The sequence below is a fragment of the Pangasianodon hypophthalmus genome, chromosome 16 (assembly GCF_027358585.1).
Source record: "Pangasianodon hypophthalmus isolate fPanHyp1 chromosome 16, fPanHyp1.pri, whole genome shotgun sequence".
Lineage (NCBI taxonomy): Eukaryota > Metazoa > Chordata > Actinopteri > Siluriformes > Pangasiidae > Pangasianodon > Pangasianodon hypophthalmus.
The window spans coordinates 4,433,762-4,577,940 of record NC_069725.1 but is presented as its reverse complement, the minus strand read 5'-3'; the positions used below and the strand labels follow the sequence as shown (position 1 = coordinate 4,577,940).

Sequence of the window (144,179 nt, the reverse complement as noted above, 5' to 3'; positions counted from 1 at the left end):
AAAATGGCCTTGATCACAGAATAAAAAAAAAAAAAAATACAAAAAACCCTTCATTTTGTATATATTTAAAAAAAAAAAAAAAAAAAAAAACGAACAAAAACAAATGAAAATAAATAAATAAATTATTTTTAAAAAATATGTACAAGACGAGTGATCACTGACTAAACACGATTGCCAGGTTTTTACCAGCACAGATTAACGGAGTGCTGAAAATAAGCAGACACTTAACACCTTGTGGTTGCTTTGGTTTTGCACGCTGGGAGTTTTGGTCCCGATTACTTCATTTTTTAGTTATTTAGTTTTGGTCTTTAAATGTTTGTGTGTCTAGATGACTAAAGGATATGCCCCTGGTTCTTCATGATTTATGTTCGAAAATAGGACATTCAAAATGTCGAGTTTACGACAGTATAAATACCATCAGGATTTGGCCAAGTGAGCAAAAGGCAACTTCAGTTTAGTTCTGTAACACAGTTTTTCAACATTTCACATTCAACAAAGTGGAACTAACTACTATTTACAGTGAAAAGTCTCAGGTTTGGGTAAAGGTATAGCTATTCATCAAGTAGTTATACTGTAAGCACTCCCAACATTTTAAGCATTTTCTAATACCCGACGATGGACAATGTTTCCAATAGAAATGGCATATCCCATTCAGTTGTTTTTATGTGTACTCATTTTTGGTGGTTCGTCTCTTACAAGTGTCGGGTTTTATGATTCGAAGGCATGTTCCTGGTGTTTAGACTGCAGTCTCTGGCTGTGTAAGAGTCTTTTTTTTTTTTGCCCTGAGTTTTATCACAGTTTGCTCTCCTCCTCCTCTAGAGCTCGGTTCAGACCTGGGATGTATTTGAGCAGCCTGCGTCTGATGCTTGTGCGTTTGGGTTTCCTCTGCAGCGAGCTGAACGCGCCACACTGCTGCTTTTCTCCAGCGGGCGCCGAGGACGATGATGATGCCGATGAGGAAGAGCCCCTCAGGTAGCTGCGTGTGCTGGCGCTGCGGCTCAGCGACGTCTTGGCCGAGGCAAAGAACTCACTGGTGGGCCGGAGCAGACGGTTACGTGTCCGCTGTGGCCTGTCCTCGAGGGTAACGGAGCCGTCACTGGCGTCATCGCCGTCTCCTTTGCTGTTGTTGGGCTGGTAGAAGCAGGTCTGGTAGAGCGGGTCGTCCTCGCTCAGGTGGCTGGCGCTGCTGTTGGTGCTGCCTGTGCAGCGGAGGGAGCGGGAGGTCAGGGGGCTCGGAGCACCCAGACTACCGTACACACCGGCCGACTCCAGAGACTCATACACAGCCACGTCACTCATCACGATACCTGTGAGGAGAGAGAAAATATGTTAGGGCGAGAAAAAAAGAAAAAAAAAAAACCTCAAGGTCAGGTCTTACCAAACTAACTCTTAGACATTACTATTAAAACTTACTATTAAACTGGTTTAAACAGGCTAAAGAAAATTTAAATGATATTAAATGCATATTATTGTATTGAGTTTGAGCCAAACTTGAGTTACGTAACATAACATACTTTGAATAACATGCATCCACTTTAAGAAACCATAAATATATTTTCACCAGTATGACTTTGTGCAAAGATCATGTGTAAGGAGGCAGCTTAAGAAACACTGTGGTAAAAACAGTCATTCTGCGTAAATGTGTCCAAAACCTCACGAGCCATGTGGGATTTCTTCACACAGTCAACATCATGCTTTGATATGTGCTGTTGCAAAACTGACATGAGCCTGATCTATTAATTTTGTAATCAGATATCGGCTGTCAGAATGCCTATGATGCTCCTTCGCCACAGTCAGAATGAAATCTAGATTTGAGACGGATTTTTGGGGGTAATCCTAGTTTAAAATGATAGAACTTCACTTGTGGTTTAGATACATGCAAAAGAAATATTTCAGTTCAGACTCAAAGCCTGCGGTATTGAGAACGATGGGTTTTCCTAGGCCGCCACATATTTTTCTTACTTGTGATAGTGAAGGATCACCCTAACACATTAAACACCTTGTCCTTGTAAATAACTCTTGTGCTTTTTTTTTTTTTTTTTAGTGTTGTGCATTTTGTGCTAAGTTTGTATGCAAACTTTTGCACTCAACAGCATGTTATCGTTTGAAAAATCTGTTTCCATTGCTCTTAATCTCACCTCCTTAAGCTTATAAATGTCAATGTGTCAACTTTTCCAACTTTGGCCAAGCCTGAGTTTTTATTAGGTCACAGTTCTGTCATTTCCATTCAGATTGCCTTATGGCCAAATTCCAGGTTTGCATTTAAAACCAAGTGGACAAGAAAGAAAGGCAACACACACAGACAGACAGGTAGACACATACACACTAATGGAGTGACTGCTCTTAAAACTTCACCATTTTAGCAGAAGCAGATGGACTGTGAGCCAGACATTATGGCTATATACATGCAGAGGTGTTAACAGACACACAGACACACGGCTGCATGTGGCTGACTTGCAGCACTCTTTTCTCACCAGCCCTAACACCACCGTGCGATATATATGAGCCTCTGTGCAGACCAGGCGCTAATGCAAGACGCTGATTCATAATGACTCGTACTTGCTGAAGGAAGTGCTAATGAAGCCTCACCGTGAACAAGTCTCTGCTCCTGCACCATCAGTGATCTGTACTCATCCCACTTCTCATGCAGGGTTTGCTGAGGAGACAGAATGACAAAGCAGTTAGTGTCAAAGTGTCTACAGAATTGCATTTTGCATGACAATGAGAACATATGATTTCAACCACGAGGCTTTTCTAATGCAAAACAAAAAAACCCAAGAAAAAAAAAAAAGAAGTGGTGAGTTTTAGCTGAATGCAATGTGCAATGTTTCCTATGTCTTGACTTGTGTTCCTGTTTGAATGTCAGCACTTACTTCGGATTTACTCGGACTCACTTCCTACTGATACATGCCCAAATCTTGAAATCTTAATTTGCTTCTAATCTTATTTTTAAAACAAACAATTCTGTATGATTAAATCTTCAAACAGGAGGGCGGGGCTTTGTGGCTTGCACTAAGACAAAAAGCGGCTCTTGTCGTCCAAGATGGCCGCACCTATAATTACATTTTCCTGTTTTATTCGCTTTTATAGATCACAGCAAATCTGGTTTGAGATATTTAAGCAAATTCTGCTAATGCTAGCTAAATTAAACATAGCTCTATTGCAAGGTTGTTTTTTTTGCTTTTTTTTTTGCTAAACCATCACTTTAAGACCATGTATTTAAGGAAGGAAACATGCCACGGAGTGCTGGTTTAGGAAAATAATGAACTACAGGGGAGTGTAATGCAGCCTGTTGTGAAGCGGAGTTACTGTTCCCATCCCAAAGATGATTATTTTCCTATAACAACACGTTCCAACGTGTTGTATTCCTCTTGTAACACATCGCATGTCATTACAATTTTTATTAATTAAACGAACTTTTTTCCATTTACAGCTACATTTAATGTTGTGGACCATCTGCAAAACGACTTACTTCCTGTTATCACTTGCATTATAACAGCTATAAACAGATCTTGTCTCACAAACTTCTGTTTTTCTGTTAACAAGACAAAAGACACACAAAAAAAGCTATACTTCTGAGTGTTACACTATAACACTGACACTGGAGACTCCTTCCAAAATGCGACATAAACGTCTCCTCACAGAACATGCATTTTTTAATCAGTTTATGTTGAGCGTCCAGCGTACAAGTCCCTGCGAATGAGCTGTTACTATAGAAACAACGACGTATTTCCAGTGGATTAATAGAAACCTGTCTCAGTGGCTGTTATAGAAAATTAATGATAATAAAACACCAATCTGACCAGTCATATTTGAGAATTCAACAGTGCTGTGGTAGAAGTAACTTTAACAAACTAAATTGAAAGCTGCTGCATTTTTATGATGTGTTTTTTTTTGTACACTGAGATCACTATCGCTATGGTGTTAAACTTCTGCTTTAGCTGCTTCGCCAGAGCAGCTTGTGCTGAGAGGAATGTGTGTCTGAGCGGCACTTCTGTTCGAAATGTGCTCGTTCAGCTGTGTGCTGGTATGTCGGGGGGATTAGGAGGGCACAGGCACATGGCAACAGGTGGAGTGCGAGGTGGACGGGTGGAGCTGGCGTGTATGCAAGTGTGTGCATGTGTGTGCTATATGTGCATTGCAACACACACACACACACACACACAGAGAAAGCCACAGGGCAGGCTTTTTCATGTTCCTCATGTATTATGTGCAAGACTTTGGGTTTAACCAGAAAGCTTGTGCATTTGTTTTTACCTTTAAATACTGTAGGCGGGCTTCAAGTTCTGCTTTCCTTATAGTGTTACTGTATACAGTCTCCAACCTGGAAAACGTAACCCAGACAAACTACACATCAGTACTGTGACAAATTGCTTCCTGTGTTTCAATCCATATGTAAAAAAAAAACAACTCGAACAGCCGTGTTTAAACCTCAGCTTTAACATGAAACTCTGCACCACACACACCCGGCTTCGGAGTCTGAGCTTAGCGATTTACAAGCATATACTCCTACACATGTATCTGATTTCAAGACACGGATATGATGTGGGGACTTTTTTTTACAGCGTTGATGACTTTCTTGTTTACAGCACCACTTGGTGCCTTAATCAGCAAAGCAAATGGCATTAACCGTCATGCACAAAGGAAAGCCACGCAGTTTCTCGTTCATGTGGTTTATGAAACACCCGCTCTGCTTTCAGTTTATAATTGAGGGTTCGTTTATTTTCACAGCTCTTTTTATCTTTTATTAGCCAGACAGCATGTGTGGTTTTAATCAAGTCCTAATATACCCAATCACTGAGTAATTTAGTAAGCTGAGTAATTTAGACTGAAATGACAGAGGAAGCAGATTTGTGCCTTGCTTTATTTAAAAAAGTAACTGAATGAGTGCTCACCTAACGCTGTTCCCGGATGATCTGATGAGCTGGACGATGTCCTTGTGGCGAAATCCTTCAACGGAGGTTTCGTTGACGCTGACGATGGTGTCACCTGTGATACAGTAAGTCAGAAGAGCAGTTTTAAAAGGTGCAACAGTAAAGAGTTTGCCCTATTTCAATCCTGAACCAGGAGCTAGGAAACTAACTAGCTAGCAAACTAACTAGCAAACTGTGGAAGCTTGTGAGATCGTGTATGTGGAAGAGGGCAGATAGCTCTTATGTTTTTCTGCCCTATGATGCAGCTGGCTGGCTTCACATGTCTTGAAGTAAGTATATTATTATCTTACACTCTCCCTGGTTGGTAGTTGTCATATGATATTACATGTATGATAGCTACCACTTTTTAGATCAATCAGTTAGGTTTCTGGGCAACCAAACAGTCAAACTCTGAAAGCTAATGAATTTAATATTTGTCCACAGCTTTTAAAAAAAAAAAAAAAAAAAAAAAAAAAAAAAAAAAAAAACATGACAATAGTATGCCTGGAAGCTAGCGCAAGAGGGTTGGAATTTCTAAATTTACAGGCAACATGACTGACAAGCAGGAAGTGATGCTCTATTATCTTGATTGGTTATTTTTCTCCCATTTCAAAACCAGAGCCTGGGGTGCCAGCAAGACCGGAGTTTCTTCTCTGAGCAGACAAGGAGAATTTCCTTAAATATTTTGTGTCTGACACAAACAACAACAACAAAAAAAAAAACACACACCTTCTAAACTACTGTAGAGGAAAACAATCTCAGCTGGTAGATTAAGTTGCAGAAGTCACAGCAATAATTCACGGATTGGATTATATCCAAAAGCAGCTCACTTTGTGGTTTGTCCTACATTTCAGAGCCTTAAGACTCTTTAATGAACCTGCGTGTGCCTGAAACAGGTCTTCCTTCTCACGAGTTTGTGCCAATGTCTATAAAGGTGCTGTTTTTAGAGACGTTCCACACACACACACGGTTAATTTCACCAAAGTTTCGACAATTGAGATATAATGTCAGATTGCCTTTCAAGCCTGAAGCCTTTCTGCCAAACACGATGAGGTCATGAAGGTCTGAGAGGCAGGCCGAGGAGGACAATAGAGCAAAGCACGCAGAGAATGTAGGAAATGAAACTGGCTGCTATGTGGAGTGAGCTGCTTCTCAGCTGATCTCTGATCAGTCTGTTTTAGCTTAATAATTTTCATGATTATGACAAAGGCACAGAGACTGTGCATATTGGATTCTTTTCATGTCCTAGCACTCAGAACCAGCAGACCACGTCAGTAGATAAACTCTTGTCTCAGAGGGTTCATTGACTGGAACATGTTTATAGAAAACAAAAGTGAGCCGAGCTCCTGTAACATCATTAACAAGATGATAAGTGATTAATAGTTAGATTTCACAATCGTATGTTTCCTTATAAATATGTGGTCAAGGTAAAGGTTGGTTTTTTTGATCGCCCTCAGGACTTTCCTGACTCATCCTGATGTTGTATTTCTGCTTGGAGCTTCTGCACTTGTGACTCACTTTCCGCTGATGTGGATGGTCCAACATGGACACTGAAGATATACACTTCCCAAATACAGTTTATGATCAAGTCTCTCCCTTGCTTCAGTGCATAATTTTACCTAGATACTGTCTATTTGTTCCCAAGAGCTGCTGCTGTAAAGAAAGCTTGAGCTTATGTGAGTGCTATAGTAATAGCTTTATATAGTTATATAATCTGTGTCATGTTTTCCCTTTGAACATTTCTACAGACTAAAAAGTGAACAGAAATGTACTGTTCAGTGTTGATAAATAGCTGTTTGTGTGTAATTACACTACGGTCATGCTCAGATTTTAATAATGACATGTTAGGAAAATATAATTATAGCATAACTATCTAATTATATAATCACAATTACATATAGGACAATGTGTAGGACTTATTATGCAACAATACTAAGTGTTCAACTGACTCAACTAACCTTTCTCTCACTCGATTAAAATAAGCGAGACGAGTCAGAGAGCCTAACTTCTATGCTCGCTTTGTTTTTAACAAGTCATTTTATGTTACTGTAAAAAGAGGACCTTTGTGAAAACACCATCCAAAATAGGTTTGTTCACGGAACTAGTGTTCAGGGCAAATCTTAATTAAGCGAATAAGATGACGTTTATGTGTCTTGAGAAAGCAAGCTGGCCTGAGTGACAGAGACATCCGGCTTAACTGCGTGACAGAAGGAGTCCTGAACTTGATGTGGCATTACTACCAGACTGCTGCAGGGCTTGTTGACTGAAAAACAGGTAACACACGTCGGTGATATTTGCCTTCCCTAAACAGCAGGCTGACACGCATCTGCTCCAGTGTTGACACAGTGAGAGGAGGCCTCAGGGTAACAAAACAAGATGGGGTGGAGCACAAAGCAAACCTTGTTCAGTTCCTGTACAGTGTTTAGCTATTCTGCGCTGGTGCTCCGCCATAGAAATGTGGCCCACAGTGACAAGGCAGTATCGGTATAAAAGAGTGTCTGCTCCTACATAAGCCCTGAAAATGGTTATTTGCGTCATTCTTTTATCTTTCCTGACCCTTCCTTCTTATTACTGTTATTTTATATCCAGGTGCCAAATACCAGTTTAGAACCAGACGGCCTAACCAAACACAGTGGGCGACGTGTTAATGTACTTCACACACACTTACCCATTTTAAGGCCAGCGAGCTTAGCCGGAGTGTCCTCATGGACTTTGCAGACAAATGTGCACATCTCCACAGAGTTCTCATCCTGGTGGTGCAGCCCATATGTCTGTAACAAATAAACGAGAAATATAGGAAAATAAATTAGGCTGCCTGGCGTGCAGAGGACATTTGCTATCCAGACATGAGTAAATGTACACAGGGATCAGGCATGTAAACACAGAGGAAAGCGGTCGGGAAGTATGAAGGGCCTGTCCACTTTGTAGTTTCACCAACAAAACTATGACTCACACGGACTTGCGATAGTGCAGATATATCTACAGGCATTCTTACACCCTGTTTTTGATATGCATGAGCCGATTTCAAGACGCACCGTTGCTTTTGAATGACATTTTCACAATTTTTTTGATTACTCTGTGTTTTCTCTCAGCCAAAACAGGTTTTGGGGTCCGAATTGTGCTTCTTTACTTTTGCACTAGAGCTATGAAAAGAAGAAGAAGAAGAAAAAAAAAAAAGCTTATAGGCACAAATTTACATTGTCACTTCAAAGTGCAGAATGTTGTTCAATATGCATATGTGGTTTCTAACACTATGACTTGACAGTGCTATTAAAAAAAAAATAAAATAAAAAATCAGCCATAGCAACCATTTGAGAACTAAATTACTTTCTGTCTCAGTATAGTTTGCACAGCAGGCTAACAGTAGAGCTTAAGCCTTATTCAGATTGTATAAGTTTTACATGGTGAGGTACAGTAATGAAATTATTAACCGAGTATTTCTAGGATTTTAGTCCAGTCCGATTCAGTCACTTTTTACAGACTTTGTTACAGGTATTATATATATATATATATATAAAATATCCTGTCTGAATTTATATGTTGGTAAAAACATTCCATTATATCCTGTGGGAAGAGAGGTTTCACACATTTTCTTCAGCATGGAGACACTTTAGTTAGTGTTCTTTTCCACTCAAAACAAAACAGTACTGGCTGAGTTAAAATGCAGAATAATAAAATAGAGAGGACGATTAGATGACTTGTCAGAGGAGCAATGCTCCTGGGGGTTTTAGTCAAGTCATTAAATTTCTAGTACAGGCAAAGCCGCATACATTATGGTCATGTGACCTACTGATGACACATGTCTGGGACAGACAGACAGACAGACATGTGTCTGGAAATCTTATCCTATTCGAATAGTACTTTATTCTGCGTTTCTATTCGAGTCCATTGAGGCAAGTGTGTAATAATTTGAACATGACTCTGCGCAATGCTAAACTGGTGGCACTACATTGGCTTCATCTAAAATTAATAGAGCAAACTTGTCTTGGCTGATTAACAGCAAATATCTTGGCTGATTGACTACATTTGCTGTAAACAGCACCATGGACTGAAAGTGCACTCTGCACTGAACCCTTGGCCACATTTCCCATGGTTTAGCCGGTCAAAATGTTGAGCGACGGTTTCACCAATCTGTCGTAAGTAACCTCTGGCTCTTGGTCACATAGAAAACATCCTCATTTAACAAGTCAACCTGAAACTTCTTCAGCCTTCTGTAACATCTCTTCTTCTTCTTCTTCTGGTTAGGGCAGCGTGAGACAGAACATGGCTTGCAGTAACCTGATACACTCTGACAAAAAGACTGCAAGTTTGTTGCTCAACTGGTGGCAGTGACTTTTTGTAAGGAACAGAAACTTGTCAGGATATTGTTAAAACAGCAGTTCCTGAGGTCAGAGCTGAAGTCAGAGCTGAAGTCCTGCTGAGCTGTTCAGATCAATAAAGCCAACCAAGAAGGACCAGAATGTTCAGGAAGGCCAGAAAGTTCACCATGTCCCCATGAGCTACAGAGAGTTGTAAAGTGTTTTAGATTCAACTCATTCACACTGCGCCGTCCTGTACATGGAGGAAGTGAGATGCAGCCGGACACATGGAGATAAAACTATCGCTACAGGAAGATTACTGGTAGTGCTTCCACATGCAAAACAGTGGAGCTGCTTCCTACTGCAGTGCTAATGAACAGCTCTGGTAGGACGGCGCAGACATTAATGTCTCAGAGGACACAGCAGTCTTGTCATCATCGCGACAGTTGTTAGACTCATTTGCTTACTGTCCTGTGTGGTATCAGCAATAGTTTGCTTGAGTAAAAGCATATTCAAATGAACAGCACATATTTTAACGCTTATTCGCTTTGGAAATTCTAACCTTTGACCTGGTTGTTTTGTTGAGCACCTATGATTACTATGTTATGTCTGTCATTATTGCAATACTATGGTCAATAGGGCATTCCAAACACAAGTGAAATGCAGTATACTGAAATTAGTCGTAGAAATGTTCTGAAAAACTTTACTATTTATTATGAGATGTATGACGGATGCAGTATTTCTTTGCTAAATTACATAATAAAGCTGCATATGCGACAGAGTGAACATTTGTTACTCATTTCCCAATAAAAACAAAAAACAAATAGTGCTGAAAGACCATCTTAGTCAAGACCAAAACATGTCCCAAACCCAGACCAACCAGGTCCAAGGCCCACAGCAGCAGAGACCAAGACAAGCCCAAGAGCCACAGCAGCAGAGACCAAGACAAGCCCAAGAGCCACAGCAGCAGAGACCAAGACAAGCCCAAGGGCCACAGCAGCAGAGACCAAGACAAGCCCAAGGGCCACAGCAGCAGAGACCAAGACAAGCCCAAGGGCCACAGCAGCAGAGACCAAGACAAGCCCAAGGCCCACAGCAGCAGAGACCAAGACAAGCCCAAGGCCCACAGCAGCAGAGACCAAGACAAGCCCAAGAGCCACAGCAGCAGAGACCAAGACAAGCCCAAGAGCCACAGCAGCAGAGACCAAGACAAGCCCAAGAGCCACAGCAGCAGAGACCAAGACAAGCCCAAGAGCCACAGCAGCAGAGACCAAGACAAGCCCAAGAGCCACAGCAGCAGAGACCAAGACAAGCCCAAGATCCAGACAAGACAAAAAGATCAAAAAGGGAAACAGTTACCACAAGGTACCATAGTAACTGTGGTGATCTCCCTAGTTAAATATGTGACATAGTTTCTATGATGCACCACACAGTGGCATTACAGTTTGATCAACATAGTTACCAAACTACCACAGAAAAACATACTGTAACATATAGGATTTTCTCAAGGGAAGTTTCAGAAATACCCAGACAGTACTTTACCCAGGTAAGTAGGAAATATGGCCTACAAACTCTGTCAGAAAAAACCCATCTACTATCTGACTGAGTTGTGAATAAAAGTCTCATGTATCACTTCCTACACATAAACCCCAGCAATGCACTTGAGGTTAACACGTGTGGCAGCTGAGAGTGTCTTGAAAGTAAAATCAGTCATAGAAAGAGGTAAGGCTGACTAACATCTCCTTTATTTCATCGCTTCACTTGCTCTGAAAAAAGGTAAAAAATGTCACCGAAACAAGAAAGGGGAAATTCGTCACAAACGTCATAAACCCGATGTAGTGAAATTCTTAGCCTACTAACAAGAGTGTGTTGGTTGACGCAAGATCCCAAAAGCCTGCACCATATTGACTGAAGATGCTCGGAAATGTGGAGATCATTATGAATTACAGCATGAAATTTGAGGCCGATTTTAAAGCATTCCCAAACTTTCCAAACTGAGTCTCTACTTTCCTCTTTCACTGTGGAGGGGTCTCAGAGCCACAGATGCTTCACATGATGTGAAAATACCGCTGTGTTTTTTTTGCTAACAAACTGTGAGAACCAGCCAGAAGCTCGACATCACACACTGTCCCGATGTCACATCCTGAACCAGGCCAAGCAGGAAAGGAGGGGTCCAATGTCCTACAATAGCCCGAGCCATCCACCACTAAATATAAACCAAATATCTGGCATACACTCACCGAGACAGTGGTGTCATGACCGTGACCGATAGATGGAGGTCTTCATCAACGCTCAGAGGACAAGCCCTCACAGAGGGAGTATTGTAATGGGAGAGGAGGAGACAGTAAGGGAAGCTATGCTGCCAAGGACCAGAGGTGAACACTGTGTGCCAGCAAGAAGACATGAGGGAACCAAGGCTAAAAACCTTGAATAAAGGATCTTCCAGAAGGAAAGCCCACTTCTCAGACTGTGTGTTCTTTCTTCAGGACATTTAACTAATAAAATAGAATAGAAATGACTGTAGCTAAGCCACATAAACACAGCATTGCACTAGTTCATTTAGATGATTAACTAGCTTGGATAACAGAGCTAGTTAATTGAGCTAACATTAAGTCAACTATCATATTAAAATTATTGTTATTAAAACCATTAGCCAATCCAATGTCTTTTAGCAAGCTAGTAAACATAAGGCTAACTGTGTCACCTAGCTAGCTAACCACTATCCAGCTTAGGTTAACTATATTATTAAGCCAGCCTGTGTCATAAAACCATTATCCAACTTTGCTAACAAGCTAGCTAACAGTAGGCTAACTATTACACCCTGTGTCTAAACTGGTTTCAAATAGTCCGTTATGTTTTAATGTTCAATCCAATTTGCACTAAACTAGCTGCCACTACACCTTTCTGGAGAACTGTGTGAATAAATCCAGTTAAACATTCCCCAAAGAAAACCGTCTTACCTGAAGCTCAAAGCCAAACGTTTCATCCTCTTTCTTCTCCAGGAGGACCGTTTTCCTGTAAAGACAAGTTTTGGATTAGTTTTGAACTATCAAACTGATAGAGCAAGGCTTAACTAGATTACGATCCTCTCTTTGCTATCAAACATGAGATCAGATAAAGTAAATTTTTTCCCCCTTTGCTATTACATGCATGTGCTTCTACGTACTCATTTCTGTAAGTCATGAGATCAAATGATGATGATAAAGATTTCAAAAATCTCTACAACAGTTTCAAAATGGACTTTACAACAGATGCAGGCTTCACAAAATGTAAAAATCATTGGCATAGCATTGGTTCTTATTTGTACAGAACTCTCTCGGAGATATCACGTCAGTACTCTAAGCAAAAAATGTCGTCAAAGCGTTTGTGCATGAAAGACATTTTCAAACAAACAAACAAAAAAGCTCAATGAAACATGCACAAACAGGGCTGAGAGTTCTGATTAGGACTAAACAATCATGGGTGTGCCTTTATGAAAGGTCAACTCTCCTCATCAAACCACGTTTCCTCTTTCTCATAGCTTCAGATGGCGTCAGTGTCCAGAGCATGGGGAACTGAGTAACATTCAAGCAAATTTCCAATTCATGTTTCAGTTTGACTGGAGTTTAAAGATCAGGACAAGATCATATTACCTATATGTGATGTATGCTTCTCTAAAGGAGATACGACTTTGGATGGTATACATGAATAACAAAGGATCTGAATATACTACTTTATACCATAGCGCTACAGAATTCCCCAATCGGATTATTCGGATGGTGCTAATCAATTCAAATCACATGGATATATTAATGCGCTCATTCTAATATGTTACTGTTTCTATGGTGGACATTCCACGTAATTAATAGATTAAACACGATGTGTTATTTACCAAAGATGTTTAGTCACTGTTGTGGTGAAGCTTTCTGTATAGAAACATTTATTTAGTATTTATGGAAGGAGTCTCCAGTGTTAGCGCTTTGTAAAGCCCAGTATGTTGTCCACCAGGGGCTTTGAGCTTTCTGTTGTTTTTTTTCTTTGCCATGACAAGCTGGGTTTTTTTTTGTCTTATTAACTTTAAGAGAGAGAACGGAAAAAAAAAAAAAAGCTGATGAGGGAATGACTATTTATAGCTATTTTACCCTAATTAAAACCAGGAACTAAACTGACTCATGGATGTTCCACAACATTAAATGTAACTATAAAAAGTATGTAGTTAACTAAAAAATTAAAAGCTATAACTGTTGGAAAATTACCACGGTATATGAGAAATAAAACACTTCGGGACATGCTGTTATAGGGAAATAATCCACTTAGTAACAAGTGGGATGGCAACGGTAACTCCATATTCTGCCATAAGAGCACATCTTATTGCGTGTTATTCCTCGCTTTTTAGAGTGTAGGAAATTCCTATGTGCGTTTGAAACAGCCAGATGAGTCCCATGATGGCTGTATGATGAAATATTGTGTGAGTCTGACACTATAATTGTGGTGAAATGACTTACACATCCAGACACTCCAACAATGATAATACTTAAAGTGAAACCAAGAAAGGAGAAAAAGTAGGTGATGTAGAAGTACCTTTCTGGCTCTGGTGGTAGCGTGAGGGGCTTCCACTTCTGTAATCCTCCATTCTGAGAAAGAAAGACAAACATAGTGGGGGATTATAGTGGGAAAATCAAACCAAATTCTAATGCAAAGCCTGTCTTTGGTGACGAGTTTGAAAGGAAAAAAAAAAACCCAAACAAAAATACCAAACCTCCCTAGAAATCGAGATCAATATGTAACTAACAAGGAGGACAAAATATTTGAAAATCCCTGAAAGTCCATTGCACACGTGTCTTGGTAGGTACACTATGCTCAGATCGTACAGCAGATAAAACCTGAAATGCGTGTCTGCCCGCTCTTGCCGTTTCATCAACTTCCTCAACTTCATACTAGTTTTGTTAAGTTAGAGGTCAGTGCTAGTTGGTGTTTCCTGAAGCTACTGGACTGTAGCAATCCATCACTCTGACATACACTATAGCGTGCGTGTGTGTGTGTGTGTGTGTGTGTGTGTGTGTACACAACGAGCTGCTTGCATCTCAGCACAATAACAGCATTGAGGTAAGAGCCAAATCCACACGAGACCCACCCAGGCCTCCGCTGTGTGAAGGAGCTGGTAGTGTACACCCCTGTGTTCTGCCTCTTTGCACTGAAGTCAATTCACCCCTGTTTCACCTTCAATGGTCTAGAGTGCTGTTGCACTGAAAGTGTACTTTGTACCCCGAGTCCTTCTGGTCTAGTAAAACTGTGCCTTTCTTTATTTTCATACACTTGCAGAATAGACTTCAATGACTTCATTTATTTCCAAGTGGCCCAAAGGCTCCCTTGGGGGTGGTTGTAAGGGGGGAGCGAAGCTGTCGGACACACAATACGCTGTTGTGGCCTGGAGGCTGGTTTGGGTGTAGGAGGCGGATTACAGTGGACTCTTCATAACTGGCAACTGGTGACTCTGTTCCTTCACATCGAGTCTTATAACACACATATACATTGACTATCAGGGTTTGACACTCCCTCTAAGACCCTCTTGAGTCTTAAAAATGACACTGTTGTGTAATTTTAATAGTTAACACACTTTAAACTCCTTAAATAACTGTACATATGCACTGTAGGGAGAAAACATATACACCATATAAACAAAACTATCTGTGACTTAGTTTGCAGTTAAACCTGCAGTTAAAAAGTTTTGTGATATGAATTTATTTACCACACGCATCAACTCATTTAGTTACCTTGTGTAGTGTAGCTTGAATATACAATGCTTGTTATGTTCTAACATTAGCTAGTTAACTGATATTGCTATTACCTTGCAACTAGGTTATCAGATAAGCTGCTTTTGTGTCTGTTTTGTGGTCTGTTTTTTCCAGGGCACTAGCACTAACATTAATAAAGTATAACAGGTTCTTTCTATCTTTCATATTTACTAGGAGAGAGCAGATTAGGATCACTTAGCTAGAACCTAGCTAACTTGTGTAGTGTTGCTTGAATATGACAGGTATCTTCCAATGTTAGCCACTGAAATGATATTCCTACCACTTAGCACATAGTTTATTAGCTAAGCTGCTTTTGTGTACTTTTGTGGCCAGTACAACAGGTTTTCTGTAACATTTACTGAGTGCTAGCTGGTTAGAATGACATAGTTAGAACCTAGCAAACTGCATGCCACTGAATGTCATTGTATAATTCATAATTTCTGGTTATAAACACCGTAAAAATTTAATTTGTGTTGATGATGGCTATACACGCAGCAACTTTTGGTTTACGCAGTCCAATTCAACTCTTAAATACCACTGGATACAATAAAACTCCAGTTTGATTTAAGAAGAAATCCTTCACTGATTCACATCAAACCTTCTTTTGTAATCTGGGAGTCTCAGGCATCGCCATTGGTCACGCTTGCCCAAGATCACTGGGCATAATTAGGTGGATGGATTTAAATCTCTTTAAGGAAGTCATGGTCAATTGTCTGACAAATAATGAAACACACTGGTGAGTTCAAGGCTTAAGATCCGGATCCTGTCACTGAGCTGGTCACTTGGGCAGCCATATTGACCTGTGGTCACTGTAATGACGAACCAAACAGTACTGAATGACGTAAAAACGCAATTTCAAACAATACAGAATAAAGCCACTGTCGCTGAACAGCCTCGTAAAAAGCCTGAGCAGCCACACAGTGGGGGTCCATTGTACTACAAACTACTTACTGCTTACAGTGCGTCAAATGAGCTTGGGGGTCAAAGCTTTGGTCAGGACTTGTGTGTGTGTGTGTGTGTGGTCTAAACAGGAGGAAGTAAGGACACTAACACCATGGCTGAGCATGAACACTCTTCCATGTGTGTGGAGGCCAAATGAGCAACCAAATAGCTTTTCAGGCTTGGAAATGACACCAGCTTCTCTCATTTAATACAACAGAGACTCGTTCAAGAGATGAACAGCTCTCATGAGTAAAAAGGTTCGATGGTGTCACGTTGTGAAACTTGAGGCCTGTCAAGCTTGGAGAATTTCTGACATAGTGCTAACTTGGGAGATTTAAAAGCTAATATCCTTTGAAGGAGTAAAATGCTTTAAATCTAAACCAGTTCATATTTACACTCAGGGTTACTTACAATGTAGATGAGTCACTTGCTCCTTAAAATTTCCTTACACCTCTGACCTTCTCTTCACCCTCTTCTTCCTTTAGAGCTTTGAGATCATTACTTGATTTTGATCATGCCACACTCTCAGCTAAGGGTTTTTCCAGGCATTTGTGTCTTTCTGGTCTATAACCTCAGTAGCAGGACACACCCCACTACCTTCCTTGTCACAGGTTGGCACCCTTAGGTGTACACCTTTTGCATTTTTACTATGCGTCTTCAACCCAGAGAGGTGCAAACAGTCATTATTACCTTTAATGTTAGCCTAAAAAACTAATCATTTACCTTAAATTGTTTTAAAAATATGCCATATCAACATTTCCAGATGAGAAAAACATACTGAGGTACAAAAGATGTTTTTTTTTTCCCTGAGAGTGCAGAACACGACAAAATAATTCAATCCTGTATCTGTTCAGCCCTGGATCTTTTCTCCTCTCTCTCTCTCTTAGCGCCTCTCTCTCTCTCTTTTTTTTTGTTTGAATCAACATTTTATGGTGCAGCACCTGGAGCAACACTTGTCTTTAAATGTGCTATTAAATAAAGTTTACTCAACTTCCATACTTCACTGCTGCCAAGGTAATAACTAGCAATGATACTGGTGATATCACAGGTTTAAAGTTTAACCAAATGCAAATCTACACACATCATATGCTTTGAAACTGCTCAACAAATCAAGCAACCAGACTTCACCTTGATTCACCAGTAGAGCTGACTGCAACTCTTGCAGGAATATATGTATATACAGTATGTGTGTATGATAAAAATGATCTTCCAAATGATTTTCCAGTTCGTGCTTTCATGATGCATCAAACCTAAGAATTGAGTAGGCTTGAGTTATCTTTGTGGGGGGTGGACAGGGTGGCTCAGATGCTGCCATGTGCTGCCTACATATGCAAATAGTAAAGCAGGTGTGAATGCCTCGCGCACCCGGATGCAGGTGAGAAGTAGTTTAAGAAAAGTGCTGGTCTTAAATGCAACTTCAAATCAGACGGAGGAAAATAAATAAGTCAAGAAAACAAGTGTATTCTGATGCGATTATTAACCATTAGTCTCTGCTAGAGGCTTCTAATCCATTTGAGCGCGCGCGTTGGCGTTTCTGATGTCATTAAACAGCACATTTGCACGCGCCCTAATTAAGATGGAGGCTGTGCAACAAACATTATTCTTCTTATTCTAATTCTTATTATTTGCATTCTCAACTTTTTTTTTTTACAGGTAAAAATTACAACAGCCTAACCAAACTTTTAACACACACACACACACACACACAAAATAACTAACTAAATAAAATAATAGCTGTTTGTAGGTTAATTAATGTCATAGATAATTAGAAAATATTATTTAATTAGGGGTTTCCCATCCAGGGGTTCGTGCTAGTGGCATTGCAAAGAGTTCATAAAGATTATTTCACTGCAATTTCACAATCTGATAGGTAACATGCTTTAGGTAACAAGTTTTTGTGCAATTTATACAAACTTTTCATTTAATCTTCCTCTGTTTAATTAGGCTGAAGGGGCTCAGCTGACCAAAAAGTCAGAAAAAAAGCGTTATATAAAGATCCTGTGTTACCTTCTTGTAGTTCCTCGGCAGGGTCCCTCCGGAGTACGCCAGGGTTTTATAATTGTAAAGGTCTGAAGAGCCCGAGGGTAAATCCACGCTTCTACAACTATCCGATTTGGAGGATGAAAAGTAAATATCCCCGCTGCCCGTCCCGCTGTCCTTAACACGTCGGAAAGTCATATTCTTCATGATCAGACGCGTCCAAATACTACAACACACTTCTGAGGTTACTGAGGATTATTAATACTGCAGTGTGCACGCGCTCCTCGGTAACTATGAACACACAGCACTCACTAGACTACAGCTTAAACACCGGCGGGGGGGGAGGGGGCGGGGCTATACAAATGAGGAGCGCGCGCGGGGGGGGGGGGGGGGGCGGAGTCTGCGCAACCGCGAGGAGATCTGATTGGACGGCGAGCGCAACAGTAATGTTTTTGTTTTCTTTCATTTTGTGTGAACTGTACCGTGAATTGACGCACGAGCAGAAATGATTTAAAGATTTTAAAAGAAGATTAAACAAGTTTGAGAATGACAAGCAAGAACCTGGACATGCTGTTACATGCTATTAAATCTGATATACTGTAGTATGTTATTATTAGGCTGAATTAAAACTTAGATGCAAATTTGGGGCCTAAAATTAATGTTTGAAAAATACTACAGGATCTTTGTCTAAAACTAACACTGCTCAATAGATGTACAACAGGTTTTATATGAATATGTGTGGAAAATTAAAATGTAATTATTAAAAAGAGTCCTGTACAAACCATGTAGACATGCCTATAAACATGTTTAATTCTGTAATAATTCTTTATTATTATTAATAATAATAAGTAGTAGTAGTAAGTAAAAAGTAGCAATAATTATCATCATATTAGCAATAAATCATAAAACAAAAATTAAATAGTTTCTTTTCAAGTTCATATATCCTTATACATGTTGCGTATGATTGTGAATTGTTTTAATCTTTGACTAATTTTTAATCTTTGAGATTTTGGACAAAATAAAAAGTGCTATATAAATAAAGGTTATAGATAAAGACAATAAATCTATAACTCTACAACTTTTAAATAACTCCTGTATTCAGTTCCAGACCCTAATATGAGTAGAAACCATGCAGACATGCCTATAAACATATTTAATTCTCTAATAATTCTTTAAAAATACTACTACTACTACTACTACTACTACTAATAATAATAATAATAATTAGTAGTAGTAGTAAGTAATAAGTAGCAATAATTATCATCATATTAGTAATAAATCTTAAAAACAAAAATTAAATATTTTCTTTTTAAGTTCATATATCCTTATACATGTTGCGTATGATTGTGAATTGTTTTAATCTTTGTCTAATTTTTAATCTTTGAGATTTTGGACAAAATAAAAAGTGCCATATAAATAAAGGTTATAGATAAATACAATGAAGCTATAACTTTTAAATAACTCCTGTATTCAGTTCCAGACCCTAATATGAGTAAAGTCTCTTTTTTCCCCTGTTAAGTACAAATTAAGTAGGTTATTTGTAAATATATATGTATGTTACAGGTTCTAGCATTTATTTTATAGTACTAGATACATGATACAAACCCATAAGTTTCCTCTACAAAAAATAACTGAATCTAATCAGGAGGCAAATCTGATTCAGTGTGATTTTCATTCTGAAATGGAAACAGTGCCATCTAGGGTGCAAGACCATGAAATACACTTTTTCTTTAATTAATGAGGAAATGAGTAATCTACTTCACTTGGCTCAAATCCCTAAGTGCATCTGACTAAAAATAACAATGCAAGAAAAAAAACAAGTGAGTCTTTAATTAAACATTTTGTGACATTTATTCAGTCATTTTTACAGGCAGTAATCTGAAAGATCCACATTCTCAGGAAATAAGCTAAAGGTGACAGTATGATGTCAGCTCTTAAAAGGCATGTGACTTATCACAATCTATTTTTATAAGCATGTGTGTGTGTGTGTGTGTGTGTGTGTGTGTGTGTGTGTGTATAATATCTATCGATTTAAGAGAAGTATGAACACAGTTAAGTTGTAAACTTAAACTTCAAGCTGTTAAAATATACTAACTAGTATAGTAGGATGGTCAGTTTGAAGAGACTGAATTAAGCATCTCTTGCTAACATCAGCATAACCAGGCAAAATGTGAAATCATTCATTTAAAACGATTAATATGTTATCTAAATATTACACCACACGTTTCAGGTGTAAACACAATTACAGGCTGCGTTGGCAATCTTCGCACACTCGGATATTCACTCTAAACCCTAACGCCTAACCTAATACAGCCGGTTTATACCTTGATGTTAATCGTGATTAGTAGTTTCTAAAGCTGTTGAAGATTTAGGTCACTGAAAACGAAAGCGGTGGTTCTTGCCGTGGTGTGTTGTTGCTGTGATCTGGACCTTCTCGGTACTGTGATGGACAGTAATGGCACGACGGGGATCAAGTAAAACTAACACTGCATTCTTGATGCACCACTGAGGTAAGTGACAGTGTGAAAAGGAGATCTCCTCAGAACACAGGTTTCAAAATATAAACTGAAGCATCATATTCTGTGTATATATTAATCCTTTTCAATACACACGCGCACACACAGTTTGGCCACATTGGTTTCAGCATCCATATATATATATTAATTGCTATATATGGACCACATAAACATGTCAAGTTGCTGATGCAGGTGCAGGCGCAGACGCAGACACTACTTTAGGTTGAAGAAGCCGGAGGATTTGGTTTGAGGAGCCATCAGCATGCAGGCTTGGTTCTTGTGTGTGATATTAATCTGTAGAGAAAAAAAAAAACACATGACTCATCACAAAACAGATCAAGAAGACGTTCAGTATGAGTCACTGACTTACTGTATACTATGACCTTTATGCTGTTGTGAAAGTGTGAATAGTCATATCAATGCAGTTAAACAGCAAATAAATACTGTTTAAGTAACAAATAAGTAAGGAATAAGACAATAGGGTGCATACTGTTATAGGAAAATAATCAACGTCAGAGCAGTGCGACGTGGCTCGACATGAAGCGGAGTTAGTTACCGCCACCTTAGATGATCGTTTTACTATAACAGCACGTCCCGAAATGTTTAACTCCTCGTACACAACGTCAATTTGCCAACAATTACAATTTAATATTATTTACTTATTAAAGAATGACACTGTGCTTTTTTATCCGTTTATAGTTACATTTATGTTGTGGAACTTCCATGAAACAAGTTTTATCACTTATATTCTAGCAGTTCAACAATGTCTCATTTTTTTCCTCTCTCTTGACGCTAATACGACACAAAATTGCTGCTTGTCATGTTACTGAGAAACGGCGAAGCACAAAGCCCTCCACCCTGAACACTTTCCTGTGTCACAAAACCTAAAGTTACATACAGCTTTACAGCTCTGACACTGGAGACTCCTTCCAAAACTCCTTCACTATATCAATAAGTCCACATTTTTAAGTATTATTAAATATAGTTAATAAAAATATAATTGATTGAATCAGTAGCTGAGCCAAAGAAAAAAGTCATGATCTTTGAGATATGTCACGTGTACATACGTGGACGATCTAAGTAAAAGAATATAAGGATTAAAAAGTGTGAGGAAATGTAATTACGAGCATTACATTAATATTTAAATACCCTCAGGTACAAGTACAAATCCCTCTAAAGGGATACTTAAGTACAGAAAAGAAGTACAATTATTCACTTTCACTGTGCTTTGGTTTATAGTCCCTCAAGAAAGACATTACCAAGTATAATGAGCAGTTAGAAGCTAATGCGCACTTACAGTACACGGCGGCTGCATCCACGGCTCTCCATCGATCTGCATGGGCAGGGGCTTCTTTGTCCTGTTACCAAGCAATACAAGCAATTTAAAATACAAATACAATTTAAAAATATATATTATAATGGATATAACAAAATAAAAAACTGACCATATGGGTACAGCAGTAGTGGGTTTATTTTGTGTGTGTGATTCTCAGAGTGACGTCTGTGATTTGTAACCAAAATCTTGGATTGTTACTGCATTTTATAAAATGACTTAATGCTGATCACAAATTATTATATACTTATTTTATCATTTTATGTTAAAGTAGTTATAGATCATTTTTAGTTATTATAGTTAAAACCACAATTGGCTCGTCATGTACAAGCTGAAATAATGTTGTGAATCTGATAAAGTTTAATACAAGTACAATAAAATTAATTATACTTTTTATCAATCTAAATCAATGTTTTAGCAGTTTTATTGCGGTTCTGTGTGTAAAAAATTCAGGATTAAAAACTGTCATGGTTCCACTTGAATAAATAAATGAGTCAAGTAAATCTGTGCTGTAATTATATGGGCATCTGTACAACTGTTTTTTTTTTTTTTCCCTCCTTGCTGTAAATCTTCAGTGTTATGAGACTCTTAACCAGGTTCTATGCATGAGAAAAGAGCAGCGCCATCTTAAGTGTGAACTAATGACTATTTGGAGTATGCAGACTGGGGGGAGGGGGGTTAAGCCAGACAAACCTGCAGGGTGTCGACATCCTGGACATGTCACAGCATGTCACAATTTAATTGTTTTGACAACATGAACATAAAAAAATACTTTCTTGCACCCGATGCTTATATACTATACAAAGCACTACAACATGGAATTAAAATAAAACTACGTAACAGTAAGTTCTGCCATTTTGGAATTGTGGAATCACATGACAACCATATGCCAATGTTTTCTGTTTCATCAATGCTCAGAGAATGGGTTTATTTCATTGACTTAATGCTGCTGAATCAATACAGAACTTACTCTGGCACCACGCCATGCTGCTAATATTTTGCACAATTTTTCGGAACCAGATTTTTTGCACACTTCATTTGCACTGTGTCATCCTAAAGCCATCACCCACTGCACAAAAATATATCTGCGCTACTGCAGTTACTTCTGTACCGTACATATTTATACATTCTCTATGCATATATACAGTCATGATATACATGATATTTTAATGTTTGTAACATATCCTAATGGGGAACTGCACTGAATCTTGTTATACTTGTACAATGAAAATACAGGTATTCGTATGTTTTCGAGTTATTCACACTATAACATAAAAATACTTCATCCACTCTGAAGAGTAGATTTAACAAAAGATGTGTTTTCGGTGGTCGATAACACTGTTTAAGTGTGTATGTGGAAAAGCAAAACTGATATGGAAAAATGTGTTTTCAAATGTAGCCACGTTAATACGTACTATAAGCCTGTGTATGTGTGTACGTGTGTGTACGTGTGTGTATGTGCGTGATGGCTGACCTGATGGTGATCTGGGAGGTCTTGGCAAGCCGGACAGCACTCTTCAGGCCTGTGTAGATTTGTCCCATTTCTATCGCTCCCTCCAGTCCCACCACCTCCAGGCGCTTATCACTCATGTCTAAAGGCACACAAACATTATACATTATTGGGCGTGTTATCTGATCAGCTAAATACAGCACTAAATCATTCCTTTCTGGGAATCAATTTCTACAACCAACATCGAGAACAGACCTGGGCCACATTCTTTTGCTTCATGCATCCAAGATAAAATGACGTGTAGCAGATTTACTAATCATGATCTTTTCAAAGTGATTAACTCGGTTTATCTGAGAAGTTTATTAGAACAGCCTCTGGATTAAAACAGAATTGAGCTCGTCTGTGTTGATAGAAAGGGCAGATGTAAAACGTGACTCATACGGTAAGACAAAAATTGCCTAATAAGGATGATACTGAGCAAATTAAAATTATTTTTGCAGTAAAACATGCACACTATTTAGTTTAATGTGGCGGTGAGATAAATTGAAGACATAAAATTACAATAAGTCATCATTCATACTCTTAGTTTCCCATTTTCCTTTTTTTAAATACACAAAAGCACAAATTAACCAAAATATAAAAGCATTTGTATCAATGGAATAATTCCCATTCCATTATATCAAAGTGCAGTTGAATTCTCTAATCTGATTGGTCAGGAAGTGTTGACTAATTTTCTATAACAGCAGCTCTGACACTAGTTACAGCTGCAAGATAAAGTATAAATTACAATAACAACTTACACAGGGGCTTGAATGACAGGCGTGCCACGTAAACATATTAAAAACCATGTGTTGATAAGTTTTCTGCGAGAAGACGTTTATTTATCATTGTAGGAAGGAGTCTCCAGTGTCAGTAGGTTTTCTGACACAGGAAGTTCTTCAGGATTGAGGGCTTTGCAGTTTTGCAGTACCATGACAAGCTGCATTTTTTGTCTTATTAATTTCAAATAAAAAAAGAGTGGCTGGTGAGTGAACAACAGTTTATAGCTGCTATAACAAAAGTGATAACAGGAACTAACTTGTTCTGTGGACGTTCAACAACATTAAACTCTTTTGTAAATAAAAAAATGTTTGCCTTGATAAATTGCCATGATATAAGAGGAACAAAACCCTTTGGGACATAATGTTACAAGAAAATAATCAACTTTGGTGTGGTAACAATAATCACACCACCCCACTGTTGATTATTTTCCTATCACAACACACCTCCAAGTATTTTACTCCTTACGTAGCTAACTGGAGCTGACAATCTTGTTGTCTTGGCCAAGAACATGGCCCTGATTTTAAATTGTCAATATAAAACATCCTTTACAAACTGTCTGTGAGAAATTTCATGTGTCTGTCTCGGTGTCTTCACTCAGTCTGAGTAGGAACACTGATAAGACAGTCCTTGAACTAGTCCTACCTTGAGGGCTGACTTTTAAGTCTTCAGGATCTACGATAACCTCAGGCAATTCCTGGCTCGCTCGGTCACTCTTTTTGGCTTCACCCCACAGGTTGGATCCGCCGTGCATGCTGGGAATGTTCAGGATGGCAATGCCTTCCAGGGAGAGGTTACTGAGGTCCAGCTGAATGCCGCAACACTACACAGGACAGAACTAGTTAATTAATGAGTTAACTGCTTAAGGTCGTATTTTATTAAAGATACTTTTTCCCAAGAATCATGTTAGACAGCGTCTCTCAAATGGGGTTCACATACTCCTACTTTGTACTTTGTAGGAATGGAAATTTGTGCCTTCTAGGAAAAAATATTTTAAAAATAATTAATTACTGGGTGGATCGATCAAGGGTACATCTTTTGTGTCTTTAGTTTGTATCCTTAACTGAGAAGGTGCATGTTAAGGTGCATCGGCTGTAAGAGTAAAGATTTTCATCACCATTAAGGTCCAAATATTGTATGTAGCTTGAATTATTTTTACAGACGTGCTATATTCACATTTCCAGGTCAAGAATACATACTAAATATAATAATCTAAATGCACTAAATGAGACATATAGCACCAAAAGTAAAAAGGACAAGCGGCTTACTAAAAACAGATTGTGTATCTTTTACAAATAGTACTACAGGACACGTTAAAAGAAAAATAAACCTGTATCAAGACAATTGTGTAGGAGTGAGATTTAAATCAAATGCCCTCTCTCTCTTGCTAAAGAATTATTTCATTTTCTAGCTCATATAAAGTATATATTGTATTTTCCTGTACACGGGTAATTGTTGAAATAAATACTCATTTTATAGCATTTCTTCTAGTCAGTAAAGAGGTATTTAGCTTTGAAGAACTGCATTTCTGTAACGTTTCATAGATGATGTCTCTATCTTACCTCTATGGTGAGGCACTCCTTGAGTTTTTTACAGGATGCCGAGATCGTCTCCGAGGTGGCAAACTCAAAGTACCAGAGCTTGTTCTTCATTCTGAATTCAGCAGTGACATTTACATACGAACAGAAGCCATTAACACACTCTGAGAAGTAGCATGTCATGCAGTTCACACTCTAACAACATTCAGTGTTTACATGCGCCATGCTGCACCCTGGTGGGAAAGATCATAAACTAAACTGAAAATGAGTTAAACCTGATAATTGCTGTGATTGTCCCAGGTGTTAATTGCTTATTACCTGAGACATTATAGTGTAAACATGACATTTTGGTGAAATGACCAGAGCTTTATATATATATATATATTAATTTTGTAGAATTCAGTATTTCAGCTGCAAAACGTCTGCCTCACTGTGTGACCGGTGTACGAACATATGAATAAATGAAGCCTGAATAATTCATTTTCACGTCCTGACACCTAATAGTGTACTATAAATATATAAAATCAAACACCTGGGACATAATACATCATCACCCCTGATGATATTAAAGGAAAAATATTAACTAACACATTAACACATAAGGAATACAACACTTTAGGACGGGAAAATATTTTTAATATTTTACTCTTACAGGAAAATAATCAACATCAGTGGTTAAGTAATGCAGTTAGCCATGACTGGAGTTAGTATTACCACCCTGACGTTGATTATTTTCCTATAACAGCACATCTCAAAGTGTTTTATTCCTCTTATACCACAGCAATTCACCAACACTAGCAATTTTTATTTATTAAAGAATGTCAACAGGTAACTTTAAGTCTCCCATGTCAAGAAGCCTAAAGTTACAGCTGACACTGGAGACTCCTTCCAAAAATGCTACGAGATCACCCACATAATCATATAATACAATATCAAATACAAGTCTCTGTGAATGAGTTGTTGCTATAGAAACGATAACATATCAGAACAAGTATATTATTATAAACCTGTGATCTCGATTTCAGTCGAAACTACTGGCAGGGCTGCTGTTACAGAAAATAAATCAACACTTTTCCGACCAATCAGAATCAATCATTTTAAAGTGCTGTGGTACATGTAAATATAACACTATTACAGAATCATAAATATTATGATTAATATAAAAGGCATTCAAGCAGAATTATAATAAGCTCCCACCTGCTGTTGAATTTCTGTGGATGTTTTTCACGCATGGTATGAAACCGGTGAGCAATCGACGCATCCTGCAAACACAACATACAATCAATTAATATGCGATGCAGTGTATTTTAATATTATCTGTCAATATCATCTGTCTGTCCTCCATCTTCATAAAATCCTACCATCTCATATTCTAACACACACACACGCACACACACACACACACACACACACACACACACACAGCTTTAAATCAACTTATACAGTTCAACTTCCTGCAGGAGAACATCCACCAGATCTCGGCTGGTCAATACGACTGAAAAAATCAAACGGATCATCAGCGTCTTGATTCATTATTTACCGTAATATCATTAATAATTCACTAATATTTAATGAAGACATCCAATATTATCACGTTGTGTTTGTATAATAAATATTTGAAGCAATGGTATAGAGTAACAAAATAGAAATACTTCACAGCTGTACTTTTTTGGGCTTATGAAAGTATAAATCTTTCCGTAAACTTTAACTTTCGCTTCAGTACGTTTTCAAAATCTATGAAGACTATGATCAATTTCCTCACACACTTTTGGGGGAAAAAAAAACACTGATGACTTTTCGAGCATTATTTATCAGCTATATATATACTTCATATCATAATCATATAATACAACATAGAATTGAGAGATACGTTAAAACTTCTATTCAAGTGGTTTTCTTGTGAATTACTTTAACTTAAATGTGACTATTGGGTATTTAATTTAACAGTGTTATGTTTTCTGCATATTATTATTTAAAAAGAGCGTCAAATTAACATATTATATCAAATAAATAAATGAGTGTGCTAGGAAATTCTGAATATAAGATACTAAATGCTGGCTGGTGTTTAAGTTCGACCATTTTGAGAAATACACACACATTAGATTAGATCACAACTATTATTAGAACACCAAGAATAAACACTAGTGTAAGTGTATTATATGTTATACAATATATTAAAGTGTTTTCAGTAATAACATTGTGTATAGAATAATAGAGTACAGTATTTCAGGTACATGATCTAAAATATACTCTAACTATACTGTTAAAGTTTACTATGCTCGAGGATTTGCTAGCTGATGAGTGTTGAGGGATTTTTTGTTATCTCTCTCACCACTCCGATGGAGAAGTAGTTGTTGATGATCTCATAAGGCACGGGGTCTCCTTTCTCTTGACTGTCCTCCATCACCACCTCCACACTCCAGCGGTCCATCTGTACCAGCGTGCTGAACTCCAGCTCCTTCAGGATACGGCTCAGGTCCACGCCGTCATAACCTGCACATACACAGCCCATTAATCACACTGTACAGCCGTACTGTACAGGCTGCATGCATGCGTGAGGACGCTGTATACACACAGTACTGTGTATTCATTATGGTTTCTGGTTAATAAGTCGTTTAATAACATATTACGTAATGTGATACTTTCTTTACTGATATACCCACGTTTCTCTGTAAAACATATTTCTTTTTCAAAATGTACTTATTCACTCATACAGAAGACATCAAATAAACATCTAAGAAATTTTTTTTTATTAATATTAAAGTAATAATATTATACTTTTGCACAGTACTGTATATGTCAAAGCTGAAACTTGGCAATTATGTACAGTATTATAGAAAATCATTAAAATAGAGATCAATTTATTCATTTTTTTCTGTAAATATAATATGATACATTTCCACTCTTATTTCTGTTGTGTTATAAAAGTGTTTATGGATAAAAATAAAATTTCAAAAAATTAAATTATGTAAGTAAAAGTTGTCATTTATGATCATGTTCTATAGCACAATTCCAACATGAACATAAAAAAATTAAAACATTAAATAATCACAATAAAAGTAAAGTAATTTTTGCTCTGTGGCATATTTCTAAGAATTTTTTTTACCCATATATGAAATTATTCATATACTGTTAGAGAATATTAATCGAGTGCTTTCCCAATTCATCTCCTGGAATACTGATATATTTTAGTATTTTTACTGATTCAGCTACTTGAGCTTGCAATGGAAACACTGTATTCAACATGAAAAACTGAAAAATGCGGAGTTCAAAGCAGCTTCATGTCATCCTATCACTGAAATTAGGCTGTGGTTCCTCAGATATTCAGAAATTTTAAACACAGAAGCAAAGTTTCCTCTTTGAAAATGCTTTGGTCAAATAATTCTGACTGTATAAATCGCAAAATGCTTCATTTACATGTGATCCTGGACAAATTTTCAATTCAATTGAATTCAAATGATTTTATTCGTATAGCGCCTTTAACAAGAGACGGTGTCACAGTGCAGCTTTACCCAAACCTGGATGTAGATTTAGATCCCTCATGAACAAGAGTGCAACTTGTAAGGGTGAGACTTGACATAAAATGTTCAGAAACAACTTAATATCATTTATACAGCAGAGGGAATAAGCATTTTTTCACATGGATGCAGTTATTTATTTTGAAATCCGACTGCTATGAGATGATTTGCTGAAATTAAACATTGCCGAGCAAATCTAAATAACATTAGTCCATTTTTTTCCTGATCTGGTTTATTCCAAATGTGACACCGACCTCAGAGCTGATGTTCTTACCTCCTCCCCATCGCAGACAGCGCGCGAGGTCATTTCCTGTGCCGAGAGGAAGCACGGCCACTGGAGGGCGCACTGGCAGGTTGGCCTTGTCTACAAGTGGGTGAGAGAAATTCTGACAGTCACATCAGGATAAAAGCAGATCATTTTAGACAGGGCTGCTGCACTTTAATGGTGATTAGCTGAATATTCAGCGATTGTTGTAATAGTAGATGATTACAATAATTTGAAGAGAAATCATCTAGTAATTACAGACTGAAAAATCTGTAAAAGTGCTCTCTTCCCTCAATCATGGTTGTTTGAGGTCTGGCAATACAAGAATAGCCACTGCATCTTTAAACCTTTCTCAAGGCAGATGTCCTCTGATGTGCCTTATCTCAAACAGTTTACGAATAACATCTTATTTTTTCCATGTTCTTCAACATGACTAAATAATAATGCAGATTGATCTGTAATTTATTTACACCTCCACCTCATAGCACATAATACTACTACAGACTGAGTATCTGAGTGCACCATCTAGTGGCCATGTCCAGCAAAATTTATCTTCTTGTCATATTCACTATGAAAGATTTAAAAGAAAAAAAACATGTTTAATTCTAACCTAGGGCATCGAGGATCCAGCCCACAGTCCCATCACCTCCACACACTAATATTCTGTAGTCCTGAAGATCCCTGAAGAAGCTCAACCTGGTGAGGAAAAACTACCATCAGTTTTGTTTAAATTTCAGATTCAGATGAGACAATTTTACATATTACACCCAAAAACACAAGTATGTATCAACTGGCTTTCACAACTGGGGAAAAACAGGAGCAGATTCTCCATTTAAAAAAAGGAAAGCTCAAGGAGGGACCCTTCACCTGACACATTCTACAGGAAATAGTTAAATCTAGAACCCTATACAGGTGTTATGCGGAACCAGAAGGTTCCCCTGTCAGGGATGGCTCCAAATAGAACCCTTAAGGAAGCTAAGACTCCACCGACAACTGGACTGGGGCTAAATGTAGTGCTGCACTCACTCCGGATCCGCCCCAGATCCACCCCAGATCCGCCCCAGATCCGCCCCAGATCCACCCCAGATCCGCCCCAGATCCGCCCAAAGACCCGCCCCAGATCCACCCCAGATCCGTAGAGCAGAGGTAGCTTTGTGTCTTTTTGCACAATGGTCCTGTACAGGAACTGAACCTGTACCAAAACAGATTTAGACCTGGCCCAGATTAACAAAGAATACTGTTATATCTGGCCTTTAACTCATGCAGATCTGAATATTATTTTTAAATATCTGGCCCAGATGTGGCACAGATCTGGTTCATAAGTGGCTCAAACTCAAGGCAATACTGTCCCCACAGCTACACCCTACAAAATTATTCATGAAACTAAACCGTCAGAAGTTATTCCAATCTCCTGACTGGTTGGACTGAAAACCTGCAGCCACACCAGTTCTTTAAGAGTTAACACCATGCCTGTACTGTGTACTCAATGTTTTGTGTGCTTATTGTCTCACACTCATCTCACACTGTTGTGTACTTGCACTTTCTGATTGGTGCTCCTGAGCACTTCATTTCATCTCTGCATGCAGTGCTCAAGTGAAAGTGGATGGGCTTGACTGATCTTGCAAAACCTCGCCACTAAGAATTTAAGATACGAGTTTTAATGAGGAATTTTAATGAAAGACCCTAAAATGTACAGCACACGGTGACACCAGGAGTTTCTCAACAATGGTTTATAATTAGCTCATTGTGCTCATTTTCTTTATCTTGGCAACAGGAAAACTAGCAGTGAGCTGTTTTGTTCCGTGTCAGTGTGTTGTATATCTGCCACCACTTGCACTTCCTTCTGCATTTCCAGTGGTTCCTCTTTACTAAAGTCTGCAGTAACAATTGGCCGTAGCTTCACTGGCACTTCACATAAAAGCCTTTTGATTTGGCTCCTGCTTTACCGTTGCAATTTATAATCATTACTTCCTGCTCTTCTTCCATTAAAGTCCCCGGTTCTCCTTCAGTAAAACTTCACTAAGTGTAAGCTTTGCAGATGGCTTGTCAGAAACGATGTATATCACCATGTCAGAAAGGAATCTATAGTATATGAGCAACACACATAGAATGAATGAATGGAGTAGAAAAGTTACTTTTTACTCCTTGCATTTTTATTTAGATCTTCTAAATTCTTTACAAATCTCGAAAGGTTTCTTCTTTGGTCATCCAGCCAATAACTGCAGGCTGTTGACTCAATCAGTTAGGCTTCATTTAGCATCCAGTCATTTCAGTTTCACATCCCAATTTATCACCAGCCGTCACCTTCTCATGCTACGCCATGTAGTTAGCGCTGTAGCTATCTGTGTGTCTGAATATGGATAAGCTACTGGACTGCAGTGTGGAACTTGAGCGTGGAACATGAGCGCCCCTGGCCCTACCTCAGAAAACATGTTTCAGTATTGCTGGAGTCAGCAAAGACTCGTATAAAACAATGTACTCCTTTGCCTCCCTAGATGGTGTGAAGTCCATCTAATTTTGAAAAGCATATTGGGATACGTGTTGCCAATTTGCTAACGTTAACTCGCTATGTTTAACTACTATATTTTAGCCTGTTTTCTTTGCTAATGACAGGTTACACTAGCATGGATTTCAGTAACTAACATAACTAGCTAGGTTCTAGCTAACTGGAAATATTGCAAACTTAAGTCAGTTTTAGGTAAGTAATAAAAGTTATGTTTCATATTAAAACATGATTAACTTAATTTCATCACTTTTTAATACTTAGGTACATTTAAAAGTAACAACTTCTCGACTTTCACTTGAATATATTTTTGGCTGGTTACTTCTAATTTTCACTGACTAAAAGATTTTGACACTATACTTTCAATTAACTATAATTGAGTTTAAATAATAAATAAAATTATTGTAATTCTAATTAAAATCACATTTAAGGGTTGTCTTTTTGTAATTTGTACAACAAATACATATTGTGTGTATCTGTGAAGTGTCTTCATTAGATTCACCCAGATCATCCTTTTCTAGCTAGAGATACATTTTTCCCAATTTTTTAAAATTCCAATAAAACGTGTCAAACATCAAACATATATTTTACTGTGATTTTCTAATTCTACAGGATTTAACCCATTTCTTGAGGTTTAACCAAAAATATTAATACAGTGTGTTTCAACTGGCATTGTGTACATCATGTCATAGTGATATTAAACATCACTAACTTTCGATTTGAATCTTTCCGACAAATTTGTTTACAGGTGCAAGAGTCGTTTTTTTTCTTGCTAATAATATGAGTAAGCTGGAAAAATACGCAGAACTTGATAAAAAAAACAAACAAAAAAAACCGATGTTTTCAGACGTGACTTCAGATGATAAGTGTTACGTGGCTGAGAAAACCCCTCTGGAAAACTGGACCAGAATGCATGTTTGTGTTTACATGGCTGACCTGTCAATCATTTTATAGGCACTCCCTCGCACCCCTTCACTCCGCACCCTGCTGGAAAGCTAATACAGCACTCATATGAGCTTATTATGAAGACAAAATTACAGCAACTGCACTTCTGACCGTTTCCATAAGTCATTATAAACCGGATTTTGTGTGTTTATAGTGTTATATATTGCACTTGTGAGTAAGTGATGTCATGACAGTCCAAGGTAATGCTAACTCTAGTTAGCATGCTAACTCTAGTTGAACCACCCCTTTATGTTCATGGGTTAGAAATGTGGCAGGCTAAAAGAGTGAGAAAAAAAAAATCAATCAAATCTTATTCAGCTCCACCTACTTAACTGATACAGATCTAATATTGACAATATTATTGTCAATTGTCTAATTAAATATTAGACAATTGACAATACTGATTCACCACCATGAGAAATATCTCAGTTACGATTTTACAATTCTGTCTTTATACAGCAAGTCAGTGGTTAATATGAATATTTTCTCTATATAAAAACATATATACGTGTCAAATCAGAGATAGCTATCTAGATCAGACCGCCCCTGAATTAACTGAAAATCATTCAGGCAATTCAGGTTGGAAATTCCTCCAGGAAGAAGGAAGAAAAACAGACATTAGACTTATTTAGATGGGATTATTTTTTACAGGATAACTTCTGTAATCAATTTGCATGTCTCCTCTGTAATAAAGCTCTTGCATGCAGATGTGTAAATTAACACACAAGCACATTTCTCCTATGAACCAGGTGTGTGTGTGTATGTGTGTGAGACACATGGTGACATTTTCACATTACTGAATCAAAAATTTATTTATAGAATATTATTTATACCAGCTGTGTGTGTGTGTGTGTGTATATATATATATATATATATATATATAAATAGCAACTAGACTCTTCTTGTGGATGCACCATTGACGATGTTCTACAAGCCAAGCACAATAACTGTAATAAGACTTAATCGAAATTAAAAAATGATCAACTTTACTATGGTACAGTAGTATTATGGCATGTGTCTATCATCTAAGAAGCCTATAGTTTGATAAAAGAAGTGATAGTAGTCAGATTTTATATGATAAATAGCCTAAATAATATGGAAGGAGATGTGGAAAACAGATTATATCTCATCAAGAATGTGGTTGTATTTATGTACTAATGGAAAGACAAACTTGTGAATCAATTCCCCTGATTCGGTTCAAAAAGAAATGAATCAACTGCACAGAAAAACTGCACAGTCATTTGTATTGGCGATTGGCTTCTTGGCACTATTTAAAAAAAAGAATAGTAATAATAACAGAATTAGAAAACCTTACCCTGGTCCTGGTCCACCATTGGAGAGGTTATAAACCTGTCGAGGGTTTAACAAATACTGGAATTTGCGCAGAACTCTGTAAACCAAACAAAACAAACAAACAAAAATCGTTCTTTAAACGTTTCACTGAAAAACAGCAGGGTAGTATGTCAGATATCAGTAAATGTGCTCTTTATGAGTGGTGTAAAAGTGATTTGTGTTAATGAGTGACATAACATTAATACGTCAATGCAAATTAAATTCTGCTTTGTGATTTGTAATCCGTGAAGCTGGATGCAAAATCTTTTAGTGAAATAAAAACCATGAATAAAGAATAAAAACCTATGCAGCACTTTTTAATTCCCACTGGCCAATTGTGTATGAGCCAAAATAGCCAAAAAAAAACAACAACAACAGTCAATTATATCATGGCAATCTGAGAATGCACACCGTTTCTCTAATCTAAACTAAATTCATAATACACTCATTATTGTGGCTGGACTGCATCCTGAGGCTCTCTAATCTGCTGCTATTTTATGGAAAAACTTAAACATTTTCATTTTTTTCTCTTAAATATTTCCAGCAAATTCTAAGGACATTCAGCTGCACAAACTACTGCGACCTTTCCTTTCTGTAAACTCACATTTAATTACATATCACAAAATATATGCAGGATTTCTTAACATTTTTCTTAAGAGACGCCAGATTTCATTTCAAAGACCAAAACTGGTGTCACGTTTCTAGACCATATTCATAAGACGTTTCTCGAGTTGCACCTTTGCTGGTCCACTTGACATCTGATCACAAAGCAAAATGCAAATGAATTGGTGAAAGGGATAGTACGGCCAAAATGAATTTACATTTACGTTTTACATTTACATTTTCCACTTGTCAGCCAAGACATGTTTGGCGTCTCAAATTTGCTTCATTAGTTTGGCACTGGAGCTACAAGGGTAATAAACACTCACCAAACACTTTCATAGAAACACTTCTACCTCTGCCCAAGTGTGCAATTGTTCACATCAAACTTAAAAAAAAAGTGATCTTGGTGACTTTGACCTTGGTGGGGTTGTTGGTGCCAGACGGGTTGGTTTGAATGTTTCAGAAACTGCTGATCTCCTGGGATTTGCACGAACAGTCTCTAAAGTTTAAATGGTGTGAAGAGCTAAGAACAGCGAGCGCCAGTTCTGTGGGTGGAAATGCCTTGTTGATGAGAGAGGTCAGAGGAGAATAGTCAGACTGGCCTGAGCTTACAGGAAGGCTACAATAGCTCAGATAACCACTCTTTACAACTGTGGTGAGCAGAAAAGCATCTCAGTGGGCACAGGACCACCGAAATGAGACGAGAGAAGATCGGAAAAAAACAAGTAACATTTTTCCAATCATCAATTGTCCAGTTTGACAACTGATTGATGATTGGCTGATTGGATAATTGCATGAATGAGCAGGTGTACAGGTGTTCTTATTAAAGTGGCAGGTGAGTATATAGCCACCAATTTAGCAAGTAAGAACAGCACTGCGATTCGCCTTTTTGTGCAGATTTACTCATTACAGTGTCCTATAGTGTTAGAAAGCAAGCAAATCTGTTTTGAGATACTGAACAACTCCAAAAAGGCATCGAGTGCAAAACTGAAGAAACAAAAGTCACACAGCAAACATGTCTTGTCATATCAACTACGTTTGGGGTGAAGAAAAAATTGTGTAAATGTCATTTTTGGCCAAACTATCACTGTAATATGGACATACTGAAAGCCCTTTAGGTCTGGTGCCGAAAATAAAAGTCTTTCATTTCACGGTGGTCATAATGATTTATTTACAAATTTAGAAAGCAATTAAGCAACTGATGCATCTTTCTTCCCTACTATACACAGCATGAGCTGTGTATATACTTTTAGCGTTCTGTGATTCGAGGCTGCTTATAAAACAAGAGTTTAAATGTAATGCTAGTGAAAGTCATTTAAGAAGAAAGTGTCAGGAGTGGTCTCACCTCTCACCCTGTTTGCCTCCACTTTTAGGGTTCACAAACACCAGAAGAGGATGAGAGTTAGGAATTGGAATTACCTGCGGAATGACAACACACACTCAGTATATATATAATGAACTGGACATTTATATTCTCTGTTTACTCTGAAAGTATCCAAAAACTAAGCATGCAATTGATATAGAATCACTATAACTACGTTTTTAATTTTCCTATACCACAGCATTGTTGAATTCTCAAATCTGATTGGTCAGAAAGTGTTGATTATTTTCTATAACAGTGCTCCTGACAGTAGTACCAGCTACATGGTTTATAGTAATGTGCTCTTTGCAATACATTATAATTTCAACTCATTCCACAGGGACTTGTGTGGCAGAAGCTTCATAAAAAATGTATAGCTGTTGATATGGTTAAGATTCCTGTGAGGAGATGTTTATTTAAGGAAGGAGTCTCCAGTGCCAGCATTTTGTAACTAACTTACAAAAGTCTCGCTGATGTTCCACAACATTACATGTAACTATAAACAGATAAAACATTGTTCTTTAATCACTAAATGGTTAGTGTTGACAAATTGCTGTGGAATAAGAGGGAAAAAACACTTCAGAACATGAAGTTATAGAAAAATCATCAACTTCAGAGTGGTAACAGGAACTCAGCTTTGCGTCGGTCCACATCACACCACCCTGTTGTTGATTATTTTCCTATAACAGCAAGCCCCCAAGTGTTTTATTCCTTAGATATACTTTAACCCAACAGTAATATAAATAAATAAATGTTCACGTGATCTCTGGAGTGCTCAGCAGTAGTAAGCGTAAGCAGGTGAGGAGTAATCGAGTGTAATTAAGAGCGACTCTCACCTGCAGTACCTGTCCATCAGGTGTAGTGTTGCACTCAGTGTCATCTGACGCTCCGTTCTTCACACAGTTTTGTCTCTCCTAAAGAACAGAAAGAGTGATATCCTTGGTTAATTAAAAGATAATCAACTGCAATATTGAAATCTAAACAATATTTTATCTACAAATATAATAGTTTCCAGGTTGTTTATAATACTAAAAACAACTAATCTGCAACAAGGCACCAGTTCAAAACAACTCAGAAGATCTTAGACCTAAAATGATAAAATGATTAAAAAACAGGAAAGAGAATTGAAGAAAAATAATCATGATCATCATTTACGGCATTATTCTGCAGCGCTGAAATATACCCATGTTTGTAACAGACATCTGTGAAGTCAGCTCAAGGTCCCTTATAAATCACACTACCTTAATGACGGGGTAAATGGCCCACGGTGGTAAAATGTGATCTCTCAGTGGGCCGCAGTTACACTCTGAAGGCTCCTGGGTCGCGCACTCGTTATGGCGCTGGAACAGGAAGTGACACCAAAATAAATAAATAAATCAGCTGCCTGAAAACTTTATATCAATGTCAAGAAATGTGCCTTCAGCTGGCCTGAAATCATGCTGAGGCATGGCATTCAGTATTTACTAGAACTGTTTATAACTATTTAATAACTGTTTTCTTTTTACATATTGTACAGCACATTCTCACCGTAGTATGGCACCACGCACAGCTTTTTCCGTGCAAACCCTTAATCTTCTTCTGACACTTGTCACACTTCCCAGACTCACAGCTCCCAATCACCCAGTCGTGGGTTGAAACCTGGGCAAACACACATAAAACACACATAACACACACACAACACACACAGAAAGTAATAAATCACAGCTGTGATAAGCTATGTTTTGCTGGAATGCAGTCGCACAACTGTACTTCCCAGAAGTCATTTACATCGCCATAGCAACCACAGCAAAACAATGGAACCTAAGAAGAATCAGCAAATCTCTTCTGCTGAATATTTGCCTTTATTTTCCATGGAAATCTGGTCGGTGTTTTAGGCTTATATCACCAACTAGATGAATGGATATCCTGAGACTCTCCCACCCACATCCCGTTTTAACAATGTGGTTTCTGTGACACGGAAAATCCCTCATTCAAAGCTGGGCCCCTGCTTAATTTTATTATGGTCTATTATATTTTGGTTCTATGTTTCAAAATGAGTAATACGATCCTTTTGCCAAAAGGGATTTAAGCTCTAATGTGCTACCCAGTCCCAAGTTTTGGTTGCCTGAAAACTGACAAGGCTAAAAAAGGTCATAGCTAACATAATGTAATGACGTATGACAAGCTAGCTAGCTAGATAAATGCTTTAATACAGACTATGGAAAATTATTATCCTCTTCTGAAAAAGTTTCTAATGTCCTCAACCAAAAGTCAGCAAGTCACTGGCAAACATTTTAGCTATGAGATGTAGTGTTCTGTCCTCACATCGCACAAAATATACACTATATAGCCAAAAGCATGTGTACATCTGACCATCACACCTATATGTGCTTTTTTTCCACTAGATTTTGGAGCGTAGCTGTGTGGATTTTGATCATTCATCCACAAGAGCATTAGTGAGGTCAGGTACTGATGTTGGACAAGGAGGTCTGGGGTGCAGTCAGTGCTCCAGTTCATCCCAAAGGTGTTCAGTGGGGTTGAGGTTAGGGCTCTGTGCAGGACACAGAGTTCTTACACCCCAACCTTCACACACCATGTCTTCATGGAGCTCGCTTTGTGCACAGGGGCATTGTCATCCTGGAACAGGTTTTGGCCTCTTAGTTCCAGTGAAGGGAAACTGTACTACTACAGCATATAAAGACATTCTAGACAATTGTGTGCTTCCAACTTTGTTCCAACAGTCTGGAGAAGAACCATATATGCGTGTGAGGGTCAGGTGTCCACAAAATCTTTTGCTATACAGTCTATTATCAAGTCTGGCTAGCATCTTTATTTTCATCTCAGTATGTTGAACCAAGAGGTGACTGTGTGTAGCAAACAGGACAGTTATATGACGGCTTTGTATTTATGTATCTGATTTTGAAAAGATAATGAGTCATTCATACACAATAATTAATCCCCTAGTAAAAATCATTCTATCATCAGCCACGTCACGCCTCAGCCGATGTGCGTAGTGCAGCAGGAGCTGAGATTCGGACATATGTGTTAAAGTACATACCAAATACAAATGCTCCGCAAAAGTTTTTTCGTCTCTGGTTATTAAACCTACTTGGTCGCTGGGCAACAATAACTAATAAACTAATAGCCCAGACATGAAATCTGCTTGTCCTGCGCACCCGGGGTACTGATCTGTCCACTCCTGTTTAAGAACAGCTCATGGCTAGCTTCTATTTCGTACTCGTTAATGGATATTTGATGTGTGTTTAAAAGATTCACAATCAATTTTAGTGTTATTATTTATTACACTATTGATAGCTAGTGCACTGGATGCTAGCTGCAGGGTCATACTAGCATAGCAGCATGCTAGTTATGTTAAGCTCTTGCTAACACACAGGAGACAAATAACAGTAAGGTTACATTTGTGGCACTTGATTGTATATAAAGATAACTGATTGTTTTGTCATGTGGTGTTACAAGATAACTGATTGTTTTGTCATGTGGTGTTACAAGAGCTTTTATCAAGAGCTGGTGTTAGTGTTCGTTATCTTCCACCAGAATTCTAACATTACTATTTATCAACTGAAATGCCAATACTGATCTCATCTTTATCTTACAAAATAGTGTATCTTTATATGGATGCATTTTAGGTTGTCAAACATCGTCAGTTTTTACAATATAATTACACATATAGAGGCTGACTGTGTTTCTACACTGCTATATTCAAGTGCTGTCTGATTTACCAAAAGCTTTAGAGTAGCCGTGCGGTAACACATGAGTGTGTCTGGAGTGATCGAGAGGTTAGAGTAATCTTACCCCAGCCTCCTTCTTGGATTTGACGTAGGTGCGAGTGCACGGAGTTGGATTCCTGTTGGCGCAGCGCCCGTGGACCGTGTACTTGCAGCCTGCAGGACGACAGAGAGTTGATGATGAAATACACACTTTATTTACTATAATTAACTGAGGACTGGTGAGTCTGCGAGATACTGACATGTGCAGCAGAGGCCCTGTTTGCGCAGCCCCAGCAGCATGCTCTGACACACGTTACAGTACACCGGTTTGTTAAAATGCTTCATCCTCCACAGGTGCTGCCCATCCGTCTGAGTCACCTGAGGAGAGAGAGGAAGTGTTTACAGCGCTGTTATAACTGTTGCACTTGCGAGCCAGTAAGATGTGTGTTTTGGTTTTTTTTTAAATCTCAGTGCCGTACACGTTCTCAATAACAAATTCATTCAAGTTGCTTTTTTCATCCAAAGCAACTTACAACTGAGATGTTTTTTGCTCAAGAGTGACAGCTCGGCCATGTCGAGATTTGAACTCACAACCTTCCGAGCAGTCACCGAAAGCCTTTAACCCCAAACTAGCACTTACTTATAGTGGATCTGGCCATACACTCAGCATTAGGCTTTTCAATAATGTAACTTTAACCTAGTTAGAAGACATCATGTATTTCCTGATCGATGTGGTTAGGTTGCCTGGGATGCCTGATCTATCTTTTCCAGTTATATTTATATTATATTTTATCGTATTATATAATATATTGTATTGTAAGCTTGGCACAGACAAACGGTGTTGCACCACACTGCTTTTGAATTATCAGATCTGATCGGTCAGAAGGTACTGATTAACCTTCTATGACAGCAGCTCTGACAGCAGCTCCGGCTCAAGCCAAATCACAGTTTTATATTAAGGCACTTGTTCTAATACGTTAACATTTCTATAGTAACACATTATTAACGTGGGTTTGTATGGCAGACCTTCCACTTACTCTAAGACTAATAATAAATCGATTAGGAAAAAAATGTGTTCTCATTGATATGGTGGAGAGGAGGGATTATTTAACATTTAAGGAAGGAGTCTCCAGTGTCAGCGCTTTGTAACAGTCAGTAGGTTTTCTGCCATGTGAAAGTCTTCAGGACAAAGCAGTTTATGCTTTCCAGTTTCTTGGCTGAAAGCTGTGTCTTTTGTCTTAACTTCAACTTCAAGAAAGAGCAAAAAGAGAGGCAGGTGCAGGAAAGACTGTTTATAGCTGTTATAACATGAGTGATAACAGGAACTAACTTCTTTTGTGGACATTCTACAACATTAAACGTATCTATTTTCAGCATGACATTGGGACATGCTGTTATAAGAAAATAACAGGAAAGCGACAGTAAGTTCACACTTCCACATTACAACACCTCATCATTGATTACTTTCCTGTTACAGCACTTCCTGAATTGTTTTATTCTTACATATTATCTACACACCAATCTGAACTTTTGTTTTTTTCTTCTCCTTAGCTGTAGGTGGGATCCAACCATAAACACAAAGCACTGTGTTAGTAAATGGAAAAAAAAGCTTCATTTAAGCTCATTATTCATTGAGATTGTTAGTCACCTTGCCCATTGTTCCATCCACACACATGGCTATTGTTCATAAATGATAACTCATTTTTGCAGTGTGGGTGCACAGGCAAAAGAGATGTCACACACTGTTTATTTGAGCTTTGTCCTATTTATAGCTCGTTAGTTACTAGAGACTGTCAGTTGGTGTGACTCAGAGAGCTGCCAGCTTCAAAACAGACCGGAGGAGATATGAAACTACAAACCACCAAAATAAACTGCGAGCAGGCCTGTGAGTGCATGGTACACCACCACGCTCAGAGATGGAAATAGATTGAGGGGAAATCCCTCCACATGCTTCTCATTATGTGGCCTAGCATAAGGATCTGAGATCTCAGTCGCACATGCAAATAGAAACCTGGTGTGTATTCTCTGCATTTCCAAAAACTAAAGCATCTTCCTAGGGTATAATGCATGCTCGAGCGTATTACTGACCGTTCACATTTAGCCATGTAAAATAGCGTTCTGAGACATTCCTTAGCTTGGGGGGAAAGGCAGGAGGAACATAATAATTAAATAATAAATAATAAGTAATAATAAGGAAAGCTGCTTTGTGAAAATGTCCATTATTAAAAGCGCTATATAAATAAAACTGAATGCCACTTTGTTACTTAATCTTAGTTTATTATCTTATAAAACTAGATCTACCCTTCTTTATCTCCTTCACTAAACCTCCATTATTTTTTTTGAAGACTGCCATCCTTCAGCTCAGAGTGTAGCTAGCCACTTTTCAAACGAAAACGGGAAAAATACCCAGTCCTGACTGTGCAAAAAATATTATTTGACATGAAATAAGATAAGTGTTATATTCACCATCCAGGAATAAGTACGTGAAACTGGAAAATATTTCAGAGGGTTCAAACAAAATCCACCCTCCTAGCTATGACATTGAGCTGAGACTTTTATAAATGTATTTGTGCATGTGTGTGTTCAATACGACAGTACTGTTTAAATGCCAAGTACAGTAAACCACAACTTCCTGAGTTTCAGCTCATGAAAGTGGATGTGAAGAGTGTGCCACACACACACACGAGTTATCTTAACAGCATTTACTTCAGCATTATGTGAAAGAGGAATGAGAACATGGCATTAGAAAATGAAAGCTTCCTTAAAAATAAAAAAAAAAACAGAAACACATAACTGCATTCTGACCGTGTGTTTGTGCATGTGTGCATGTATGTGTGTGTGTGTGTGTGTGTGTGTGTGCATGTGTGTGCGTGTGTGTGCGTGCATGTGTGTCTAACCTTCAACCCGAGTAAGACCAGTAGAGGCACATTGTTCATCCCTCCTTCCACCCACTCGTCCAGTGACACGGTTCCACTGCTGTCCGAGTCAATCGCTGTCATCATGTCCTTCAGCACCTAGGAGTCAGAAAGTAAAAATATTGTGTGTGTGTGTGTGTGTGTGTGTCAGGTTTTCAAGATGCACTACTGCACAAAAACCAATATAGCTATCTGTTCTATTTGAAAGTGTGTTAAATTATCTTTAAACAATACCAACACACCAACACAATGTTACATTTATTATCTACTCATCATACATCATGACATAATCAACACCAAACAAAAACACACTGAAGTTTTAAGTCAGCATGTTTAACAGAAGTCGGCCATGTTACATTATATGATTATTACAATTTTAGAAACACATTTAAACACTGATGCGCCTTTAATTTTGCACTGGTGCTTCCCATACTGGAGCAACGTTAGCCTTGTGGCCATTATGCAAAAACAAATAAGCGAGCGTCAGATACAGAACATGTCTCAGCTCCTCAAATACACTTTGGCTAAAGAGAAAAAAAGGTTTTTGCTTTACTGTCAAATATGTAAGCAAATTCCATGAAGCCCCATCCTCAAGGGTGGGTTTAGAGTAAGAAACCTAACACACTATGAAGGTATGTCACACATGCTGGCAGCATAACACACACACACACACACACACACACACACACAGAAGAAGGTACACTCACAGGTCTGAGCTCTGACACGTCCCAGCCCAGATAATCAGCTGCGTGCATCATTTGAGCGATAATCCGGTCCACTTCCTGTGACAGGAAAAAGATTGTACAAAGCTGATTAACACCACAACAATTACACATAAACTCTGATCAATTAAACAACCGATCAAACATCTACGCAAATAAACACCTGATCAGACATACACCCGTTCAAATAAATATCTGATTAAACAAACACTCATACAAATAAACACCTGAGCAAATAAACACCAGTTCAAATAAAAAAAATGATCAGATAAACACCTGATTAAACAAATACTTGTTCAAATAAACAAGTGATCAAGTAAACACCCTTTCAAATAACAACTGATCAAAAAAACACCTGAACAAATGAGCATGTGATCAAATAAACACCTGAGCAAATAAACAACTGATTAAATAAACACCTAATCAGATGAACACCTGATCAGATCATGTGAACGCCTGGTCAAATAAATACCTGATCAGACAAACACTTGATCATATAAACACCTGATTAAACAAAAACTTGTTCAAATAAACAAGTGATCAAGCAAACACCCTTTCAAATAACAACTGATCAAATGAACAACTGATCAAAAAACACCTGAGCATGTGATCAAATAAACAACTGAGCAAATAAACAACTGATCAAATAAACACCTAATCAAATGAACACCTGATCAGATCATGTGAACATCTGGTCTAATAAATACCTGATCAGACAAACATTTGATCAAATAAACACTGGTCAAATAAACACTAAACACCTGATTAAACATACACTGGTCAAATAAATGTTTGATTAAATAAATACTGGATCAGACAAATATCTGATCAAATAAACATCTGATCAAAAAAAAAACACCTGATCAAATGAACATCTGGTCAAATAAATACCTGATCAGACAAATATCTGATCAAATAAACACATGTTTAAACAAACACATGATCAAATAAACTTGTGAGCAAATAAACACCTGATCAAACACCTGATCAAATAAACAACCAATTAAATAACCACCTGATCAAACAAATAAACATCTGATTAAATAAACAGCTGATCAGACAGACAGACAAACAGACAGGAAGGCAGACAGGCCCATAAACAGACACAGAGACAGGCTGGCCATCAGGCAGACAGACAGAAAGACAGGCAGACAGACAGGCAGACAGGCAGACAGGCCCATAAACAGACACAGAGACAGGCTGGCCATCAGGCAGGCAGACAAACAGACAGACAGACAGACAGGTAGACAGACAGGCAGGTAGGCAGGTAGGCAGGCAGACAGGCAGGTAGGCAGACAGACAGACAGACAGACAAACAGACAGACAGACACAGACAGACAGACAGGTAGGCAAGCAGACAAGTAGGCAGGCAGACAGACAGACAGACAGACAAACAGACAGGACTTACTGAACTGTCCAGGACTCCGTTGCCGTCTCGGTCATAAAGTCTGAAAGCGACTGAGGAAATAGAGATGGGATTTAGCTTCTTAGCCCCCATGAGTTAATGGAAACAAGGCTGTGTTAAAACATGCTAAGACTCACACTCTAGTTTGTCTCGAGGCTGCCCATCCTCCAGCAGGGAGAAATAACAGGACACGTCTTTAAGGAAGACCTCCCCTTAGAGACAGAGCAAAAACAAACAGTGCTTATCGCTTACTGATGTAATTAGTGAAGTGTGGATCAAGATGCACGACAGTGAAAGATGCCAAACTTAAAAATTCACCTGGGGATTTAACAATTTTCACAATCTTTCCTTTTTTTGGATATAGCTTAATTTATGTAATTTCCAGGGGAAACTGATCATTATGTTCTTTTTTCTGTATATATTCTGCCAAGAAGACTCAGAGGTCAAGGTCCCTGAAGCAGATGATGTTTAAGGAATTTGCTCAAGGCCCCAACTCTGCCAGTTTGGCAGTTATGAACCTTTTACATCTGGTCAACATGATATGATATCAATATTGATATATATTAACATGAGAACACAGTTTTTTGAGTATTGTAGTGATTGTCAGGTGTTAGTGGTCTTATAACATCACTGTTACTCACAAAAAAGTGAAATCAAATAACCACTCTTACTCCTTAAACACTCAGATTTTGTGTTGGAATCTTTAAGGCAAAACACTACAGATAGAAATAATTCTGTTCACATTAGGCATTTTTCAGATTTTTGGATTAACTGAATATACAACTTTAACATCATACTTCTTTTAAACCATTTTCTGTTGACATTTCCTTATGATTTGGATTGCTGTCCTGTTGCAGGATTCACTCAGATTACATTTGTAACTTCTGGGATTTCTTTTTACTGGTTCCCGTTAAACAGATGCACATGTTCCTGTTTTTCATTCAAAAGCTATGCGGGGGTGCAAACTTTTGCAAACTATATATAATATTAGTGCAGCTTTATCACTAAGCACTCCATCACTGCACAAATGTAAGAGACAGACGAAAGAAGGCGTCAGGGCTCAGAGACTCACTGGCCTCATCGGAGGTCTTGAAGGAGTTGAAGAGGCGCTCGCAGAGATCCTGAGGGAACTCGTCCACCTCCAGATATGTGTTCAGGAAGAGACGGAAGCCTTCCTTATCAATGCACTGATGGATGCAGAGAAAAGTCAAAAATGGTGTCTTCTGAGTAATGAACACAGCTACACTCACTCATCACTCATCACTCATCACACACTCTCACACACTCACGAATAATTCAGAGGCAGCTTTCTGACGGTTGATACAAAATACCCCAATTTGTCATCATCACCGCTGGCAGAAAACACGGCAACACTGTCTATAAAGCCCATCCTCATAAATCATTATAACTGCTTATAAGTCTTAAATCTGACTGGTCGGAAAGTGTTGATTAATTTCCTTTGACTCATATCACAGATTTGTAATGAATGCGCTCGTTCTAATACGTTATTGTTTCTATAGTAACAGCTCATTCACAGCGAATTTTATGGCAGAAGATCTGCATAATCTAAGACTACTGAAAGAACATACTAAAATGTTGTTATTTTACAAAGAAAAACTGTTAACAAAGTTAAGGAAACATTTAGTATACATTTGTGGAAGGAGTCTCCAGTGTCAGAGCTTCGAAACGGTCAATAACGTTTCCACCACTAAAAAGTCTTCAGAACAAACAACTTTGTCTTTTATGTTTTAATAAAGAAAAGGGGCTGTTGAGCAAACGACTGTTTATGGACAGTGTAACATAAGTGATAACAGGAACTAACTTGTTTCATGGATGTTTCACGACGTTACATGCAACTATAAATGGTTAAAAAGTATGTGGTGTTCACTAATAAATTAAAAATTGTAATTTTTGGCAGATTGTTGTGATAAATGAGGAATAATACACTGTGGGATGTGCTGTTACAAGAAAATAATCAACTTCAGGGTGCTAACATTAACTATGCCTAGTGCCAGGCACATCATTTCACCTAGTCGTTTATTTTTTCCTCTAACAGCACATCTGTATAATTCCTTACATAAATAATTCCTTGAAAACGTTTAATTACATTGTAATGCATGTGTCACTATTCATTTTAATCCCATTTTCCAAAACACTAATCATTTTTTGTAATGTGCCTTAATTATTTTGACATTAAAGTTTTCTTCAAGACTTCAATAAAGTAATAGTGTATTAAGTTTTTTTTGTGTGTTTCCATATTACATTACAAAAATAAAGTTAATTGGGTTTCACACTTTATAATGAGGAATAATTTAACATGTTCACTTTTTTGAAGCAGTTTTTTTGAAGCATTTTAAATCTTTATTATGTTTTTTTAGTAAAACTGTTAACAAATATTAGTTATAGTAATTATTCATTATTAGTTATAAAGGCCGTGCATTATAATGAATAGTAACATGGGTTACAATGATGAATATAATCAAATCAGGGAATTACTTATAGCATATTATTAGAGCTTTATGTGCAATATAAAAATGTTTACAAGTATTAATTACCAACTTACAAAAAAGTCTAAGCACAGTTATACTGCACTTATGAATATGTTACTGAAAATAGAAAAAGAAACTGAACCATAACACCGTAACATAACAGCAGAGCTCCTGAGGGAGGGCGACGGTTTCCTCCCACTGGTGCTGCACTACAAACCCAAACCTAGTTCTGTATCTCAGCACTAATGCCGTCCTCTTTTCTGCGAGACAAACTCAAACTTTAAAGTCCTGAGGACACCTGTGCTCTTTAGGTGTAAAAGTGGAAAATCATGACGCATACCACAGTTTTAGACACACACACACACACACACACACACACACAGGCACAGGCACATACACAGACATCTCAATGAGCTCATGTATGACACAGTCGGCATAAGGGAATACTGCATTCAGTTGAGCCAGATGATATGAGTCTGTCCCAAACGGGCTGCATTATAACATTATTATAATTAAAATCACAGTTATTTTGCTTACTATTGAAATCATGATTATTCGTCCCATTTTGCGTCACCCAAATTGCACCCTCGCTTCACTGGATCACCTGGAGCATATCAACTGTAGCTTTGTAAATAAATACTGCTGCTGTAATCATAAAGACTGTCCTGTGCCCACCCCAGGACTCATGATCTGCTCACTCTGAACATCCTTAATACTGTTTGCCTTTACTCTTCTACACCTGCATACTGTAATGATTTATAATCTCACTATCTGGTGTCACTCAGAAAAAGACGGGCTCCATTTTGAATCTGGTTCCTCTCAAGGCTTCTGAAGGCTAATGGAGACAATTCCAGCATGTCTTGTCTAGTGAGCTTTACTTTTGTGTGTCATATCATCTGGCTCAACTGATCTCAATGTTCTCTGTCTGTGTAGCCAAATGAAATTGATTTAGTCTGCTGTCTCAGCGTGTTTAGGAAAGCGGAGTGTGTCAGAGAGAACTGGAATTGGTCAGAGGCAAATAAATGGGAAGCTTGTAATGCACCAGTCAATAAAAACATTAGCCAATTAACTAACTTCAGCTAAGCTCAACAGTTTCACAGTTGACTGATTGGGATTAATTAATTGAGGAATAATATCAAATTAATCGTGCACCCAACATTTCTGAGCATAGATCTGAGTATAGATCTGTGCAAACCCAAAGCTCACAGACCAGCAGTTTAGTTCATGAAGCTTATGTCTGTGTACTTCACAGTGTTTATTGTGCATTAAAGTAGATATGAATTTTATCCATTAACATGGATAACTGCCCCATTTAGCTCCATAGAATTATTATTGCACTTAAAAATGGGAACTGGATCAAGCACTAATAGCAGCACACTGAGACAGGACTCACGCTGCCCCATGCTCGCTCTATAAACATATAAACAGGAGCAGCAAATAGGACAGTTCATGGCAGGGTCACAGTCTTTACACCAAATTGGGCTAGTTTAAAATCTTGTTTTAGCAAAATAATCAGAATTAAATCTAATAAATTTGCACAAAGGTAAAGTTTGTGTCTATGTGTCTATGATGTACAGAACCATTTCTATTATAAGATATATTGCGAAATATTAGGGAAAAGGGATTATGGAGTGCATAATGTCTGTACGTCAGAAATGCGTGTGCACCACAGTGACCTTGTTTCTCACACAAAGGCTGAGAAAAAAAAAAGAAATGCACAATGCACAAATCTTTTTAGGATAGTTGTAAGTCTTTTTGAGATGTACTTGCCTGGAAATTCCACTTAAACCTGGTAACTGTGGTTTATACTAGCTTTTCTGAATGTGCCATGCTAGCACTGGGAAACACCCCTCGTGTATCAAACCACTTAAACCTGGTAACTGTGGTTTATACTAGCTTTTCTGAATGTGCCATGCTAGCACTGGGAAACACCCCTCGTGTATCAAACCCTGTTGAACAAAGGTAATCTATCTATCTATCTATCGATCATCTAAAACAAGCTGCTAGACTGTATGCAGGATGACTGTATGCTGTTGACTCTCAACTAGCTATTAGAGGATTCCTCTAAAAATTCATCAGATAGTAGTCTATAGGATAAGTCATGTGTGATAGCCGCTCAACTTCATTTTGTTTGAGGCTATGTCATCATTAATGTTGTCCTGCCTCATCTATGGTCATGAGTTTGTGTACAACTAGATGATCCATGTTAGAGTAAATCCATTGGAGAGCCTTCTGAACATGTGCTTCAATGGAAAGGATAAGACTGAAAATCTGACCTTTTGTACAAAGGAGTTCACATGGTCAATATCATAAATTTGCTTAAATTTCAATACTAAATGATGAATATTCAACATATTGAAAAATTCTGTTATTTATTTTAAATTTTTCAAAATTTATTTCCAGTTTCAAATTTAAAAAAATTCCCATATTTTCAATGTGGTCTCAGACTTTTATATATAATTTTGTATATCATCAAAATCAGCCATGTGTTAAGAGTTAACAGGTTAAACTTCATGTTTTTGCATTTGAATTCAGGGAGGGATCGGGCCTTGGCAGATATCAAGCAGGAAGATGTATGCAGAAGCTTCGAGTGTGTGGGAGTGTGAGTGAGTGTGAGTGAGGCTAAAGGAGTGACACAATCATGTCCACTTTGCATATTAGTTTGGCGTAAAGTGAAAAAGGGCAGCCGGCAGACGACCCGCCAGCTCACATTCTCACCTCTCCATGCCTGTACCGAGCCAGCTGGCCATCTGCGTCGAATTCCCTCAGCACATCTTTCACCTTCAAACTGCAATCTGGAGACACGCACACACACGCGCGCACACGCGCACACGCGCACACACACACAGACAGACAGACAGAAAGAGAACAAGTTTGAGATTCAAACATCGGCTTTGAGATTCAAATATGCCTCTTTTGCACTGAGGCACGCACACACACACACACAGCATCTTGCACATTCACTGAGATGAGTGAGGCAGTGAGACCCTGTGATCAGTGTGTGGGCGGCTCAACACTCACAGTCCATGTATTGCTGCAGCTGGATGAAGTCCACCGGACTCAGCTCCTTCCCATCCTGCTCCACAGGATCTGCCATCATGCCCCAGGACAAGAGACCTCACTACAGAGAGAGAGAGAGAGAGAGAGAGAGAGAGAGAGAAGTAGAAAACATCATGTATAATTTAATTTCAGCTTATATCATGTTAAAGCCGTAATCATAACTATACTTCTCATACTACAATGAGGAAATCATCACGTCTGTGAAACACAGCATACATTTATTCTTCCTCAATTTTACTTTTTTCAGTTAAGAAAGAAAGAAAGAAAGAAAGGAAAGAAGGAAGGAAGGAAGGGAAGATCAGTGGAAGCATGGATGGATGGAATGACAATGGGTAATTACCCAGGAATTGCTCTAGAACTCGGTCCAATCGATTGCTCAGTCAGTCTACTCAAGTTTGCACCTAAGTACCTAATGTTCTGATTACTGAGACAGTCGAGAGATTCAGACTCCAGCATTGTTGAGCTCTTGAACAAACCCTTTACTCCAAAGCCACTGCATCTGACCTCTAATCCTTGACCTCTGACCCCTACTTCCTTCCATGCTGGGGTGAAATCTGTAAATGTTCCCACAACGTTGCTGCAACATTTTACACAATTTACACAATTAACCACGACAGCACAGAACATCACTAACAGTACATTATTTTTGAAGCAAGGAAGTATGGCTGGGATTCAGCTCTCTTTGCTCTTCCTGCATTTATCTTGCACTTATTTATAATCGCTCATATCACTGTCAGCTTGCTCGACAGCTCCGTGCTCAGACTGGATTCTGTCTCACTCACAAGTCACTTTGGATAAAAGAGTCTGCCAAATGAATAAATGTAAATGTCAGTGTTGATGCAAATGTAAATGTGGATGTGAAATGTAAACAACATGGCTACGTTTAACAGAAGAAAGATGAGTCCTCCCCACTAAAGCTTTGGTTAGACCGCAGAAAATGCAAATCCTTACAGCAGGGGTGTCCAAGCTTATCCACCGAGGGCTGGTGCTGGCTGCGGGCTTTTATTCCAGCCAAGCCAGAGAACATCTGACACTACTCATCAGTCTTCTGAAGGACAGGTGGGAATGGGTGTTGCTTTGGCTTGGTTGTGATAAAAAAAAAGTCTTTCACAACTTCATTTCTCTCAAGGTTTCTACTGCAATAAATACCAGAATAAATCTCTACTAAGGATGGATCCATACCAGTTTTTTTTAGACTGAGTATAATTGAGTACACATAGTTTGGTACTCTATGATACCAACACCAATAATGATACTATAATCATTACACTACTTAGTAATAATCAATCAGGGGCATCATGGACCATTTAGCTGTCTGCTGCTATTAATGGACTCCTTGTGCTGTGTTTTCTGTAAGATTTAAAAGATGAAGGCATGTAAACAGTATCTCTAACAGAAAGTGCACAGAGCAGTATCAGTGAGTGTAGTCATTAAAAACGAGCGCAAGTTGTCACGCATGTCTCGTGTCTCAGTGCTCAGTGCTCACAGGACTGAAGTGCTCTGACGCACACACTTTCTCTGCATGCTTGCTTCACTGCTCTGTGTGTATGCGCAATTCACGGTACTTTGCACTCGTTTTTAATAACTACACTCGCTGATACTGCCATCACACTCTCAATTCAAGATGCTGCATAAACACCATAAGATGTTTTATCAGGTCATGTGCACTGTAAAAAGATGCTGCAGCTCCTTCCTGTGATAGTTGCCCAGAAGACAGTTTGCAGTCTGCTTTGCTACGAGTGCCATCATTAACCAGGAAACACGTTCAGATTAGTAATTTCATGCCGTCTGTTCTGTAGTGCGGCAATGTGCACTATACTCACATCACATCGTATCACATGGAATTGCATGCTGGTATTTTTTATCAATACTAGTACAAGTAATGAGCATAGTTTCGGATCCATACCCGATACCAGTATCCATATTGATGCGTCCCTAATCGCTACAGTTAATATTTAATTAGATAGCCAGTGTTAATGATGATAATATCTGTGACAATGTGTGAAAAAATGGCTGAGTATAAAACAAATCATTGACTGTGCATTGTGTCTAACACAAGAATACAGGCTCCAGACCAAACTGTCACACTCTGCGATAGTGTGCAGCTTTTATAATATGTGTGTGTGTGTGTGTCTCATCTGTGATGGGAAATAGATCAGTCTGCCGATGCTAAAAGGTGTCTGGCTCACGGAGCTGCGTGATCCAGCAGCCTCTTTTCGGCTTTCCCTGGAGAAATGAGTAGGAAGTGAGTCTTTAGCACGCTGTCGCTCTGCCGTCTGTTTGAAGAACTCTGTAGACACACGAGAGAATGACAGCGTGCTAAAGACTAAGATCCTCCTCACTCCTCCAGGGAAAGCCAAAAGAAGCATCTGGATCTAATTGCCATTGAATTGGGTGACCCACTTTAGGAGAGTGTGGACAGTCTCAAGCTCCTGGTCATATCATTTCCTCAACATAGGACCTTTAAATAGAATTTTAAAAAAATCCAGTGTCTACCCCGACCTTACACTTTAAGCTAAATATGTAAAAATCCATTAATGAGAGTCTAAAATGAGGACAGGTTATTTTACTAAACGCTGAGAATAAGTATAGCCTTTTAATAAGAAGAAGAAGAAGAAGAAGAAATGACATCATCACTATTTATATACTACTTTTCCATTAAAAATGAAACTCAACGGGAAAGGGAAAGACAAACCTGAAATACAATTAAATTAAAAATGGATAAAGGAATAAAACATGACAATCACAAGGGGCTGGCGTGATGGGACCTGATGTGAAGTGGGGATATTGTTCCCATATCAAAGTTGATTATTTTCCTATAATTTGCCTTTATTAAAAACAGCACATGCTTTTTAACCATTTACAGTTATATTTCATGTTGTAGAACAGCCACAAGACAAGTTAGTTCCCGTTATCACTTACATTATAGCAGCTATAAACAGTCATTGCCTCAGCAGCTGGTTTTTTCCTCACTCTTCAATTTAATAAGACAAAAAAAATAAATAAATAAATAACAACTTATCATGTTACAAAGAAACCAGAAATCTTACTGACTGGAAAAAGAAACCACTGACACTGAAGCCTCCTTCCATAAATGCTTACAGAGAGCTTTACCATATCAACAATTTTCTTTAAAAAAAAAACACCATACGTACGCCATAGGAGTCCCTGTGTCAGTTATGTCTATAGAAATTATAACGTATTAGAACAAGCGCATTAATGTAAACCTATGATTTGTAGCAGAAATAAAGTCAGAGCTGCTGTTATAGAAAATGCATCACCTTCCGACCAATCAGATTTGAGAATTCAACAACACTGTAATATACATAAAAGTCAAATATTGTGCAATCAATGCAAGTCAAAAATTAAACAGCGTTAAAACACACACACACACACACACACACACACACACACACACACACACACTTAGAATGAGCTTCCTGACTCCACCTCTTTTCATTAAACGAAAAGACAATGAGGGAAAAGGAAGGGTTTGTCAATATTAAAAATGTAATTCCCCTTGTAAGCAGCAAGTTTTAAAATGACAAACTGCTCCTTTAAAATGTAATAGAATTCATGGTTATGAATATCGATGGCCTGTGATGTTTGGTGTATAAAACCAAAAAAGGCAGCTTCTCCATTTTTCTTGTGCTGAAGTCTCGGGATGTTCAGCAAGGCTGCACTTGATCTTAAACCTGTCAGACTGTTAATCATGCTGAAATGGATGAAAGTGCAGAACCATTAGGAGCTATAAAAGCAATGTATTCTACCTGAGAGCTGCAGCGTGGTGTAGGGAAGCTAAATGACTCCCTCTGATGCGCATAACAACTCTGATTGCAGAGTTTTGCTCGAGCTATAGCCTATTACAGTTTCAGACACCGTCATAAACAAAGCGTGAAATGGTCTAATGGAGAAAGGACGGAGGCGTGAGTCGGCCTGCTGGCATCCTGCAGTCGTTTAGCAGTTAGCGAGTGAGCAGAAAGTGAAACAAATATCACGACTGTTCTCCACCTAAAATGGAGGAATTAGCAAGAGCAAGCAATTAGAGGCGTCATGTTATCAAGTGGTAATGAGATGATGATGAGGTGATATAATGACCCACACACACACACACACACACACACACACACACACACACACACACACACAGCTAACAGAGAAGGTTATGTAAGGAATGAAAGATGACGGGGCGTTACAGTTACCACCCTGAAGCTGATTTGCATATAACAGCATGTGCCGAGGTTTTTTACTACCACAGCAAGTCATACTTTGTACTTCTTATTAAAGTTTACAGGGTTTCCCTTCATGCTTTTTATTCTTGAAACAAATTACTTCCTGCTAGCATGTACTTTATAACAGCTATAAACAGTCTTTCCCGCACCAGCCTCTCTTTTTTTCCTCTCTCTCATAAAGTTAATATGAAAATAAATTGTTACTCTGAAAACTTTCCTGTATCAAACTGACATGACTGACGTTAGAGACTCCTTCCAAAATACACAGTTTCTCCTCAGAGTATCTTTTATCCATTTATTTGCATCCACAGTACAAGTCCTTATGAATGAGTTGTTGCTATAGAAATGATAATATAGTAGTACAAACACATTAATATAAACCTGTGATTTGCCTTGCAGGTAGAACTACTGTCAGAGCTGCTGTTCTAGAAAACGAATCAATTCAGTAGTGGTATTGTAAGAATTTAACAGTTTCTAAAGATGAAATAAAAAACAGTTCCACTTCTGATTAAATGCTTCTCCTCGATGAAATCATTTATTTTCGCAAAATACTTCATAAGAAACAGTGTTGTAAAGCTGATATTACATACAAGCAGTTCATTTCCAACATTCCTTTATTGAAGTCACAGATGTTTTTCTGTGTGAATCTCGTGTTTCTGTTGTGCATGTAGTGCACTATATAGGGTTGTCCAATCAGTTTGGGTGCAGGTTTTCATTCCAACCAAGCAGAAGCCAGACATGACAGTCTACTGAAAAAGTCAAGATCAACTGATCTTGAGCAAGTGGAATTAGGCGTGGTTCCTGCTTGACTGGAATGAAAACCTGCACCCACACTGGCTCTTTAGGAAAAGACTGGACACCCGTGCATTATGTCATGCATATCCTACATAGTAGTCATACTGTATATAGTGAATAGGAAGCCATTTGGGATTTAGCTCAAATACAGAGGTGCCAACATTGCTAACATGAAAATCCTAGCAGATGGAGAGAGAGAGAGAGAGAGAGAGAGAGAGAGAGAAAAGAAAAAATCCCTAGTGCTAATGGGGCTAATATAAGTGGGCTAATATTTCTTTTACAGAACTGCAGCAAACAACAGCAAGCAAACAACAAGGCAAAAGTCCTGTGTGATGATACACTATATGACCAAAAGTATGTGTACACCTGACCATCACACCCATATGTGCTTGTTGAACTTCCCAATCCAAAACCATGGCCATATAGTGTACTTAATAATTAGCAGCCCCTAAATTGATATATTTTACAGACGTGAAAGTAACCACTATAAGAAACATGTGTCTCTTTTACATCCTGCTTCCTTTCCCCTTCAGTGATTGCATTTTTGCTGGGTGAATTTTAGTCGCGTTTGATCTGACCACTGCTTTATCTGAAAAAGCATAAAATTATAGTTCGCCGCTGTCTCCTATATCACCATAGCAATGGGCTAAAAATTTTAAATGCTACTCTGCAAATGTGTTGAATTGACTCTACCTAAATATTAGCTACAATGCTTAAATAATCTCTAAAAAAAATTTGATTTTTGCCTCTTTGTGATTTTCTCAAATAGACAGATAGATAGCTGGACAGACAGATAGATAGATAGATAGATAGATAGATAGATAGATAGATATTATAATATTGATATTATAATAAATTATTATAATTATTAATTATATAATTGCAATAGTTAAAAAACAATTTTAGGTTTTTAATAAACTATTAAAATAAAATAAAAATGTCTAAACATAATACATAATAAATTATATTATATATGTTAATTCATTTATTTTTGTAAACATGAAATAAAAGCTACGCTTGTTCTGCTGGCAGTTTGAGACCTACACTGGATATAAAAGGTCTACACGCCCCTGTTTAAATGGCAGGGTTTTATGACTATAACCTGGTTGCATAAGTGTGCACACCCTTTTATAACTGGTGATTTGGCTGTGTTCAGAATCACTCATTCACACTGAAGCTCATGTCCAAAAGTAATTACCATACATGCTGTCATCAATGAAATTATTCTGATTAATCCCAAATAAAGACCGGCTGTTTCTGTAGGATTTTCTTCTTGGTTTCATCTGACTGCTGAAGCCATGGTCCTCAAAGAGCTTACAAAACATGTACAGTATCTCACTTGTCGAAAGATATCGATTAGGAGAGGGGTATAAAAGAATTTCCAAAACATTAGATGTACCATGGAACACTGTGAAGGCCATCATCAACAAGTGGAGAAAATAGGGCACCACAGTGACACTAGCAAGAACAGGACGTCCCTCCAAAATTTACTCCAAAAAGGACAAGACAAAAACTTACCAGGGAGGCTGCCAAGAGACCTACAACAACATTAAAGGAGGTGCAGGAATAACTGACAAGTACTGATTACTCTCTGCATGTGACAGCAGTCTCTCATATTCTTCACATGTCTGGGCTATGGGGTAGGGCGGCTAGACTCAACTAAATCACCCCAAACTATATGGCAAAATGTGTTATGGTCTGATGAGACCAATTCCAAAAGGTATAATAATTCCAAAAGGTATGTTGGGGGCAAAAAAAAAAGCACACGACCAAAAGAACACCATCCCCACAGTGAAGCACGATGGTGGCTGCATCCTGCTTTTCTTTAGCCAGAACTGGGGCTTTTATCAAGGTGGAGGGAATAATGAATTGCTCCAAATACCAGTCCATTTTAGTGCAAAATATTCAGGTGTCTGCTAGTAAAAAGTAATTTCACCTTTCAGCATGACAGTGACCCAAAGCATACATCCAAATCAACGAAGGAATGGCTTGACCAAAAGAAGATCAATGTTTTAGAATGGCGTAGAAAGAGCTTGGACCTGAATCCGACTAAAAATCTGTGGTGTGACCTGAAGCGGGCTGTGCACAGGAGACGCCCTCACAATCTGACTGCTCGAGAATGTTTTCGCAAGAAAGAGTGGGAAAATACTGGCAAGTCAAGATGTGCCAAACTGATTGACTCATACCCAAAAAGATTGAATGCCATGATAAATATTAAAGGCGCTTCAACTAAATATTAGTTTAGGGGTGTGCACACTTATGCAACCAGGTTATTGTACATTTTTTTATTTTTCATTATAATTTAGATGCTGCAATTTCACAATAAAGGTAGAAACGGTTCTGACATGATTTATCTTGGTTTCACAAAAAACTGCCATTTTAACAGGGGTGTGTAGACTTTTGATATCCATTGCATATAAACCTATCATGATATATAATGTGCGTCATAGAAAAGTCTTCAGGTATCGTGATATGATATTTTTTTCATATCGCCCATCTGTACTTCACTCTACCAATTAAAATTTTTATTGCCACACCTTTTGTAACTAAAAAAAATAGCCCATTGTAATGCTGCAGGCTTCTCAGAAACAGTGCGTGCATGCGTGCATTTGGTTTGACATTTAATGAAGGTTGCGTTTTACACTTGTTCAGGCGATCTGCTGACTGGTGTGTGACAAATAAGTGTTGCATGGCTGCACTCACATTGTCTCACTCTCTCACCACTGTTTTGTTCTCATTATTCATGCACACTGAATCTGAATCAAGCGCAGAGCGAAGATCTTCACACCAAACCATAAAAGATTCAGATCCAGGAATTTACTGAGCTGCTTCTCTGAACTGTAAATGAGGTTTAAACTAAGCAGTGGACATTATGGGTTATTAAGTGCTGAGACGATGCTCTGATTAGCTGTAACAGGGCAGAAACAGGTGGACGCAAATTACACCAGGAGGAAGAGCATTCATGCATATGTATCAGATCTATTATATATATATAAAAATGTGTGTGTATATATGTGGATATATTTTTATATCTTAGTGAGAACCAAATGTCCCCAGAAGAATAGTAATATCAGACAATGCTGGTTGTCCTTTACGAGAATAGTAAAACAAACGTGAGTGTACATGTGTGGGGTGATGTGACATGCCCATATTTACTCTCTTCTGGGAAAGATTCCTCTGTGAAATTTTGTGGTGACCCTGTGGCGAACATGTGGGAGAGAACACAACGGTCTTGTTTCATTACTATTTTCGCCCAACTTGACGCAACCTCACACCTAGGACATGCGCATTAGCCTTTGTCACGCACTCGCAGCACAAATTAATAGGTATAAGAGTGTGTGTGTAGATATTTTTCAACGAGAAACATCACACTCCACCTTGCTAAGCAAGAAACTTCCAGTACATTATAAACGTTTTAGGAACATGGTGAGGAATTCTGTAAAGTGAAGATGCTTTAAAATAAAAAAAGGAAAAGTTTCTATACAGTAATAAAGAGCAGAAAACAGAATTTTAGCCTCAGTTTTTTACAGGCATGTAGTACAGGAAATCAGCTGATAGGTTGCTCTAAGCATCTTGGAGAACTTGTCCTATATCTTCCGTATCATGTGGTTCTCACTAAATGTAGCTAAGCACTGGCTGTTTTCACAAGAAAAGGTCACTTGAGTGACAAACGGCAACCCACATTCACTCGCCCAACAAAACGCTTGAACATCATGATGTCATAGCATGAATGTTTTTCAAACCAAAACATCTCGCTTCTGCGTTCAAGTTTTCAAGTGTTTTCCCATGCACACAAGAGTGGAGAGCCAATCCGATTGCTCCATATAAGTGCACAAATGATATATTTCTATCATTTATATATTCTGCATTAGTATGTCATTAGTCTCAAATGCTTCCTGACTACTGACACTCTAATGCAAAGGATATTCCATTCAATACAATACAATTTCACAGAGCTTTTATCATTATGACATGGTCACTAAGCGGCTTTACAGAAATCCAGATGTAGATTTTGATCCCTAATGTGACCCGAAGTTGACATGAGAGGAAACAGATTCGAGAGCGAACCCATCCTCTTCTGGGTGACACTGGATAGTGGAATTATAAATCATGAATGCATACAGTCATATTGACGAACTGAAATAAACATCTAAAAGAAATATATATTAAAAATGCATGGCTGCATGATTTCTTTAGTGATTTTTTAACAACGTATTGTGAAGGATGGAGTAGGTAGCCATATAAAAACCAGTCTGAACATCAAAATGTTCTAGCATTTGATATTGCTCCCATTCAGGAAGTCAGATCGCAATATCATCTAAGCATTATTCATGTTCATGAAGCCTGCAGTCATGTTTATTCACTCCCTCGAACGACCAAGAGTCTATAAACCATTGTTGTGTCTTCTCATTGCAGCAAAAGCCTCAGCCAGTCGGTTTTGTTGCTAAAAAAAAAAAAAAAAAAAAAACAAGTTTAGCTGTCAGTAGTAAAGTGAATGCAGAGTTGTCAGGTCTGAATGTTGTACATCTGCATACTGGGACTGGGACTCAACAAAAAGTTGCAGGAGTAGGCGTTTTTTTACGCTCATGAGGGCGGGGTCAGGCGGTCAGATATGACGCTTGCAGGACAAAGAAAGGTCACGCTCATTAACATGGGAGTGTATTATATGCGGCGCAGTGCTCGGGTGTGACACATTTAACTTGCTCCTTTAATTCAGGTTCAGTATCTGCTTTATCCTGGTCAGAGGCAGTCAGTGTTTAAATCACTAATTTGTTTATATTTTGAGAAACAGAAATTAGAAAATATCGTAAGCAGGTGCAAACAAAATATTAACAGCAGGACCATTTAATCATTTGAGCTACATATTAAAAAATAAAAATACAAAATTTCAAGAATTAAGTCGTAATATTTCAAGGAAAAAAGTCATAATACTACGCTAAGCTTTTGCTAAAAATACGCAATGTACGCACACAGTGATGCTGACTTGAAATTGTGATAATAAGCAGCTGCTTCATGGTGAGGCTTCCAGAACCACATGACCCCACCCTTATAATCTTACGTTCTATTGGTCCACATTTCCAGGATTATCAGATTTGCTGGGTTAAAGGTTATCTAGGTGAATTCGGCCATGAATGAATCGCAAATTCCTTTTCATGTACACTGTCCTCTTCCATTCAACTTAATGGACTTTTTCACCAGGCGATTTTATTGGCATAAAGTGTGACTATTTTTGTTTTGCCCTGTTGTCACTCTCACAGCGCTCTGCGCAGCATTTTTCCTGTTTCCAGACAACATGAATGGGAGGCGCGATGAAAAACTCTTGGCGCCGCTGCAATGTAAAGGTACATTCAACAATTTTGGTATTTGTTAACTGAAAGCAGGTGTTTTAGTGTTTCCTCCAAAGCCACGCCCATAAAACACATGTAGCTAACTGCCAAGCCTAGAACAGCTGACCTTTCTTAAGTGACAGGCAAGTAGAGACACATTGTGATTTTTATCTCTTTTTTCAGAGCCTAGAGCACCCTTGAGTTTCTAACAAATTTTAACAAAGCCACTAGAATGACAGGAGAATTTCACCAAAAATAACCAAGAGTTTAATTAAAAAAAAGATTCAAACAGTGGGAAACTATGAGGCCAAGGTAAAGAGTTCTTGTAATGAAACAGTTTGTGACTCTCGTATATGTTGGTAGAATGAGCTGGTAGACTGTGTTAGTCAGGAAAAGGGAAATGTGATGACTGCTAGGGAAATTTCGGTGCTAAAGCGGTGGCGTGCTGCAGTGGTTAGCAGCAGTCTGCAAACTTGGAGGTTTCCTTCTGTTATGAGTTGCAACATAATTCTCTCCTCTGATGCGGTCACAGATACAGGTAGAGGTGTTTGTGTAAACAGGTAAAACAATTGAAGTACATTATTCTCAACTAATAAAAATAGTTTATGTAGAATAATATATCGATTAATACTTTTTAATACTCAGGAAACTGATAACAGTGATCTTGGAACATCTCTACGCCTTTACCCTCATTAAAAATACAAGAATCGATAAATATGTGAAACATGCAGATTGGAAACACGCCCATGACCTCCTTCCAACATTGCCACGATCTCACTGTTTATTTATTTGTTTATTTTTTTGTTGTTATTAACAACAAAAAAATATTACTAGAATTAGCTAAGTCAGTTATCTAGCAATCTTCGGATCCCTGGAGGACTAACGGTGGACCAACCCCAGCACATGACAGTGCACTCCCAGTGCCGGTCCCAAGCCCGGATAAAATTGGGGAAGGTTGCATCAGGAAGGGCATTCGACGTAAAAACTGTGCCATGTCAAATATGCAGACCAGTGATCTGCTGTGGAGACGGGAGCAGCCGAAAGAAGAGAAGAAGTAGTTATCTAGCTATCTTCAACATTAGTACCACATGATCTTCTAATAATTTGTATACCATATGTGATTGGTCCAAAGCCCAAGAATGACATCACAAACTAGGGATGGTCATTTCAGGAAAAAATTACTACGCTAAAAAAATAACCAAATCATTTACACATTTACCCCATAACAATACTGCAGGCCATGATACACTAAAGGTTCTATGTCTTAAACTGAGGTACATTTTCATAAAACTACATCAGGAAAAAAATTAAATAAACTGTCCAACCACACAGACAGCCATACACCTCATTTTTCCTGTGACCATGCAAGGCAGTCTTGTGAACAGTATTAAAGAAACCTCAGAGATTTACTGTTCAAGTTTTAATGTTTTATTCGAAGTAATACACATCACTAGCGCACTAAGTGTGCTTTTTATCGCAATGCTGTACATTACTTTCACCAAACAGGTCTCAGCTTAATCAAATCAGCTTGCAGTCAGGTTCCAGCTGTCAAAATATTTGCGATGTTCTTGCACCATCCCATTATCATTGAAACAGAGGAGAGCATTTACACACTGCACAATTATATGTACAGTGTGTTAAATGACTGAATAAATATATGGGACATATGGGACACAAAAGTATAACATATTTCTGTTCTGGAAAATCTGATGCATGCATATATTTATATATATATATATATATATATATAATATATATATATAATCTCAATCCAAAAGGATTTCCTGATCCACTTTCTGGAGCTCTGGGATACTCCAATGCTTGAAGTCATGTTTATGACCACTCGAGACCACACTGGTAAACAAAATCAATGGTGTCACACCTGTGTGCTGTTCTGTGTAGATCTTATCTCCAACATAATCACCTGTACACCCTTCCAATGAAGCAGAGGACTCAGCCCTTTAATGATACTGCATCTAAGTTCCATAGTGCATACAAACAGACAGTTAGCTCATATTTGTTGAATAAGAGGACACAATGTTCTTCTACAAGCACGTGGTCAATGTTTCCTCTCTGCCATTCACTAGTTAAGGCTTCCAGTCAAGTTCTTACAGTAAAACCTTTTTTTTGTCTCAGCATAATTGCCGTTTGCACTGTCTTGCTGTGTTTAATGAAGTCTCGCCTACACAATGTATGTGTCAACCCTCCTTGCTCTTTCGTAACCACTTGAGTTCATCTCCTGGCCTTTTGAAGAAAAAAAAAAACAGGCGTGGCTCCTTCCCTTTTGTATATTGTTCTGTTTATTGAATTTTCTCCAGTCTAAATTGAATGAAATCATGTGTATCTGACAGAGAGAGGCAGGGTTACATCTGGTCAGTATGGAGAAAGCGGAAGGCCAGGCCTGGTCACTAGGAAAGGAGTTTCCCCTTTGGCTGGGCTTCGTCACAGTGTTGCCATGGGTGACTGCCAGGAATGAGAGGGTGAGAAAGAGAGCAAGAGAAAGAGAGAGACAGAGGGAGAAAGAGAGAGAGAGAGAAAGAGGGTTGAATGGGTCTTCCCCTGGCCTCCACCCACGCTGCTGAACTCTTGCGGCCTTCAAACAGCTTGGTTTGCATTCCACCTGCAGATACAAGCCTGATTCATCTTCCTGAATGAGGGGGTGCTCCATGTCTATAAATGGACACTGTGCTTTTGAAACACACAGCATGTGCGTCTGTGTGAGTGGGGGCATATTTTTATATCTTAGTGGGGACTAAGGGTAAGGAATATCTGGCAGGTTTGACATTACGGGGACATTTTGCTGGTCCCTGCAACAAAAAATGCTTTTTTATACAAACTGCAACTTTTATTTTAAAACTTAAAAGAGGTTGCCTTTTGGTTACTGAGGGTTAGATTTAGGGTTAGATGTAGCATAGCTTTAAACAGCTGTATTAATAATTATGTCAATAGTGACATAAGATAAATGTGTGTGTGCATGTTTTTACCAAATGTCCTCACAAAGATAATAATATTTGCCTGTTTTGACCTTAGGGGGATATTTGGCTGGTATCCCATCAATGGAAACTCCTCATAAGGATAATAAACTCCTCATAAGGATAGTAAGTCAAACATGTGTGTGTCTTTGTGCGTGTGTGTGTGTGCGTGCATGCATGCATGAGTTCGTGACTCCCAGGATAACATTATTTTGCATGTAAAATGAAGCCACTGCCTTGTTTAAGCGCTCTAATGTTACAAATTGCAACTCAAACTATTTACTCCAAAATCCTTATAAAAATCTCGTTTCTTCCAACACCGAGCAGACAAGCTGAAACTCTAGAGCGCAGCCAGCCAGGATGAGTCACATCTCTTTGAAGGTCTGCTGTTTGTTCGCTGTGGTGGCAGCGTTGTGCTATGAGAACAGCAGATGCAGCGTGACAGGAGGAAACCCGTTCAGAGTCACACACCAACCGCAGGCACGTCTGGGCCTGCTGACACCACGCCTGAGCCTGCAACACTGCACTCTGCTTTCTCCTGGAACGCTCTGAGAGAGGAAGCATGCAAAGAAGAGAAGGGCAGTGACGTTCTCTCTCTCTCGCTCTCTGCTCACTCCTACACACACTGCAGCAGACTACAGAATGAACACAGCATGACGCTTCACACTCTCCGTGTCCTCTGTTTCAGCCAAAACCACCGTGTAAATACAGTTAGAACGTTCAGGCCAGGTTAACACTCTCCACCCGGGATGTACGCTTAATAACACTTTCACAGCGAGTTCAGGAAAGGACAAATGCGTCATTTTCAACATTCTGACTAAGTGCCAGTAACTTCTGGACTACTAATTATCCCTAAATTTACGTAAACCTCTGAATACGTGTCTACGTAAACAGCCCGAAGGCAGAATCAGTCTCCATTACACACAAAAAAAGATGTATTCTGTAACTAAACAGTTTCAGTTGAAGAGGCGCTGATCTTTATATGATATCAGTTACATGACACTGATTTTTTTTTCCAGGTTAATAATTACAAAATCCATTTTTAAAGGTGATGTGCTAATTATTATTATTAGTGTCATTATTCTCTTTTAGCCAAATATTAAATTAGGATCAACATAATAACACTATCTTAACTAAGCTACATCAGTCTGTCAGCGAATCAGGGGTTAATTGTAAGGCCGGATGAAGCAGACTGAGCTCATGCAGCTGTATTGTGAACTGCAAATGGAGCTGAACTTCAGTGCTATAACAGGATGGAAATGGAAATCACAACACGGCATAACACTGTTAATAATGATAACAAACAAACCGAAAACCAGAGGTCTGTCCATTCAATTGTACTTGGTTTAATAAAGCCTTTTATTAGGACAGAAACAGATAGATCAAATATTTTTTTAATCATTTCCGCAATGCCAATGTTGAGATCTCCATATAACAACACACACTGGATGGTACTGTTCCAATATTGTTGGCACCCATTATGAAAATCCTTGTTAACACCCTACACGGCAATGCAAAAGTAATATAAAATACTAAAGATTTGTCAGAAGTACATAAAATCAGATTATACCACAGTGCTGTTGAACTCTGATTGGTCAGAAGGTGTGGATTCATTTTCTATAACAGCAGCTATGACAGTAGTGTATCTGCAGTTGTGCTCATTCTGATATGTTAATGTTTCTATAGTAACAACTTGTACAGGCATTTGTATGGCAGACACTCCACACAAACAGGTTTTAAAAACGTAGGTAATCGTTAATATGGTGACATTTTTTGTAAAGACATTTTTGGAAGGAGACTCCAGTGTCAGTGCTTTGTAACAGTCAGAGGCAAAGCTGTAACTAAGTTTTCTAACACAGAACAGTATTTGTGGTTTCAAATTTCTCATTTAGCTGCGCTGTTTTTTGTCTTAGTAACTTAAAGAGAGAAAAACGAGAGGCTGGTGAGGTATCGAAGGCTTACAGCTGCTATAACGTTAGCGAAAGGTAAACTAGCTAGTTACCAGGACATTAGCAGTGACAAACTGCTGTGTTATGAGAGGAATAAAATCCCACAGAGCATGCAATTATGGGAAAATAATCAACTTCAGGATTGCAACAGTAGCTCCACTTCATGTCGGGCTGCATCACACCACCCTATCGTTGATTAGTTTCCTATAAAAGCACACCCTGAAGTGTTTTATTTCTTAAAAACTAAACCTAATTCTGACCCAAAATTTCAGGCCAAGTATTTCCAATACTAATATTCAGTATCAGATTTATTTCTGTTGTTTTGGTGCTGTACTTAAAATGATTCTGAAACTTGACTATGAGGCTGAATTGTTAAATGTCAGCTTTAATCTGAGGACACTGAGGACACTTATGTCTATACTGGATGAACCAGATCAGAATCAGAGCTCTTTTTTCCCCCAGATAGATGGCCATTTCTGCTCAAATGCATTCGCTCTACACACTGATGATGAACAGCTTTTGTTTTAGAAGCCCCTGACATCCAGAATACACACACGACCTGCTCACATCCCCAAAGACATGATATTTAATGCTTCTTATAAATTAAAGCCTGTCTTTTTTTATACATACAATGAATCACGTCCATAAAATGTAAAGGAAGAAGTAAAGCCAAGAAAGGAAATGAGCTCCTCAGATCCACTATTATATAACTCTACCCTGGAGTTCCATACAAAGCCATAGTAAAGATTTTACAATAGACTTAGGTTAATTAAAGGTAAAGGTTATTTAGACCACAGTGCTGTTGAATGCTCCATTCTGATGGTTTTGATACATTTTCTATAACAGCACCTCTGATAGTAGTTCCGGCTGAAAGGAAAATCATAATGTTTGTATTAATATGCTTGTTCTGATATGTAATTATTTCTATAGTAGCAACTGATTCACAGAGACATGTATAGTGGATGATCCATATAAATGGATTTTAAAAAGGGTGTGACTGTTTTAATTGTAGTTTTCTGTAAGGAGATGTTTATTTAGCATTTAGGGACGGAGACTCCAGTGTCAGCACTTTGTAACAGTCAGAAGTAAAGCTGTAAGTCTTCATGACTGAGGAGTTTGTGATTTCTCTGTAACAGGATAAGCTGCATTTTTTTGTCTTATTAACCTCAAGACAGAGAAATTATAGCTGCTATAATATAAGTGATAACAGGAACTAACCTGATTCGCAATTCCAAACAATCCACAACATTAAATGTGACCATAAATGGTTAAAGGGACAATGTTCTCTAATAAAGTAACACTTGTGCCTGTTGGCAAATTGCTGTGGTATAAGAGACACAAAACACTTCAGAATGTGCTGTTATAGGAAAATAATCAATTTCCTGGTGGGAACAGGAATGTCACTTTGCGTTGGCCTCCATCATCCTGTTGTTGATTATTTTCCTATAAAGTGTTTCTTTCCTTATTTATCGATTCATACCAAGGTGCCAGTTTATCACTTACTCTGCTGGTATACCTAATAAACTGGCGGCTGTGTGTATATATGTATTTAAACCTGAGTTTAATAACAGTGGTCAACAGGACGATAATCGACCTCAGAACAAAAGAGTAATTGTACCTTTAGAGGCTCTGATTTGCTGCAGCGCTGCAGTCATAAGGGATTTAAAAACTCTTGGGGTTTCTAAATCCAGCAGCACTTCTCCCATTTTAGCACCATAATAAGATCATGTGCAGCCTCAAGCTAGCAAGAAGGATCTCTGGGATGGCGATTATCGCCCCTGTAACTCCCACAAGTACTGGTTTTTCCACTCAGACATTTGGGTGATGTGGTTCAAATGCAAGCTTCATGTACAGTTTAGGAAAACCTCAGTGTTGTTCTTGAGGACGGCTCTGATTTCTGTGTGGTTATAAATATAGAAGCGCAGGGAATTTACCCCTAACTGACCTAACAAACTTGTGAGGTCAGGATTTCCTCTGAGAGAGACAGAGATAGAGAGATGGAGATAGAGAGAGAGAGAGAGAGAGAGTGGAGAAAATTTATCATCCAGCCTTTTTTTTTTTTTAAACAAAGCTAAATGTTTGTGACATGTTCATGATTTTGAAAGATTTAAAACTGACGCAAGAGCATAAACGTGGTTAAAAATGAAGCAGAGCAGACTTACATTCTTTCCATTGTGTGGAAAAGTTTCAAATGACAACTGCAAAACCCTAACATGCACAACATTTTAGCTAAGAGGTGTTAAAAAGCGTCGGAAAGTGGGGAAAAGACGATCAGACTTTCACTGCACTGCTAAACTTCGTGATTCATCCACATCCTGCTGATGCAAACGCTAACAACCATAGCGTCTATACTTAGACCTTTGCTAGGCCGAACCTGTCACAGAGACATCCCTCATCCCTCAGGATCTGAAAGCATCGGAGTTGCGTTTTGCCTATTTTCGTGCCACACATATGGAAATTTTTGGTCATGTGACCACAAGATTGACGCAACAACAAAACATAATTTACATTGAAACCAGAGAACTACACACAGCATTTGGACGCCATCGGTGACGCCCACAGAAGCAACAAGAACAAAACTGGTTTATATTTTGTAATTGTGGCTCAAAGAGCTCCCGAATGCTGTGATATCAGTCTGAGGGAGAACGAGTTTGGCAGGAACACCTCACCCTGTGGGAAAGCCACCGCGTTCAGGGTTTTCTTGCCCGCCACAAAAAGCCAAAGTAGCACAGAGCAACACAAATTTGACGTCTTTGTGAAGGGTTTGACGTGGCGGATATGAAATTAGGCTACAGGAAAAGCATTTTAGAACAACACGCTATAGCTACATAATATCTATAGCTAAAAAAATAGATCACTGATGATTAAAAAAAACAACAAAAAGGTCAAGAAAAGTTTAAACAGGGCAATCTTAACCCCTTTTTTCTTTTTAAATATATCTAGGACGTATTATATTTGCATGTAGTCAACAAGGTGGTTGCTGGATAATTTAAGTCACCTGACTGACTTTCTTTAGTTTTGTTTTTTTGGTTTTCTGTGTGTGCAGAGAAATGTTCCTGAGGAAAAAAGAGAGGCTGGTGACAGTTTATAACTGCTATAACATAAGCGAGAACAGGAACTAACACGTTTTGCAGTCATTCCACACAATTAATATAACTATAAACAATAAATCATTCTTTAACACATAAAAAAATGCAATTGTTGGCAAACTGCTGTGGTATAAATGGAATAAATCGCTTCAGGGTGTGCTGTTATTGGAAAATAATCAACTTCAGGGCAGTATCAGTAACTCTGCTTCATGCCAGGCTGCATCACACCACCCCGTCGTTGATTATTTTCCTTTTTCAACAGTTCAGTTGTATTATATTTTGTTCATCTTTGAAGACTGTCTGTAGATAATCTTAAACTAGTTGTCAGCTCGGTTGGATAGTTTACGTCACTTAGCTGACAATTTTTTTTTTTTTTGGCTACGCAGAGCATGTGTACGCAGAAACGTTGTCTTACTTTGTTTTGTGTCAAAATCAATAAAAAAGAAAAATAACACAAAATCAAAGTGCATATATGAGAAATTATGTAGCACATTTTAACACAGGAGGAGCATCATTACTTTAAAAAAAAATCATAGTGTATAATCATAGTGTAGCTTCTAGTGTATTTGTGTAATTTTATCTTGTAGCGTGCACTCTCAGAAATAAAGGTACCAAAGTAAAAGGTACTAGTCCTTGTCACTGACATGTCATTACTGGTACATCACTAAACTGTACCTTCAGTGTGTGTGTACACTCCTTTAAAAAAGATTTATGGCACATCATTAGATCTTTTACCTGGTACACTCTGATACATACTACAGGTATAAAAGATACTAAAGTACCCTTTATAGTACCATGCCAGCAGTTTGGTACCTTTATGTGTAAGAGTGTAATAATATATCTGTGCTGTCAGAGCTTTGATTACTGACATTTCATTTTTCTCCTGCAACCCCAGTGATGTCTTAGAGCACCAGTCCAGAGCGCAGTGAAATGAGTCCAGAGAGCAAATCAATAAAGCAGCCTTCAGCTCCTCAGCTCCTCAGCTCCTCTCTACTTCAGCAGCACAGAGCACTTCTCCCGGACATGGCACACAAGCAGGGAAGAACAGGGCTTGGTTCTTACCTGGACTCCTCGATAATCGTGATGTTGGTTGTTGCAGAGAAGCAGAGAGTCGGTGAGCTCGCGCGCTGAAACGCTCCGGTATCCGCCTGCACAAACACACACACACACACGCACAAGCGCACGCACGCACTAACACACACACACACACACACACACACCGAGGCGGGAGCTTGAGTTTGTTCTCCAGCGAAACACCGAGTTTAACGCGACGACATTGCTGAGGAAGTGTGTGTGAGTGTGTGAGTGTGTGTGCGCGTAATTTGGTTGCGCTCCGTCTTCGTTTAGAATGGCGGTAAAGCGGCCTGTCAAAGCCGCCCTGAGTGACTGACTGCCTGACTAACTAACAAACACTCCTCCTGTGTGTGGAGCACCGCCTAGAGAGAGAGAGAGAGAGAGAGAGAGAGAGACATACACAGAGTGTATGTGTGTGTGTGAGAGAGAGAGACAGAGTGTGTGAGAGAGAGAGAGAGAGAGAGAGAGAGAGATCCACACAGATAGAGACACACACACTCACCTGTCAGGTTCTTGTTCTTGTTCTTGTTGTTGTTTGCTTTATATATATATATATATATATATATATATATATATATATATATATATATATATATATATATATATATATATTACTGTTCCTGTTTATAATGTTTGTAATGTTTAAACATGTGTGTATATGTGTGTTTTTTTTTTTGTTTTTTTTTTTTTGGTATGAATTTTGGTTTAATCTACATGCACTATTTGCTTTGGCAACAATGTGATTTATAACATTCATGCCAATAAAGCACTGATGAACTGAACTGAACTGAGAGAGAGAGAGGGAGAGAGACATACACACAGAGAGAGAGAGAGATACACACAGAGTGAGAGAGAGAGAGAGAGATACACAAATAAACAGAGAGAGAGAGGGAGAGAGACATACACAGAGAGAGAGAGAGATACACACAGAGTGAGAGAGAGAGAGAGAGAGAGAGAGAGATACACAAATAAACAGAGAGAGAGAGTGAGAGAGGGAGAATGTATATTTCTATCTATTTCTTTATATTTCTGTGGTTGTTCCAAGCTTTGACAATAAAAATGTTCAAACACTATATGGCCAAAAGTATACGGACACTTGATCATCACAGCCGTATGATATGTGGTTCTTCCCCAAACTGTTGCCACAAAGTTGGAAGCACACATCTGTGTAGAATGTCTTTGCTGTAGCGTTTCAACTTCCCTTCACTGGAACTAAGAGGCCCAAACGTGTTCCAGCATGACAATGCCCCTGTGGCCAAAGCGAGCTCCATGAAGACATGGTGTGTTAATGTTGGAGTGGAAGAACTCGAGTGTCCTGAACACCTTTGGGATGAACTGGAACACCGACTGCAGCCCAGACCTCAGATGGTCAGATGTTCACTTGTGGCCATATAGTGTATTTGTCACGCCAATAAAGCAACTTTTGAATCTGAATTTAAATTCAATAGAGAGAGACAGAAATGGAGAGAAAGAGTCAAAAAGAGAAATGAGAGCTAAAGAAAAAGAGAGAGGGAGCGTGAATACAGTGACAGCTGGATCTCCACCTTAGACACAATCCGGTGTAGATTAGATTAGATTCAACTTTATTGTCATTGTGCAGAGTAAAAGTACAGAGCCAATGAAATGAAGTTAGCATCTAAGAAGCGCAAATAGCAATATGTCTATATATATATATATATATATATATATATATATATATATATATAAAGCTCTGACAGCACAGATATATTATTACACTCTTACACATAAAGGTACCAAACTGCTGGCATGGTACTATAAAGGGTACTTTAGTATATATATATATATATATATAGACATATTGCTATTTGCACTTCTTAGATGCTAACTTCATTTCATTGGCTCTGTACTTTTACTCTGCACAATGGCAGTAAAGTTGAATCTAATCTAATCTACACCGGATTGTGTCTAAGGTGGAGATCCAGCTGTCACTGTATTCACGCTCCCTCTCTCTTTTTCTTTAGCTCTCATTTCTCTTTTTGACTCTTTCTCTCCATTTCTGTCTCTCTCTATTGAATTTAAATTCAGATTCAAAAGTTGCTTTATTGGCGTGACAAATACACTATATGGCCACAAGTGAACATCTGACCATCTGAGGTCTGGGCTGCAGTCGGTGTTCCAGTTCATCCCAAAGGTGTTCAGGACACTCGAGTTCTTCCATATATATATTCTTCTATATATATATGTGTGTGCAAGGTATGAGGTAGAGAAAGTAGAGACCAGATCAGTGCAAATGACAAGGTGTACAAATATAGAAGGTGCACTGTACAGAGAAACGAGATGTATGTATATCCGGTAATTAGTCAGTAATGTGTAAGGAGGCAAGTTGAGGTTGAGGTGAAAGGGCAAGTTACCGTGGTAGTGCAAATGACAAGAGTGATTTCACTATCATGGCAAAATAAACAAATAGAGGCGTCCCCGGTTCCCTCCACCCAGTAGCCGGATTGCTCTAAGTTGCCCCTAGGTGTGAAGGATTGTGTGAATGTGTGTGTGTGTGTGTGTGTGTTTCCGCCTCACACCCAGTGCTCCTGGGATAGACTCCGGATCCACCACCACCCTGACCAGGATAAAGCGCTTAGTGAAGATGAGCAAATGAATGAAAAATATGTATTTAAATGAAAATATTTTTTAAAAAGACATTATGCAGAAAATATAAACAAAATACAAATTTTAATTGATTAAGAATTCAGTTAAAAATGCATTTACTCAAAAAGCAAAAGAATTGCAAATATATAAACATTAATACAACAATAATTCATATTATAAGAAACAAGGAAACATTAATAAAAAGTCCAACATATTCACTACTACTACTACTACTACTACTACTACTAATAATAATAATAATAATAATAATACAAAACAGGTTTGAACCATTAACATACTTTTAGCCCGTAAAACATTGAAACTAAAAAAAGAAATGAGATTCCTCTCCATAATCTTAATTATTAATCATAATAAAAAAAAAGTTAAAAAGAATAAAAACTGTAAATATTAATAAGAAAAAAAAGAGTAATAAAATACATTTTGGGAATATATAAAGTCCAACAATAAAATAATATATATAATATTAAAATATGCAGTATATTTAATAAACTTATTATAAATATTTGATATCATACTGCAACATTTACATCATATTAAAAATGTAAATGTGAAATATGTGGAAAGCCACTTTATCTGACAGAACCACAGTGGTATAACAATTACAGTGTGTGTGTGTGTGTGTGTGTGTGTCTGGAAGAAATTTCACCGATACACACACACACACAAACACCGACTGGCATTCCATCACACAGTGACCCAACAAAAGGCAGGATTAAAACAACTCGCTTCAATGGAGTGCAAGCAAATACTCAACACAAGGGATTAGGCTTGTTTGCATGTGTGTGTGTGTGTGTGTGTGTGTGTGTGTGTGTGCGTATGTGATGAAACAGAATAACAGTGAATAAAAAACAATCAGAAAAATGTTGTGTAAGTGCTCCCAAGTCTCTGTTTTCAGAAAATCTTACTCATAAAATCAAAAAGATGTTTCAGTGTTTCAGGAAAACCTAAAAAACAGTTTTTGGAAAATGGTGGCGTAGCACAGTACAGCGATGTTGTGACAAAACAGTGGACATCAGGGAGACCAAATCAGGTCACACACTCCATAATCCGCTCTGAAAGGCTTTACCACACAACTCCATGATCATTAATAATAACACGTTGTAAGGCATGTGGTTATTGTATACAGACGAGAGACAAGTTACTGGAAAAACCAGTAGTGAAACATTTCTATCCTGAAGGGCGTGGTCTCTTCCAGAATGACCCCGCCCCTATCCACAGTGCGCAAGGGCTCACTGATGAGAATGAAAATAATGTAAATCATATGCTATGGCCTTCACACTCACCAGATCCCAAGCACATTGAACAACAATGTGAGATTTTGGAGCGATGTGTTGATGACCACCATCATCCAAACGCCATCTGAGGAAAAATCTTCTGAAAGAAAGGTTCTGTTCATGCAGAATCACATGCCAAGTAACACATGCAGATTTGATGCCAAGGAGCTCTGAAGCTTTGCTGGTTGATTTTTATGTTGGTTGGTCCTTTAATTTGTCAAAAGCAATATTCTAACCTTTCTTCTTTCGGACAGATTTGAAGGATCACGTGTTCTGTCACATGTATTTGGCAATCAGATCATTCTGTTCTTTGAAAAACAATGTGAAAAACAATGTGCAAAAAATAGACAACAGGGCTGGGTGATACAACCATATTATTATAGCGATACCATGATAAAGTATGTAACAATATCCTTTTCTGAAATATCATGGATATCGTTTCTTTTTGTAAATAATTACAAACTAACTGAAGCATATAATGTGATGTTATAATTTTTAACATAATCTTTACAATTATAAATTTAAAAAATAAATCTGTTTTTAGTGTTAAATCTTTTTTATACATAAAATATATTATAAAGTTATTTTATAAATATGAAAAATAAAATAAATGAATTATAATTTTTTATTAAACTATATATATATATATATATATATATATATATATATATATATATATATATATATATATATATATATATATATACGGTTTGTTTATTTATTTATTTTTTTTAATACAACATTACACAACAGAATCCAGTACATCATGATAAACATCAGGTATTGTAGAAATGCCTTCAAATATCATGATGATATCTAAAATATCAAAATATCAAAAATATCACTCACCCCTAGTGGACAGTACTGCAATTGTTCAAATGTTGGCCAGTTAATTTTTAAGCACAAACAAGTGATTTTTTTGTACAATAATTTATTAACGTTTATTGTAGAAGTGATAGCTTGACTATTGCAGGGGTGCCAACATTCGTACAAAAAAAATCCTAGCTAGCAGAGAGAAAAAATATCAGTGAATTAGATGGCTATTTTTTTTCCAATTATTATTATAATTACTTATAAGCAGCTCCTCTATTTTGAGTTTACTTACATAACCAGCGAGTCCATTTTGGTTTTACTTACGTAACCAGCAAGTCCATTTTGGTTTTACTTACGTAACCAGCGCCTCCATTTTGGTTTTACTTACGTAACCAGCGCCTCCATTTTGGTTTTACTTAAGTAGAGAAGCATGTGCATGTTTGACATCCTGTGTCCTTTCCCCTTCAGTGAACTGCCTTTTCACAAAATTGTAGTTTTCTCCCATATTGCCATAGCAACAGGTCAAAAATGTTAAACACTACAGCTAATCCGTAAATGCTGACATCCCTGCTACACATACTGTATTTCAGCACATGTCTAACAATACTGAGAAAGGTGATAAACACACAGTAGTGATGAGATCAGTGAGAAACTCGTATCATGTTCGGAAATAAATATCTGTTTATTAATATTGTCAAAAAAAACACACAACACAAAAGAGCGACAGAGGTAAACAGCGCCACATCCATAAAGACACTGCACTGCAAAAAAAGAAACTGAAACTGAACAGTTTAGCTTTGACAGGACGAGACATAAACATCAGCCAGTAGACCCTGCAGTAACACTACGCATCAGTCTCACATCACATCACATCACAACTGTACACTCACTCCTTCTTTTCACCATGTACACCACAACCATGCTTTAGGGAAGGAAATGGTCAGGTTGGTACTCAAATGTCAAACCTTCACACATGGTTACGGAGAGGCCTTATGGTAGAAATATGTATAAGTATGAAATATGTATAATATGATTACAAATGGTGATTATTCTTGATTATTAGTCAAGATGTAGATTTCACAGTATAGTTGATTCAGAAACAAACATGTCAGTATTATTGTCTCATTTTTGTAACTTTTGTAGAAGTTTATGATCAAATCCTTTCTGGGTAATGAGCATACAGAGTGTGTGAAAGTGTGAAAATTCAGAAGAAACAGGATTCTGAATACCACACTGACAAAAAAAAAAAAAAAAAAGTATTGATCATGTGACAGTGTTATCTCGTCACAAAACATAACAGCCAATCCGTTTACCACATGGGATACTTCTAATTTGCATATTTATAAATTGCAGATTATAGGCTGAATGTAAATATGTAGGCATTTCAATGCCTTTTTTGCTGTCTAAGGATATTTTTATTTGACTATTGTCTGAAATAGAAAAAGCACTTCAAAAAATTAAAAGGTGACTGGAAAAAAATATATGCAAATGTACAGAACTGAAAGAAAGTCTTAGGCACCCATTAATTATTTAATAAATTTAATATTATAAAATGTTTATTTTATATTTTCTGCACTAGTATGTCAGTAGGAGCAAAGAGCAAAATTTAAATGTCCAAACATTTAAATAACAAATTTTAAAAAATTAAACATTACAGAAAAAAATTGATATTAAGCAACAGAGAACTTTTCAGAGACAGAATCATGTTGGAGGATGTGTGGAATTATCTGCAGAAACAGAAGCAAGTTATTAGTATTGTAATTTAATTTTTAATTTCACAATTTCGATTACATTTTTCCTCTGTTTTCTGCCCTTGCTTTTTTTATTTGCATTTTTTTGTACTATAGTTTACTGTATGACATTTTTAATGTTGTATACTAATAAAGTTTATTATTATTATTATTGAGATCCAAAGAATGTAGAAGAACTGGGACAGGTCATCAAATTTGCATAGCTTATTTGCTCATTTTATTTTATAAAGAAGTCAGTTGATTTCTTTATTAAAAAAAAAAAAAAAAAAAAAAAAAAAAGATTCCATTTTAAAAGCAAAGGGTGGCGACATTAAATATTGATTTGATTTAGCTTTTTTTTTACTGTCTGTAATTTGTAGTTATTTATTTGATACACAGAAATATATATTATTTGATATATATTTCATTAATTTAAAGTTCTTTGCTTCAGAGACTTTCTTTATCCTGTATATTCCTAAGACTTTTGCACAGTGCTGCACATGTAGCGATGAACGAAGTGCATGTTTCACACAACTATATGCAGCCATGTTGAACATTACCCATGATTCATTTTAAATAACATTCTCTGATGTGGTCGTTTTGACTCTCTGTGAATGACGCACCTGACATTCCAGTCTGAATAAGAATGAACAAGACGACATACACCATCAGGATATGAAAGCGTTCATGTTTTCTTTGCAGAACATAAAGAAAGCACAATGAGCAAAACTCACAAAACACTTTGGTGGCGTGAACAAAAGACGTCTGCAGCACGAGAGTAACACCAGATCTTCGTTTAAAATCAACTATGTACAGCAAAAAAAAAAAAAAATACCAAGACAAAAAAAAATATATGCAAAATAAATTCGTCACTATTTTTCAAAATATTACGCAAAATATAACAAAGCAAACACTTTAAGTGGCATTGAGGCAAAGAAAGACGAATGAGTGGCTGGATTTGAGCACACATTAAGCGTGGGCATGCGGCAGAATTTGATCTATTTCGACAATAAAAACGTGCAGATCATCTTTCCTGTCTGAGACCTCGATTATTTCAGTCATCTCGATTATAATTTTTTAACCAGGAAAAGATTATGACGCGTTCTCAAACTCGATGACACAATTCCTTAATTAATCAGTAATGCAATGTTATTTTCTGATAGAAATCTTTGGGTGGCAGGAAATGCTCGCAAGCTGGATGCCTCAAAAAGCCTGTAAGGACCAGGAATACATTAGCATGTGAAAAGTGGAAACGTGATGTAGTTCTTAAAATCGCATTTAACTATAAATAAATCACAAACCACAACCATGAAGTTGAAGCTGTGGTCAAGTTCACAGGCAATGAACAATTACAGCCCACACGGAGTTCTCCGGTTTCTCCTCCTGCTCATTCCTCTCGCTTAAGTGCCAGCAGTTTAGCAGATGTCAAAGATATTATGTTCCTTCTTTCTGAGGTCTGTGCTGTACAGGCTTATTTTTCTGACCCGTGCCGACTCACAGCCTTAATCGGAATCGGCTGATGCAGCTGAAGCTAGCACAGAAATCACAGACATAAAGCACACTAAATATCCTCATTATATACGTTTAAGATGCTTAATGTATATAATGTATATAATGTATACATATATATAAAATGTACGAGCTAATCCCAATCCGAGTTGATCTTTACAAGCCTCCATACTGGCGCGTTAATCCTCATGACTCAAAAAAAAAAACAAAAAACAAACAAACAAACAAAAAAAAACATCTTAGCTATTCTACGATACCAAGAATAGATAGCATATATGTTTATATTTCTTCCATAAATCTTCCGTATTTACAAAGAACGCATGAGATCATTTATATTACAGGATCGGAAGAGGACATTTTGTGAAACAGCGTTAAACAACAAAGTGGTAAAGAGACTTCAATTCACTCAGTCAGTGGTGATTAATGATTAAACTCCAGCATTTCTTCGTGGTTTACATTTCAAGGTGTTTTTTCAGGGTCTGCTTTTTTTTTTTTTAAATTTTATTTATTTTTTTATAAGGCAACAGGACGGCTGGAAGTTTTCATCCTCAGCACAAACGCAGTTCATTCTGTTCCTTCATTTCATACATCATTTCCTCCCCTGTTGGTACACATTATGAGGTAAAGATCTAAAAACTCGAGTGTTGTCTCTTTTCCCAAACTCGTCCAGTCCTGACTATAAGATTTCCTCCACTCCGTGAGCGAAGATCATGACTAATCCCGGCTCCAGGATCATGTCCTCGCCCATGTGCTGGTTCTCGCACGCCATCACCACCACGGCCTGTTTGCCCGGAATGCGTTTGGCCACGTAGTTCTCGTAGTAGCGCCGGTTCATTTGGCGCGTCTCCAGCGTGGCCAGGCCCTGAGGCCAGTTGCGCTCATGGGCATTCTCGATGAGCTCGTTGACGATGGAGAGAGGACATCCGCTGTCGATGAGCGAGCGCTTGATGACGGCCTGCAAAACAGCGTCGGGCGTCGAGATCATGCCTCCCCAGCGCGTCACACGAGCAGGCTGCAGTGAGTTCACCCACCTGGACAGAAAATAATTACACAGTTAAAAACCTGCAGCAATTCAGTTATACGGACATGTGACAAATTAAAGGAAGGAATTTAAAAAAAAAAAAAAAACAAGGTTTTATTTTTCTGGCATGGTCCAGCTCCATTTATCCCCTTAGACCACTGGGGGTTAACCTCATTTTAGGGAACAGGCCACATTCACTACACTCAGTCCAATGTTTTAAAATGTTAAAATATAATATATTATAAAATTTATAATAATCAGTTTAGTTAACAATAACACAACACAACTCATCTTCTCCACAATTTGTCATGTTTCAACCTGGAACTGAAACGGACTTAACTGGGATTATAGTCCATAATATTGAAGTGGCAGGAGATAAATCTATATATTTCGCAAAACTTTACAAATAAAAAGCATTAAAAGGTTATGATCACGTAAGTTTTCACCCACATTGATGTGACAAGCCTAAATTAGTTCTTTTGTAAATCGACATGGTTACAGTGTCAAATATTTAGCCTGCTAATGAAGAATTACTCATCAGGGCATTTTATCCGTAGCTGGGTTCACTGCTCTACGTTGCCCCCTTGTGGAATAACAGAGACCAGCTCTTTTTTTTTCCAATCTTTTGATTCAATTACGGTCCACAAGAGGGTTTATTTAGAACACAGATTATAAATTCATTGGGTGGACCAGGATTAGGACTTTATTTAGGCGTACATTTGACACCCTTATCTTAGAGGGAAGAGTCACTGCAAGTCAATACAAAGTCCCGCTGAGTGATCGCCTTCATCCCCTGATGAAACATTTCTATCCTGATGAGGCGCTTCAGGATGACCCTGGAGTTATAATACTATAATTATTAGGGGCGTAGACCACAGGCTTCCACATGATATGATACAATTTCAATTCACGTCATCACTGAATTTGCTACGACGTGATTCATTTACGATTCATAATGCACCGATGAGATATTTCATGATAACACTGAATCTGCTACAATATGACATGACAGGATTCGGTATCAATTCATAAGGCAATATCAATTCCTAATTCCACGATACCACTGAATCTGCTATACATGAAATGATTCAATTTTGATTCATAACGTGACGAGTTGATTTATACACCGGTTCATTTTCAATAATGATCCATTTATGACTGCTGCTTCAATTTATTTCAATCGTAGCCTTTTATATCAATACACTGATTCAAATCCTTACATCCATATTAACAACAGAACTTTTTTTTTTTCCATCCAGTAGAAAACTCTATCAGATGACTGAAATATAAAAGGTGTAATATAGATTATTATGAATTGAAACTATTGTAGAGTTGAGGCTGAACATAGCATTGTTGACGCAGAAACTAGCAACATTTCAGCCTTATCTAGAATAACGTCTTGTACAAGAGCAGTCCGGGACACGGCTGTATTTCTGTAAGCAGTGGCAGTGATAGAGTTCAGAACTGAGAAGGAGAGAACAGAAATAATACACTCACTCCAGGATCTCGTTATACTCGATGCTCTCCTCCAGATTCTGCAGGTTGGGGTTTGCGCTTCGGATCGCTCTCATGTACGCTTTAAGGAGCTGGATGTCTCGTTTCTGCTCCAAACAAAACAAACAGCACTGAGTGTTTTCACCACAGGGGGGGTCAGGGACATGACTTTAACCTTCCTCAGGGTGTAGTGTGGTGTAGTGTAGGACACTGGCATGCATTACAATGAGCCTATCGTGTGTGTCTGAGTGATAACAGAGCCTGCAGGGGTTTGTTCCTGTGGTTTGGTGATGATAAATAAAAGCAGCGTTTAGGCCTAACCTGCTCTGCCAGCTGGTGCTTGTGCTCAGCTGCGGTTTTCTCCAAATCTGCGATCTTGGTCTGCTGCTGCTGCACAACACTGCGCAGGTGCTTGATGCAGTTGTGGTTCGGGACCTCGTCTTTGGGCATCTCCAACCTAGACAACATAGGCACAGAGAACAACAAACATGTCTATTTAAGTAAGGAATAAAACACTTGGCAGAATGCTGTTATGGGAAAATGATCACTGATGAGTGGTGTGATGTGGCCTAGATTTATTGTTCTCACCCTGAAGTTGATTATTTTCCAATTACAGCACATCCCAAAAAACTTTACTCTTCTAATACCATATTAACTTCCCAATGATTAGAAATTTTATTTATAAATGAACAAATACTTTTTATCCATTTGTAGTTATGTTTAATGTCATGGAACGTCTGTGAAACAACCTAGTTTCCGCTTATCACTTGTTATAGCAGCTATAAAGAGTCATTCTTTCACCAAGCCTCTCATTTTCTCTGTCTTGAAGCTAAAAAAATGCAGCTGATAAACTGCAAAGTACAAAGTCCTCCATCCTCAATACACTCCCGTGTCAGAAAACTTAAAGGGACTATTTTACCAAAAATCGCTGAATCTCCTACTAGCAATGTTCAACAAGCCTTTTCCTCACAGAAAACTTCACTAGAGCAACGATCATCCCTTTTACTTCAAATAACACCTTTATTAAATTATAAGAGACTCATATATATATAGCCATATAAGTGCTATGAACCAACTTGTTACTATAGAAACGACTACATAATAGACAAGTGCATTAATATAAACTGGTGATTTGCCATGCAGCTGAAATACTATTTCTAGCTATAGGTTACTTTATTATTATTATTATTATTATTATTTTATTATCACCATCATTAATGTTAAAACATAAGTGTTATATTTAAAACATAGGAATTCACACTGAATTACAATGTCATTTCCCCCATCATATATACCTCAAACAACCCTTTAGATTTATTGTTTAATCATTTTTTAATCTTTTTAATCATTAATTGTTGCCTTGTTCCGTTAATTATAAACATATCTGACTGTGATATTGGTGAGTTTAGCTAAAGCTTGTCGATTGGCTAACATTTGGCACATTTTATTGACTCTGGTGCTGATGCTTTAACGTCTGATTACAGTGCACTCTGACAGTTTACAGTTTCTGCTTCCTAAACACGCTGAGACGGCAGACTCGATCGATTTCATTCAGCTGCGTAGGCAAAACAGCAAACCTGCTATAACACTGACTGCATACTGCACTGAATATTTAGTTGTTGTTTTTTTGTTTTTGTTTAAAATTGTATTCAAGTCCAGTTGTGTTTATTTAGCATTTAAACTGATGAACATTCTATTATTGTGACTAAATAAAGATCTGAAGGAAAACAGTGTTACGCGAGTGCAATTAAACTATTTTGTATGTAAACTGCTCATCCTAAATGTGGTGATAAATATCAATACTAAGCAAAATGATGTGGTTATTTTATTTTATTGTGTAGTACAGTTAAATAAATTTTTTTCAAAAATTAAAAAAAATGTGAAGAGTAAATTAAAATGTTTAAAATTTAAATAATAAAAAAAAACACATTTAGTTTGAAATGAAAATGTGCTGTTTTTTAAATTATTTTTTAAATGATTAATTATAGATTTTTAAATAATTATTAGTAAAATATTAGGTTTTTTTTTTTTTGTTTTTTTGTTTTTTTTGTTTTTGAGTACTACAAACAGGACATTTCTCAAACTCTGCTGTTTGGATCGTCCCTGCAGAAAACCACAACATAATGAAAGATTTAAATCCCATTTTCAGCCCTTTAATTTCCTAAAGTACTCAGAGTGCAGTATAAACACACACACACACACACACACACACACACACACTTCCCCTCCCTGTGTGTGTGTGTGTTGATGGACTGCCCGCTCACTGACCCGCAGCCCTCCTCGCAGACGACAGGTCGTTTGGGGTTGTGCTCGCAGTCTTTGAGGTGAGATTGAAGCTGGTCGAGGCGTAGAGTGGCCGTGCAGCCGAAGCCGGCGTTATCGCATGAGATTTGTAGCTTGGACAGCATATTGCGCATGATCCGTGGCACCGGCCGCAGGTGTGCTAGTGTCACCACGGTGCGGTCCACTGGGCAGATCTGCTGCTGCGCAAACCACTGAGTGATGCAGGCGTTACAGAAGGCATGCTCACAGTGCGGGGCCTGAGACACACACACACACACACACACACACACACACACACACACACACACACACACAACATTGATCAGGATGCATCGTAATCAGATTGGATCTATACACTGCAATGGTACAAACTACAGAAAAAGATACAGTCTTGATAGGGTGAGAATGTTGAGTTAGAAATTTCTGTTGCAAAATATAACTGCTGTAATAAACTCTCACAATATATTTTAAATCATTCTGGAGTTTAAACGTTAGCTTCATCACTCTGCTCAAAATACACTCCTTCAAAATACTTCTGCATTCTAAACTGATCTTAAAGGGTTAATGCTTAACTATAGATAGAAAGGTATTTAGGTCAAATCTGTTAACACAGGACAAAAGTCACATTTTCTCCCCATCTATAACAGAGATTTTATCAATACGTCCATAAAACTGAGGCACCATATGCAAATTACGCATAGTCTCAAACCACGAGTCACTAGTGGTGCTAACTGTTTCAGCAAGGAAAACAAAACTACAGATGTGTAATTTTAGCCAAAATTATTTTTGTAAGTTTTTTGTAAATTCTACTTAGCTTTATTTGTCCTACACAAGCAAAAAATATGAAAATGATTAATAATACCATGCAGAAAACCAGTGACATTTGTAATATGCAAAATAAGATAAAAAGTTGGGTATTTTGTTTTTCTATCTTAGGATTTGAAACAGGATGTAAATAAAGGAAAGGCGCACAGAGCCAGCAGGCAGCTTAAATAAATTCCTCATGAAGGGATCATATATGAGAAAGGAAGAAAAAAAAAAAGATAAGAAGGAAGCTGTACTGTAAAAGGATTTATATAGGAGGCATTGCAAAATATAAAACTAAACTGCTCTAAAATCAAACTCAAACTTTTCATTTCTAGCACGTGAACGACTTCTCTGCTCAGGTCGGATATCTCCACCAATCACGAGCGTTCACGTCACCCCACGTGGGTACGGCGAGGATGTGATCAGACTGTGGACTTCTGAGGTTTGTGGTTTTTAAGCCATGTTTAGATTGAAGATGTTTATAAATCGTGTTTATATTCATGTCTAACTTTAGAAATATGCGGGGGACGAGGAGGAGATCAAGGCGGGGAAAAATTAGGAAACCAACATGAAAAACAGGTTACTATGACAACCCAGGTGTAAACAGAGTTAAACATGGGGATGGTGGGCAGGGTGATGTAATCTGTTCTCATTTATCCATTTGTCCATTTAGCCATCAATCCATTCATCAGTCCCTTTCTTTAACCACCATCCATCAATTTATCCATTTAGCTATCCATCCAGTTATCCACTGACCCATTTATCCACCTATCCATTTATCTATCCATCCATCTACCTACCCCTCCAACCATTTACCCAGCTATTCATCCACCCATTTGAACATCCACCCATATCCTTCCATCCATTTAATCATCCAACCATTTATCCATCCATCTGTTGATTTATCCATTTACCCATGTATCCATCCACTTATCCATCCATCCATCCATCTACCCATCCATCTATACATCCACCCTTTTGTCCATTGATCCATCCATTCATTTATCCAGCCATCCATTAGTCCATTTATCCATCTAACACCTATCCATCCACTTACTTACCTATCAGTACATTTAATCATTCATCCATTTATCCCTCCACCCATCCCTCCATCCATTCCATTCATCCATCCATTTATTTGGTAGAAAAGGATAATGGTAGCAATCACTTTTAGATATCAGCTCTAGTACGCGAATAACAAAACTGTGACTGCTCCAGTGTATTTGTGATGCTTAAGAACACGACAGTGCAAACTGAGACTCAGACACTGAAATTCCATTCATGACCTACTTCCTGATCCATCTTCAGTTGTTTCATGGGCATTTAAAAAAAAAAAAAAAAATTTCCATGGTTCGAGATTACGAGTTCAGGATTGTGTACAAGACGAAGGACCAACCTGCACTGGCTCCTCCAGCACTCCGCTGCAAATGGGACAAAGCAGATCCTCATCTACTTCCCCCTGGAACCTGGTGACGTCGTACCCCATGGCACATTACTGGAGCTCTCTCATACCTGTAATGACAACAAAGCAGTCACGTGAGGGGTGAGCTAAAAATAAAGCTTTATACAAAAGCATGCGCACAGTCATTTCCTTTGTGCGGGTTTAATAACTTTTAATAACTCAGTTAGACATCATGCGTGATACATGGAAATGTGTTTGAATAAGCAAATGAGGTGCGTACAGAGCTAAATGATTCTGATCTTGCCCATTGTTATGAAAACTCCAGCTGAAGCTTCATCAGCATATCTGATGCAGACCTTTTAGAAATGCCCCCCGGGTGGCATTGTGAAGTGGCAGAATCACTCGAGTGGCCTCGTATACACGGGGTAACATGATCACGGCTCCTGTATAAAGGTGACCTTTTCTCTGTTCCTATTTGAGACCCTGCTCTGGAGTCACACTGACTGCCTTTTGCCGCCATGGGATGTAGTGATGGGTGTGTGGGTGTGTGTGTGTGTGTGTGTGTGTAAACTACGGCTGCTGAGTATGAGATTACGGATGTTCTGCACTACTGATGTGTGACCATTGTTCTGCAAACTGGAGTACTCAATAAGGCAGCGCCAGCATAAGTGGCATGGTGTAGATTATATTTCAGAGGCTGTCTATATCTGTGATGAAGCTGAAATTAGTTTCTTTAACGCATTTCTGACTCTGAAACTAATTTAAATTTGAAATCACTCCAAACGAATCTCATAAGCTCCCCACACCTAGACCCTAATACAAGGAGAACGTTTGCAGAAATCTGTCACATGGAAGAAGCTTCTTAAAAGCCAATCCTAATTTAATCCTAAATGACTTTATGATATTTTCTCCTTTTTTCTCATTGGCAATTGTCACTCATTTTCATTGCATCACTTGTGTGTGCCTATGACAATTTTACATGTAATTCTATTAGACTGGTGGAATGAAGCCAGTTCTTTTAAAAGTGTTCCTGAGTGGCGCAACAGAAAAAGCCATATTCGCCATAATCGAAAAACATATTCGCTTATCGTTCAGAGATCATGAGTTCGAATTCCCACAATACCACAGACATTGTCCAAAAGAACAAAAATTGGCTGTGCTCTCTGGGTGGAAAGGATGGTGTTACTCTTTCTCCTCTGCCCATCACAGCAACATTAGCCAATCACGGGTGTCTGTATGTGGTGTATGTGGAAGAGGGCAGATAGTGCTCTCCTCAGAGTGTGTTCTGCCGCTCTGTGACGCAAGATGCGATGGGCTAGCTTCACATGTCTTGGAGGAAGCATGTGCTAGCCTTCATCCTCCCCAGTCGATAGCTGTAGTATAAGTGAGAGATGGCTGGTGGGTGGAAATTAGCCAAGACCAAGTTAGAAAGAAAATCCCAACAAAACACGTTTTCCGACATAAAAAATGTTAACTTTTTTTTCCCCACTTGTATGGGTGGATGGATAAACGGATAGGTGGACGGATAAATGGATGGATGATTAGAAGGATTAGTAGGTTGGTAATTGGATAGAAAGACAGATGGCTGGATGGATAGAAAAATGGATGCATGGGTAGAAGAATGGATAGATGGATGAATGTACAAATGGTTGGATAGGTGTTTAGATGGATAAATGATAGATGGCTGATGGATAGACATGGGTGGATAGATAGACAAAAGGATGGATCGATAAAATAATGGTTGGATGAATAAACGGACAGATGGGTAGATGGATGGAAAGATAAATGGATAAATGGACTAATCATAAACAGTGGCTCTGCTTGGCATTGGGCTGCCTCACATAACCCCGATGTTGATTACTGTTTGACTTTGTGGAAAATAAAGTTAATTTCGAAAGTCAATAGGAAGCAGGACTTTTTTCCCTAGTTGTTAGACAAGCCATATTAAGAAAAGTTTGCTGGGCAACTATAAATGAGAAACTAACAGCTCATCATGTACAAGTTCTGAGTGCGTAGGGTGGTGATTAGCTCACTACAACCCTCATGGTTGTTTGTAGTTCTTTCTGTTCTTCCTCCACTCGTTTCACCATCAACTTCATTTCTGACTCACCTGTAAATCACATATGCCAAACAACTGAGCATGAATAATGCAAATGGAATACATCGTGTCATTATTTCCCAAATTTAGCTCATGTTTTCTCCCAGAATTTCATTCAAGAGCATATGAGCACTTATTAAATTGCACGTTGCCAGCCCTGCTCCCTCCTACAGAAAGTGTGTCTGACAAAATGAGACACTAGAAAATGTAAATGCAAAGTAGCAAAAATCGCAGCTGTATTGTGCGAGAAACCATTCAAAAGCATCTCATCCAGCCGGAAATTCTGGCTCCCTTTGTTTTTGGCTATTTAAATAGCTGTGTGTCGGGGCGCTCAGCCAGGACTAATCCAGCCATTATCTGTACGAATCAGTGACGTCAGCACGAAAAGAGACAGGCATGTAAACTGGCACACGGCCATGAGCTTTTACAACTGCAAGGCTTAATAGAAAGGAGTCTAAATGACAAGTATCGTGTTCATTTTCCCATTGAATCATTACAGATGTCGGAAACATGACACCATCAGCAACATGACGAGGATCGGATCATCAGAGTGCTGCTAATTCAACCAAACAGGCTTTTATTGAATTATGGGATTCCCTGCAGACACGTGTTGTAGTAGCTTCAAAAAAATGACACACTGCTAGCACAGCATCCAGCCATGTTCCCCCTCGCCCTAGCATTAGTATCGTCCTGTTTACAGGAAAACTTGAAATTAGAGATGTCTCCATTGCAGAAAAGCACCACAATCCAAGTCCAAGCTGAACTGCCAGGGTACAATGCACCAGGATGTGATGCTATACACATGTAACATTTATGGACAAAACACCTGACCATCACATCCATATGTGCTTGTTGAATATCTCATTCCAGGTTTAGTCCCCCTCTGTTGATGCAATAATCTCCACTCTTCTGGGAAGGCTTTCCATTAGATTTTGGAGCGTGGCTGTGGTGATTTGTCCATTCAGCCACAAGAACATTGATGAGGTTGGGAATTGATGTCAGGGTGCAGTCAGCATTCCAGTTCATCCCAAATGTGTTCAGTGGGGTTGAGGTCAGGGATCTGTGCAGGACACTCGAGTTCTTCCACTCCAACCTTGACAAACCATGTCTTCATAGATAGATAGATAGATATACTTTATTGATCCCATGAGGGAAATTCTTGTGTTGACAGCAGCATGGTCAGTAGCAAGATACAACACGTACACACACAAAATATAAAATATAAAATACAATAAGTTAAATTAAATGTAGTAGTGCAGATATGGAACACAGTTGTAGATTTAACCAGATTTACATCAGTATTTACATAAGTACACTTGTGAAAACTGGCAGTGAATAATGAATATGAAGAACCTTGAGAATGTAGAATATAATGACAGTTTTCTAAATGATAGCTTTCTTGTAGTAGTGTAATGTGAAAGTGTTATCATCTGTCACACACATGTGAGCTGTTGTTCAATGTTATTGCGAATGATAAGAATGAACTCCTATAACGTTCGCTGTGACAATGAATTTGAATGAGTCTTTTGGAGAATGAGCTCCGCTGTCTCTGTAGTGTGTTGTAGAGTGGGTGAGACGGACTGTCCATGATGGAGAGCAGTTTGTTCAGTGACCTCCCGTTTCTCACTGACTCAAACGACTCCAGTTTGTGTCCAATGATAGATTCAGCCTTGCGAATAAGCTTTTTAAACCTGCTGGTATCCCTGGCACTGCTGCTGCCCCCCCCAGCAGACCACAGCACAGCAAATGGCACTCGCCACCACAGACTGGTAGAAGATCTCCAGCATCTTGCTGCATACACTGAAAGATCTGAGCTTCCTCAGAAAGTAGAGTCTGCTCATTCCCTTCTTGTACACAGCATCAGTGTTGGTCCTCCAGTCCAGTCTAGCATTTAAGTGTACACCCAAATACTTGTAGTTATTAACAATTCCCACTTCCTCACCCATGATGGTTATGGGTTTAATCTAAGTTTTAGTCCTCCTAAAGTCCACCACCATCTCCTTGGACTTTGTCACATTTAGGAGTAGGTCATTCTTAGTGCACCAGTCCACAGAGTTATCCAGTAGTCCCCTGTACTCCGACTCCTGTCCATCCCTAACACACCCCACCACTGCAGAGTCGTCAGAAAACCTCTGCAGGTGGCATGATTCAGAGTTGTACTGAAAGTCTGAGGTGTACAAAGTGAACAAAAATGGAGACAGGACAGTCCCCTGAGGTGCTCCTCTGTTACTGACCACCGTGTCAGACAGAGAGGCCCCCAATCGCACAAACTGGGGCCTATCTGACAGGTAGTCAGCAATCCAGGAGATGGTGGATGTGCTGACACCCATTCAACCTTTTCATGGAGCTCGCTTTGTGCACAGGGGCATTGTCATGCTGGAACAGGTTTGAGCCTCTTGGTTCCAGTGAAGGGAAATTGTAACACTACAGCATACACACGTCTCCTTCCCTTCCGTACATTCTCCAACACCATCTCCACCTTTTCCTTTAGTGATTTAAATCACAGCAACCCTGACCATGATAAAGCATTTACTCAAGATGAATGAATAATGACGGTAAACGTTCATATCTGAATTTTTAAATATCTGAATTGAACACTGTTAAAAGTTAAAAAACTTCTAAACACTGCTGTGCTAAACTTACAATCCAATAACTAAGAAATAAAACACTTACACTTGACCACTGTTATTAAGTACAGATTTAAATATGTACATACACTCTGTCGCCAGTTTTGTTATGTACAACGGATATAAAAAGTCTACACACCCCTGTTAAAATGGCAGGTTTTTGTGATGTAAAAAAAAAAAAAAAATGAAACCAAGATAAATCATGTCAGAACCTTTTCTACCTTTATTGTGAAATTGCAACCAATAAATTAAAGTGAAAATAGTAGGAATCATTTTTTTGCACAACCTAAACAAATGCTTAGTTGAAGCACCTTTAGATTTTATCATGGCATTCAGTCTCTTTGGGTAAGAGTCAGTCAGTTTGGCACATCTTGACTTCACAATATTTTGCTATTCCTCCTTGCAAAAACAGTTTAACTCTGTCAAATTGCTTGGGCATCTCCTGTGCACATCCATTTTCAAGTCACCCCACAGATTTTCGATTGAATTTAGATCTGAGGTGCGTCCTAAATCGTATACTTATGCGATATTCTATGCCATTTTGTAGTATAAATAGTGTGAGTAGTGTGTTCACACTTAAAATTCCAAATTCCATCCAGTACCTGGATGACGCACTTATTCAACTGGAAAAAACAAAGTGTGGAATGTTGGATACTTCATGCACTCAACAGTGGCAGCTTTGCTTACGTAGCAGAAGTTGATTTTGGATCATGTGAGCAAAATTCGCCTGCGGAGACAATTACGTCTCCGTCTGATGGTGACTGAGGTCATGTTGGGAATAAAAGGTAACAAACAGTAAAATGAAGAAATTCATTTTCGCTGACGATGGGTATTCTGCTAAAGCTAGCGAGGTCGTATTACGTGCTTTTGAAATCATTTGCCATCAACTGGGAAACGGCTTATGCTTTCGGTTAGGAGAAAACCCTTAGTGTTCCATTTGAGATGATACTACCCTTCTAAAATTCATACTCTAGACAGTAGAGTACATATGCATTGTGTAAGTGCATAGTGTATGGTATGTAATTTGAGACACAACTCTGGACTCTGGCTGGGAGATTCCAAAACCTAGATCTTGTGTTGCTGAAGTCATTCCTTTGTTGATCTGTAGGTGTGCTTCAGGTCACTGTCATGCTGAAAGGTGAAATTCCTCTTCATCTTAAGTGTTTTAACAGAAGCCTTAAGGTTTTGCACCATAACTGACTGGTATTTGGATTCATGATTCCCTCCACCCTGATTAAAGCCCCAGTTCCAGCTGAAACGCAGCCCTAAAGCATGATGCTGCCACCACCATTCTTCACAGTGGGTAAGCTGTTCTTTTGGTGATGTGCCTTTTTTTTTTTTTTTGCACCCAACATACCTTTTGAAATTAAAGAATTATTATACCTTTTGGAGTATAATGGTTTGGGGTGATTTATTTGAGCTTGGATGTTTTTTTGTGAGAAAGGGCTTCCGTTTAGCCACCCTACCCCATAGCCCAGAAGAAGAATGTGAAGAATATGAGAGACTGTTGTCACATGCAGAGAGTAATCAGTACTTGTTAGGTATTCCTGCAGCTCCTTTAATGTTACCGTTGGCCTCTTGGCAGCCTCCTTGGTAAGTTGTTGTCTTGTCCTTTTGTAAATTTTAGAGGGACATCCTGTTCTGTGATGATGTGATGTGGTGATGTCACTGTGGTGCTCCATTCTCCACTTGTCGACGATGGCCTTCACAGTGTTCCATGGCACATCTAATGTTTTGGAAATTCTTTTATACTCCTCTCCTTTCGACAGTGGGACCCTGTACAGGTTTTGTAAGCACTTTGCAGACCATGGCTTCAGCAGTCAGATGAAATCAAGATGATGTCAAATCAGAATAATTTAATTGATGACAGCTGTATGATAATTACTTTAGAATGAGATTGGTTCATTCTAAACACAGCTACATCCCCAATTATAAAAGGGTGTGCACACTCATGCAACAAGGTTATTGTAACTTTTTTATTTTTCCTATTTTTTCCCTAAAATGTTTCTGATCATTTTTCACTTAATTTTATATGTTGTAATTTCACATTGAGGGTAGGAAAAGTTCTGACATGAGACTGGAGACTCCTTCCATAAACGTTAAACAAACAGATCCTTACTGAAAACTTCACCATATCAACAGGTAGAAGTTTTTAATCAGTATTATTAACTTTAGGCTTATGATTGTCCATCATGCAAGTCCCAGTGAATTGGCATTATTATAAAAACAATATTGATATGGCAGTTCACACCTTTCCATGGAAAATGTACCCTTTCATACATAACGTCGGGGGATTTGCAGCTTGTGCTATAAAACAAGCATGGACAGGATAAGGCTTTCAATAGTAGATGAGTCACATCTCAAAATGTGTTCACAGTAACACTCAGACCACACGGCTGACTCAAACTCACGCCACACTGAGGGGAAAAACAGTCCTACCTCACTCAAGCCTCATGTTTTCCTGCTGCTCAGTCTTCCTCAGGGGTCAGATGGAGTGGGTGTCCTCCTACGAAAACCTCATCACGCCTCACTGAGGACAAATACGACACAAAACATCCATTACAGTCCATAAAAGACAAAAAAAAAAGAAGTTCTTCCAGACAGAGCATTAACACAACTGGGAAGAAAAACAGTTTGTGCACTTGATAAAGTCTTTTAAGTTTACATTCGATCAGGTTAGGTTTTTTTTCTACATTAGAATTTAGGTCTAACTGCTCATGCTAATTTAAGTCTTCCATTTACTGTTAGCATTATTTTAAACTATGTGTGGGCTCAGAACCAGCTGTATGAGATATGACATATTTAACAAGCAAAATATTCTATTATTAATTATTAAATTACTAAAACAATTATGTACTTTTATTAATAAAACATTATTATTAATGATAATCTATTTTGTATTATTAAAACATTATTTTGTACTGTTTTATTAAAGCATTATTCTGTAACAACATTGTTAGATTTTTAAAAATCATCTGTAGAAGTTATGCGACAGCTTTTGCATTGAATTTTGTTTGTGTCTTTATGGTTGTGTTCCAATTTACAGATTTCTGTTTCAATTACTTATTATTATTCTGTTTTAAACTATTATTATTATTATTATTATTATTATTATTATTATTATTATACTTCGTTATGTTATTTAAATGTATAAAATGACCATTTTAATTTAATTTTTATATTTATTTTATTTGCTTGTTGAAATAAAGAAGATTCCAAATTCATGCTGCATTGAACTAAAGGTTATAACTCATAATGTCAAACCTCCAACTAGGGAAAAAAAAACAAATAAAACGACGCCTCAACTTGGAATTCCTACTCGGGAACTCGGGATGGTCTTCTCAACCCCGAGTTCCTCTAGCTTGAATGCACGGAGGTCAAAGATAGCGTAATTCCGAGCTCCGGGTTCCCACTTCCGAGGTACATTGAATGTAGCATTATTGTCTTGTAGCATTTATTAAAATTACAATCCAAAAGTCCAATATAATGTCATTTATAGCTAGTATTTAAACCTGAAGCTTTTTTTTTTTTTTTTTATAAATACAATTCACAATTAACAGAAACCATGAGGTGAAATTTTTTTAATGAAATTGCTTCACGTCATTTTACAGACCTTATTAACACAAGCCCGTTTATCAACATCAACATCATCATCATCATCATCGCTCTTAGATCGTCATCATGACCAAGTACAGCTAATGCAATTCTTCTGATTAAGACTTCAATTAAGAATGGGAGTGCCTGTTAGATAAATATCCTACTTCCCCATTGTCATGATTTCCCTCACACGCAGCCATTACTGCTATTTATACAGCAATACAGATTGCAATCACTCACGCATAGCGGATGAATAAAAGAACACTTATAGGAGAAACAGGCCTAATGGGCTCTCTTCAGAGGAGACGGAGAGTAAACAGGATCTGAGGAAGACGAGGCAGAGAAGCGAAAAGAGTCGGATGTTCAGAGAATTCTAACAGAGACAGGAGGAGAAAAACTCCACACACACATTCTCTTCATCCTATTGAATAGTAACAGCTCCAGCACTGAGATACACCACAACAACAACAACAACAACAACAAAAATAATAATAATAATAATTTATCACTATCAATATTGATTGTCAAAATTCACTTTTCTGAAATATTGTGAACATCGTGATATTTTTTATTAAAATTTATGTTCTTTTAATAAATACAAACTGATCAGAAGCCACTGCTACACACACACACAGATAGATAGATAGATAGATAGATAGATAGAAATAGACTACTAGACAGACACACAGCAAGATAGGCAGACGGACAGAGAGACAAACAGATCGACAGACAGAGTGACAAAGACAGACAGATCAATCGATCGATAGATAGGCAGACAGACACAAATAGACAGACAGAACACATATAGACAAATAGATATACTGACAGATGGACAGGGAAAGGGGCAGACAAACAGACTGACAACTAGACAAATAGACAGACAAACAAATAGACAGACAGATGAACAGAGACACACAGTCACAGACGCACGGTCACAGACAGTTCGATACACAGACAGACAGGCAGACAGACACACAGACAGGCAGACGGACAGACGCACAGATGCAGACAGACGCAGAGACGCAGACAGGTATGTGTAATTATTTTAAACACTAAGTAATAAACTACTAAATTTTTTTTAATGAATGTTGAACTACAAAAATGACTTTGCTGTGTCTTTGAAGAAAGCGCCCCCACACCTCTCCCTCCCGCCAGATTTTTTTTTTTAACGTGGAATAACACACATCATAATTATCCTGGGAGTTATACAGAATTCCGTCCCTCTAACAGAACTGAACTGCAGTGGAATTGTGTGAGACTGGAGACCGCTGCTGAACCTGAGCAGCTATAAAACTGCTCAGCGATGATTCCTCTGCTCTTAAAGCATCTGAGGGTTTTTGTGCGGATCTTCCCGGCTGTTCGAGGTTTGTGGGAGAGGAAGGGGGGGGTCGTGTGCTACATGGATGCTGCTGACCTGATTTCAGCGAGGCATGCTCAGATTGCACCGCTCTCTACACGACACATTTTAAATACCACTCCATCTTTAAGCTGCGTGTAGCCTGCTGTACTCCCTCCATCACTCTCAGACTAACTGAAATAGCGTTACTATCCGCAAAAATGACTGATCGCAGCCGTCCTAATGCGGAGCAGTACGTGCTGTTACCGCTTAAAAAATAAATTACTGATCCTCAACCTCAGCCTTTTGGAAGGACGGAGATGTATGAAGCAATTATCTTTTCTCTTCCTGACCATCAGCACACTGAAAACAAAAACACAGAGCCGACTTCTTGTAATGATAAACGGTGATAAATATTTAGGGGCGATAAATTCAGGATCCATAAATATATCACAGGGTGTACAGCTTTATCCCATGCTAACTTATACTAAAGTCGCAAAAAATGAACAATCTGAGAAATAAACAATTAGCAACAAATTAATGGATTAAAATGATTTCTTTCAGTCTAATGAAATGGTGTGCTTTTACAGGAAAATAATCAACGACACAGTGGCGTGATGCGGCCTGACATGAAGCAGAGTTACTGTCACCCCAGAGTTGATTATTTTCCCATAACAGCATGTCAGACAATGTTTTATTCCTCTTATACCACTTTTTTTTTTTTATTAACGTACAACATGTCATTTTTTTCTGTTTATAGTTACACTTAATGTCGTGGAACGTCGGAAAAACACATTAGCTCACGTCATCACTTACATTACAGCAGTGATAAACAGTCTTTCCCTTATTTTCTCTTTCGTGAACTTAATAAGACAAAAGCAGCTTGTCCTGAGGACTTTCCTGTGCCAGAAAAAGGAAAGTTTAATCTCTGACTGTTACAAAGCGCTGACACTGGAGACTCCTTCCATAAATGTTAAACAAACATCTCCTCACAGAAAACTTAGCAACAATTTTTTAATCTGTTTATGTCAAACATCCACCAAACAAGTTCCTGTGTACTATATACTTGTTTCTGTAGAAACCATAACAGACTATTATAGATAGAGTGGTAGATAGAGAGATAGGCAGGCAGGCAGGCACATAGAAAACTAGACAGACAGATAGTTAGAGACACAGACAGACCATTTGATGGATAGGCAGATAGATCGACAGACAGACAAACAGACAAAGTGACAGACAGATAGACCCATACAATGTTTTATTCCTCTAATATCACAGCAATTTGCCAACCATTGCTGTTTTAATTTATTAAAGTATGACCACTTATTTCTGTTTATAATTAAATTTAGTGTCATGGAACGTCAGAAAAACAAGTTAGTTCATGTCACCACTTACGTTACAGCAGTGATAAACAGTCTTTCCCTTATTTTCTCTTTCCTGAACTTAATAAGACAAAAGCAGTTTGTCCTGAGGACTTTCCTGTGCTAGACAATGGAAAGTTTAATCTCTGACTGTTACAAAGCGCTGACACTGGAGACTCCTTCCATAAACAAACGTCTCCTCACAGAAAACATTTGGAATGTCCACCAAACAAGTCCCTGTGTACTATATACTTGTTTCTATGGAAACGTTAACATATTAGAATGCGCATGTTAATATAATGTTGAGTCAAATAAAAACCTTAATCTTTTTATGTCGCACTGTTTACTGCAAGCACACGTCACAAAAGTGTCTTTTTTTTCTACATAACCTCCATTTCGTTCAGTGCCAGCTTTCCAATGAGCCAACTTTCCGGGATTCCTCTGGGAAAAAATTTCACTTTTTCAATTCTGAAATTTTTCAGGTTGCAATTTTTAAAAATAAACTAATATTTAGCACATACAGTAATGACTTCCACGTGTATTGTTTCTTACTCATTATCACAACAATGGTCTTAACACACACCGTCTTAACAATGGTCCAGAACATACAAATGAGCGCTCAAATAAAACACAATTTATTTCCCTGGGAATGTTTCTGTGGGCGTTGCGATGAATCGTGGCTTTCACATGATCCAAGAAAAAAAAAAATATATTTTTTCATCATGGCTTCACCAGGTTTTTTTTTTTTTTATTAAATATATAACTAGACACTGTGCCATTGTAACGTCAACATAGCTGACGTTAAGATAGCATCGCTAAGCCTACATTCCACTCTGAAAGATGCCTAGATAAGCAGCATCGCTCACATTTGGAGAGGAAGACAGTCAAAATAAGGAGAAAATGCCCATTTTAACTAATTTAAAAGAAGAATTTAAATGTCCAATTCATCTTCAATTCATTTTCATAGAAGCCTTTACTTGTCACATGTACATTACAGCACAGTGAAATTCATTTCTTCACATATCCCCGATTGTTAGGAAGCTGGGGTCAGAGCGCAGGGTCAGCCATGATACAGCGCCCCCAGGGCAGAGGAGGTTTTGAAGGGCCTTGCTCAAGGGCCCAACAGTGGCAGCTTGGAGGTCCTGGGGCTTGAACCCCTGACCTTCTGATCAGTAACCCAGAGCTTTAACCGTTATCCTAATACAGTAACACAACCTGGATGGGTCCATAACAGGAGAACGACAACACACTCATTCATGGGGCAATTCAGGATAGCCAATCCAGCTACTGCCATGTTTTTGGGAACATGAGGAAACCCACATGGACACATGAAGAACATGTGAAACTCCACTCCAATAGTAACACTGAAAGCACGCTACACGATTTTGTCCCCGATTTCTCAGACACGGACTTATTTTAAAAATCTGCAACAAGTCAAGAGGTCATTCCTCTCTCACACATACAGTATATATATGTGTGTGTGTGTGTGTGTGTGTGTGTGTGTGTGTGTGTGTAACGTTGGAACAAAGTGTTTTTTCTTCCAGACAATTCATATCTAAAGGATTTGAACTTTGTGGAAGTGACGAACTATAAAATTAAAACGAGAATATCTCGAACAATTTCTTTGTGTTTTCTTCAAGATTTACGATCACGTTGACGTTCATTACACTACAGGGCACGTCCAAAAAGCTCTGAAACACTCATTTTGATATTCAAGTGCACTTAAATATCAGTACATCTGCAATTAATGTCTCATATAACATCCCAGCGTTTCCATTACAGTCCTGCACTTCCTGTGTTGCATATTTTTGTGTTTTCGCTACTCTGACACACCTGACTCAGCTTAATCAGGTACATATTAAATATTATGTTTTGATTCAGGTGTGTTAAAGGTGCATTAGGTAAGATTTGGGAAAATAGGTCTGTAACGGTTTAATGGGGGAGTTGAATAAGACTCGAATGATTTTTTTTTTTCTTCATTGAGTTCACCCTCATTTCCACCAATTTATACAAAGCTCCGCCCCCAAAACTTACAGTGGCTCAGCTAAAACTACCATTAGCGAGGACTGATGTGACATGACTTCCATGTGCACTCGGACATTCAAGGGCTTGAAATCCAAGTTACAACTGTAGAAACGTGCACAATGCTCCTCATAATAATTTAAGACGATGTGAAAGTGTGAATTGGGGGCGTGTCTATAAGATGCCTGAGAAAAGATCAATACAAAAACAAACAAACAAAATTCCGGACCGGAAAACAGGTTCCAAAACTAGGTTTTTTTTCAGCTACATAATCCACTTATTCTGTCTTAAACTATTATTTAATCATTATTACTACATAATTTTCTACATTATTTATATTAATAACAAATGAAGAAATTTGACTATTGCACCTTTAAAGCAGCAAAAACACAGAAATGAGACTCTCTCCGTTTAAACCCGTTATTTAAACTCTGACTCCTGATAAAACAGATTGAATTCATGTAAACAAAGACAGGGACGAACATATAAACATATAAATATATATAATATAACCGTGTTGTGAGTTAAAATCAGCTAAAATTACCTGATAAACAGCAGAAATCTATACAACTCGCTTTACTTCTACTTTTACATTCGCTAATCACGTGACTTAATCACGCTAGCTAGCTAGCTACAGTGACGAAATAATATAAATATATAATATTTGTGGAAGGTGATATTTATATTCAGAAAAATAGTCAAATTTAAATCTATTACATCATTATTTACAGTCTGGAGTGGAATAAATCATGCTCTAACCTGTAGACTTCAGCTAGCGTTAGCTAGTTTTGTGCATTTGCGTCAGCAGATGCCGTTCTATTTTTTTCCCTACCCGTACTCCTACAAGTCCCGCCTCCTGGGCAATGATTGGCGAGTTGTTGAAGTCACACTCAGACAATTGGATGGCTGAGGAGCGTGACTCACGCGCTAGCCAATCAAATCACAGGAAGCAGGGTTTGTCGAAATACGGGTGAGCAGAAATTGCGTGCCAGGCTATCATATTAGAACGGCTAAGAAGCTGATGCTTAGTTATATTAAAAATGAAACGCAAATGAGCAGTTTGGATTTAAAAATTAATTCATTTTCAATTGTCCATAATAATGAAATAGGGAAAATATCAGGTAGCCAGCTAATACATCCCATCATGGGGGAAAAACAGACGTCTTCCCAGCTGACCCGCTCGCGCGCTAGCTATTTGGATAAACAAAAGACGAATATTTCACAGCAAAACTTCACCATTACCTTTCAGGACCCTTTCCAGTACCCGGAACCTTCCTCGATCTGACGAGTTGACTGCGATTTTACCCAATTTTCTACAGCGTCTCTGAAACAACACCTTCCTCTTCCTTAGCAAAAAGCGATGCGTGTGTCACTTATAAGCCCCTCCCACAGGACCCATCCCAAATCACGTCCTATTGGCTGCATCGTGCACTAAGTAGTGCGTAGAAGACTTGAGTTAATAGCCAGTATAGCGCACTTATATAAGGGAGTAAGGGGCTATTTGGTATTGAACCATAGAGGACCTTGAGAACAGTGGCAGGAAAGTGTAGTAGGGGTGTAAGATGTCAGAGCAAAGGAAGCATCACACCAGAGACTGTATCATTAAATAATTAACCCAAATAATTAACAAAGGAAGAACAAACTGAAGTAATACTGATGACTTTTAGTCATACTTTTATACTATAAATGCACTATAGAATGTGACAGGCCTGCATGTTAATAACCTGCTGCAAATATATTATTTATAACAACAACAACAATAATAATAATAATAATAATAATAACTGTTTTTGGGTCTGTCATGTAAAAGTTTGATCCTGGTCAGAGATGCGGTGAATCCGGGGTTTATCCCGGGAATACTGTGTGTGAGGTGGGAATACACCCGGAATGGGATTCCAGTCTATCACAGGGCGCCATGCACACACACAATTACACACTCATTCACATCATGTAGTTCATTTACCTTCAGTAAGAGTTTGATCCTGGTCAGGGTTGCAGTGAATCTGGAGTCTATCCCCAGAATACTGTGTGTGAGGCAGGAATACACTCGGAATGGGATTCCTGTCTATCACAGGGCGCCATGAACACACACAATTACACACTCATTCACCCACGTAGTTCATTTATCTTCAGTAAGAGTTTGATCCTGGTAAGGGTTGCGGTAGAACCGGTGTCGATCCCTGAACACTCTGCGTGAGGCTGGGAGGAAACCAGAAAACCTGGAGGAAACGCTTGCATGTAAAATTGACTTCAATCACTTCCTACATGCATACTAGAATTATTAGCCAGACTACATGCATGTATTTTGTGAATGTTTTGATTATTATGAGATTCTTGTGTGTACTGTATGTTATAGTAGTATACTATAACAGTCCTGCATTATTATACAAACACCACTCATGCATGGGAGTGGCTCAAAAGTTTGTTCTGATTCATTTTTTTTGCTCAGATAAAAGCAAGATAGAGGCCGCTTTTATCTTTCTCCTCCCCCAAAAACATTCTCACCCTCCTACTGATTACTTGAGAGGATCAACATACCTGATCAATCCACTGCAGTTGCTTAAAACCCAGCAGTGACGTTTTAGAAGTGTGTAAAGATTAACCAGAGCCTCCTCGCTGCCACAGAGAGCTCAGACTTTGAGGAAGCACAGTGTCAAATGTGAATGGAGCAGAATTTCAGGTAAGGTTTTTGCACATAGCTATATCTGTAAATATGCACAGAAAGAAAACATTCTTTTACATTTCTTCACAAATTCTCCACAAAAATCACAAGATCTTCCCAAAAACTGCACTGGAAACCTGCACTCTTTTCTCTCCTAAAGACTTTAACATACTGAAACAAATCATTGAACTCATGAATTATAGTTTTGTGTGTCCAAATATCATATTGTGTGTTAATTTGCTCTTTTCTTGCTTGTCTTCAGGATGCCTCTGGACTTCAAGCGTAGTGTGTACTTCTGCTTCGTGATCATTTCATCCATACAAACGTCACTCGCTCATTCTCATTACAATACAGCCGAATCGATGAAAGACAACAGTCAGGTGACACCTACAGAGGAGCACTTAGAGGAGGCTTTTGAAGAGCAAGTAAGAACATTCATCTAAACTGAGCTCATACAAAACCACTTTTTTCATCAGAAAGCTGCAATCTGACACACACTGACCACAGCCTTATCTAGAACACGGTGATGCAAGTGATCCAGATCCATAAAGTTGAGTTTTAGTGCTTGGTTTGAAAGCAGAAATCAGTCTTAAAGCTATAATTAGGGCAAAAGTTATATCTTTTATCCCAAGTGTAGTTCATCAGCAAAGACACATTCAGCTTCTGGTTTGTTCTTTAGTTTTGCACTGGAGCTACCTATGAGCCTATAAACCCAAGAGGTTAAAAAAAAATCAACAAAAAAAAAAATCAGGACTGTCAGAATGCACTGTGAATTCTGGCTTTGACAGTTCCTCAACCTCAACTACATCTTTCGAGTTTATAATTAGTCTCAAATAGAGATATGTGTTAGCAATCATATGTTTGTTCCTGCCATATTTATTACCATAAGCATGCTGCGTTGCATGAAAGTGCATTTAGAGCGTTCATTCATTCATCCTTAGTAACTGCCTGGTCAGGGTCGTGGTTGTTTGAATTAGGCTATTAACTCATTAGAACCAACTAAATTATTTTCAAAATAATTATTTTCTAAATAATATAGTTGGTTCTAAAAAATTAGTAGCCTAATTCAAACAACCGCGACCCTGACCAGGCAGTTACTAAGGATGAATGAATGAACGCTCTAAATGCACTTTCATGCAACACAGCATGCTTATGGTAATAAACATGGTTTTTGTTTGTCAAAAGGAAGAACCTCCTGCTTGTGCAAATTTGTTTTTATTGCATCCCAGTCCTCATGCACACCTTTAGTCTCAACTGGATGCCCTGTGAACTTTTGTATTTGTATCTGTTTGGAAGATTTTGTCTGCTAAATCCAAATAATGTTAATATTTAGTTACATTAGTGACATTAGAAGTGATTCAGTAAAATCAGTGAATCCTATTTAGCCAAATAGTCTTTTAAGGTGAGTGTGTGATCATTTTGTTAGACGATCATTGTAGGTCCAGTGCAAAACTGAAGACGCAAACTTCAGACATGTCTGGAGTACTTTTTTTTTTTTTGAAAAGAGGAAATTTCTATAGGGTAAATATAATTTTTGACCAAAATATCACTTTAAATCAGAAAACGAATCATCATCAAATAAGGCTCATGAGTACATCACATCATTGTTGACCTTCAAAATGCTGCCATCCAACATCTGCATTAATGTTTAACGTGGCTTCTGTAAGGGCTACTACCTGCAGCGTCTTTTCCTGGAGTACGGCAGCAATGGCAGTCTGACGTATGAAGGTCTACAGAAGTTACTGGGCAGCCTGGGACTGGGTGAGGTCAGTGTCCTGGAGATCAGACATGGCGTGGTGAAGCATTCCTCTCCCAGCCTGGCTCATATTCACCAACACTTAAAAGAAGACCATCATCATCATCCTCATCAGCCCTCAAGCACAGCGCCATTAAATAAGTAAGAGTCCAGAGTTTGGTCACTGAATCATCATGTACGAAACACAGTTTCTGGGTTTTGATTAACATCAGTGCACAGCAGTACTGTTCTAACTGTTCGGAGAGTGAAACAGAGTGTGGTTAGTTACATCTCCAAAAAAAAATCAGACTCTGGCAAAAATTCTTAAACATGATTATAAATACTATGGTAATGGGAAAACTTCGGGTCTACCTGAGTCAGTAATCAGATTTCAGTAGAGCTGTAGGACTTGAGACGTTTTCTGTATTGACTTGGACTTGTCTCTGACTTATTGGCATTTGTACTTGGACTTTTCTCGGTCTTGGGCATTGAACCCCCTAAATATGATCTCGGTCTTGACTGAGAGTGCAAAAATAATATATTTTGCATGCACAAAGTTTGACAAGAAGTAATTCCTTCTTCTAGAAAACAGCCTGAAGTAAAGGCTTGGCCTTGAAAAGGATTTGATGGTTTTTTTTTTTATCTTGAACTTGACTCAATCTTGACTTGGCCTTGACCCACTTAAGCCTCAGTCTTGACTTGATCTTGGCTAGTCCTGGTCTTGGCGGTCTTGACTACAGCCAAAGATTTCCATAATGCTTTACATCAAGGTTGCCTTACCTTAGATCATTCAAAGTATTAGCTAATATTAGCCTTAATAAACCATAAGTAATGTGAACAAAGTAAGTTAATGCTGTATGAATTGATGATCGTTTAAATGTTAATTAAATACACTTAAAAATATACTCATCAACTAATGTTTATTCAGTCAATATCTTAAAATCTACATAAATTAGTACAAATTAAATTACAGCCGGGGATTGCTACCTGACAGCTCCAGGGTCCCTGGATCGATCCTGAGCTGAGATAACTGTCTGTGACGGAGTTCCTCTAGGTTTGCTGGTTTCCTCCCAATTTCCAAAGACATTCCAGTAGATTTGTTGGCTTTGCTAGTGTAAATTGTCCCTAGGTGGGAATGATCTCAGGGTTGCATGGTGCCCTGCGATGGACTCATGTCTCATCTAAGGTGTTCCTGGGATTAGCCACAGATCCACCATGACCCTTGAGATGAATGATGAATGACAGCATGAAAGAATACATTACAGCATCTTCCTAAATGGTGATAAACATCAAATTATGCTGTTTGCATAACCAACTGAATCATCTGTTTACTCCTGAAATAATGCAATGATTAGATTATAGTTTTATCTTAAAGGTATTTGTGTTCTAACACAAAGATGTGCTGTTTTGAAGTTGATCTGGATAAGGTCTGCATTTAAATGCTGCAAATGTTTTAAGAGTGTATTATTAGTATAATGTAGTGTATGATCAGTGTAAACACTTTCACAGAGGAAAAAAATGAATTTAAAGTTTGCTTGATAATTAGATAGAAGGTTGTTTGATCACTGATATAACTTTTATTTTTAATCTATTAAATGACATACAAAAAAAAAAAACAGCAAATACTCAATTTTGACTAAATCAGCAGATACCTCTTTTAATATGGCAGTAAGTTGTATTTTTTTTAGTTACCCAGCAAATGTTTGATTTCACACAGAGTCTCTGAGCCTGAGACTTTTAAAGCAACAATGTCCACAACTGATGTCAAAGTTGTGCAGCGTGGATCTTCAGGACGGGGAGATGATTTGCAACCTACAGCTTCACTTGGCACAGAAAGACCATTACTCTTCTCTGATCATCCGAGAAAGAACCACCTCCATGAGAATGTGAGTGCTAAGTGTTAAATTGTCTGTAGCCCAAATGATCAAAGTACACGTCTGATAGCTAGCTGATATCATGTGATCAAAGGTAATCATAAAGTGTCATAAGAGTGAAATGCAAATTGAGACTTTCAATCAAGACTTTTACATTAGATAATGACTACTTATAATTTTGCCATCAGGACTTTTCAAACTTAAAACAGTATAGAAGGGTGTAAATCACAGCCTTGTGAAAGCACTAACCCTTTCTTTACGTCTTTCCTCTGTTCAGTGTTTGAACGTCACGCAGCTTCTGTGGAACTTCGGTTTGGATCAGGCGTCTCACATCACCCCTGCTCACTTCACCTTCCTGTGTCCTGCTCTGCTGTATCAGATAGACAGCGGCGTGTGTCTTCGCCACACAGATCCTGACATGCAGGAAGCTGGAAATAGCGTGGCTTTTCTCAGAGGTGATAAGCCACTGCATGTAGATGTTCCTCTGAAATGATCATGTAATGTTACCTAGAGGAGTCTGATATTAAAAATAGTCTAAAAAAGAAAAGGTAAAATTTCAGTGGGATCAAATTTACAGATCAGACTGATGCATCTATAATCTAAACATCTTAAAATGTTCATAAAAATTAAAGTAGACATGCTAAAAGGCTATGGCTGTTGCTCCAGTTCAGGACTATTCAACTGAGTAATGTTACACACAGCCTGACAGAGTACTACCAATGAATATGATAAATAATCATTAACAATAATAAAATAATATAAAGCAGTAAACAATCACCAATGTGAAATTCATGGCATATAAGTAGTCACGTACACTGAACTCCAAATATGTGTCTCTTTGAGTATATAAAAAAGCAGAAATCTGATAAAGAAAACCATTTATCATACTTACAAATATTTGTTTGCTTTCCAATATAGTGAAAGGAAGAAAGAAAGAGGCAGTAAAAAACCAACATCTTAAATTAAGGAAAAATGATCTAATATGTATTATTATGAGATTATTATTATTATATAACAAATATAAGCCCAATAAGCCTATTTCTAGAAATATTTATCAATTTTAAGCTTGAAATGATCTTATTCTATTGGGAGAGCATTTTGCTTCTTTCTAGAAATAAATGCTTGATATTATTCTCAAAAATTATCTCCCATTAGAATAAAACAATTTCAAGCTTGGAATGATTAAAAATATCTAGAAATAGGCTGAATAATCTTATATTTGTTTAAAAACAATCTAACAAAGAGAAATATTAGTTGAATTTGCCTATATTCAAGCATATTCAAGATACTTTTACTTAAGATTTCATTTTTTTTTTTGCAATGAAGAAAGAAAGGTAAAGTAAGTAAAGCAAACTAAAGAAGAATTAGAAGTATAGTACAGTAAGATAAAGTAACATAAACTAAATTAAGTAAGTAAAGTAAATTGATGAAGTTATAGTGCTTAAATAAATAAGGTAAGATGAAATAAGTAAATAAAGTAGATAATAAAGTAGTTGATGTGAAGTAGTACATGTGAAGTAAGTAGTCAAGTCACCTTTATTTATAGAGCGTGTGTAAAGACAATAAATGTCGGCCAAAGTGCTGTACAAAACATCATGCAAATCCAAACATCAATAAGAGGAAATAAAACAATAAAAGCATTAAAACACAGGCAAAAGACAGGACAAAACAGAAGACTTGATGCTGTAGACCCGAAATTTAAAAAAAGACTCAAATGCCTGGGAGAATAAATATGTTTTTAAATTGGATTTTAAGAATGTCTATAGTGGGAGAAAAAAAAATGTATAAAATAGATAAAATCTAAAAAATGTAAGGTGTCCCATAACCTCAGAGCTGGGACAGAAAAGGCTCGGTCACCTTTAAACTTTATCTGAGTCTGTGAAAAAGCTAAAAGTAGTTTGTTAGAGGATATTAAAGCTCAGGTTTACAGAGATTTAAAAACAAATAATAAATTACATCACTTTACCTACTTTTCAGTAAGTAAGGTAAAGTAGGTAGAGTGAAGTAATATAACGAAGAAAGTAATGTATTTAGACTAAGTAAAGTAAATTGAATTAAATTAAAGTAAAGTAAGTAGCACGTGAAGTGAGGTAAAGTAAGTATAGAAAGCAAAATAAAGTTAGTAGGTAAAGTAAGCAAGGTAAAATGAATGTAGGTAAAGTGAAGTAAATAAGAGATTAAGTAAGTATGCAAAATAAGTTAAATTAAGTAAGGTCAAGTAAGTAGGTAAAATGAGGTAAAGTAAATTGAAGTATAGTAAGAAATTAAGTAATGTAAGGTAATGTAAGGTAAAGTCAGGGAAGTCGACGATGTAACTGAAATTATAGTAATTATTACAGTATTAATTAAGTAACTACTTGAGTAACTAATTTATGGTAAAATGAGGTAAATTGAAGTGTAGTAACTAATTAATTAACTAGGTAACGTAGAGTAAAATAAAGTAAGTAAGGAAGGTAAGCAAAATAATGTGAAGTCAGGTGAAGTTGGGTATGTACATGTAATTGAAATTATAGTAATTAATAGTAAGTAATTAAGTAACTAAATAACAAAGGGTAAAATAAAGTAGGTAGGGAATGTAAACAAGTGATGTGAAGTCAGGTGAAGTTAGGAAATTAAGGTATGTGGATGGTGTAATTGAAATTATAGTAAGTATTTGAGTAAGTATTTGAGTAAGTAAAGTAAGGTGAAATAAAGTAAGTAGGAAATGTGTGCAAGTAATATGATGTCAGGTGAAGCCAGTTAAGCAAGGTATATAGGTAATGTCATTGAAATTATGGTAAGTAATTAAATAACTATTTAACTAACTAACAAAAGATCAAACAAAGTGAGTAGGTTATGTAAAGTAAGGTTTGTAAGTACCGTAAGTAAGAAAGAAAAGTAAGTATGTAAGGTAAGTAATGTGAGCTAATGTTTAAGTATAGGTAATGTAAATAAAGTATAGTGAAGTTAAGTAAGTAACGTAAAAGTAAGTTGATAAACTGATGTTGTGATGAAGTGACATGAGGAAGTAACAAAGGAACAAGGTAAAATAAGTAAGGGTAAGGGACTAATGTAAAAGAAAGCATGTAAAGTAAATTATGGTAAGTAATTTAAGAAGAAATGCAAAGTAAAGTAAGAAACTCCAGATGTACATAGGTGCAAACATTCTGCTGTAGTCACATGGCCTAGTTTGGATATGTTGACGTATAACTGTAGTTATGTGTTATATGCATTTCATGCTAAAGTGTTTTAAACAGTAAGAACAGACTGTGTATATATCTCCTCTTAGCTCTGGGTTGGGCCTCTGTAGCGCTGCTAGTAATCAGTCTGCCGTCCCTCGTGGCCCTTGGACTGACTCCCCTGATCCCACCTGCTGCCCTCCAGACCTTCCTGTGCCCCATGGCGGCCATGGCAGTGGGCACTCTGTGTGGAGACGCCCTTCTGCACCTACTGCCTCATGTAAGTGACCAGAATAACAGTGAAGGCAGTAAAAGCTTGAAGGATGGATAGAATATCAGATTATTGTTTTATATTATCCCATATATTGTGTTTGGGTTTAAATGTTAAGTGAAAAAACGAAAACATACAAATAAACCTTGATCTGGGACAAAGAGATATCCATTGCTACATTGTGTTCAATATTTTATTCTATTTTTATTATTCTAATTTGTTGCATTTTATAACAACATTAGAAGACTGTGCTGTCAGGACTGCACACACATATAGTTATGTGTATTTAAAGTGTGTGTGTGTGTGTGTGTGTGTATGTGAGACTAGAATTCATTACTACAGAACTTTAAGAACTTAAAAGGTTAAAATATATGACTTTCAAATGTCAAACATTAAAATGTCTTTAATCCTTTTCATTCTGTTCATAAGGGTCTGACAAGTGATGCATTAGCATTCTTAAAGCATGAATATGTAAATGTAGTTGCGTTTAGCTCGTGTGTGTGTGTGTGTGTGTGTGTGTGTGTTTGTGTGTGGTATCTCAGGCGAACTCTGGGCCACACAGTGATCACCATGATGCAGTGTTAAAGGGCCTAAGTGTGCTCAGTGGACTGTACTTGCTCTTCGTGTTTGAGAGTGTGCTTGGTTTCAGGCACAGCTGTAAGGTGAGCTTCTCTCCTGCATTACACAGCAGAACACACACATCTACACATTAAACATTCTCTTAATGAGTAAAGGAACATGTAAATTTGTTTTAGAATTTTGGATGTTTTTTTCCACTCAGAAATCAAAGAAAAGAAAGCAGAATGCAGCAGAGGGCCGGGAAATGGAGGCTTTGGAGGGTAAGTTTGAAAAGTTGAGGACACACTCAGAATTATAGAGTTAAATTCAAATGAACTAAAGCTGAATTCATGAAGCTTGGAAAAAAAACCAACATGAGTAATTTGATGTCCAAGAGAGTTTTCACAGCAAATCTTAGATATTTGAATGTATCAAGTTTGAAATCAGCACTTTTACATTCAGCTTAACACAACTGAATCGTAGAGTAAAATTCAACTGTAGAATTCCACACCTTTCATTCACACAACTTTGGTTATAGAATTTCAGGTTGTAAACACAACAGTTTATACATTGCCATCATAACAAAACCCCATATCTCCAAGATCATAATGTTCTTAAAAAGGAAAAAAATTCTCAACTTCTGTTTATGGAATTTCAATAAGTAAGTAAGGTAAAGTAAGTAAAGTAAAAGTAAAATAAGGTAAAGTTAGTTAGTTAGTAGTAAGTAAATAAATAAGTATGGTAAATTTAATTAAGTTAAGTAAGTAAATAAATACATACGGAAACAAAACTCAGGTAAGGTAAAGAAAGCAAAGGTCTGTGAGTAAATAAATAAATAAGTATGGTAAAGTTAATTAGGTAAAGGTAATTAATTAAATAAATAAATATGGTAAAGAAGCATAAGTAAGGTAAAGTAAGTAAAGTTAAGTAAGTCAAAAACCAAGTAAGGTAAAGTTAATTAGGTACCATTAAGTGTGTAAAACAATAAGTATGGTTAAGTAGTTAGGTAAAGTAAGTAAAGTTAAGCGAGTAAATAAATATGGTCCAGTTAATTAAGTTATGTAACTAAATAAATAAATATGCAGAAAGAAGAAAGATAGATAAGGTAAAGTGTGTATACTATTGTATATATTGTACACTGAATCTGTATTCATATTTTTCAGGTACAAACATTTAAAGCAGTATAAAATTCAGCACTTTATATTTACATTGTTTGGAAAAAATCAGGTCATGGAGGTTTAAGTTGTTTATGAAATTCAGGAAATTTCATAAACAGGTTGAGAATGTTTTTCTTCTCCAAGAAAATGACCACTTTACCTACTTACCAACATTAATTTACTTTACCTTACTTTACATAGGGTTAAGTAAACGTCTTTGTGTAAACTTGATCTAAATAATGTTGTGTTGGTGGTTGGCAATAAATTTTGAAAGAAAAAATTATAGCAGTTACAGATAGAAATCAGTAAAACAAAAATGCGAACATTTCTGTGATGCACATTATCACATTTTGCGTGTCATGATGCATTGGCACACCCCTAGTAAAGAGACATCAATGAAGCCATCAGTAAAGTCATGAAACCTGGTTCTCTTCTCCAGGTTCCTCTACACCTGAGCACTCTGTGATCCCTGAGTCGGGTCACGGTCATTCTCACACACCGCTGGATCGAAGCTCCTCCAGCCTCAGCACCATCGCCTGGATGGTCATCATGGGAGATGGAATCCACAACCTCACTGACGGACTAGCGATTGGTGTGTACGTCTGAGCAGGTTACAGTGGGGGACATGTTACATTATTATGTAAGACACGGAACACTATGAGGTGTGCTGTTATAGCAAAATAAGCAATGACAAGCAATAAGCAACCACCCTGAAATGGATTATTTTCCTATACAACACATGCCAAAGTGTTTCATTCATCTTATACCACAGGAATTTGTTCATTTTTATTTATTAAAGAGTGACACCTAATACTTTTTATCCATTTATAGTTACATTTAATGTTGCAGAACATCTGCAAAACAAGTTAGATCCTGTTATCACTTACGTTATAGCAGCTACAAATAGTCATTCCCTCACCTGCCTCTTTTTTGTCTCTCTTGAGCTTTTTGGTTTTTTTATCTCAGCTTGTTAAGTTACAGAGAAAATGAAGTCCTCCATCCTGAAGACTTTCCCATGTTGGAAAACCTATTGACTGATACAAAGTGTTTCTTCCAAAAATGCAAAATAAATGTCTCTTCACATGAAAAATTCACCATATCAACAACTACTCACATTTTTAAAATCCTTAAGAGGAGTGTCTGCCTAGACAAGTCCCTGTGTCATTTGTTACTGTAGAAACAATGACGTATTTGAACGAGTGCATTAATATAAATTTTGCAGCCTGAAATATTGTCGGAGCTGCTGTTTTAGAAAAGTTCGCAAGACCTTCTGACCAATGAGATTTGAGAATTCCACAGCGCTGTGGTAAAATTAATGTTAAATCTTCCTGCTGTGTTTTCCCCGTTTTATGGGGCCAATATATTAATCATCAGAGAGAGAGGTTTTCATCGCTGTCTTACTATTCGTTATTCATTAAACCACACCATGTTTCGGCTTTGTTCAATGCTCAGAGGTCTCTTATTACTCCTTTGTTTTTTTTGTCTCTGTCTCCTGCAGGTGTGGCATTTTCTCAGAGCTTGACTGGAGGACTCAGTACCACTATCGCTGTCTTCTGCCATGAGCTTCCTCACGAGCTGGGTATGGCACTCTCCCACAGTCTGCTCAGACTGAGCCCCTGATATATCCTCTCATTTATCCAACTGATACACTTTTAAAACTTCCAATCTTTTAGATCAAACGTGTTCTGTGAGTAAAAGCAATTTGTGCTAATCATGAATAATTATTACATGCCTTATTCACATGTTTGCATATAAATATATCGATGGATGACAAATTAAAGTTTATACATTTCTTTGTGACAGTCTCCACTGTTAAAAGCTCTATACGAATAAAATTTGAATTGAATTGAATTAAATGAAAATTAACCAGTGGCTTTGTTATGCTGTAGGGGACACTTATTTATTTTACTGTGATGGTTTGGCTCAATTTGTCCCCTTAGAGTGAAGCGTCATTGCAGATCAGTACAGCAGTTCTTCTGACTGATCGCCTTTATCCTATGACGAAACATTTCATATCCTGATGGGCGTGGTCTCATCCAGGATGACCCCACCCCCGTGCACAGTGCACGAGGGCTCACTGAATGGTTTGATGAGGATGAAAATTATGTAACTCATATGTTACACTCACCAGATCACAGCCAAATTAAACACTTATGAACCTCCATCATCAAAACATCAACTGAGGGAAAAATCTTTAAAGAATTGTGTTCATTGTTCCAGTACAGTTCCAGAGACTTGTAGAATCTGTAGCTTTTCTGATGGCTTGTAGTGCCCCAACACCTTACTAACACACTTTATGTTGGTATTATCTTTCATTTTTTGCACGCCTGTATACATAATCATATAGTAAGTAAGTAAACAGCTGTGTCTGGGAATTATGTGTATAACACTTCATCATCAGCCTAAATTTTACAATCGTGGCCGGCCTACCGTCAGCAGAACTAACTGTTTCAGCATGTGTGTTCAGGTGATCTGGCCGTGTTGCTGACTGCAGGTTGGCCTGTGCGGAGACTGGCACTCTTCAGCTTGCTCTCGGCCCTGCTGGGGTACGTGGGAGTGCTGACTGGCACTGTACTGGGGCACCAGTGGGCACAGCACTCGCCCTGGATCCTTACACTCACCGCTGGAGTCTTTCTCTACGTCGCGCTGACTGACATGGTGAGAACAGTGGCTGTGGTTGAGACTCTAAAACGGCAGACTTGTATTAACGCAATGTAGTATGGGTGCTCGTCAGCATGGTAACACACACCTTTTCTGGACACTCATCACCTCACTTGAAGTACTATTAAAAAATGCAGTTTATAATGTTAAAGGTGTTTCCAAACCTGTGATAATCAAATAAATTAGAAGATATCTCAGGAAAAACTGTAATTCACAATATTTCCATGCCATGCGTCAGGTTAATTTCTTTTATTTCAGGGTTCTGTTTAAAATGTTCTGGCCCAGAAATAAGCCCCACCTCCAGGTGAAACAGAGCGACTCAGAAATAAGCCCCACCTCCAGGTGGAACAGAGCGACTCAGAAATAAGCCCCACCTCCAGGTGAAACAGAGCGACTCAGAAATAAGCCCCACCTCCAGGTGGAACAGAGCGACTCAGAAATAAGCCCCACCTCCAGGTGGAACAGAGAGACTCAGAAATAAGCCCCACCTCCAGGTGAAACAGAGCGACTCAGAAATAAGCCCCACCTCCAGGTGAAACAGAGCGACTCAGAAATAAGCCCCACCTCCAGGTGGAACAGAGAGACTCAGAAATAAGCCCCACCTCCAGGTGAAACAGAGCGACTCAGAAATAAGCCCCACCTCCAGGTGAAACAGAGCGACTCAGAAATAAGCCCCACCTCCAGGTGGAACAGAGAGACTCAGCACCGTTACTGTTGCTTAAAAGGGCAACTTACTCGAAACGAACAAACCGGGGATTGTTATTGTAAAAACATCGCGAAAAACATAAATTGTGAAGACCATGATTATATAAACTGAGATTCTAATACAGACATGGGGGTGTTTTTAATTTGCATATTTATGCATATTTATATGTCTTAATACTTTTAATTATGCGAGAGTTGTATGTTCTTAAGCCATGTCAATAGTTTATTGGGCAATAAAATAAGTTTTCAGTAATTTTTTGGTTTAACATACATTTGAGTGCAAAAGTTGGCATCTCGTGTAGATCTTAAATAGGGGAAATAAAAGAAAGTGTACGCCTATATAGCAAGACGTTGAAATTGAAATGCGGGTTTGTTCTGCTACAAAATAACAATATGAAGCGAGGTGAAGTGAATACTACACTGAAATTAAAAAAAAAAAAGCAGCCACTTAGAGGATGTGAAAAAGATGTTCTGGCAGTTGTAAATAAAAAAAATGTAAAAAAAAAAAAAAAAAAAAAAAATTGAACTTTTTTCACAGTGATCATCTTAACAAATGATAAATCGTTTTTATGAAGCACATCTGTGATTTGTTGATATAAAAGGAATATTTTTCTTCAGTTTGTCTTCAGGGTATGCAAACTTATGCACTCAACTGGATCTGTTTAATGGTTTAAGATCATACATTTACCATCAGTCCACAATGTATATATTGTTATAATTAAGGTAGCTTGTTGCTACCATTTCTTGGGACCCTCTTGTGCTTCCAGATGCCTGAGATGCTGCATGGAGATCGAGGTTCAATGAGTCCTCTCAGCTGTTTCCTCCTGCAGAGCATCGGCTTGCTCACAGGAGGTGCCATCATGCTGTGCATCGCTCTCTTCGAGGAGAACCTTAGCGTTAGCTTGGGGGACGGATGAGAGACAGAAAGTAACGTGTGGAATCATAGACCTGCACCAAACCTTGCTAACATGGATGCCTGATGGCTTCTTAAATGTGGGTTTGTGTGCTGAAAGGACAGTACAGGAAGAAGAAAAGCTGCTTCAGCTGGACTGAACAATCTGTCTACTGATTTGACTAAAAGCAGCTTTGGGAAATTTTTTTATGAAGCTAATTCCAATATAGCATTCCTTTAATATCACTGAGGAACGTTTTTCTGTGCCTCTGAGTCTCTGAGTTTTATATTAAAGATTTTAATCCGAGTTGTATTTGTGATGTTTTAAAGAGTTAGTAATTTATTAAGTGATCACTGATTAAAACTGGTAAAGAAATGAGTCATCGTATGAACTGTCATTTGAATTACAGTTTTAAATATTCATAATGATATTGATAATGATTGCTTAATGAGTTTATGAGTTCATCACTTCTTAAATATTTTGCATCTACTGTACTGTATATTATGATAAATGTTTAATTTTCTAGTTTGTGTGTGAATGTTTAGCACATCTAGCAGATTTACAGGAAGTTTGATCTGATGCCATGCAGTCAGATTCATAAATCTTTTCTATCAGAGCTAGTCAGCTAGCTATGCTGATAGGATTTATAACAGTTTACACACTTTATAGCAAATACTAAATAAACAACTGGCATGAGCTCACCTGACAGGATTTCTGAAAAGATTTATAAGTCACATTTATAAATGTTTATCGTCTACTACGAATACTAGCCAACTAGCTAACATGAGAGGATTTCTGTAAGAATTTTAAGTCATATTTCTAAACATTTATCATCTTCACAGCTAATTCTAAATATACAGCTAGCATGAGCTAACCTGACAGGATTTCTGAAAGGATTTTTTTCTGACATTTGTAAATGTTTCATGTTTACTGCTAATGCTAGATAAATAGCTAGTATGCGCTAACCTGACATGATTTTTAAGAGGATTTTAAGTCATATTTATAAACTTTTATCATATTTACAGGTAAAGCTAAATTGATGACTATCATGAGCTGACCTGACAAGATTTCCGAAAGGATCTTAAGTTGTACATTTATCCTTGTTCTAGCTGATTCTAAATAAACAGCTAGCATGAGCTAACCTGAAAGAATACCTGAGAGAATTTTTAAGTTATTTATAAACATGTTTCATGTTTACTGCTAATGCTAGATAGACAGCTAATATGAGCTAACCTGACAGGATTTCTGACAGGAGGGATTTTAATTCTTATATATAACCATTTATCATCTAAACTGCTAATGCAGGCCAACTGGCTAATATGAGACAACCTGACAGCATTTCTGAAAGGATTTTAAAATCATATTCATTATTGTTTGTTATCTCTACTACGAATGCTAGCCAACTAGCTAGCATGAGCTTACCTGACAGGATTTCCGAGACTCGAATTCATTTATAAGCGTTTATTAAACTTTACTGCTAATACTAAAGAGAAAGACTATGAGATATCCTGACAGGATTTCTGAGAGGACTTACATCATGTTTATATATTATCATCTTTAGCGCTAATGCTAGATAGAAAACTAGCAAGAGCTAACCAGACAGGATTTCTCAAAGTATTTTAAGTCATATTTATAAATGTTTACCATCTACTAATAATACTAGCCAACTAGCTAACACGAGAGGATTTCTGTAAGAAATTTATTTCATATTTATAAATGTGTACGTTCACCTTCACCTTTATAAAAGTTTATCTTTACTGCTAATGCTAGATTGATAGCTAACATGAGCTAACCTGACAGGATTTCTGAGACTTTGTCATTTATAAATGTTTCTATTTAGTATTAGCAGTAAAGATAAAGACTTTCAGATAACCTGACAGGATTTCTGAGAGCGCTAACCTCATATTTATAGACTATTATCATCTTTAGTGCTAATACTAAATAGAAATCTAGCATGAGCTAACCTCATACTAATCGTCAAAGTGTTTTAAGGCATATTTATAATTTTATAATTTTTATCATCTACCAGTAATACTAGCCAACTAGTGAACATGAGAGGATTTTTATGTCATATTTTTTTTAAACATGTAAAATAGTAAAACATCTTTAATATTAATACTAGCCAATTAGCTAACATGAGCTAACAACAGGATTTCTGAGATTTTTTGTAGTTTATAACGGTTTTGTCATCTTTACTGCTAATGCCAGATAGATAGCTTGCTTGACAGGATTTTTGAGCAGATTTCTAAAGACATTAATAAAAGTTTATAATATTTATTTTTCTATCTAGCGTTAGCAGTTACCAACACTGATAAAAGTCCTAGCAGGCAGCGAAAAAACTGGACTTTATCCCACAAAATTTATGTCTGTGGACGAGATAGATAAATTGTATTTGCGTATGGTCTGATCAATGAAGAAAAAAGAAAAAAAAAAAAGAAAAAGAAAAAACAATAAAAAAAAAACCAAAAAAAACCAAACGCAAGCATCATTGTAGCAAGCCAAAATTCATAAATGCTATGGCTACACCGCAGAAGTTTGCACCTCTACATAACATTATCCACAGAAGAAAAGAACAACACAGTGTCTTTTATTTAGCAATAGCACTTTATTTCAAACATAACCAATCCTAAGCCACAATACTGAATGACAAGATCTACTGGCTGCAGCATATTATGAAACTGGCAAACGCAAAATGTACAGGATTTTCTTTTTTCTGTATTTTAAAGTCAGAGAGACCAAGTTCATATAATACCAAATTCAAAACAATGATAAATGTTCCTTCTTAGTTAAATACATGTTACAGATGTTCACATCTGTTAGTAACAATTAACCATTTACAAGCTCCTACTAGGAATTAACAAGGCAAAGTGCTTTCAGGATTGCATCGTCACACAAAGAAATGAATGGCTTGAGGTTTTTTTTGGGGGGGGGGGCAGGGGGGGCGGGCACAGCTAGGGGCTCGGGGTGTGAAAGGGTGTGACCGGGGGTTCTTCCTTAACGTCTCGTACTTTTAGGACACTACACTAAACTGAGGGTGGCTACAGAGGTCCAAAGGCTGAATGGTTAATTTGATTTTGGAACGGTGTAAGGCTCGGGGGACTGGATGCACCCCGTTAGTAACGCTGACCTATTCCCCCTTTCAAACCCCCCAACCTCCAGTAGAAAATTGAATTGTTGCTTAGGTACCAAAGTCATGCACCCACCCGCACAATGCCCGAAACTCACCCGGAATCTCACGCACACTCAATGAAGAGTTGTAAACTTGAATTCAGAGGGCTCACAGTGAACATTGAGAGGTGATTAAGTAGGGGGGGGGGACTAGAAGCAAGGAAAAATAGGGATTAAAAAAAAAAAATACAATGGAGAAAAGAGAAACGATACAGCAGGTATAATATAAGCATACAGTATACGAGCTGTAATAGGCTGATAGGCTTCCCTGTTTTTAGCAAACATCAGAAACACGTGACATCATCAGAACTATGGGAGGAAAGCATGAGGGGAAAAAAAAAAAAGAAGCTTTTTCTAATACAGTCTGGCTTCACATTCCAGTGGTACTCTGCTGTGTATACACTTTCTCATGTTACACTGACAGACACACAATCAAGCACTTTTTTTTTTTTTTTTTTTTTAAATATATATAACCGCTTGTTGACGATAAATTACACACACATCTGTTCCATATAAATATTTTCCATTCATCACCACGGCAGGGTGAGAGATTCGGATATACATCAAGCTGCAACACGCAGAGGTAGGAATAATGCTACTACTCCTCAGAACGCTGCTAACAGTAAATGAACAGTAAAATCAACTCTGGTTTGGGTCATGCTTTAAGCAAAGGCAGTAGATGTGAGTGTGATGTGTTTTGGCTGAAGCAGGGGTTCGAGTGATGGTACACGCCCCTGCTGTGGTCCCAGGCTTTGAGCACATGCTGGTGATGGCGTCTTTTCCTAACTTTAAAAAGAAAAGAAAAAAAAGAAAAAAAAGAAAAAAAAAAAAAAAAAAACACAACGACAGTATTTGCAGATATGCTGATGAGGTATACAAGGTTTGATATGACCCCATACTATATTCTCTCACACACACATATAATATCTATATACACACACATACACAAGTGCACACTAATGCATACACACTGGGTGCTGCCTGACATGATCAGAGCATAGTATTTTTGCGTCTCTTTTGTAACAGCAATCTTTTGGAAAGAACACAAAAAAGGGAAAAAAAAAGAAAAAAAAAAAAAAGAAAGTCTCATAGACTTCGGGTCTTTTGTGAAACTGGATTCAGGTACGAGACCCAAGCAGAACGCAGCCAGTCCATTCAAAATGGCCTGAAATCCTGTACACAGCAAATTCACATTCAGTCTGACTGAAGTAAGGCTCTCTCAGTGCTGAAATCTAACATTTCGAACACAAGGAGAGGGTGTTTACCTAAGGTGCCACAGAAACAAAACAAAAATCCACGAGCCAAAGTGACCCAGCAAATCAAACCTTTCAAAATATACAATTGTCTCTTGATTATATTGCTTGTTTTAGGAGAAAAATTATGTCACTGGCCGTCTCCACAGAATGGTAGATTGGTCCTTGGCCATAAAATACTTAGCTACTAAGAAGAAAAAAAAAATTATATATATATATATATATATATATATATATATATATATATATATATATATATATATATATATATATATAGTGTGTGTGTCATCCTCAAAGCAATGTGCTCACTGTGGTTCAGTTAAAAACACTTCACCACTGAAAGAAATAATCCAACTTAAGAAGTAATATCAGGGGTGGACAAATCAGCAGCCCAGGTGCACGGGAAACGATGACGATGTTTCAAGGCTATTAGTGTTTTATTTATAGCGGTCAGCAGCGTTTTTGTCTTCTCTCGCTCAACAATCAGAGAAAGAAACAAAACAAACAAACAAAAAAACCTCACTATTAACTTGCGCAAAACAACATTTCTTATTTGGTTTTTACTTTTTACTTAACGTCAGCTACTCGTCCTGAATCTCACCGCCTGCTGCATCACGCACATCAGCTGATGTCAGCTGATGGCAGATGTGATCTAGCCACGTGCACGGATGGTAGATGAACTTTTCAGAATCTGACCAAATAAAGTCTACCAAAGCTATCGTATAACTCTCATAATTAACCTGCCAGAGTTTATTACATTATGCTGGCTACACGTTTTAGCCTAGTCAGTTAAGTTTCCGAGCAACCGAGACAAGCAAGCGGGCAGCACATTAGAGTTTTTCTGAAAAAATTTATGATTTGTCCACCACTGAATATATTTTGGTCAAAAAAAAAAAAAAAAAAAACCACAACGAATGGGCGATATGGTAAAAACATCCTTGACATCTTCAATATACGCTTCATGATTTTCAGTCTTGCTTAAAAAGTGCCAACGCCATATTATGAAGTGTTTTAGAGAAAACAAATGGTTAAAAGGAGAGATTTGTACAACAAAATAGATTGTAACGCCCAATCAGTGATTAACAGTGGAGCTATAAAAGCACCAACACCTGACGAAACACACGATACACAGAAAAGCATATCATGATTGCAATATTGATGATATTTCATCATATCGCCCAGCCCTGGTTTATAAGTTTTCAGTCTTGGTCACTGAAAGCTAAAGTGAAATTTCCTGGTGCAGATTGCTTTAATCACATGGAATGTTACATGGTTTAAATTTGGGATATGCTCTTTTTAAAGATTGAGATTTTCCCATCACTGTAAATCTGTTGCCTGGGACAACCAAAGAAGAGACTTGTATTTGTAATAAAGGCTGAACTGCTTCTGAAAGGTTGCTCAGTTGGTGGAGTAATCCCTCTGTCCCATGTTAACATATGGACCAAAGAGAAACGTATAATTCACTAGTTCTTAGTCCAGACCCATCGACTTAATCGTACCACAACAGGCCAAATCAGTAAGCAAACTCTTAGGCATTTTTTGGTTTTTTTTAAAATAAAAAAACAAAACAAAACAAACAAACAAACAAACAAAAAAAAAAAACCCCAAACACGAGACATGAAAGCTTTAACAAACCCACACATAAAGAGGCTGAACAGTCCAAAGTCAAGCTTGTGAGTCACAAATGCTAACTTAATGGCGAACTGCTTTGGGAAAGAAAGGAAATGGAAGATCTACACTAGCACACCCACGAATCAATCACAAAAACATAAAAAGCTCTTTTCTGAATGCTAGTAGTATTGATGTGGTCTGATGCCCATCACAGTCTCTAGCAAGTCTTTATACATTCCACAAGAAAGTGCCACATTTTTTATGAAGGCAAAGCCAGATGGTATTAAAAAGAACACACACAAATCAAAAAAAGTGGTTGATTTACGAGGACATGTTCCTCCAGTGAGAATGCTATGGTGCACGTCGAATTATTGCACTTCAATCTAATCCATTTCGGGTGGATACTACAAAGCTATCACGAGATAGAAGACGATTCATGCTGGACGTTCTACGAGACACGGTTACAACCGACTTCAAAATGCACAACCACACAAAACACGGCACACATCTAAAACTTCACTAAAGAATCCACACTTCAGGAAACTAAACAGCGGTTTCCCCCCCCTCCCCCATTCAGAACTCGAATACATCACTAGCTAGCACAGATACATCGTTGAATTTGATATACAAAGATTATTCACTACTTTGTGATGACACAAAGTGACTCGGTTTTTCGAGGCTCCTGATTGTTCACGACACAATACTCATGTAGAAACTAGCCGTTGATCGACGGATTTAAATTTACACCAATTTGATCATTCATAAGGCTCACTAAAAAGGTATCAATGGAAGACCGTACCCTGTGGCATGTACTTAAGAACAAAAGGCACAATCCCACATATTTACCACATGGTGGAGGAATTTTAAAGACAGTAAAGATGCTTACAGACTTGTACAGACTCATACGTAATAGCAGCATGCCACATATAGCACTAATATGGACTAGCTGAGATGCTTGGTCAGTTTTAGGTTGGATACGAAATCGGCTTCATAGCTTTGTGATTGGCTTTTTTTTTTTTTTTTTTTTTAAACAATTCATGTTGGAAAGAAAAAAGATTCCTGCATAGCTTTCGTCACATATGATCGGATGGAGTTTAAAGGGATCCCCATATGCCTCGTATAAAGACTAGTCTAGTCAGGCGATGCGTCATTAAGGGCGTTAATTAATTAAACAAGCTGCCAATGAGAGAAAGCAGCTTTTTTTTTTTTTTTTTTTTAAACAACATTCATTCATTCGCATATTAAACAGCATTGAAATTTGAACCGAATCTCAGGACAAAGCGATGACAGTGTAGTTGATTGGATTTCACCCTTAGTTAAGGTAAAGGACATCAATTGAAGTTCAAAAGCACCTACAGACTAAAAATCTTTACTATTCAGAAGGCCTCGGAGCGCCAACTCACAAACAAAGTTAACGGAATCTTAGTGTATATGCGTGCATCACAAACACAAGCACAGTTTTTATTCATATATATATATATTTTTTTTTTTAAATGTTTGAGTTTTGAGGTAAGATCACAAGTTAAACACAACTCAAATCCTTACAGCATGTTTCAGTGCATGGCCCCCTTCCATTTAACCCATCGCTCGTTTCTAAACTACAGAACATTTATGTATAGAAAAGAATGAAAAAATGAAAGTGATGTTATTTTCTGAATACCTTCCTGCATTAATTAATAAGCAAGGACACAGCAGTGCATCTGTGTGTTTTTATATATCTATATATTCCACAATACACAAGAAATAATAAAGGATCGTTTTCTTTCTAAGCTTCCTAACACGATTGTTTTTTTTTCTTTTTTCCTTTTTTGGTCTTGATGCCATTCGGCTCAAAAATGTCTACTTTGCCTTTCAAAATGTATCGAGGTTTCTTTTATTACAGAGGTGCCAACATTGCTAACAAGAAAATCCTAGCAGACAGAGAGGGGGAAAAAAATTACCACAAAAAAAAAAACACGTAGCTTTATGTCTGTGGACAAGACGGCTAATTTATTTAAAAATTTTTTTTTTTTTTTTTTTTTTTACAAGTGTGCACCAAGCAACAGTAAGAAAACAATGAGGTTAAGGTTTGGTGTGATGTTATTTAATTAGTGGCTTTTTTTTTTTAACCAAACAAAGAGACCAGAGCTCCGCCTTCTTGTTTTCTGCTAGCTCACAGGACTGAGGTTTGCGAACTCACAGCTAGACTACATTGGTGCAAACTGAAAGTAACTGCTAGTCTTTTACGTCCTTTCCCCTTCAGTGAAATGGTTTTCCGCCAGACAAATTTTATACAATTTGCTCTGACTGCTGTGTAGTTTCCAGGCATCTCCCTTATCGCAAAATATTAAATGCTACACTAAAACTGTGCATGTTGGCACCTCTGTTAATATTATATACTATTTGAGAACGATGACATTTTGGGGTTTTAAAGGGTTAATGACAGACTGTAGAGAAAAAAAAAACATCTCCATTCTTAGCGAACCTAAAGGAACAGCTAGTGTAAAGCCTATCACCTCATTACCTTACCTCCAATTTTTTTTTTTTTTTAAACATGCTGCAGATACTAACAAGTAAAAGCTAAAATAATCTAAAAAACACACCATCGCACAGACAGGACGTTTCCTAATTAGTCCTTAAAAAAAAAAGAAATCACCTGACAAACACCATTAAGCTATTTCGCTTAACCTCTGTGGCATTATGATGCATTCTCTGCAGATATGTGTGCTTCTTGACACAATCTCGCCATCAGAACAACGAGACCCTATATATTTACGAAATCTTCTCTCAAGTGCTGCAACTGCTCGCCCAGTATACCGTTTCCTCTTAAGGCAAATCGCTAGAGATAAATAGGACGAAGCAGGAATCAAATAGGTATTTAAATATTGCCTTAAACGGATGTGTCTTCAAGTAGTAGGGACGTTAAAAGTCCGCTGAGGTAAATTAGACATTCCATCAGTCGACACCACCTTCGAGAGCATCAACTAGACATTAAACACAGACATGAACGGATTATTATTAAGACGCACTTTGAAGTAGCTACAAGTTCTCCCCTTTTCCTGCTAATTGGATGCAAGTTACAGAAAGCTGTAGTTGCAAAAATGTCATTTCTGACGTTATTTTAAGCTTTGAATAATCGCAAGCTTGACATGTTGATCAGTGAGCGTTACTTTGAATAATCGAAAAACAAACATACTTTCGTTATTTCTACCCTTCTGATAAAGTTAAGGCATTTCATTTGACAAATATTTGAGAATTCACCCTTGAAAACAATTACTAAAAATTTTCCATAAATGCCTTTTGAGATCGTATGTAATAAAATAACTTGAATATCATTTAAGTAGTTACATGATGCAATACGATGCTAAAGAATGGCTTTTTAAATTCTAAACTTCTTCCCACCTTTGCATTCTTATAGCTTAATTTGATCTATAATTATTATTATTTTTATATTCTTCTCAAATAAATATGAATTTGGTTTTGTCGTAGATCACGCAACATATATTACTTTAGAATTCTTTCACATTACTCTATAAACTCATTCATATGAAGTGCAGAGAAGAAAATTATGGCACCAGTTTTGAAGAAATGACCATCATGCTTTTTTTTTTTTTTCCTCCCTCTTTTTGCATATGGTCGTTCACCTAAAACGCGCTCCTCTGCGGCTAACAGCTTTAACACCAGACAACCTTCTGCTACAAGATATTTAGGTCCAGCTTTCCTCTGCACAAGCTGCCTGTTAATTCGTCATGCACACACGATGAGGAGGTTTGCCACGTACGGGACGCAGATAAAGAACCTATCCAGCTCCAAGAAGATTTTTCTGATTACTAAATGGCACCAAATGAGAACAGAAAGTACTCTTCAAACGAAGAGATGTGCACTTTTTTTTTTTATTTCGCCTCAACTTCTTCATCGTATTTATAATCAATACAAGTGGCAGTGCAAATCTATTTTAATGCCTCACTGAACTCCTGTGCGTTCACGTTTCTCATTTCATTTTGGTGGCCTTCTGCATTTGGGGAAAAAAAAAAGAAATCTGGTTAACTCACTTCTGCTATTCCTGACTAAAGTAAAAACCTAAATATGCTTCAGCCACATTCGCTACAACACACTCGGATTTGTGAGGACAGTCTGCGCGCACACACATACACACAACGTAGCTGCACGTGAACAGCAAAAGAAAGTAGGGTGCATTTTTTTATGCTTCATTTAGAAAAAGGACAGTCAGAGGTGGACAAATCAGCATCAGGGACAGCCGGGACAAAAAAGATTTCCTGTTTGGATATTCATAGTTGCTCAGTGGAGTAAATATAACGACCAAGGACAGAAAATAACGTAGTCCTTACTGACTTTCGTAAGCACGTTTAAACTTAATGCACTTCACGGTGGTGTACACAAACACACACACAGATGCTGTAACTATAGCACACGCTACTCATTCACGATGATCTGGCTGATGGTAGCACGATTTTTATAAAGTAGATTAATAAGCGTTAATCCACAAAAATAAAGGCGCAAGGGAGACTCCTACATCTTTTATGTGAGACGTGAGGACATCGGGCGATGTCTTGCTGACATTTTGTTGAGGGCGCAAACATGATATGCTACATCAGAAACTTTGTAAGAACAGAATAATCTAATATTCGTTTGCATGTCTTAGTCTTTATTAATGCACTCTACTACCTAACTAGCTCACTATACATTTTTACATTCAGTTAGCTCAATGTTTTTTTGTTTTTTTTTGTGCCAGCTAATACATTTATGATGTGTCCACCCCTGACAATTTCCTTATTTTGAACAAATCTGAAGCATCATCTGCGTCCTGTAACTTTGTTCAGCAGATAAAAGCGCCACGATAGTTTTAAATTGATGGTTAAAACTAAGTCACATTTTAAAATTTTTTTTCAAGTACATGGTTTATGACGATTTTATTGCAAAATTGATAGGACGTTGGCCAATTCTCCTGAATTATTTCAGCACACGTCTACAATCACCTAACATCTACTAAAGTATTTCTGTGAAAATTCTCACAGGAGGGGGGGAAAAAAACATCAAGATTTACTGCTGCTTCACTCTATATGTTTAAAACTAACAGTTCTCATGGCTTCAGTGAGACTCAGGTACAATTCAGGTTAAGATGACGGCGCACATAAATCTCTTTTCAATTCCCTGTGGTCTCAAATACATTGGAAAATCTAATAATAATAATAATAATAATAATAATAATAGGGGAAATTAAAAGCCCTTTCGACTGATTGTCTCTTTACTAATTGCGCAAATATTGCATGTCTATATTTTGCGAATAATATTCCGGTCCTAATATTTTCTGAAACGTTGTGGCTTCAATGTAAAATGAAAAGGAAGCACATTTGTACACTGAACAATTAATCAACCTTTGGCAATACGGAAGCATTCGGTTAAAAAAAAAAAAAAAAAAAAAAAAAAAAAAAAAAAAAGAAAAAACAAGGGAAGAGGGGCAACAGATTTTAAGTATCACCACGAAGCAGGTGTTTTGTTTTTGCCAAATTATGAACGCTACGAAATTAACGCAACTTTGGTCATAATAATAACCCAAATAAACCCTATGTGAAAATCAGCGAAGTGAAATATCACAAAATTGCTGATCCTCAGTTTGAGCTTGTGAATAGCAGAAGTTAAAGCCATACACCCTGACGGAAAAAGCTGCTCGATTAAAAACAACTCATTTCCTAACGAGGATTAAAAAAAAACAAAAAAAACCACTAAACTGACAGTTCAAATGAATTCCAAGTGATCCTTCAGCAAAAGGCTCGACTAATGTTTCATATGGCTAAAGTTAATAGTCTGTAGAGGAAGCACCACTTAAGCTGTGAATGGTGACAAGTCGAACTGAATGGACATTTAAAAAGAAAACCTGTTAAAAAGGCACTGCGAAAGCAGCTCAACGCAACACAAGACATTTTGATATGGTCCGCTGGGAAAGCACTACACGGAGATTCCAGCTAGTAGCCGCCAATTTCCAATTTCTCCCCAAAAATGAGTGTTCTTTCCCAGATAAAAGGTGGTCCCTAGGAGCAAGGATCAGTTTTCAAAGGCCTACGTCCACTCTGATGCTTGTGCTTTCGATTTCCTATTCAGTTCATCGTCGCCTGCGTATCATATCGGATGACTGATGGTACCCTGGTGCTACTCTTTAATCTGGAATAACAAATACGCGCTGTGTAAACCTATTGCAATGTCCCCAGTTTATTCCTTCCTCCCAAAAAAATGCCTACAGTAAACATGCACCATTTTTGACCTTTCGAACCCAGAGGTCATTGGTCATTTGGCTTAAGGTTATATGGTTTCCCTTGTCTCAAAGAAAAAAAAATTTTTCTGCTTAGTTTTGTGCTGAATTTGATTGCACCTGACATACAATGCACAAGCTTAAAAAGCAAGAATCAAGTATGGGATGGAAATCTGGTTGGACTGCTAAACACACATAACCACAGTCTCACACACTTACACACACACACACACACACACACACACACACACACCTATTTGAGACCATCTATTACATGGCCCACACCTTCATACTAGTTTACAGTAACCCGTTTAAACTGTTCCTCAGGGCAGGCTGGAAATTCCTCTGCAAGGCCACAGCTTCTCATAAGAAACACACACACACACACACACACACACACACACACACACACACACACACACACGTGTCTGTGACCAAAAGAATGAGCAGCTGCATAATACTAACCTTAGCCGAGTAAACTGGGCTTAAATTAACAATAGTTTAAAAACAACTAGCTAGCACTCATGGAAACTCGAGCACACAAGATGGCTTGGAATATTAGACTTTTCAAACAAGAACTAGTGAGTAATTAAATAAATAAACACGTTCGTTCCTGGTCATCCTCTAATAGTAGTAAAGAAAAGCAGTGATGATGGGGGCAGGAGGGTTATGTGGCTGTAATTGCATATCGTTTTTGACTAGGTGTCTAGAAAGAGAGAGAGAGAGAGAGAGAGAGAGAGAGAGAGAGAGAAAGAGAGAGAGAAAGAGAAGACCAAACTGAGCATCCATACACACAGACGTGTTATTGTGTGTGTGTGTGTGTGTGTGTGTTGTACGTCGTAAGGGCTCTAGGATGCAGATCGGCTCACTCGGTCAGACAGCCGTCCAATCCGAAGGCGGCGCCGTGCCGATCTTTGCCGTAGGTGTGGCGAAGGCCTCCGTTGGGCAAAGGGGGGCAAGCGGCTGTGATGCCACAATGCTTGAGCAGATTCAGCCTGGGGGAGGAGGGAGAGGAAGAGGGTGCGCCGGAGGAAGAAGGCTTCATGGTTGAGAGGATGAGAGCGAGGCAGTCGGCCACGGCTTTGTTGGGAGCGCATGCCAGGGCAGGGGTATGACCTGAAATATATAAACACATACACCATCAAACACCATTCATATCCATATAAAGCTCAAAACTAAACAACTGAAAGGACTACTTCTTTATCTACTGCATCTGTGATTTTGATGTTTGTCTGTATAGAGAAATAACTGATAACTGCACTCACACCACAGATGCAGCTGATTTAGATTATTTCATTAAAGGAAAACAAGACATCTAAGAGCCTACAGCTTTGCCACGTGGCACCCGTGTGCTTCAAATCTAAAGAGATGATTAGGAGTGTAAACACTAGGTGGCGTACCCTCCTCATCCACTGCCAGCACTGTGGCTCCACGATTCAGCAAAGCCTGAACCACAGTGGCCAGGCCGTTCCTGGCTGCGATGTGAAGAGGCCTAGAGGACAGAAAAAGATATGAATTAAACATCAGACCAAGGATGCCAAGCCGACAACTGTACAAAAAACTCAAATCCACATTTCAATATATAGGTTGTTGCCAACACTGCAAACACATACAACTAAATATTTAATACACGAAAAAAGAAAACCCACATTTGAAGCATGCTGTTGGTTGCATTGATGAGAATCGGGTTGTGGATCTCTTTCAGGATCAGCATGGCACACATCTCATGAGCCTGTAAGGTACAGACACATGGACACACACACAGGGTTTAATGAAGAAGGGGAGGAAACTAGAGTGCCCCCCGTCACCACTTCTCTCTAAGCAACACAGAGCTGAGAGCAGACAGTACCTTGCTGCAGGCCAGATGCAGGGCAGTGTTTCTGTTCACATCCAGAAGAGACAGATCCGCTTTGGCTCGATGCAGCAGCAGGGCTGGATTAAAAAAAAAATCATCAAAAAAAAAAAATCACTGCATCAATATGACTGCTTCAATATTGAAATAAATTAATTAAAAACCGAATCCATCAGTGATGAAACCCGTACTCGAACAGCTCTTACCCACAGCGCCGCTCTTGCCCTTGTTGGCAGCCACCATGAGCGCCGAGCGTCCCGAGTGGTCCACGGCGTTGATGTCAGCCCCCATGCGCAGAATCAGGAGCAGCCCAGAGACGTCCTCGGCCACGGAGGCGGCGTGGAGCGGAGTCCTGCACACAGCGCGCATTACACCACACTGAGCCATTACCCCAAAGAAAAATTTCTACATAAACGTCCTAAGACTTTCCACATAACATGAGACGTTATGAACATTTGAAAGCATTTCAAATAAGGGTGGCTGATATGACAAAAATATATCACAATATTTCAAGACATTTCTACAAAACAATATATGCGTCAGGATATATAGGTATATAAAAGTTAAAGCCTAAAATGTAAAGTTTATAAGATTAAATTATAACACTGAAAAGAAGAAAACAAAAAAGGTAAAATTATTAAATCACAGATTTACAAATCAGTATAAAAATGTTTGTAATTTGAATTTAAAAATAATAAAAAAATGATTGATGCTTTAGCATCGTATTTACTGGTAATTTCAAATCAATAAAAAGAAGTTAAAACACACACACAGGCCATTGATTTAAATGAGTCTGTTCTTCAGAGAAATAAAAAAATATGTTACAAATATGCCCATTAATATAATTTTGCTATTATATAACATCCTTATTGCAGCATGCTTTTACAGACCTTCCCTTTGCATCCCTGGCATGGACCAGTGACGTGCCAAATCTGGAGTTCAAGAGAATTTCTGCAGAACCACTATGGCCATTAATTCTGTCATGGGGGGAAAAAAGAAAAAAGAAAAAAATAGATAACACACACACACACCAAAAGACCGTCATGAAAACCGATCTGTCTCATCTGATAACAGAATACACACTGAAAATAGAAAAACTGTGCTGTGTATTTAAAATCACTGAATGTGGTAGACTTACAGAGCACAGTGCAGTGGGGTGAAGGGGTTTCCCTCCTTGATACTACATGGTTTAATTTCAAGTAAAACTTCCAAACAGTCTTCATGACCTGCCAACACAAGACATTTTTAAAGAAACAGATCAGCTAATGCTTTATTTACAATTTTTACATTCCAAATACAGACAGTCAATCAGCTAACACTAGACAAGACCCTCTGAAAGACATCCAAGACAACTTTGGAGGCGGAGTTAAAGCCTCACCGTGATAGGCTGCCCAGTGTGTAGGGGTGAAGCCGTGGCAGTCAGTGATTGGATGGTGCAAGTTGGTGTGGTCAGCAGCAGACAACATTCTGGACAGAATCTCAGCGTGGCCACAGGAAGCAGCCAGATGGAGTGCAGTGCAGCCCTGAACATCTTTAGTCAGGACTGTGGCATTGTGGGACAGCAGTGCCGTCACGCAGTCCTCCCAGCCGAGCAGTGCCTACAAAGAGAAAAGGGGTCTGGTTAGAAGAACTGGAGAAAGACTTTTGTTTGTACTGGTTTGTACTGTATTTGACGCATGACTTTGCGTGCGCTTGCAGAAGCAGTGGCAACATGAGAATCGTTGTTCAAACCCTCGCCTGCGTATCTTATGTTCATCTGGAGAATTAAGAGCTACATCTAATAGATGGCACATCAGAGGCAAAACATCCCTGTCCATCTGGTTTCCAATGTCAAACTATTGTTTAGTGATTTCATACACAAAGCTGTGTTTCTCCTTAAACTTTCTGCCATCAGTGTGGTTGTTGTCATGATCGGCATCCAGAAGACTGGTACGCAAAACGGAACTTTTGGTAGGTTTAAAGGCTACGTGAGCGGACACTAACTACACTAACTGTAACAGGAAAACCAGTTAGTGTTAGTACTCAATAATGGTTTAGAATAGTACATAGGTACATAGGTATGCCGTCTCAACCATTTACACTGGTATTGTAAAACAATGAATGCGTCTCGTTAACTTCTGAGTATGTACACAAGTGACGCTCCAAGCAACCACAGAATACGTGTAGCAGCCATCTTGTGAACACAGTTAACAGCAAGTGTAACTGAGCCTTAATTATACTTAATACTTTATACTTAATTATACTTCTCAACGCGAAGAACATTGAGAAGAATAGCCTTCTGGAATACATCATGGGCCAGGGGCAGCACATTTCATAAACAACTCAATCATTTCTAACTATTTCACCTTTCTCTTTTCAGTTCTAGCATTGGGGGGGGCGGGGGGTTGTTCGATCTTTGATCGTTGAAATGGTGGGATTTTTTTTGGACTATTGTTGAACTAAACTGAGTAGCAGTCTGGGATAACCCATCAGATGTGTGTCTGAATTCCAGCAAACAGTCAGAAGAGGTTTTTTTTTTTTTTTGGCTTATAACTGCGTATGTATTTGTTTTTCTTTGCTTTCTACCTTGTCTTTGCCATCTCCTTGCAAAGATCATGTTGTGTAAGGGGTCAGTGTAACAAACACAGTAGTAAAAACAGTTAGTCAATTCAAAGGTGTCTAATACTTTGTTAGTGAAATGTGATTTCCTCACACAGGGACTGTAACACTTCGATAACGCTGTGTCGAATAGCTACATTTCAAAAGCAAAGTGGATATAAGCCTAATCAGTTCAGTTTGTAATCAGATCAGTCACTGGCTGTCAAAACTTTGAGATGCTCCTGCACCACAGTCTGAACAAAATCTTTAAATGCAATTTCTAGAAAACGCTAGAACTTTGCTTGTGGTTGAGATGCATTCAAACGAGAAATACTTTTCAATTCAGAAAAGTCTGTAGTTTTCAGAACCATATCATAATGGTCAAAAAATGTTAAAATTTCTCCATGCAAAGAGTTTCCCCAGGCTGTTACACAAACACAATGCAGTTGGATGTATTTTAAGTGTATAATGCCACCTAGTGCTCAGATGTCCCGAATTCCTCCTGCACATTTTTGTTTCAATGCTGAGCAAAAATGCATCCTGGGAAAAGGAAGGAAAAATGTGTGTGCGCCTGTGCCTATGAATGTTCAGGAAATTGAATTTATGTGACAAACAATGCAGTGTGTAACTGTAAGACTGACCGCTCTGTGCAGTGCTGTTCGTCCTTTCCTGTCTCTCGTATCGGGACAAGCCCCTCGCTCCAGCAGCAAGAGGACGCAGTCAGTGTGACCTCCCAGCACAGCCAGCATCAGAGGAGTTCTGCAGAAGACAGCCAGAGAAGTCAATCACACTGATGACGTAATACATATAAGGGTTGTATAACTGTTAAAAATGATCTATGGTTATTTACAGGACCGTTTTAGACAAAATGCATTGGATTACTGTACTTGTTTTGGCTCAGGTCTCAATATGACTTAATGAATTGCACTACAATAAAAAGACCCAGTAATGTCTCTTACATGAAGACATTTAGTCTGAAATGACAGTATGGGGCAATAATCACTCTCAGATGTCCTTTTATCACTAATAGCCTAATAAATGCTAGTAGAGTAGTTTGCATTTCATTAGCCAGGTTAGCATCATTTTGTAAACTTGGACATGACTGGTCCGACCCAGTAGAGCTGCTGAGCAAGAGTGTGAGAAGACGTTCACTCACTGTCCCTCGGTGTCGGAGACATTTGGAAGGTCAGTGTCCTCCTTGCTGGACAGCAGCATCTGCAGACAGTCTGTGTGGCCGTTGGCAGCTGACACACACAAATACACACCTTTGTGAGTTGAAAATAGTCATGCAAATAAACTAGACCTGTATTACACACAAGCAAGCAACCAAACAAACATTTTTTATGCAAGTTCATGACATGGAGCCATTTTTCCATGCGCAGAACGACTTCTAAACATTACAAAATGCACATTTAAAGGCAATGAAATATACATTTCTAATACTATCAAGCACCAGAACATAGTGAACTTACCTGCGACGTGGAGAGGACTCCACTTATTGCAGTGCTCAGTGAGCAGGCAGGATGCTGACTGGCTGAGCAGCAGCTCCACACAGCGAGCGTGTCCTCTCTGTGAGGCCAAGTAGAGCACTGAGCGTCCTGCTGAGTCACAAACATCCACACACACGCCCGACTCGATCAACACACTCACGCACTCCCAGTGTCCTGCCTCCGCCTGCCAGAGACAAGGAAGCTTCTTAGAAAACAAGGAAATGATTAAACCTCAAATCATATTTAACACTACTGTAATTATTGCAAATAACAACTGCTGGTGAGAGCATGATTAATAAACACTGATTAACAAGTTTCATAAACGTTAAAAAAAAAAAAAAAAAAAAAAAAAAAACAACAACTTACTGCTAAGTGTAAGGGACTGACAGGTCCAGTGCTTTCTGCGTCTCCTGATATATTGTAGGACATCACCAAAAGCTAAAAAGGAAACACAAACATGAAAGAAAAAAAAAATTTCATGACGCCATTTCCAAACATACCAGGTCGAAAAATTAAATTTCAGTATTCTAACACTGAGTTTTCAAATTATTTAAATCTGCAGAGACAAAAATAATCCACATTCAAATGTTACAAATCCTAGTTCTAATTTTAGTCACAAAAAAGTCTATTTATACATGTTTACTAAACTTTCTAGAGCTTGATTTTACATTTACACAAGGCAGGGAACATCCACGATCTGGAGGTGGATCCAGCAAAGTATTTCAGCAGATCAAACGGAGCATTTAAAAAATTGGGTCATTCGCGGTCATGTTAATCTCTTATCTGGACCTTCCTAAGTAAGGAATTTTATGTAGATGAAACTTCACAAATCTTAGTTGAATACTCTTGACATATGATATAAAGTAACAGTATTTGGTTACACCCTATGTTTTGAGCAAATAGAAGGATTGTAATTGCAATTGTGTAATTGATGGATGTAATTGTGAAAGGAAAAACAAGGAATTTTGTTTATGTGGACCATGTTCCTCCCAAGAAATGTAAAATCAAGCCAAATATATGTAGGGGGGAGGGAAAAAAAAAACAAAAAAAAAAAAACAAAAAAACCACAAACAACTCTGATCCTCACAGTTTTATTAAATTGTGACATTTCTTTCTTACTTTTCCACCTTCACTGTTTATGTACAGTGTACGCACATTACAGATTCATTACAATGTTAATGCACTCCATTATAAAACACCAAGAACCCCAGTGAAAACCGTGTGTGTGTGTGTGTGTGTGTGTGTGTGTGTGTGTGTGCGCGTTCTCACCAGCTCAAGGCTCTGCTTGTTGCCGTGGGCGGCTGCGTAGTGAACAGCACTGTATCCTTTAGAGTTGCACAGGCATGGGTCTGCTCCGTTATCCAGCAAGTACTCCACACACCTTAACACCCAAACGCAACCGCATGGTTATACACAACCCAGAACAGGAAACGACACAACACAGCAAGTTTTTACATCTGAAGTGCAACAAAGTGCTGCATAAGCCACAAGGGAATCGGGTGTTTAGGAAATGGACAAACATTTTTGCACTGGCTTATGCGCCAAAACATTTCATAAACCAGGTGTGAGAATAAAAGAATTTTTTTTCCCCATGCAAAGTCAAATCCTCAAGGGTCTAGACAGCACATAGTCACACAGCAATTAAACAAAAATGTTTTGAATGCTCTAAACTATGTACAGTGTGTCGCTTCAGACAGACAATTTGTTAGCAATAGCATTAGAATTCCAGCTCCTTTTCAATTTTCTGCAATTGTCAACATAACAGATATTGTAAATATATTTTTTCAAAACCTCTCACACTGTTCATGGCTTATTTTAATGCTAGTTATGAAACTAACTTCAGCTGCTAACAAGGTGCCTGTGCTGGTTTGCGAGCCCGTGCTTTATCCAGTTCTCACTGTTGTTTTAAAGGCTGTTGTTTGAGGCGACAGTGAGAACTGGATAAAGCACTGGCTCACAAACCAGCACAGGCACCTTGTTGGTAGAAAAAGGGCTTCTGCAATTTACAGAATAACATGTGCTTAAAAATACCTCGGGCTCAAACCGCAAAAACAACATTCATATAAAAGCTTAATCAATGGATTGACAGCAAAGCCATACATGAATGACTCCTTCTCTCCATCCTCTGGACTCTGCTGGCCTCTATCCACCCTGAGAGAGAGAGAGAGAGAGAGAGAGAGTGTGAATAAACCAGAGTGACAGATAGAGAAACGAATAGAGAGAGAGAGAGAGAGAGAGAGAGAGAGAGAGAGAGAGAAAAAAGAGACAGAACACAAATGAGAAGATGCAAGATAGTGAGAGATAGACTACTGAAGATACATAAAGAACGTCTGCAGCTTCTACATGATCCACAAGTGTATTTTGTGTGTGTTTGGTGTGTGTGTGTGTGTGTGTGTGTGTGTGTGTGTGTTACCTGCAGAAAGCTGTGGAAGCAGCTGAGTAGTGTAAAGGTGTGCAGCCAGTTCGGTCAGGCTCGTTGACCTCGGCTCCTGCTCCCACTAGAATCACCACACACTGATACCTTCTGTTAGCAGCCGCATAGTGCAAAGGGGTCCTGCACAGAAAACACACATATTAAACACACACACCCACGAAATCTTTTTACACTTACAGTATAAGATGTAGGTAATTAGCACTTACCTCCCAAACCTGTCTTTCTTATTCATGTCAGCTCCACTGCTCAACAGCAGGTTCAGACATTCAGTGTTTCTGCATTGCACAAAAAAGAAGGAGAAATTAATCACTGACCACAAGACCCCTCATTTTTTTTTTTCCAATGCCATCACTTATATACATCCACGAATGATAAAACGAGTGCATGCTCAGTGTGCTGTATGAGTGCATGGAGATGCTCTCTGACCCTCCAGAGGCAGCAGCGTGTAAGCAGGTTCTCCCGTACTCGTCCGGAGTGTTGATGTCGAAGCCGGCCGAGAGCACGTGCTCTTTGCTCATCGACAGCACAATGCTGTACAGCTGACCTGCTCAGAAAAACACACACACACAGAAAAAGAAAGAATTGGATTGTTTTTGGTGGTGACAGTATTTAGCAGTGCATCTTATTGTATTTTCCAGAGTAGTCATTTAACGATATCTCTACTTCCTAGTCTAACAAGTCAAACTCAACACCGGTGTCGACGGGGATGCCTCCACCACCATCAAGTCTAGTCCTTCTTGTTACTAATTTGCATGCCAAAAATACCCTTAAAATATATTTCACACATGAAGGACGTTTTTTTTTTTTAAAGAAAAAACTATTTCAGACATTTCCCCTTGCTGTGACCTTTATCCTGTTTGGATCAATTTCAAAATCAGTTCATCTGCTGGTTACAGTGATAATTCCATATCAATCTACAAACTTTCAATAACTTGTCATTTGTGTAGGTGTCTGTAGTGCAAGTCCAGAGGGAGGGGATGCCAGATCACAGCCAGACGCAAAACGGATGAGAACCACTGAAGTGAGGTTCTTGATCGGGTTTTCAAAAAAAAAAAAAAAAAAAACACACAGGTTGACGGTCATAGACGGAAATCTGTATTTTGAACGAGTCACGGTTCGATCATAGTGTGATTAACTGTGAAGCTGTATCGCTGAAACAACCCTACCCTAAAACAGCACGATTAGGTAATTAAATACGTGCTGTGTGTACGATTAAGACGTACCTGAGGAGAGCAGCTTGCGACAACAGTCAGAGAACCCGTAGAGCACGGCTAAGTGCAGTGGGAACATCCCATGTATCCCTTGCCTGTGGGACAAAAGGTTACACGTCATGGCAATCCCTTTTTTTTTTTCCCCCTCAAGATCACACCTTGCTTTATGTGAACACACACACACACACACACACACACACACCTGGCTGTATCAGCGCCGTTTGTCATTAAGGTGCTGATGAGCAGCTCATGGCCATACATAGCAGCAACATGAAGAGGAGTATTGCCATATCTGTCCACACAGTCTATCTCCCCACCTGAGAGAGAGAGAGAGAGAGAGAGAGAGAGAGTGTGAGTGCAAGTACAAGAAAAAGGCTAAAAACAAGTGTGTGTGAAAGAATAAGGAAGGCTATTTCACCGTTCTGAATGAGGATCTGGGAGCGAGTGAAGCGTCCGTGGATGGCTGCCATGTGGAGGGGGCTCTTACCTTCTTTGCTCTTAACAAAGCAATAAATTCAGAATTAAATCAAAGCAAGTACAGGAAGTGGTTTATGCACCTGGACACTGTTTGAAGGGAATGCATCTAATGTTCTATGAAACAGAAATGTTTTTGGTGCTGTGAATGCAGCAGACCTGCATGTTGACGTCAGCCCCGTTGTTGACCAGCAGCTCCAGACAGAGGGCACCGTTCGTGGACACGGCAGCCAGGTGCAGGGGGCTGAAGCCTCGCTGGTTGGGCTGGTTAACATTAGCACCGCGGTTAACCAGCTCATTAGCGACTGCTTCCTGCCCCATATAACAGGCTACATGTAGAGCTGTGTTTCCAAAAGCATTGGGCTCATCAATCTGGGGGGGGGAACAACACCACACACTGTGACGTTAATCTTTGAAAATTAGTGTAAAAGCAGTTGTTTAAATCACAGACTACAACATACACAAATATTATTTTTACAAGCTCTAATACACATATTTCAGAGACACTGTTAGAATCAGAGATCTAGATAAAGATGCCATTCACCAGCATGTTAACGTTATGCCATGTTTCTACTGTACTTGGAAACCGGGAAAAGGCAACCTCGTGCTCAATAGCCCAAGTCGGAATTCCCAGTGGGCTGACAAACACACCTAGTGTCACAGGCAAAATGTTGTGGGAGCAGTAAACACCAAGTATTAATCCCTTCACATAAGTTTTGTACTTTGTAATACTACAGTGCTGCTGACTGGTCAGAAGTTGTTGATTAATTTTCTATAACAGCAGTTCTGCCAATACTGCCACCAATGCAAGACCAATGGCAGTGTTATATTAATGAGCACGTAAAAGCTGTATAACCGGTGATATTGATAAGCTTTCTATGAGGGGATGTTTATTTAGCAGTTGTGGAAGGAGCCTTCAGTGTCGGGGCTTTGAAACAGTCAGAGGTAAATCAGTAACGAGGCCTTCAGGACATTTGATTACTCAGTAACAAGCTTTAGCTCCTAGAGAGAGGGGAAGGGAAAAAAAAAAAAAAAAAAAAAAAAAAAAAAGAGGCTGGTGAAGGAACGGCTGTTTAGAACTGCTATAACGTAAATGATAACAGGAACTAATTTGTTTTGCGGACAACCTTTAATTAAAAAATTGTTAGTGTTGATGAATAATCCACTTTGGGGTGGTAACAGTAACTTCCCTTCAATAATTATTTCTCTGTAACAGAACACCCCCAAGTGTTATATTTCTTAACACAATTTGTTGTTTTCTGTTATAAAAAGGCATAAAATTCTGATTCGTAACGCAGTTCACGTGATCTGTGCTTAACACTAGCCCCCTGTTTACATTATTAGAAAATTACACCATAAACACATCTGTGTGCTGCAAACATCCACCCTTGCCCCAAAAGCAGCACACATTTAGCTCAGATGTCAGGATTACCAGCTTCAAAATGTCCAATTTCCAATTATAAGGACATTAAGCATGTTACAAGTCCTCATACTGTCATTTTCCGTTAGTGACCATGGCTATTATGGTGTGTCCAAAAGCAATAGTACTCACTACAGATCATGCTCACGTAGTCAAATATTTTGCTTTCGTTTATATTGACGAGAAGTAAAGCCTTGTGTGTTTAGATGAACAGTAAAGGCATGTTGATCTTTTACAGCATTAAGATCAGTTTGCTGACCTCGGCTCCGTTGCGTAACAAGTACTTGACCACATCGACGTGTCCACTGGCAGCAGCAGCGTGCAGAGGAGTGTAGCCTCGCTTGTCCTTACAGCTCTTATCTGAACCTTGAGACACCAGTAACTTCACCACCTCCAGATGACCTGGAGCACATATATAAATACAATGTTAAAAAAAAAAAAAACAAAGAAGAAGAAGAAGAAAAAAAAAAGTGCTACATATCCCATGTGTATATGGACCACTGAGCTACACCAGCATTCTGCTGCAATCCTACAGCATGACTCATATAAACTACAGGACAGGTCGTATAAACCGAATGATTAGAGAAAGATGAATCTATTGAGAAATGACTCACCGAGGTAAGCCGCCCAGTGGATGGGCTGCCTCTCCTTCTTATCGCTGGCACTCAGATTGGCCCCTCTGTTCAGCAGCAATTTAACCATCTAAAATAAATAAATAAATAAAAAAATTTTTAAAAAAAGGCATAATAAACATTTCAAAAAAAGATTAGATCTAAAATCAGCTGATGATTATTAGAACGCGGATATGTCGAAACAGAGAGCCATCATTCACAGCTACACTCTGCCCTGGGTGTGGCTTTGGTCCATCTGTTCTTGTTTTTATGCTATTTTTAAACTTGCCTCAAAAATGTTTATAACATCTACTTTCTTGGCAAGTTGATGCATCAAACAAGAGATGATGACAAACCATGACATTCCTTCATTAATACCATCACCAATACACTTCAACATATTTTTATTTAGTAACGTGTTTTTCTGTTGATTCTGCTATACGTTTTAAAAATGTTGTCTTGTTGTAGCATACATGTACATTTTGTAAATAAATGATAAAATACAGGGGGACATTTTCATCTTTGTTCACACAGAAGCCAATCCAAGAGCTTTTTTCTTGCTGAACAGAGCATTTTTTTTGCTCTGTAATTCGGCAGAGATAGTGGATTTATCCTCATTGTGGAGTCTGTATCATTACCGAGTTGTGAAGTTGTGTTATGTAGTGATAAGGATAGACAGTAGGAGCTGTCTTTGGTGTGTTTCTGTGTAATTCACAGTAATTCATACTCTTTATATCGGCATTGGTACGTGTATTTCATCCACCAATCCGTGTCTTCTTTTTTTTTAGCGGCCAGACATAATAGCTTTGCTCTCTGCACTACAAGTGTCAAAGTCAAGACCCACAGACCGATTACGGCCGCTGCCTCGTTTCATTCGGCCTGTGTGAACTTGCAAAGAGTAGTTATTACTATATGCTACAAAAACTTGATACTAAACCAATAATATCTAGAATTTGCAGCAGACCTGTAGCGTAGTGACCTCGTGCATCCTTCCCCCATCCTGTACAAAAAACTTTTAATCCATACAATAATCAGTTTCTGTTGGTCCTTCTTTGCCCTAGAAATATCCTATTCCACTTTCATATCCGGCTCGGTGTTAATCAATAGAATAGACGATAAATTTTTAAAATATAGCCTTAATTTATGGCCCTGCTTATATGACATAAGCAGAATTTGAGTGGCTCTACACTGTATTTTAGCTAGCTAGAGTTGGTGGCATGTAGCTTCGGGCAGGGAAAGCTTCTAAACCTGCCTCCAGTCCAGCGCCAGCACACTGTGAGATTGTGGAACAAGCAGAGCAACCCTTTCCTCCTCAACCAAAACTTATATTTTAACTAGCTATTAAATGTTAGGTGGTTACTTATTTGCTGTTTATGTTTTTGCAGAGTGATACATCATGTTATCGGCGATGCACTGACACGAATTCAGAGTGTGAGCTAAATGTCTGACGGTTGCTAAAAGACAATCTACTGATGAAAGTAAAAAGTTCTGCTTGTGTCATTAATATTCAGTAAATGTGACAGTCACGCCATTATGCACAATAACATTTTTATTCTGGCTACTGTTATGAAATACCAAAACAACAGCAGATTATTTATGTCCTCACAGTCGCACCCTGCTGTACTAAACGGTGTACTGTGTTGTATTACTAATTAAGCATTCTTCTTTCGTGCGCATTATGCGGTTTGGGACGCAGCCATGAATTCTCTCTGAATGTGTGTGGACTTGGCAGCTGTGTAAACGGCACAATACGACCGACACCAAGAAATTACGACTCGCAAGTTGAGACTACAGAAGTGGTGGATACAGAAGCAGGTGTCTGACCTCGTGGCAGCCGCTCTGGGCGGCGTGGTGGAGGGCGGATCTGCCCGTGCGGTCGGCCATGTTCACACTGCTGACGTGGGACAGCAGAGCCTCAGTGCAGCGCATGGCTCGGTTTGCTGAAGCGATGTGCAGCGCCGTCTGCCAGAACTTATCCCTCGCCGTCACGTCGGCCCCTTTCCGCAACAGCAGCCCCACTGCCCTCTGGGAAAAAAAAGAAGAAAAAAAAGAGCGTGAGATATGTTTGGGTCACAATCGGGCATGTCTTTTCAGACTGCAATGCACTGACAATGTCGATTCAGGTGACTCACCTCATTCCTGGAAGCTGCTGCTCGGTGTAATGGCGTCAGCCACATGTGGTCCTTTGCATTAACATTGGCACCTAAAGAATAAAACGAGCAGGATGGTGATGGAGTGATATATTTCCGAACAGGTAAAGCAGTGGGTAGAAACATTAAGCAAATAATCACCTGCTGTGATGAGGAGGTCCATGATATGGACGTCTCCCAACCAAGCAGCAGCGTGCAGAGGCGTGCGTCGCTCCTGGTCCTTAAACGTAACAACAAAAATCTGTTATCCTTTAAGAAACAAAATGCCTTCTGTGTCCTGTTTAACCTTCACTTCACTGTGAAGATTCTGCTGAGCTCGACTGGCATTATTGACTTAACCTAGACCTGAGGCCAGCTCAGCAGATTAATAAAGTAGAGTTTTAATGCTTAAACACATTAGAGGCATAAGACACGTACAGAATCTAACAGCACAGGAAACTGGGTGTAGATTCAAATGTTCTCTGGTTCTTGTGGATACCGATGAAACTGCAAGACTACAATAACGCCGCAAAGATGATGACTTGGAACATACACTATATGGCCAAAAGTATGTGGACACCTGACCATCACACGAATATGTAGTTCTTCCCCAAATTGTTGCAACAACGTTGGAAGCAAACAATAGTCTAGAGTGTATTTGTATGCTGTAACATTTCAATTTCCCTTCACTGGAACTAAAAGGCAGGAACCTGCTCCTGCATGACAATGCCCCTGTGCAAAAGCAAGCTCTATGAAGACATGGTTTCATGGACAGTGGAAGAACTCGAGTGTCCTGCACAGAGCCCTGACCTCAACCCCACTGAACACCTTTGGGATGAATTCTCACAAGACATCAGCGCCTGACCTCATTAATGCTCTTGTGGCTGAATTCCAACAGCCACGTGCCAAAATCTAGAAAGCCTTCCCAGAAGAGTGGAGCTTATTATAACAGCAAAAGGGGGAATAAGTCTGGAATGTGAAGTTCAACAAGCACATACGGGTGTGACAGTCGAGTGTCCACAAACTTGTGGCCATATAGTAGTGTGGCATTAACATCAATCTGTGAAAATGTGTCAGAATTAAAGTGTGTCTATCCAAAACGTGACCAAATTAAACATTAACTACCACGATTTATAATAATACCAACAGAAAACTCTAAGAAGGAACAAAATTGGGGTCTGTTAATGTCTTCATCTGCATATTGCACGCATTCCATAGTGCAAATAACAAACACATAGTATCAGTCCAATGCCGATATCAGCTTTGATATTTTCCGATCCACTACTGATTCGTTTTTGTCGATGTTGTGACTGTGTGCAGCATTACACAGCTTTCTTCTTTTTATGCAAAGTCATGTCACTCGCTCACTCTGCGTTTCTGTGTTAGTTTAGAATGAACTACAGGCGCATAAAGATAAACAGAGCATTGTCTCAAACAAATCAGTACTTTGTACTGTACTATAAAAAAAAAAGAAAAAAAAAAGAATCAATTCATCATTAGCACAGCTCCATTTCCTACATTAAACCACGTCCCAACATTCATTCTGACGAAAGTGACAACATACCAGTGCATTGACTTCATCTTTCTTGTGCAAATATAACTGAACTTCATCTGCATTCCGATTAAATACGGCCTGGACCAGAGGTGGCTGAGGAACACAAATAAGGAAACGGTTAGAACAGATTAACACTGTGCAAATATGCAAGAGGCAAAACATTCACAGAACACACCCCGATCCAAGATATAGCACGTGATACATTGTTAAAACCCATGAGTTGATTATTTTCCTATAACAGTACATGCCAAAGTGTTTTATTTCTCCTACACTACGGCAATCAGTCAACGATCACAACTGTCTATATATTAAAGAACACTACATCATACTTTCTATCCATTTATAGTTACTGTTAAAGCTGTGGAACATCTGTGAATGTTACTTCCTGTTATCATTTATGTTATAGCTATTATAACTATAACAACTGTCCCTTGCCCTGTACGCAGCTCGTCATGTTACTGAGAAACCAAAAAGTGCAAAGTCCCCTGTCCCCGAAGACTCTCCTGCGTCCGAAAATGTAAAATCACAGCTTTAGTTCTGACTGTTACGAAATGCTGATACTGGAGACTCCTCACAAAGCCGCCTCACAGCTTCAGGGTTCGATCCTCAGCTTAGTTTACTGTCTGTGTGAAATCTGGCATGTACAGCACAATTTCCTCTGGGTTCTCCGGTTTCCTCCACCTCCCAGAAACATCCCAGTATGCGGGCTGACTCTAAATTGCCCCTAATTGTGAATAAGTGTGCGAGTGTGTGTGTGTGTGTGTGTGTGTGTGTGGTACAATGGCCAACATGCTACAAATACAGAAAACACATGCAAATGCAGAACCGCCTTAATAAGCCGAAAACACAATGGAAATGGTTTACAACAAGACAGAAACATTTCCGAAGGATGCGTGATGGAAACACCCGGCACACCGTCCGAAAAAAGAGGCAGGACTCATACGCTGAATATGTTCACGTACATTTTAACAGCCAATCTAATTTTTTCTGGTTTTATCTTAATGGGAATGAGTATCTTGATCTCAGTGTGTTCATATGTAAGTTATTTTTATGTAATAATAATAATAATAATAATAATGTTACTGAGAACAGAAAAAAAGGAGGCTAATATAAACACATTGGTCAGATGAATAACTGAACTAATTTGATAACAGCGTCCCTCGGGAACGTTTCTATTTTGTTGTAAGCCGTTTCCGTTGCGTTTTCGGCTTATTGCAGAGTGTCCACACGCAGCCTGTGCGTTCTCCAACTGGTCAATGTGTTCACGGAGAACATATGCACATGTTTTTGAGCTCCCGTGTGTATGTTGCAAGTTTGCTGCTTCTCAAGTTGCATGTGTTTTCTGCATCTGCAGCGTGTCCTCTCCTGTCAGCCACCGCACCATGGTGCCCTGCGATGGACTGGCATTCCCATGCAGGCTGTATTCCCACCTCACGCCCAGCGTTCCCGGGATAGACGCCAGATCCGCCGCGACCCTAACCAGGATAAAGCTCTTAAACAGGGTGAATGAATGGTCTAGGTTATGTAAGATTGTGTAGCTCCTTGTCCATACAAGTCCCTGTGAATGAGCTGTTACTATAGAAACGATAAGGTGTTATAACCAGCGCAGGAATACAAACCTGTGATTTGTAGCCGGAACTACTTTCAGAGCTGCTGTTACAGAAAATTCATCACCTATCAGACTTAAGAATTAAATAACTCTAGGTGGAATAATTCGACATCAGCTCAGCTGAATGAAGCTAAATTATATAACAACAGTTACATAACAGCAATACTGTAATATATACAACACGCCCATTGAATAACAGTCATGTATAAGTGTCCATCTTTAAAAAAGGCAATTTTTATTATTATTGCTTACAAAGTGTTCTTTGTACTTCAGGGATTTTTTTTTTTTTTTGGCTAAAACATTTTCCCACAGTCAGAAAATGATATTTAAAATGCCCAATATGTCGGGTTGGGTTAAGGTTAGCAAAGCTAGCAACCCGGCTAACATCCGCGCTTAACAATCAAGCACCCATTTTAACACCACTGTATATTCTGCAAAATAATTTAAAACCATCACATCCTGTGTGAAACTGCAAATAAGAGAAATAAAACGGCTTAACCAAGCCCACGGAGAGCTGCATGCATCAGAACAGCAAAGCGTAAACAATCGTAGTTAGCTAGCAACGCTAAGCTAAGCTAAGCTAAGCTAAGAGACGCGTACGCGGAGCTTTGCAGATTATTAGCTCATTTTCCCCTACCTGGTCAGAAATGTTTAACACCACCATCTCCCAGTGCCAGTGAGGGACGAAGCTCCCTCATTAGGATAGACGACACTATTGCAAAAACAGCACAAGACAGTCTGAGATTAAACGAATGAAAAGCAGAATACGAAAACAGACAGCGACACCAGAGGAAAAAACTCGTAATGGCTACCGAAGCTCTTCTTCGTCTTCTCTTTCCTTATATGGAGATTGTTGCGCGCGATCACGTACTGTCTGTGTCACAGCGCCACCTAGTGACCCGGAAGGTTCGAACTTTGCCATTCAGACACGTGCACTATATGACCGAAAGTATGTGGACATCTGACCATCACACTCATATGTGGTTCTTCCCCAAACTGTTGCCACAAATTTGGAAGCACACAATTGTATAGAGTGTCTT

At 38.3% G+C, this 144,179-nt stretch overlaps 5 protein-coding genes and 1 long non-coding RNA gene across 6 annotated transcripts in view; 2 read left to right on the top strand and 4 right to left on the bottom strand.

Annotated features, from left to right (window-relative positions):
• The window catches only part of LOC128320643 (uncharacterized), a 7,408-nt gene extending 6,435 nt beyond the window's left edge, over window positions 1-973 (top strand). The window contains exon 2 of the long non-coding RNA XR_008304210.1: window positions 820-973. This is a non-coding gene — a long non-coding RNA (uncharacterized LOC128320643). The remainder of the gene's footprint in view (window positions 1-819) is intronic.
• On the bottom strand, window positions 747-18,224 carry tamalin (trafficking regulator and scaffold protein tamalin). Its single transcript, XM_026945076.3, has 8 exons — window positions 17,935-18,224; window positions 13,772-13,824; window positions 12,172-12,226; window positions 7,582-7,684; window positions 4,896-4,989; window positions 4,258-4,324; window positions 2,590-2,656; window positions 747-1,307 (listed from the first exon to the last, which is right to left on the bottom strand). The coding sequence occupies exons 1-8, from the start codon at window positions 18,112-18,114 to the stop codon at window positions 793-795; spliced, it is 1,134 nt and encodes a 377-aa protein (XP_026800877.1). The 5' UTR covers window positions 18,115-18,224; the 3' UTR covers window positions 747-792.
• A 1,509-nt stretch (window positions 18,225-19,733) lies between these two features.
• On the bottom strand, window positions 19,734-70,176 carry dgkaa (diacylglycerol kinase, alpha a). Its single transcript, XM_026945074.3, has 24 exons — window positions 69,814-70,176; window positions 50,349-50,448; window positions 50,046-50,122; window positions 45,911-46,025; window positions 44,976-45,050; window positions 44,842-44,891; window positions 43,419-43,493; window positions 42,694-42,810; window positions 40,057-40,174; window positions 39,882-39,970; window positions 37,617-37,727; window positions 37,331-37,429; window positions 36,926-37,003; window positions 36,075-36,148; window positions 34,110-34,184; window positions 29,957-30,042; window positions 29,356-29,445; window positions 27,896-28,056; window positions 26,761-26,825; window positions 25,588-25,678; window positions 24,671-24,848; window positions 23,231-23,348; window positions 21,721-21,781; window positions 19,734-20,717 (listed from the first exon to the last, which is right to left on the bottom strand). The coding sequence occupies exons 2-24, from the start codon at window positions 50,425-50,427 to the stop codon at window positions 20,637-20,639; spliced, it is 2,163 nt and encodes a 720-aa protein (XP_026800875.2). The 5' UTR covers window positions 50,428-50,448; window positions 69,814-70,176; the 3' UTR covers window positions 19,734-20,636.
• A 5,019-nt stretch (window positions 70,177-75,195) lies between these two features.
• rnf41 (ring finger protein 41) lies at window positions 75,196-99,227 on the bottom strand. Its single transcript, XM_026945117.3, has 7 exons — window positions 99,067-99,227; window positions 91,948-92,038; window positions 84,778-84,893; window positions 82,560-82,831; window positions 80,613-80,748; window positions 80,295-80,398; window positions 75,196-78,807 (listed from the first exon to the last, which is right to left on the bottom strand). The coding sequence occupies exons 3-7, from the start codon at window positions 84,865-84,867 to the stop codon at window positions 78,453-78,455; spliced, it is 957 nt and encodes a 318-aa protein (XP_026800918.1). The 5' UTR covers window positions 84,868-84,893; window positions 91,948-92,038; window positions 99,067-99,227; the 3' UTR covers window positions 75,196-78,452.
• Window positions 99,228-100,379: 1,152 nt separating this feature from the next.
• Window positions 100,380-114,649, top strand: slc39a5 (solute carrier family 39 member 5). The gene is made up of 12 exons (XM_026944953.3): window positions 100,380-100,504; window positions 100,749-100,911; window positions 102,154-102,383; window positions 103,939-104,107; window positions 104,373-104,550; window positions 107,364-107,533; window positions 108,067-108,186; window positions 108,306-108,363; window positions 109,679-109,831; window positions 110,738-110,818; window positions 111,707-111,897; window positions 113,373-114,649. The coding sequence occupies exons 1-12, from the start codon at window positions 100,488-100,490 to the stop codon at window positions 113,520-113,522; spliced, it is 1,680 nt and encodes a 559-aa protein (XP_026800754.3). The 5' UTR covers window positions 100,380-100,487; the 3' UTR covers window positions 113,523-114,649.
• A 4,264-nt stretch (window positions 114,650-118,913) lies between these two features.
• ankrd52a (ankyrin repeat domain 52a) lies at window positions 118,914-143,957 on the bottom strand. Its single transcript, XM_026945143.3, has 28 exons — window positions 143,777-143,957; window positions 141,540-141,623; window positions 140,138-140,216; window positions 139,979-140,049; window positions 139,671-139,871; window positions 137,850-137,937; window positions 137,495-137,637; window positions 135,975-136,187; window positions 135,760-135,838; window positions 135,544-135,658; window positions 135,354-135,436; window positions 134,557-134,674; window positions 134,337-134,405; window positions 134,110-134,250; window positions 133,797-133,847; window positions 132,966-133,077; window positions 132,063-132,134; window positions 131,679-131,880; window positions 131,363-131,450; window positions 130,848-130,965; window positions 129,008-129,227; window positions 128,768-128,855; window positions 128,520-128,606; window positions 127,836-127,981; window positions 127,627-127,709; window positions 127,427-127,509; window positions 127,178-127,269; window positions 118,914-126,893 (listed from the first exon to the last, which is right to left on the bottom strand). The coding sequence occupies exons 1-28, from the start codon at window positions 143,801-143,803 to the stop codon at window positions 126,643-126,645; spliced, it is 3,204 nt and encodes a 1,067-aa protein (XP_026800944.1). The 5' UTR covers window positions 143,804-143,957; the 3' UTR covers window positions 118,914-126,642.
• Window positions 143,958-144,179: the final 222 nt, after the last annotated feature.

Excerpts from the sequence above, each read along its gene's own strand:
- tamalin (XM_026945076.3), bottom strand. The coding sequence starts at position 18,114 with ATGAAGAATATGACTTTCCGACGTGTTAAGGACAGCGGGACGGGCAGC. Across the intron at positions 13,825-17,934 it reads TGCCGAGGAACTACAAGAAG|AATGGAGGATTACAGAAGTG; the intron begins GTAACACAGGAT and ends TTTCTTTCTCAG. Across the intron at positions 12,227-13,771 it reads CTACCACCAGAGCCAGAAAG|GAAAACGGTCCTCCTGGAGA; the intron begins GTACTTCTACAT and ends TTGTCTTTACAG.
- dgkaa (XM_026945074.3), bottom strand. The coding sequence starts at position 50,427 with ATGATGGCAGATCCTGTGGAGCAGGATGGGAAGGAGCTGAGTCCGGTG. Across the intron at positions 30,043-34,109 it reads AATGGTGGACCAGGACCAGG|GTTGAGCTTCTTCAGGGATC; the intron begins GTAAGGTTTTCT and ends TTTCCTCACCAG. Across the intron at positions 29,446-29,956 it reads CTGGATCCTCGATGCCCTAG|ACAAGGCCAACCTGCCAGTG; the intron begins GTTAGAATTAAA and ends ACCCACTTGTAG.
- rnf41 (XM_026945117.3), bottom strand. The coding sequence starts at position 84,867 with ATGGGGTACGACGTCACCAGGTTCCAGGGGGAAGTAGATGAGGATCTG. Across the intron at positions 80,399-80,612 it reads AGCACCAGCTGGCAGAGCAG|AAACGAGACATCCAGCTCCT; the intron begins GTTAGGCCTAAA and ends TGTTTGGAGCAG. Across the intron at positions 78,808-80,294 it reads GAGTATAACGAGATCCTGGA|GTGGGTGAACTCACTGCAGC; the intron begins GTGAGTGTATTA and ends TTTTCTGTCCAG.
- slc39a5 (XM_026944953.3), top strand. Across the intron at positions 104,551-107,363 it reads TAGCGTGGCTTTTCTCAGAG|CTCTGGGTTGGGCCTCTGTA; the intron begins GTGATAAGCCAC and ends ATCTCCTCTTAG. Across the intron at positions 110,819-111,706 it reads TGAGCTTCCTCACGAGCTGG|GTGATCTGGCCGTGTTGCTG; the intron begins GTATGGCACTCT and ends ATGTGTGTTCAG.
- ankrd52a (XM_026945143.3), bottom strand. The coding sequence starts at position 143,803 with ATGGTGGTGTTAAACATTTCTGACCAG. Across the intron at positions 133,848-134,109 it reads GCTTCCACAGCTTTCTGCAG|GGTGGATAGAGGCCAGCAGA; the intron begins GTAACACACACA and ends TCTCTCTCTCAG. Across the intron at positions 127,270-127,426 it reads ACCAACAGCATGCTTCAAAT|GCCTCTTCACATCGCAGCCA; the intron begins GTGGGTTTTCTT and ends TCTGTCCTCTAG.